The sequence below is a fragment of the Pongo abelii genome, chromosome 19, assembly GCF_028885655.2.
Source record: "Pongo abelii isolate AG06213 chromosome 19, NHGRI_mPonAbe1-v2.0_pri, whole genome shotgun sequence".
NCBI lineage: Eukaryota > Metazoa > Chordata > Mammalia > Primates > Hominidae > Pongo > Pongo abelii.
The window spans coordinates 71,271,052-71,413,564 of record NC_072004.2 but is presented as its reverse complement, the minus strand read 5'-3'; the positions used below and the strand labels follow the sequence as shown (position 1 = coordinate 71,413,564).

The following is a 142,513-nucleotide window of genomic DNA, read 5'->3' as shown; positions in this document are numbered from 1 at the left end:
GTTCTAGTTGGAGAGCGAGTAAACCAAGAAGATAACCTTGCTTTGTGTGAGGCCAAGAAAGATATTGGAGAAAAATGGCGTTTGAACTAACCGGTAACGAATAACTAGAAGAATGCTAAGTGAAGGAAATAAAAACATTTCACCTCAAGATATATCGCATTGACATCCTTTAGCTAGTGAACTAGCATTCTAAAGTGCCATCTTAAATTTTAAAATTTTCCATAGGGTTTTGAAAGGGAAACTTGGCATGGGAGACATGCAGGGGTGGTGCAGCGTGCTGAGTCTTCATGTCTTGTTCCAATGGCCATCTTGGGTGTCCAGAGGTTTGGGAGGCATTATTTTGACTTCAGCCCAATGGTGGTGGACTAATTGTCCAAGATTCCCCCTAAGTGAGAGGATTCCTCAGGGCTCTGTGCCTGGTTTGTTTTAAGATTAGCCTCTGGAATTTCTTAAGCAAGAATATAATTAGATAAGATATTAGATAGTATTGCCAGAAGGGAGTGTGCAGAGAGGGAAGGAATGAAGAGGTGAGGGGGGAGGAAAGGAAGATAAAGTGGATGATTTTTAAAATTGAGGTCCACAGTTACATAAGTACCTGTAAGTTAAAGAATATATCTTTTATATTCCTCTCAATGCTTCTTAAAAAATCTTAGAAATAAGTGATACTAAAAAAACCCTGCTAGACATTTTAGCTCAAAATGTATGAAAAAGATTTTAACAAAATGTCAATAAAGCATAACCATTACACACTTGATATTCCAAAAGGCAGATCAAAAACTATGATCCACATTACTCTACCTCAGCCTGTAGGACACTTTTGAAGACAGACACACCTCAAGCCCAGATGATGCTTTGTTCCTTAGAAACAGTGAGTCACTACTAACTGTTTCAAGGTGCACCAGAGTGATGAGAATTAACACAGCTTGCAATGACCTAGGGATTTAGTTAGCTCAATGGCCACCCAGAATATGTACAATGAATCATAAGCTTCCTCATTTCTCACACTCAAAAACAGGAGCATACTTTCTTTTTTCCTGTCAGCATTCCAGCTGATTGACACATGCATTTCTCCACTAGAGATCTTAGCCCAATCAGAAGCTCTCCCAAAATGATATCAAGATGAGAAACAGAAAAGCTACAGTGGCCCTCCCATGTCACATGACACCCAGAGACTGAAGTCATGTGACACTGAAACCAAGGAAAGGAAAACAAGAGGTGACTCATGTGGGAACACCAGGGTGAGAAAAGGGAAATAATCGTTTTCTATATATTGGGATTTTTTACTAGAAAAACACAATAATATAATTTAGTAATTGCATTTGTGTCATATAAACAAAAACAAGGAAACAGTCTTCTCATAATCACAAACGCTCCTCAGCTGGGTATAAAAGGGGACATGCAGCAAGGAGACTCCCAAACTCACGAAACTCACTCTCCTGGAAACCCACCCAGAACCTTTACCCTCTGACACCATGGTCAGCTCCTGTTGTGGTTCCGTCTGCTCTGACCACGGCTGTGGCCTGGAGACCTGCTGCTGCCCCAGCTGCTGTCAGACCACCTGCTGCCGCCCCAGCTGCTGTGTGTCCAGCTGCTGCAGACCCCAGTGCTGCCAGTCTGTGTGCTGCCAGCCCACCTGCTGCCGTCCCAGCTGCTGTCAGACCACCTGCTGCAGGACCACCTGTTGCCGCCCTAGCTGCTGTGTATCCAGCTGCTGCAGACCCCAGTGCTGCCAGACCACCTGCTGCCGCCCCAGCTGCAGTGTGTCCAGCTGCTGCAGACCCCAGTGCTGCCAGTCTGTGTGCTGCCAGCCCACTTGCTGCCATCCCAGCTGCTGCATCTCCAGCTGCTGTCGCCCCAGCTCCTGTGTGTCCAGGTGCTGCAGGCCCCAGTGCTGCCAGTCTGTGTGCTGCCAGCCCACCTGCTGCCGTCCCAGCTGCTGCCGCCCCTCTTGCTGTGAATCCAGCTGCTACCGCCCCTGCTGCTGCCGCCCCTGCTGCTGCCTGCGTCCAGTCTGTGGCCGAGTCTCCTGCCACACCACTTGCTATCGCCCAACCTGTGTCATTTCCACCTGCCCCCGTCCCTTGTGCTGTGCCTCCTCTTGCTGCTGAGCTCCTTTCCTGAACCTATCTCCTCCCCTTCAGCTCACTCATCACAGAAGCAGACCTGGTGCATCTCATAGACAACTCAGGAGAGGCCATTCCCACCAACTGTGTGTCCATATCCTGGACATATATCTAGGATATATGTCCTGGCTATACATCTAGAATATATGTTCCCCATGTTGACCCAAGTGTGAAATTAGATGTTATTTACAGAAATAAATTAATCGAATTTACCAAATTTTGTACCTTATATTTGTATTTATGGATACCAAGTTCTTCTGTCCCAAACATGGAAGTTCTTGCAGGGTAACTCAGGGCAATGATGTCTCACTCTCAGATTTGAAAGTCTGATTGTTTCACCCTGTATTTCCTTTTACAGCAATGTTTCTGTATCTTATTTTTGCTGCCTCTGAATAAAACTCCACTTTCATCACATAGAAATACAATGTTCTTTTTGTGTTGCTTTGTAATGATTGTCCTTAGTTCCTGAGAAATTCCACCCAAAACACAACTGAACGAATCCTATTCTTGCTCTCACTCACCTTCAAGAAAATCCCAACATGTAACGACTTAAAAAAAAATGGCAATACATGGATGTTTCCAAAAGTATTGAAAAAAATAAAGATTTTAAGTTAAGTTTTTTATGAATATGAAGAAGGGTTATATCCCACAGCTAAATTTTCTTAAATATTTTTGAAAGTGTATCTTTCCCTACAATCTCACTCCTCTCTTATTTGCTTTATTTTTCCATTTCCCTCCTCCACCCATGCCCCCCGATCCTGTTATCTTGTTCTGCCCTTATCTCTTTTATCCCATTCTTGTAAAACCAGAGGCTACTCTTTAAGGTTTATCCATCTCTCATGTAATTCAACTTATCACACTCTCAGCTGCTTTAATTTCATCTCCATCCATTAACAACAAAATAATTACCTTTAGGGAAAATCAATCTTCTGAGAAGTTGGGGAATTGCAGAAAATGTAAAATACTCAAATTTTAGTATTTTTCCTACCTTAATGACTTTTCTGTGGTGTGTATTTAACAGCATGGTCTTGGGGCACATGGTCTTGGTCAATACATTCTACAAAAATAAATTTTCATAGAGAAATATTGGGACTTAGAAGAAACCAACTAACGGAATATTTTGGTTCTTAGTTAAACCCAGAATATGGTCTATAAACTCCATCCTAGGGGGAAAATGGTGAAAATAAATTTTACGTCAATTCAAGCTAGTAAAAGCAGGAGAAACATTTAGAAAGTTCTGTACTAAATGCATATTCTAGGAGTTAAAGGTCCAGTAAATAATGTAGTGGTATTGAATCATGAATCTTTAACTTCTGTAGGTTCTACTACATGAACAAACAATAATTTAGACTGTGTAGGGGCATTATTCCTTCACATCACTTATAGCACACAACTCCTAATGGGTCAGAGAAAGTAGGTGAAAATTAAATGAACCTTCAGTTGGTCTCAGCATATGAAATGGGACTTTGAATGCCATGGGACTGAATGTGGCTTCCTGGTCATAGGGAATAAGTGTCTGAGAATAAGATATCTATGCCCTGAGCTGTGGGACACTCCATCACTTGTAAGTTGAAAACAAAGAAACAGAAACCACAGGAGACTGGAAAGGAATCACCAGAGAAGTAAGACAACAACTAGCAGAGTGCAAGGTCCAAAATCCCCATGAAGGAAAGAGTGGTCACTTGAAAAAGTAAAGGACACTCATAGGTGGGAATTGAACAATGAGAACACTTGGACACAGGACAGGGAACATCACACACAGGGTGGGGAACATCACACACCAGGGCCTGTTGGGGGGTGGGGGGCTGGGGGAGAGATAGTATTAGGAGAAATACCTAATGTAAATGATGAGTTGATGGGTGCAGCAAACCAACATGGCACATGTATACCTATGTAACAAGCTTGCACGTTGTGCACATGTACCCTAGAACATAAAGTATAATTTAAAAAAATTAAAAGACAGAATTCCACTTCCAGTTGTGACAAAGTAACTGATAGAAGATTCAACCTCTCAGTAGGAATGACTCTGACAATTAGACAAAACTAAGAAAACAGTTGTTTATGAGCATTGGGAGTTGACTTATGCAGGCAGTATTTGAGGGATCATGGTCTCAGAAAAAAATTAAATTCCTTCAGCTGAAAGACAAGATCACTTCCAGCCTCTACAGTTTTTCATATATAATTTCTGAATTTCTGGCATTCAATTAAAAAAATTACCAAGCATGCCAAAAAAAATGACTAAATGAGCAAAATCAAGAAGAAAAAAAGAAAATAGAGCCAAGGATGATCTACATACAGGTACTAACACTGACTTTAGAATACTTACAATTAATATGTTTGAAATAATAGATTAAAAATGTAAATTTTATTAAAGAAGTAGAATCTATTTTTAAAAAGTTCAGTGAAAATTCTAGAACCAAAAAACTCAAAAACTGAAATTAAGAATTCAATAAATAAGTTTAACAGAAGATTAGGCAGAAGAGAGGAACAGCAAAATGGAAGTAGAAAATATTCACATTGGAATGCAGAGAGAAGAAAAGTTTTAAAATGGAGAAAATAGCATAAGACACACTTGGAGCATAGTGAAAAGTCTAACATACATGTAAATTGGAGTCCCAGAAAGAGAGGAGAGAGAATGGAGAAGTTATAAACAAAGAGATACTGGAGGGCAATTTGAAACAATTGATGACAGACCTCAAGTCACAGATTCTAGAACATCTCTGAACCCAAGCAGAGTGAATAAAAAGAAAAACAACATGTAGGCACATCAAGGAAAGTTGTTGAAAACCAAAGATAAAAAGAAAATCATAAACATAACAAGAAATGGATACAGCCATTATAGAAAACAGTATGGAAGTTTCTTTGAAAATTACAATAGATCTACCATATAAAATCTAGCAATTCCACTTCTAGGTATATATGTGAAGGTAAAAAAATCAGTATCCTGGAGTTATCTGCACTCTCATGTTTACTGCAACATTATTCTCAACAGCCAGGATATGGATTCAGTATGTGTCCATTGAAGGATGAATGGAGATATATAACACATACACACACACACACATCATATATAATAATATTAATATATGTTAAAGCATACATATAAAGAAATATTATTCAGCTTTAAAAAAGGAAATTCTGCCATTTGTGACAACAATGGATGAGCCTGGAGGATATTATGCTAAGTGAAATAAGGCAAACACGGAAGGAAAAGTACTGCATGATATCACTTATATGTGGAACCTTAAAAAAAGTGAAACTCACAAAAGCGGAGAGTAGAATGGTGGTTATTAGGGGCAGGAAGGTGAGGGAAATTAGAAGATATCTGTCAAAGGGTACAAGGTTACAGTTATGTAAAATGAATAAATTCTAAAAATTTAATGTACAGCATGGTGACTACAGTTAATACTGTACTGTATGCTTGAAACTTGCTAAGAGAGTAGATGTTAAGTGTTTTCACACACACACACACACACAAAGGCAACTAACTATGTGAGGCAATGAATATGTTGATTAGCTTGCCTTTAGTAATCATTTTACAATGTATATCAAAACATTGTGTTGTACACCTTAAATTATATATATATATAATTTTATAATAAAATAATAAAATAAGTAAAAGCAACAGGGGAAAAAACAACATACACTTTTCCAAAAAGAGCAGGAAGCCTAAAACCCAACTGAAATAATGGAAGTGAGAAGACGACGAAGAGACATCTTGTGAAGGGAAACACTGCTAATAGAGAATTATATGCCCAGAGAAACAAAAAAGATAATGAAATTAAGTTATTTTCAGGAAAACAGAAATGAGAGAATAGGTTAACAGAAAACTTTGCTAAAAGAAAAAGACTAGGCCAGGATCTGTGGCTAACGCCTGTAATCCCAGCACTTTGGGAGGCCGAGGTGGGTGGATCACTTTGAGGCCAGGAGTTCGAGACCAGCCTGACCAACATGGTGAAACCCCATCTCTAGTAAAAATACAAAAATTAGCTGGGCATGGTGGCAGGCGCCTGTAATACCAGCTACTCAGGAGACTGAGGTGGGAGGATTGCTCGAACCCAGGAGGCAGAGGTTGCAGTGAGCTGAGATTGCACTACTGCACTCCAGGCTGGGCGACAGAGCGAGACTCTGTTTCAAAAAATAAAAATAAAAACAAAAACAAAAAACAAAAGAAAGCGTTCAAGTAGAAGGAAAGTGATAGGAAGGATGGTTCCAACAAAGGGTAATTCTACGTTGTTCTTTTCCAAATCAGTCATTTTCTATATTCCATTTCTTCATTATGATTTTCATTTTTACATTTTTATTTATTATACTTTAAGTTCTGAGATACATGTGCAGAACTTGCAGGTTTGTTGCATAAGTATACACGTGCCATGGTGGTTTGCTGCACTCATCAACCCATCACCTAGGTGTTTTTTTTTTTTTTTTTTTTTTTGAGACAGACTCTTGCTCCATCACCAGGCTGGAGTGCAGTGGCCCGATCTCAGCTCACTGCAACCTCCACTTCCTGGGTTCAAGCAGTTCTCCCGCTTCAGCCTCCCAAGTAGCTGGGACTACAGGTGCACACCACCATGCCCAGATAATTTTTGTATTTTTAGTACAGACGTGGTTTCACCATGTTTGCCAGGATGGTCTCAATCTCCTGACCTCGTGATCTGCCCATCTCAGCCTCCCAAAGTGCTGGGATTACAGGCATGAGCCACTGCACCCTGCCCATCATCTAGGTTTTAAGCCCCACATGCATTAGGTAATTGTCCTAATGCTCTCTCTCCCCTTGCCCCCCACCCCCAGATTTCCATTTTTTGTTTACCTTTTAAACCCATTTATATATAGTCTCCTTCAGAATTTTCAGTTATCTCAATTCCCGGGGGTTGTATTCCCTTTTCCTGTGTCTACTATGCTACTCATGATAAATTATTTTCTTAAGTATTTTGTAATATTTGCCTGTGCATTTATCTTATGCAGAAATTGACCCCTGTGGGGCATCCCATGCAATCTGTGTGTGGTTTCTTAGAGGTTTATTTTTCCTTGTGCTTAATGCTTTTTTATTTTTATATTTTTTTCTTTTTGGGGTGTTCTTTCTGTGTGCTATTCCTTTTGCTTTTGTTTCTGATTATTTCAAGGACATGCACTATTTAGTATCAGCAGTTTCTCACCTTGAGGTTCCTCCGCCATGCATATAGTATGAATTAGGAAGCTTGGTGATATTGCATGGTTTAGTTGTTCATGACTTTATTACCACATAAAATTCCTGTAGGCAGACTAAGGTTTTCTTGTCTCCATCTTATGCACAAGAATGCTTTCAGAATGTAAACTCTAAGTTCACATTCTTCTCTTTTGACATCAAAGGGATCTTGGCATCATGAGAACAATCTGCCCAAACAGTGTTCTTAAGAATGTAAACTTTATATAAGGGTCTTATTTCCTAGATCCTGCCTGGTGATAGTTTCAGGTCCCATTTCTTGTACCTGCCTGAGTTTTAACCACCAGCCTCCAGTTCTGAGAGCATCTAACTGGATGCCAAACCTTCCCACAAGCCGCAGGACATCAGCTAGTGTTTGCCATTTGAGTTCCCTCTTAGTTTCTGACAAATGAGAATTTTTCTCTACTTTTCTCAAGTTCAACTACGATTGAATTTTTAAAAAAATCTCTGAAGCATTTATATTTACTCGTACCAGGAAGTGGGTCTGTCAGTATCAACTCAGTCAGCTACATTGCCAGAAGTTCTTTATTTTCAGATACCCAAGGAGATGAAAGATTTACTGTGTTAGAAATATTTTTAAAGGGTTTTTATAGTAGATGCTCCTATGAAGTAAATTTTATTATGTACTTCAGCATTTCCTCCAAAAGACCCAAACTCCTCACTCTTATTATACTAACAATTGTTAAGTTTAGCCTAAAGCTGCCTCTTTACGTATTTTAGGTTTGGCATAAACGTTTCTCCACGCATAGTAAACTGTAACCTAACTGGATATGTAAACAAACTATAACCTACCTTTCCAGTAAGTATCCAAGTCCACAGCAGCCCAGTTCTTGTCAATCACAGACGCCAACTGTTTAAACCATGTTCAACTAAAGCAAACGTTGAGCTCTAACCAACCCAGCTATTTCTGTCCCTCACTTTGGTTTTCTGTACATCACTGTCTTTTTCCTTTTTTTTCTTTTTTTTTTTTAGATTAGGGCTACTTTTAATAATTGAGGTGTGTGATCATAACTCAATTATTCATCTTAATCTTCAGATATTTAGTAGAACATCATATGGTCTCAGTTGCAACTACTCAAATCACTTTCCTTTTTCTATCCATAAATGTTGTTTAACCAAATGGAAGCCAAGGAGTTGCTCTGAACCTGTGCTGGTCTGGGAGCTTCCCAATTCATGAATTATTCTTTGAAGAATTAAAATCTGTTAAATTTAATTTGCCTAAATTTTTCTTTTAACACGCCAAAGAAAAAATACTTTTTCAATCCTAATTCATTTTACTTTTAAACTTTTTTCATTTTTGAAAATATTTCAAACTTACAGAATAGTTATAAGAGTAAAGAATTCCTTATGCCATATAGTCTTCACCTAGATTCAACATTTGGCCACATTTGATTTCTCTCTCTCTAGAGAGATGACATGGATAGAGATAGACTTATGTCCTAAGACTAAGGACATTTTCATGTATAACCACAGTAAAGATATCAATTAAACTGAATGTTGATGCAATATTATTACCTAATATACATGCTATATCCAAATGTTGCCATTTTTCCAATATATCCTATAGAGCAATTTTTATCCATGTTCGTACATTGCATTTAGCTATCATATCTCCTTACTTTATTTAGACCTGAAATACTTGCTCAGACTGTCTTTATATTAGACGGCACTAATATTTTTGAAGATAGCAGGCCAGTCATTATGTGGAATATTTCTTAGTCTGAGTTTATCTGATGTTTCCTCATGCTTATATTCAGGTTTTGCATTTTAACAGAAATATTGCATAAGTAATGTGTCCTTTCAGAGTGTGACTTCAGGAGACACATGCTAGTTTGACCATTATTAATGCTGCTAACTTTGATCCTGTGATTAAGGGTATGTTCTCAAGTTTCTCCACAGTAAAGTTAACATTTTCCCTTTGAAATTAATAAACAGTTATTGGGAAAATATTTTGAAGTGTGCAAATATCCTGCTCCCCATCAAACTTCCACCCAATAGTTATAGCATTCATTGATGATATTTACTTGATCAAGTTTTATTATAATGGCTGTAAATGGTGATTTGAAACTCCTTTATTCCTTCTACACTTACTCATTGACATTCTACTGTCATGGATAACTTTCCATCTTCCTTTTTTAACTTCTCCATTTAATTCATATCAATATGGACTCATCAATCCTTAATTTTATTTGATGGGTTGTAATCTATTACTGCCAATATTCATTTTGGTGCCCAAGTCCCATATTAGGCCAGTGAGAGTTTATTCAGAGTAACTCCAAATGCCTATTAATATTTTAAAACAATGAGTCATTATTAACAGTTTCAAATTGAATAGACGAAATGATACCTGCTGCATACTTTGAAGAAGTCTAGAGAGTCCACTATCTAATGAGCATTTATGACTCACAAATAGGATATGTCTTCCTCATTGCTCACCGGTAACTAACTCAGAAAGATGAGCTTGTTTCTTTTTATTTCCCTACTCTAATTCTGCTTCTCTTTGACATCAAAAGAGATCTTGGCATCATGAGAACAATTTGCCCAAACAGGATCATGGCATGATACACAGATCACAGGTACATACCAGTGACTGAATCCATGTGATGGGCCATCTTGAGAAGACACAGTAGACAAAGAAATAGGCAAGATAATTCTGTGAGAAAGTCCAGATTGGAAAATCTTAACACACTAAGAAAGGGAAATCATATTTTCCTTCATCTTAAAATATTTAGCCAGAAAAACGTAATGATCTAATTTCATGTATAGTGTGTAGGTGTGTTTTAAACTTTCCCTCTACTCTCTAGATCTGAGAATTTGAGTGTCTGGAAAAAAGTGACAGCAGACAGATCAACAGGAGAAAAGGCATACAAATTTATTACACAGATGTGCAGAGCCTCACAAACTATAAGACTTGAAGAAGGGCCAATGATTGAAGTTTGTATAGCATCAGAATAGGGTCTTGGGGATTCTTAGGGGAGGTGTCCACAAGCTACGGGAAGGTGAGGGAAAGAAATGTATGGTGAATGAAGGCTGTCTTGCTATGTAGGTAAAGTCTTTCAGGCAAAGCCTCTCTGGGGTGATGTCAACATTTAGCCTCTTTTCCTGTTATGTATCTTTCCTGGATGTCTTCAGGCAGATATGTGAACCTCAGAGAAAACCTCTGCTTATAGCTGCTCTTCCCCACAATTCCCCAATCAACGTACCAAAGAATCATATTTTGGGGTTTTGTTTTCTGAGCCCCAACATCTCCATAAGAAAATAAAGTAGGAAATGATCCAGGACATGGTCACAGCTGCTTCAGCAGAGTACAGAAAAGGACAGGTAGCAAAGGGACTTTGGAATTTACTAAGCTCACTCTCTTACTAATATGTATATTTAGAATTGTTATATCTTCTTGCTGAATTGATCCCTTTATTATTATATAATGACCTCCTTTCTCTGTTTTTACTGTTGTTGATTTTAAGTTTGTTTTATCTGTTATAAGTATAGCTACCCCTGCTGGAAAAATAAGCTCATAATGGTCAAAATTGAGACATAACGTTATAAAAGCCTTGAATTTTAAAGAAAAACATAATAATCATTTAAAGAAAAATAAACATTTGAACATCCAGGCAAAATGTCCATGTCAACTAGAAGGAAATAAAACTAGCTTGTTTTCACACATTTTGATGAAAATGTCAGAAGATAATAGAGTAATGCTCAAGGAAAGAAAATGTGAGGCAAAGATTTTAAATTCAGCCAAACTGAACTTCAGGTATAAAGGCCACAAATAAACTATTATAAACATGAAAAAACCCAGTGAATATTCTCCCCCATGGGTGTATCCTGAAGAATCTATTAACAAGTGACCTTCATAAAATCAGATGACTAAAGATACTGGAAGGACATCTACACGAGGTCTGGATCGATATATATCCTTTGGAACTAAGAACAGAATGAACGATAAGCCTAAGAGAGGAAGTGTGATAAATAACAGCTGTGTACTGACACTGTCGATACAGCACAACTACCAAAACAGGAAGGAAAAGGAGAGCAAATATATAAAGTAGAAGTTTGCTGATTGCCTTATAGATATTAACCAGGAATTCAAATCTCATGCTCAGGGAGTGAGGAATAAAGAGGTAACTAGATAATTTCAATATTTCTGTAAGCAGAGAATCAACTGACAGTAGCTAAAAAATAGAGCTCATGAGGTATATAAAGGTAACCATTAGTACAAAATACAAACATTCCTAAATACCAAAAGGCACGCTGAGAAAGAGAGAGAATTTAAAAGGTGAAAGATTAGAATTTTAAAAGTGAAAGACAGAGAGATAGAAAGATAAAGAGACAGGCGAGAGAAATATTTAACAAATATATAAAGATAGCTTATTATATATCACTATTATATATAAGTATAATAAAAATGACATAATTAAAGTTAAGCATATTGATTATATCCATACATATAATAGGCTCAACTCACTTTAAAAAAAGATTTTCAGTTTGGCTTATGAAAAGGAAAGCTCAGCATTATGCTGTCTATAAAGAGACACAAGTGAATCAACAAGCATCAGAAGGTTAAAAATGAAAAGGTAAAGACAGAGATACATATAATGAAAATGCAAATGGAAGAAAGCAGGGGCCACAATTCTTATATCCCACAAGTTAGATTTACACAAAAAGCATTGCAGAAGACAAAGTAGGAAAAAGTATTATGCTAAAGGCTACAATCAACATGTAAATATAGAGATAAAACTTCACATACAGAAGCTACAGTTAATATAAGAATAAAAATAAGACAAGCCAATAATCAAATACTCTAATCCACTATGGAATTAATGACAGAAAACTGTGGAGAAAAATTAATAAGAATATTATTTTATGTTTTTGTTTGCTTTGTCGAAGATCAGTTGGCTGTAAGTATTTGAGTTTATTTCTGGTTTCTCTATTCTGTTCCACTGATCCATGTGCCTATTTTTATACTAGTACCACACTGTTTTGATGACTATGGCCTTAGAATGTAGTTTGAAATCAGATAGTGTGATGCCTCCAGATTTGTTCTTTTTGCTTAGTCTTGCTTTGGTTACGTGGGCTCTTTTTTGGTTCCATATGAATTTTAGAATTGTTTTTTCCGACTGTGAAGAATGATGGTGGTATTTTGATGGGGATGGCATTGAATTTGTAGACTGCTTTTGGCAGTATGATCATTTTCACAATATTGATTCTACTCATCCGTGAGCATTGGATGTGTTTCCATTTGTTTCTGTCGTCTATGATTTCTTTCAACAGTGTTTTGTAGTTTTCCTTGTAAAGGTCTTTTGACTCCTTTGTTAAGTATATTCCTAAGTTGTTTTTTTTTTTTTTTTTTTGCAGCTATTGTTGAAGGAGTTGAGTTCTTGATTTGATTCTCCGCTTGGTCGCTGTTGGTGTATAGAAGAGCTGGTGATTTGTGTACATTAATCTTATATCTGGAAATTTTGCTGAATTCTTTCATCAGTTCTAGGAGCTTTCTGGAGGAATCCTTAGAGTTTTCAAGGTGAACAACCTACTGTCAGCAAACAGGGATAGTTTGACTTCCTCTTTACCGATTTGGATGCCCTTTATTTCTTTCTCTTGTCTGATTGCTCTGGCTAGGGCTTCCAGTACTATGTTGAAGAAGAGTGGTGAGAATGGGCACCCTTGTCTTGTTTCTGTTCTCAGAGGGAATGCATTCAACATTTCCCCATTCAGTATTATGTTGGCTGTGGGTTTGTCATAGATGGCTTTTATTACATTAAGGTATGTCCCCTGTATGCTGATTTTGCTGAGGGTTTTAATAATAAAGGGATGCTGGATTTTGTCAAATGCTTTTTCTGCATCTATTGAGATGATCATGTGATTGTTGTTTTTAATTTTGTTTATGTGGTGTATCACATTTATTGAGTTGCATATGTTAAACCATCCCTGCATCCCTGGTATGAAACCCACTTGATTATGGTGGATTATCTTTTTGATATGTTGTTAGATTCAGTTAGCTAGTATTTTGTTAAGGATTTTAACATCTGTATTCATCAAGGATATTGGTCTGTAGTTTTCTTTGTTGGTTATGTCATTTTCTGGTTTTGGTATTAGGGTGATGCTGGCTTCATAGAATGAATTAGGGAGGATTCCTTAATAGTCTATCTTGTGGAATAGTGTCAAAAGGATTGTTACCAATTCTTCTTTGAATGTCTAGTAGAATTCTGCTGTGAATCTGACTAGTCCTGGACTTTTTTCTGTTGGTAATTTTTTAATTACCGTTCAATCTCACTGGTTGTTATTGGTCTGTTCAGGGTATCTAATTCTTCCCGATTTAAGTTAGGAGGGTTGTATTTTTCCCTGAATTTATCCATCTCTTCTAGGTTTTCTAGTTTATGTGCATAAAGGTGTTTATAGTAACCTTGAATGATCTTTTGTGTTTGTGTGGTGTCAGTTGTAATAGCTCACATTTCATTTCTTAGTGAGGTTATTTAGATTTTTTCTCCTCTTTTCTTGGTTAATCTTGCTAATGGAACATCATTCAAAGCTGACCAAAGTATTTTTTTTAACTCCTGTCAAAATGAACCTGTGGGTTCCAGTTCATATCCCCATTGGTGCTCAAATAACAAACTTCAAGTTGGTCTCTGGCTACTTTTGACACGAATCTAGTAGATTTTTTTTTATATATATAATAAGCTATTCCAAGTTCATTTGTATAGTTCCTTACCCACACTTATATTCAGCCATTTCTCCAAGGAACCCCTGTTCCTTGTAGTCAATATGGCATTTGGGATGAAAGATTGAAATGTAAAAATGATGAGTATTACTAAATTGATTATTTTCTCTCAACTTTTTCAGTGTCCACAACTAGAAAATATTTACTTAAAAGATAAAGTACATCAACATTTCTAATGATAATTACAGGATTTTTACTTAGCCTCATATCTTTTTCCTAAATCTCTTTTATTCCTTGCCAAAAATAACAGTTCCTTGATGTAATTACTCATTTTCTTTATTACATAATGCTTGCACAACAATCTTGGAATAATATTGCCAATACTAATAACAACAGTATAGTTATTGTAAACAAACTTAACAGGTGTTTGAAAAAAACATTTCGGCCTTGGGATAGTTACTTTCTCTGAAGTTATGCCTAGATATACAGTTAGATTCCATTGTTGTGGTGGTGGTTTTAGTGATTTTGAGAGATTTTTAAAACTTAATATTTTTATAAGTATGTAAAATATTTACATGGGTGCAAAGTCAAAGCTACAGAAAAAGATACATTCAAAAATAATCTAGTGTCTGTTTCTATCTTCTCTATTCTATTCCCTCCATCCTCTATGGGTCAATTTTTAAAAAACAAACATGGACCGGGTGCGGTGGCTCACGCCTGTAATCTCAGCACTTTGTGAGGCTGAGGCAGGTGAATCATGAGGTCAGGTGTTCAAGACCAGCCTGGCCAAGATGGTGAAACCCCATGTCTATTAAAAATACAAAAATTAACCAGGCGTGGTGGTGGGTGCCTGTAATCCCAGTTACTCAGGAGGCTGAGGCAGAGAATTGCTTGAACACAGGAGGTGGAGGTTGCAGTGAGCCAAGATTGCGCCATTGCACTCCAGCCTGGGTGACAAAGTGAGACTCTGTTTCAGACAACAACAACAACAACAACACCACCACCACCAAATATGGTTGATTCTTCCATTATTTTTTTCTTTGTTTTTCAGCTACATTAAGTTACAATTCACATATAATAAATAAACTGCATATACTTAAAATGCACAATTTGATGTTTTGACAGAAGTCCCTCTTTCCTGTTTTCTCATCTCCTGTCTGTATTCTTCTGTCATTTTTTAAAGTGTAAGCAAATATACTTTCGATATTTATATCCTGGATTTTTAAAACATTGTTGTAGAACAATAGTACACATTTTTCTCCACTGCTTTATCGTCTCCTAACAATATCTACTGGAGATTAATTTATAGCAGCCTATAGAGACACTCCTTATTCCTTTTGACAGCTGCAAAGTACTCCATCATGGGAAGGCACCACAGTTTATTCACCAGTACCCTATTGAAGGATACCTGGGTTGTATCCAGTGTTGTTGTAGTTTTTAGTTTTTTTCCCAAATAGAACTGTTATGAATTGTCTTGTGCAATATCTTTCATATATTTACCCGAGTATCTTTCAGATATTTTATGGAATTGGGATAGCTGAGTCAAAGAATAATGCTGCTAGTTATTGCCAAACCTTCACAAGAAAAATATGAGCATGCCTATTTTCACATCATCTCACTTCCAGAGAATGCTGTCAGATTTTGAATTTTTGATAATCTAACAGGTGAGAAGTATCATACCATATTATTTCATTTCTCTTATTATGCATGAGATTGAGTATATTTATATGGTGGTAAAATATTTGCATTTTATTTTCCCATTAGGCTGTTGGTCTGTTTTCTATCTATTTCCAGAAGTCTTTTTTCTTCTTCTGTCACCCAGGCTGGAGTGCAGTGGTGCAATCTTGGCTCACTGCAACCTCTGTCTCCTGGGCTCAAGCAATCCTCCCACCTTAGCTTCCTGAGTAGCTGGGACCACAGATGCATGCCACCTCGCCATTTTTTTTTTTTTTTTTGCTTTTTTGTGTTTTTTTGGTAGAGATGGGGTTTTGCCAAGTTAACCAAGTTGGTCTCAAATTCCTAAGCTCAAACAATCCACCTGCCTTGGCATCCGAAAGTGCTGGGATTACAGGTGTGAGCCACCGTGTCCACTCTCAGAAGTCTTTTATATACTATTAACCCTTTGTCTGTGATATAAATTGCTAGTCCTTTTTTTATTATTTTGTCATTTGTGTTTTTACTTTGTTTATGATGGTTTCTTACCATGCATTTTTTTTAAAATTTTACTTTAAGTTTCGGGATACATGTGCAGAACATGCAGGTTTGTTACATAGTTATACATATGCCATGATGGTTTGCTGCATCTATCAATCCGTCATCTGGGTTTTAAGCCCGACATGCATCAGGTATTTGTCCTAATGCTCTCCCTCCCCTTGTCCCTCACCCCCGACAGGCTCCAGTGTGTGATGTTTCCCTCCCTGTGTCCATGTGATCTCATTGTTCAACTCCCACTTAGGAGTGAGAACATACCTTGCATCTTTTTAATTATACATAATTGTTTTTAAATATCAGGAGAGATTTAATTGCAAAATGTTCATGCGCAAAATGTTCCTTGAACACCCTAGGAGAGACGCCCTTTCCCTGTTACAGACTGTGTGACTTCAATCTATCTGAGCCTCAGGTACCTTGGATGTAAAGAATTCAGAAAAATTGTGTCTACGTAGTAGAATCCTTGTGAAGTATAAACAAGATAACAATTATAGAGGACTCAGAAAATTCCTGACACATAGTAAGCACTCAACAAATTATAACTATTAGTATTGTTTCATCTTTCATTGGAAGTGTACAGATTAAATACATAATTGTTATTTTGTTCACTAATCACATGATTCTCTAAATAGTTGCTAAACTCTTTCCTATACATGTTTCTTATTTGCCTTGTTTAAGCTTCTGTAGGACAGAAATTAAAGCTTGATCCTTTATTTCTTTTCTCCATGTATCAAGCAAAATCTCCAACATATATTGTGAGAGAAAACAGCTTTCGAGTATGAGAAAATATACTTTCAATAACACTTCAGTTAAACACATTCAGTGGGTATCTTGACTCACCAACAAAATAGAACAAAAATGTTCCCTATGATCCACATCTCTGAAGAACATGCCAACAATAATTTATAAAGGGAACTGTCATGCCAATGTATTTTTACTTTTAAAAGCAGTGAATCGTTGCATTATATCTGTTTTAAGCTGAATAGATTCAATAACATGAAACAGGAATTTCAGTGGGATCTTTTGTATCTCACCGACCAGCCACAAAATTCAAAGGAATCACAGTATTCCTCATTATACACAAGTTACCTCCTATCACCCCCCAAAGATGAATCTTTCATCACATTTTCCTACCAGCATTCTATGTAATTTATTTTTAACCTCTTTGAGAGCAGAGGAGATTTAGTCATCATAAAATCTATTCTCAACTTATTATCCAGAAGTCAAATAAATAAAGAATTAACTTATGAAATCCAATCAAACAATGTCATGTAATGGGTCTACACATCAGAAGACACATCAGATGAAGGAAGGAGAATGAGAGCTGATTCACTTGGCTTAACCAAATTGGATAGCTCAGAATACAACAGGAAAAGGGAATGTTGCCTTTTCTATTTATGGAAATATTTACCAGATAAGCACAACTATCTAATTTACTAAAAAACAACTGATTCTCTATTAGTAATGTGCAAACCACAAGATTATTCACATGGTCATAGTAGTTCTCAGCAGGGTATAAAAAGCAAAAGAGAGAACAAGGAGAGATCAAACTCAGAACACTCACTCTCCTGGAAACCCACCGAGAACCTTCACCTTCTGACACCATGGTCAACTCCTGTTGTGGCTCTGTGTGCTCTGACCAGGGCTGTGGCCTGGAGAACTGCTGCTGCCCCAGCTGCTGCCAGACCACCTGCTGCAGGACCACCTGCTGCCGCCCCAGCTGCTGTGTGTCCAGCTGCTGCAGACCGCAGTGCTGCCAGTCTGTGTGCTGCCAGCCCACCTGCTGCCACCCCACCTGCTGCCGCCCCAGCTGCTGTCAGACCACCTGCTGCAGGACCACCTGCTGCCGCCCCAGCTGCTGCGTGTCCAGCTGCTGCAGACCCCAGTGCTGCCAGTCTGTGTGCTGCCAGCCCACCTGCTGCCGCCCCAGCTGCTGTCAGACCACCTGCTGCAGGACTACCTGCTGCCGCCCCAGCTGCAGTGTGTCCAGCTGCTGCAGACCCCAGTGCTGCCAGTCTGTGTGCTGCCAGCCCACCTGCTGCCGCCCCAGCTGCTGTGTGTCCAGCTGCTGCAGGCCCCAGTGCTGCCAGTCTGTGTGCTGCCAGCCCACCTGCTGCAAGCCCCAGTGCTGCCAGTCTGTGTGCTGCCAGCCCACCTGCTGCCACCCCAGCTGCTGCATCTCCAGCAGCTGCCACCCCTCTTGCTGTGAATCCAGCTGCTGCCGCCCCTGCTGCTGCCTGCGTCCAGTCTGTGGCCGAGTCTCCTGCCACACCACTTGCTATCGCCCAACCTGTGTCATCTCCACCTGCCCCCGCCCCTTGTGCTGTGCCTCCTCTTGCTGCTAAATCTCTGCTGTGAACACACCACTTCCTTATTACGTCCTTTCCTACAGATGAAGGCTCTCATTGCAAACATGCGACTGTTCAAGAGAATTGATCTGGGTCCCATAAGCAAACCTCATCCTTAGAAATTCTGTATTTGCATTCTACCTTTTGTCCAAACTCCCTGCCTTCCAAAGGAATTCATTGACAATCTCCTAATAAATTGACAAATTGTCCTCCAACATCCTCCCACCTCTTTGACTTCAAGACATTTATTTATCATGCCTAAGGAATTTGAAGATTGCCTCCATCATTTTTAGGGCCACAGATCTTAATGCCTCCAACCTTGAAGTCCAGTGAAGTCTCTCTCTTAAAGTCTTCTGCAAACATTTTTGTACCTTGTTATTTCCATGTACCAAAATAAACCTCTATTCTATTGGCACTGAAAATTGAATACAATTCTTATTCTCTTTTTAAAAAGGGTTTTACATTTGGGTCCTGGGTGATTACATTTAACTACACCTGTAGGGCTCACAGCACAGATTAGTCAACCTTCTAACAGAGGTCAACTGACATCGATCACTGCCTAGTTTTTTTCTAGAAAAGTCTTTTCAGGCTTAGGCAAATCAATTAGTCATTTTGTAGTTTTTAGACAAAAAGAGTGAAGCTGAAGTCATGAAATATCCATGAATATAACAACAGGGGAAACATTTTGAAAGATTGATCACAACTCATTATCTTTTAAAAAATAATTTCAACTTTCATTTTAGAATCAAAGCGTACATATTCGTATTTGTTACATGTTGTGTGATGCTGAGGTTTGGGGTATAAATGATTCTGTCACCAGGTACTGAGCAGTGGGTCATTTTTAGCCCTTCGTCTCTCCCTCTCTCCCCCTTTTTGGAGCCCCTAATTGTTCTCATCTTTGTGTCCATGTGAACCCAATGTTTAGCTCCCAGTTGTAAGTGACAACATGCAATATTTGGTTTTCTGTTCCTGGAATAATTTGCTTAAGATAATGTCCTCCAGCCACATCCATGTTGCTGCAAAGGACATAATTTCGTTCTTTTTTTATGGCTGTGTAGTACTCCACGGTGTGAAAATGTCACATGTTCTTTATCCAATGCACTGTTGATGGGCACCTAGACTGATTCCATGTCTTTACTATTGTGCACAGAGCTGTGATCTTTTAAAACGCTGTCTTTCAATTTCTTTTTTTTTCCAGTAAAAGCAGCTAATAGGTGGTTTAGCAAAGTCTGTGTATTTTCTACTGAGTCATGTGTAATGAATCCTCAGCACAAACACAGTGGATCTGCTTCATTCTGACTGGCGGAGTTTCAATGGGGAGTTCATGCTGCCATGTAGAGAGGGCCACCTCCACGGTCAGGCAGGTGATGAAATGAAGGAAGCAGGCCTGGTGAAAACTCATAGGTATGCTGGAGACTGATTTTTTTTCTTTTTGTCCAAAGTTGTGCCCTCTTTTTAGGATGCAACTATAAAGACCCACATTTCTCCCCAACTAGGGATGCCTCTAATGGGTCATCTCATCTCCAGAACTCCCTATAGGTTCATCTGAGACTTCCACTGAGATTGCCCTGCAGTTTGATTTATCCCAGTGTCAAACTTGACCTTTCTCTCACTTCCCTTCCCTTCCCCTTCCCTTCCCTTCCCTTCCCTTCCCTTCCCTTCCCTTCCCTTCCCTCCCTTTCCCTTCCCTTCCCTCCCCTCCCCTCCCCTCCCCTCCCCTCCCCTCCCCTCCCTTCCTTTCCCCAGTGTTAATCCCAAGAGCATGCTTCAATAAACCTCTTGCATGTTGCTCTCCATCTCAGTGTCTGCTTCCTGGGGAGCCCAGCCTGTCCCCCAAAACAATTTGAAACTCATGATAGCTAATTTGAGAGCTAAAATGACTGAAATGTACTTTTAATATTTTAGTTTCTGAAAGAAATAAGAATGTAAACATAATAGCAGAAAATATGTTTAACAGAATCTGTAGAAAAAAATTATGAATTTTATATAAATCACATTTATTATTTTCTAAGGATGTTTAGATCATTTATACACAAATAAATGCTCTTTAAACATTTAGACAATACAAAAGAATGTGACAATGTGACCAAAAGTAAGTTTCCCATCATGGTCTTTGCCAATCCCATTCAATACCTAATGTTACAAATTGAGATACATCCTCATTAAATGCATGCGTAACACATGCATGTATTTATTTGAAAACTTGGCTTTTGTTGCACATCTCTTGTTCTGACATTTATTCAAACATTATTTTATGTCCTTCAGGAAATGTTAACATTTTCCTTCACATAGGCTTGGCAGATTTATTTACATATTTTTCTATTTACTCTTGAGAATTATGAATACATGCTTCTTTTTTTAAATTATACTTTAAGTTCTAGGGTACAAGTGCACAATGTGCAGGTTTGTTACATATGTATACATATGCCATGTTGGTGTGCTGCACCCATTAACTCGTCATTTACATTAGGTATTTCTCCTAATGCTATCCCTCCTCCCTCCCCCCGCCCCACGACAGGCCCCAGGGTGTGATTTTTCTCCATTAAATTTTAGAGAGAATTATTGCTAGTGTATAAAAAGTCTATAGATTAGTATAAGTTCATATCTTATCTGATCTCATGATTCATACTAATACCCAGCTGACTCTCCAGGATTTTACGGGTGTGCAATCATGGTGGCCAAGTGCCTCCAGCCTCAGGCTTGTCCCCATGGTTCGTCCCCACCTGCCCACAGTGGGGGTCCTACCATTAACACAAACACTGTTAGGATTTTCTACCTTTCCTGTCTTACTTTCACCATTTCCTCACTTGTGCTTCCTGGGATCATCCCCCAAATAAATTGTGTGCACCAAGGTCTTTTTCTCAAGGTTTGCATTGGGTAGAATTTAAGCTAAGACAACAGATGATCAGCAAACATTTTTGACTGACTGATATCAAACAGAAAATAATAGTTATTTCAATCAACAAGAGTAAAACAAGGAAGCAGGAGGTGAAGGAGAACTAGTGCTACCATTTGGCGTTTACTTCCTTCCTGTCTTTTTACTGTGTGAATATAGGCATGCATGTTCAACACTGAATTCCTGGTTATCTATAAACAAGTCTCCTTCTATAAATTGAATCTTAACTTCCACAACTTTCCACATATGTTATTTATCAAGTGACATGTTACCTATCACATAAATGAGTTTAGTCTTCCTGAAATGAAATTATGATCTCTTTGTTTGGAATGATTTCCTCTCTTTTATCCAGAAGTCAAAAGATATACACATTTTTTAAAGGACCTTACATGCCTCTATGTCATCAAAAAAGCCTTCCTTCACTCAACAAACACTTACCACCAGTGTTCTCTGTGCTGAGTATCATGGTAACAAGAATAAATGTCATAGCCCATGCCTTCAGGGTATTTGCATTGCACGTGGTGGAATGACAGAAGTAAATGACTATGATACAGTAGAACGTATCAAATTATGAGCACAAGGCAGGAAATCATGATACATGAATGGGGTAGCTTATCAGGAAAGATACTATTGAGGAGGAACTATTTTAACTGGGTCTTGACACATGAGTAGGAGTTTGCAGAGTGGACAAAAAAAGATGAAACATTCCAAGAAGATGAAGCAGTTTCAGCAAGCTTAGCAAATTTTATTCTTTATGGCTTTCTTGGCTACACTAAGACATATTAGGCTTACTTTCTCTTTAACCTTGGACAAGTTTTTGTTTGTTTGTTTTAACTTTTTAATGCTTCTTTTGAGTATTCCCCTAAAAGACTAATAAGAATATAAACTAGTTCATAAGGTTGTATTAAAGAGTGAAAATGAAATAAATGTAAGATATTTGGTACAATGCCTGCTACATAGTCAATACTTCACAAGTAATATACATACCCTGAGGGTGTATGGAACTTATCCACATACTAACATTTTTTATTTTAGTTGTTTAATGAAAATAATTGTAATTCTTTTCATTTCTGCCAAACTCTGTTTGCTATCCATGTGTCTTATGACAGTATCTGCAAGAAAAAGATGAGGGTTTATCTGTTCTACACCCAGAGTACCCAATAGAATGTCTTGGATGCATGTTATTGAAGGCTTAATAATTCTAAATATTCTTCATATATAACAAATGCTTTTGTAAATGAAAAATCCATCATGCAATTTTGATGATCAAAGATTAATCAGGCTGGGTGCAGTGGCTCATGCCTGCAATCCCAACACTTTGGGAAGCCAAGGCAGGTGGATCACGGGGTCAAGAGATTGAGACCATCTTGGCCAACATGGTGAAACCCTGTCTCTACTAAAAATACAAAAGTAAGCTGGGTGTGGTGGTGCAAATCTGTAGTCCCAGCTACTCGGGAGGCTGAGGCAGAAGAATCTCTTGAACCCAGGAGGTGGAGGTTGCAGTGAGCAGAGATCATGCCACTGTACTCCAGCCTGGCGACAGATCGAGAATCTGTCAAAAAAAAAAAAAGATAAATCAAAACTTCCTACTCATAATGCATATACTGTAAGACATACAGCAAAATGTGTTTTTACCCTTTAAAGGCAGTTAGTCATGGGTAAGTACTTTCGCTGGAGGCTGTGGAATAAGATCTGACAGAGTTTAGAACTTGTTGGGATCTGACCATCTGCCCCACCATCTGAGATGCACACACGGGATCAAAGTCATCCTCATTGCAGATGGGACGTCCTTCCCCAAATGAGTCCTTCCTTCTCTTCCTTCCCAACATTTCACCTGACCAGGACATTATTTGACAACAAAAGATACATTCACATTATAAAATTCGTCCCCCATGATTTGCAGACAGCAATCTACAGGTAGGAGGGAGAGTCACATTTAAAAACAAAATGTCAGAGAGTCCTGTGACCGGTGCTTTGTAAAAGACACTGCATAGACCAGGGACAAAGGTGACCTCCCACTAATGAAGAAATATGACAAGCATTTCCAGTGGAAACACAGGAGCACAGCAGGAAAATGAAATGGGTTATTTGCTCTGTTGTGGAGTATTTAACTGGAAACACACAATTATGTGATTACATGATTAATTTTTCCAGTAAGTAAATAATAACAAGGAAATAATGACGTGGTGGCAACGGGCCTTCAGGAGGGTATAAAGGGGCTACAGGCCCAGGAGACTTCCAAACTCAAGAACTTCACTCTCCTAGAAACCCAACTAGATCCTTCACCCTGTGACACCATGGTCAACTCCTGTTGTGGCTCCGTGTGCTCTGACCAAGGCTGTGGCCAAAACCTCTGCCAGGAGACCTGCTGCCGCCCCAGCTGCTGTCAGACCACCTGCTGCAGGACCACCTGCTACCGCCCCAGCTGCTGTGTGTCCAGCTGCTGCAGGCCCCAGTGCTGCCAGGCTGTGTGCTGCCAGCCCACCTGCTGCCGCCCCAGCTGCTGCATCTCCAGCAGCTGCCACCCCTCTTGCTGTGAATCCAGCTGCTGCCGCCCCTGCTGCTGCCTGCGTCCAGTCTGTGGCCGAGTCTCCTGCCACACCACTTGCTATCGCCCAACCTGTGTCATCTCCACCTGCCCCCGCCCCATGTGCTGTGCCTCCTTTTGCTGCTGAGCCCACTGCCCTGGCTCATCTCTCCCTTCACCGCAGGCCCACAGTTGTAGACCATTCTTCTGTGCTGACTATTAGGACACATGGAGTGGGATTGATGTCATTCAGCAGGGTGGACTTCATGTTTCCAATGAGCCCATCACCATCCCACTGAATCTGTGAGAACATTCTGGTTCATTTTAAACTCCCTCCCTTGCTTTCTTTTTCTTCCAGTCATGGCACCAAATATGAAATAATTTGTAATCCACTAGCTAAGAAATTATTCCAATCCTCTAAATTCCTCATTTTTTAAAATCATTTTGAGCCTATAGGTTATCCTTCCCAATGAGGTACACATTATCTACCTTTCAAACATATTGTCTGTCAGCCTTTCAGTCATTCTTTTCTCTTGGAAAGGTAGGAGGCTGCCCCTCCCATGCTCTGCTGCTTTCTCCCTGTTCTCTCTTTGTCTCTGTTTGTTCAAGTTTGCCAGAATTTTTCTATTTTGTTAGTACTTTATCTTTATTTTGTTCAAAAAATATATTGTATTAAACTTTTCATTTAGAAATCTTTTATTGTTTTTTGCATTTTTTGTGATAATTTTCACTGAGTTTACTGATTCGTGGGGGTGAGGTGGGAATGCAGTAGAAGGGGATTCTCAAAGCATGATTCCAAAGTAAGACTTCAGGTATGAATTCATAGTGCCAAACTGCTCCAGTGTCACACATAAACTAAAATAAAATAGAAGCTTTTGATTGTTTCCATTTGATATATGGAATGGTTTGGGATAAGTAAAACCCCTAGTAATGTCACAGACAAACTAAAATAAAATAGAAGCTTTTCATTGTTTCATTTTGATGTGTGGAATGATTTGGGATAGGTAAAGCCCCAGTATTGTTGTTTGTAAGTTCATCCATGATTTTAGAACTTATGATATCATGGTAATACTCCTCACTCTTCTGTGTCAAATTTAAAAGGCACATCTCATCCTACTGCATTCCATCTTGATTCAAATCAGTTAAGGCAGACTCCAAATGTTATATAAGGGAATTTTGTTATTTTGTTGTCGATCAGTTCAGTTTCTTTAATTTGCTGTGCAAAAGAATTTGAGAGCAAATCCAAAGTAAGAGTAAGTGAAGAAGTTTGTTGCAAAGCAAAAGTACCCTTTGAGAGGAAGAGTGGGCTGCTCAGTGGGAGAGACAGCAGCTAGTGCTGTAAGAGGAATTCCTTTTATGGGAGCTATACATACATAATCATAAAATACTGGTGAGGTCAAGTGTGCAAAGGCAGACCTGCGGTTGGCACATGTGCTCAGGATCCACGTGGTCTAACACCCATCGCATGTATCATTAGCATATGAAATCTCCACATAGGGGTGTTTTTCTTGTTGCGGTTGTTTTTACTATTAAAATGAGGAAAAGGTTACTATAAGCTGAACCTTGAGCCTAGCTGTGCATGCAGGACCCCAGAGAAGTCCCTGCCCACCCTCCCACACACCCCACCCCAGGAAGGAATTTGCAGTTAAGAGTTTCTTGGGCTTTTGGTGCAAATTGGCTAGAGATTGGGAAAGCTACATCAGGATTAAAGGGCTTTTGCTCTCTTTCCCAGGTTGTACTAGGTATCAGGAACTTGTAACCCTCTGGTGGGTCTGCTGGTATTCCGTAGGACCTCTTATCTTGCAAAAGAGTTAGGCGCTGATGCACAAAGCTTCAAGTGAAAAGAACCTGCTGTGAAAGGCTCCTGCTGGGCTTCACACAGGGGACAAGTCAGTATGGCCTTGTGAACCCCCAAAATCTGAGACAGGTCTCAGTTAATTTAGAAAGTTTATTTTGCCAAGGTCGGGGATGTACACCTGTGACACAGCCTCAGGAGGTTCTGAAGACATGTGCCCAAAGTGGTCAGAGAACAGCTTGGTTTTATACATTTTAGAGAGACATGAGACATCAATCAACATATGTAAGATGAACAGTGGTTCGGTCCGGAAAAGGCGGGACAACTCTAAGCGGGGAGGGGCTTCCAGGTCATAGGTAGATAAGAGACAAATGGTTGCTTTCTTTAGAGTTTCTGATTAGCCTTTCCAAAGGAGGCAATCAGATATGCATTGAACTCAGTGAGCAGAGGGGTGACTAGGAATAGAATGGGAAGCAGGTTTGCCCTAAGCAGTTCCCAGCTTGACTTTCCCTTTTACCTTAGTGATTTCAGGGCCCCCAGGTTTATTTTCCTTTCACATTTCCCCTCTTTTCTTCCTAAAAATCTTTTTGAGAAAGCATTTTAGAAGAAAGTCAGTCTTTGGTATCAAGTTTCATCTGATATCTCATGGCTAGGATTGTTTATTCCTAGACAGATAATTCCTGAGTTATTAGGAAAGTTCATTTTTAGCAGGTTGTGAAGTTTCATGTCCTATGAAGGGAAAATAGGGGGAGGAAGGGAGAAAAACAAAAATAAACAAAAGAACAATCCTGGAAAATCAATATGGGCCACATTACTCTGAAGTCCATACATCAGTAGGCAGGTATGAAAGTGGCTTATGTATGTAAACAGGTTGCTGATATTTTCTTCTGAAGTTTAAATTCTCTAGCTTCAGTTCGCAGGGCTTTACAAAAGCACAGATGAGTTTTCAGTGACTCCAAATTAGGAAAAATGGGGGAAAGAAGAAGAAAAAAAAACTGAAAACAATCTTTTGAAGGCTTGTACCCAAGAAAAATTAGAATTCAGTCCAAACTGTAGAAAATAATAAAAATGGAAAAACATTAGGCAAGACTAGAATCTAACAACAGGTGTACTATCATTTTTTGAAACATAATTCTTCTCTCTCCTGTTTCCCATTTTTACTAAAGACAAATCATGGCAGGGCTGATTTTCTTTATTATACTTGACCTGACTATTTGTATACAGCACAGCCATAGTAATAATTTTTTTTGCATAAGCTTTTAAATTGGCTTTGATGGAAGTGAAGCAGAATGTTTCCCTGACCCCTTTGTGGGACTTGTGACAGGGGTGCCTCATTTATTCAGCCTGCCACTCTCAACTCCTTGCAGGAGGGAGCATGCAAGCAAATGAGGCAGGAACTGGAGTGCATGTGTGCTGGAATAGGCACTGCATCACGGTGAGGTCAAACTTCACTCGCTGGGACCTGCTGCAGTCCCCTGCTTGTGGGAGGAAGCATGCAGGTGAATAGGTGCAGGAGCCAGAGTGAGTGCTTTTGGCCACCGGCAGGAGCAAACTCTATGTGGGCCCCACAGCAGCATCTAGGTGAGGGTGCCTGCCACCCCCATAGCCCCAGAGTACATGTTACAGTGCTCTTTTAACTCTGCCTTCCATGGATGGCTTAAGTGTTAACAGCTCAGTGAGCCCTCTGCCTTTTTGTGTGAGGCAGCTGCCCTCCACCAGCAAGGGCAGAGGGCCAGTGTGACAGCCTTTTGTATCTGCTCTCTTGGCTCACAAGCTCTTGTCTTGTGTCCAGGAAAAGTGAGGTCACATGAACCAATCAAAGGATGGTAAATATGGGGGATTTTGTTGCTAATGAAAGTGGCTCTTAGCAGGAAGGGGAGCTGAAAAAGGATGGGGTGGGTGGGTAATCTTCCCCAAAGTTAGGCTGTATCCAGCCGGATTCTTCTCCAAGGTTACGCCATCAAGCTGTCCCTCTGCAATCAAGCTGCTTCTCTCTGACGTCCAGCTGTAGTCCCCAACGTCCAGCTGCTTCTTGCCTCTGCCAGCTCAGTCTGGCATCTTCATAGGCACAGGATGGGAAAGGATGGGGCCATGAGTGGTTTAGAAAAAGGCAACTTTCAAGCAGGAAAATAGGGATGTAAGTTCTCACTTTGGGCCGTGGTTTAAGGCTTTTCAGCTTGAAGGTGGGGTTTTGTCAGGGACCTACCCTTTTCTGCCTAGAATTTCTCAGCCCCCTGTCCCTATCAGAACTTTGTTCCATAGAAGGAATTTCGGATAAGACTTTTGGAAAGCTGAGCCTAGCCATGGATTTGTACCATCAAATACCTATGAGTTGGATGAATTCCTCTCCTCTTGAGGTTCCAAGATAAACTTGGGGCTCCTGGAACTGTTAGAAAGTGACATGCTTTACTTACCACAGGTCAGGAACCCTGTACAGGGACTGTGTAGGTAAGGTATGAGGGCAGTTCTCCCAAGGGGCTTTTATTGGCTCCATAAGTCAAGTTTGATTCCTTAAAAGAGAGCACACCATTCCAGTCAAAGCCTTGGTAAAATGACCAATTTCTCCAATTGTGTCCTGTTACAAATGAAAACAGATTCTTATTGCACTTATGCAAATAACTGTATTGCCATAAGTTAAGAATACTCACAGATGGTTTCCAGTTATGGGGAAAATCAGGTAGAGAGAAACAAATATGTTCCAAATATTTTTCACAGGAGTATACTAACTTGTTAAAAGCTGACAACAGCTCAAATAAAAGTTTCCTTGACTGAAGAAAAGAAAACAAGGATCAGCAACATTTTAAGCAAAAAGTCAAAAAGATTACTTTGCTCTTCTATTAGGTCAGTTCATGCAGTTAATTCCTGTTCTGCTTGATATTCATGAACATTTCAGGTCTCCATGAGTTCTGAAAGCTTTTCCTCCATTCTGATGTCACAATCTCCAAAGTTATTAGAAACTTGCCTTCAAGAACACGTTAAACTTTTATATCTGATTATAAAACCATCTTCTAAAGAGGACTAAAACAAGACAACAATTGTCCATGGATGACAAAAAGTTTTAGGGCAGCCATAGTCGAAGACACAATTGAGAAGAAAATTTGTTACCACCGTGGCACACAATAATTTAATATAACAATTATAATCATTACTGATAATGTACACCAGGTCATATCAGAACTACAGGAGTTTCCCATAATTTTGGTGCACATACCAATAACATTTTTGTACAAATACAGCCGAAAGAAAAGCAAACACCATTTTATATTTGACAATGCTTCCTATATAATTTTTATACCAAATAAGTCAATTATTTCATTTTTGGACTTGAGGGAAACTAGTATCTTAAAGGATAAATTAGGTCAGAAAAATACATAACTTGTAATTTGATTCTGGAAAGTTTGCCAAATATCAAAAGTTTAAAATACTTGATATGACAGGTCATCATAAAATAAGTCAATTTTTCAAACATTAAGCCCAAATAAAACAGCATAAAGCCAATTAAATTTGTTTTTCAAAATTTTATAAACAATCTATAAAATTTTAATATTGACCATAAGATATAGCTTCCATAAGCCTTTTTTAACCTTTATAACCTTTATTAAGGGGTCGGTTAACACTTCCAGAAAACCTTGTTTATCTGACACAGGGGCCCGTATGCTGGTATTGCATCAGTGTGCCTTTGACATCAATTATTAACTTGCAGAGAAACTGAACTTATTTTGTCTCTCAAAATCAGCCCTTACAATCTCACATGCCTACCTCTTCTGTGGTAGTTCCTGAGCCTTGAGGAGTTGAATAGCTTTGACTTCTGGCCTTATGTCTCAGGAATGCAGTTTATTTCGATTGGCATCTTCTACCAGGCCTGAAGATGAGGTTTTAATTGCTGTCAGTGTTTAAGATTTAGCAGATCTTGGTGTCCTTTGTAGACCCAGGAATCAAAGGCCTGTAACTCAATGTCACAGGTACTTTCAAAGCACCTACAGAAATATACATGGATGTAATAACCTTAATTTAAAAAAATTATCTCAGATTCTTTTTCCTAAGCAAATCAAAAATTAATAATAACAGCATAGGATTGTTTCAATAAACCACAAAATCTCTTAGGTCAATAACCCAAAGGCAAAAGTAAAGACCTTCTACACTGCACACAATATTACTTTGGAAGAAAACATTTTCTTTAGACTTTTAGAAAACATTGTTAGCATCAGGCCACAACAAACAGAACTTAAGGAAAATAACTTATATGAGCTGAAAATGAGTTGAAGGGGAGAGAAAACAGCGAGTTAATAGTTGAACTTTGGGTTAAAAAAATTAAAATCTCTTATAATTTATTAAGAGTAAATCAATCCCTTAAGAAAATTTCATCACTCTAACTATTTCGTTTATCAGTGCTTTTTTTTTTTTACATGAAGCCCAATCTTCAGGAAAACTATTATAATTTCCCTTTAATTATAGACAACTTGATCATATAAAAGTTTGTTGGTGTTTTTTTTTTAATCCTCTTATTATGACTTATACAGACTGTTCATGATATGCTTGGACTTTCTGGTTTGCTTTGAACATCCATCTTTCTTAAACAATCATTTTATTTTAGGTCTAAATTTACCATACAAGATTCTTTCTCATATGAAATTATTTCTCTTTAAGCTTCCTTACCAAAAAGAACCCTCTTTATCCTCTTTATTTTTATACCTTTCTTTACATCTCTCTGATTTCCTGGTTCCTTTTAACTTGTCTTATACATAACCTTTAAATAAGCATTGAATTAGACAACAATTGTTCACCTTTTTAAAAAGGAATTGTTTACCTAGATTATTTATGAAAACTGCAATAGTCATCATTTAAAGTTATGGAACTGCCATTGCAAAATTATAACTTAGACAGTGAAAAAGATCTGACCTAATTGACTCTACCTTGCTTCTAACCTCCAAACTGTTCTTGTTCAGTCGTGGGCACAGGCTGAACAGACGTTGAGAGGAACATAGTTTATAGTTTACCTTTGAAACAAAGATTATAACAGTTCATTCCCAAAATAAATCTTACTGTCTGTGGACTAGACCACCAAAACCACAAGATTAGAAGTTACAGTAATCTTACTAAATTCAAGATGTGGCTATTTTTATTAAACCAGTATCAATGTCTTGTTTATTAAAGATTATACAAGCAAAGATCATTCTATTACAGTTTTGTAACCCCATGGCAAATTTTGACACCTTATAGTATTTGACAGGGATAAGCATGAAATTGCTTGATTAATAAATGCAAACAAAAATGCATGCTGGCAATTCTTAAGACATGTCTAATATTACTTTACCAATAATTTTAAAGCTAGCTTATTTATTAAAGATTTTACTTAAGTTACATAAACTTGAGAAAGCATTCAACTAGTCTTTTTTCCTGATAAAGTATTTGATTCAAGTGCTTTTTATCTTAAGCCAATTAATTAGAACTCTTTTATATATTTTCAGTAGTGAGATACTGTGTACACAACACATAAATATATAGACATAGTAGGCATGCTGATAGAAGTACATCGTATAGACACTTAAGGAGCTTTTTTACCCTATCTTAGGCTTTCAAGTTCTTAATAACCTGTTTTACTGCCCTAGGGAGTTGTCAGCTAAATAGCCTTAAATTTGCATGTTAAAGGAAACAACTCAGGCAAAAATCAAATAGCAAAATTATATCATAAGGTACAGAGAGAAAAAGTCTGGTGGTGCTAGCGGGAAATTAAAATGGATTTAATTGCCAATTAAACATAAAATTATAAAAATTATAAAGGCCTTTTAAATAGATATGCACACACACACACACACACACACACACACAGAGAGAGAAATCCTATAGCTTTTACTTCAGAACTTTAGCCACGAGATAAATACAAATTCACCAGCTTGCAAACAAAAAGCCTGTTGTATCCAGACAGTGGTTTTTATCTTAATAGAAAAATAGCAGCAGATTTAAAGCAGGCAGAAAAGAAAATAGAGAAAAAAGAGAACTTAGGAACTCTAGTTTGCAGGTCAACCTTAAGGCTTCTTTCTCTCCTTTCTTTCTTTCTTTCTTTCTTTCTTTCTTTCTTTCTTTCTTTCTTTCTTTCTTTCTTTCTTTCTTTCTTTCTTTCTTTCTTTCCTTCCTTCTTTCTTTCATTCCTTCCTTCCTTCCTTCTTTTTTCCTTCCTTCTTTCTTTCTTTCTCTCTTCTAAAAAAGAAGGGGGATACATGTGCAGCAGAACGTGCAGGTTTGTTACATAGGTATACGTGTGCCATGGTGGTTTGCTATACCTATTGACCCATCCTCTAAGTTCCCTCCCCTCACTCCCCACCCCCCTACAGCCCCTGATGTGTGTTGCTCCCCTCTCTGTGTCCATGTGTTCTCAATATTCAACTCCCATTTATGAGTGAGAACATGTGGTATTTGGTTTTCTGTTTCTGCACTAGTTTGCTCAGGATGATGGCTTCCAGCTTCACCCATGTCCCTGCAAAGGACATGATCTCATTGTGTTTTGTGGCTGCATCGTATTCCATGGTGTATATGTACCACATTTTCTTTATCTAGTCTATCATTGATGGGCATTTGGGTTGGTTCCATGTCTTTGCTATTGTAAATAGTGTTGCAATAAACATACTTGTGCATGTGTCTTTATAGTAGAATGATTTATATTCCTTTGGGTATATCCCAAGTAATGGGATTGCTGGGTCAAATGGTATTTCTGGTTCTAGATTCTTGAGGAATCGCCATACTGTCTTCCACAATGGTTGAACTAATTTACATGGGCTCTTTCTTCTTAATGTAAATGTGCACAAAGACCATATTACTTCCATTTTACATAAACTCTGGCAAGTACAGGTGCCATAAAACTTATGGAGTGCTCGAAAGGGGGTCATTCTCCTTGTTTTCTCCTCATTCTTAGATTATTTGTTTCCCAATTTTCTTCTTAAAAAGAGGAACTGAGCTGAGGCCTAGAGGTTTTCTGTGGTGGATCAATATGTGCTGCTTGTGGGCAGAACTCCACAGTGGGTCACCACTGAAAACAACAGTTCAGTTCCTCCTGCAAATGCACACAGACAAGCTGAATCGAGCTTAATTTGGGGAGAAAAAGCAACAGAGAAGACCCTTTAGAATGCACCTCTGAACTAGAATTAGGACCCTTAAACAACTTCCTAGAAGGAAAGCAAAACAACAGCCAAGACCACTTTTTGTAAACCATGCTCAGCCGCCCCTTAACTTTGTAGCTCTCATCTACCACTACATACAACAAGGTCAAAGCCAAAGAGGTCAGGTCATACAATACAGGAAAACAGAGGTTTAGACTTAAGAAGAATCTACCCATGACTCTTGAAACTCCACAAAGAAAACAAAACACCCCAAAAAGGGTGAGTGGCAACCTTTGTTCTGAATTCTTTAAGGGAGTTCAAGTCATTAGAAGCCTTCTCTAGATTTTTTGGTACTGCAGATAGCAAAGGGGGAAGGAAGTATATGGTGGAAGAAAAGTAAACAAAAGAACGTTCATTTTTTAAGACAGGAAGCAAACACAGAAACCAAGTGCATGGGTTTTTTATTCTTTTTGTTTGTTTGTTTTCTTCTTTTGCAGCTGCAAGGAATTTTAGCCAAATTAGGCTAAATTAGAGCCAAATTAGAGAGGTTTTGTTACCCATAATTTTGAATTCTCACTTGGATGTGACCAAGTCAGGTAGGGTTGGTCAAGTCTGATGGGAGAAAGACCAAAACAAACAACAAAAAACTCCAACAATAGGATCACCGAGCACTCTAATGATAAGGAGAAATTAAGACCAGCTTGTTGTTAAACTTTAGCCCAGACAAAGCCCCAGTTCAGCTACTTACCTAGGGATGGGTCTCAGGCTGAAGGCTGCTTTCTACCACCCTAGAAGCAGGAAGAAAACTCAAACTGGTCTTCCCTGCTGGGAGTGACCTCAAACTCTACATGCCTTTCATCATCATGGAAGCAGGAAATCTCGCCTTCCTTGTAAAGGAAGTAAAAGTAAATCTTGCCTTCCTTATAAGGGAGGCAAGTAAGCAAGTAAAACTCCAAAAACAAAAAAAGGTGGGGCAGTTGTACAACAAAATGAACTTTAGTTCTTCACCAAATTTTGGGAGATCAGGGATTCTTTGGGGAGGGTGCTCCCAGACCTCAGCAAATTGTCCTATTGGTTTGAGCCATAAAGTTAGCTCATGCTATTACCAGGCACCAACAGGATATTTGTCAAAGGTCAGGTGCATCTCCACTCAGAATCCTTTCACAATTACCAAAATGATAACCCAGAAAATCTGAGACAGGTCTCAGTTAATTGAGAAAGTTTATTTTGCCAAGGTTCAGGATGCTCCAGTGACATAGCCTCAGGAAGTCCTGATGACATGTGTATAAGGTGGTCAGATAACACTTTTGTTTTATACATTTTAGGGAGACATGAGACACCAATCAACATATGTAAGATGAACACGGATTTGGTCCAGAAAAGGCAAGACAACTCGAAGCAAAGGTGGGACAACTCGAAGCTGGGAGGGGGCTTCCAGATCATAGGTATATAAGAGACAAATGCTTGCTTTCTTTTGAGTTTCTGATTAGCCTTTCCCAAGGAGGCAATCAGATATGCATTTATCTTAGTGAGCAGAGGGGTGACTTTGAATAGAATGAGAGGCAGGTTTGTCCTAAGCTGTTCCCAGTTTGCCTTTTCCCTTTAGCTTAGTGATTTGGGGGCCCCAATATTTATTTTCCTTTCACAGCCTCCTAACCTTATTTATCCTGCCTCATGTTTAAGAAGGCATCATAACTCTATGATTAAGATCTGGGCAACATTTTTCTTAAGGCATCTGAAAAAATATGAAGCTTATCAATTATACCTGAACAAATCATCTTAAACTTGATTGGCTCAATAGCTTAAGGCCATTTCAGAGCTGATAATAGTCAAATAAAAGTAAAAACATCAAGAGCAGGTGCTCCTACTAGAATGCCAAGTTATAATCACTTACTATATTCTTTCAGATTCAAATGAAGGCACCTCTCTTGGAGATTCTAATTAGGATATGCACCCCAGCTGCGACCTACTCAAGACTGAACTAATTCCAATAAAATAATTCTTAAAAAGAAAAGTGAGCCTTGAAATTTTCAGCCTTTCTGGGTTTATATATATTAAAATGTTAAGTGTGGAGTTGTTTAAATTATAATGTAAACCCGTAGAGACCACAGTCAGCAATATACCATGCTATCCAGATGAAATACAGCTCAATATGCTCTTTTGTCTCAGCAGAACTCACTGGGAAATAAAGCCCACTTTTTGATTATAAATTCCAAAATGTTGTTTATTGAGTGAAATGAATTCAGTACATGAAATTCTTTATAGAAGAATTCCCTTCTTTCATTGGTGTCTAATTTTCAGAAATTTGGTTTTATCTTTTTTGTCAAAATAGGGATGATAGTATTATGAGATATAATGTGTTGAAGATAAAATGTGTTTCAAGAGCTAAGGTATGAATTAAACCTGTCTTAATTTAGGCTATTAAGACACATGTGCACACACACACACACACACACACACACATATACACACAGCACTTCTATTCCAATACCTTAAATTATCTATATTCGATATAGCATGTATCTTCAAAGTGATTTCAACATGGGTTGCTTTTCCAGTGTCTTTGTGTAAAATAAAATTGTCAGGGAATCAGCAAAATAATTATGAAAGCAATAGAGAATGATACCAATGAATTCTTACGTGCAGAAATGTTTATTAGAAAGCAGAGATGCAACAAAGCATAAGAAATTCACACTAGGAGAAACACAGAATATAACTGGGTGGCTGGATCTGAGGGTGCAACCTCAGTGACAAAACTGGTCCTCCAGATAATGTCTACCTCACTGAGAAGAAGAATCTGTACCTCAAAGTGATAAAGAAAATGAGGAAATTAGAGGATTGGGATAATTTCTTAGCTAGTGGATTACAAATTAATTCACATTTGATGCCACCACCGGAAGAAAAAGAAAGCAAGGGAGGGAGTTTAAAATGAATCAGAATGTTCTCAAAGAGTCAGTGAAATGGTGATGGGCTCATTGGAAACATGAGGTCCATCCTATTGAATGACATCAACCCCACTTCATGTGTCCTAATGGTCAGAACAGTAGAAGGGTCTACATCTGTGGGCCAGTGGTGAAGGGGGAGATGAGCCAGGGCAGTGGGCTCAGCAGCAAGAGGAGGCACAGCACAAGGGGCGGGGGCAGCTGGAGATGACACAGATTGGGCGATAGCAAGTGGTGTGGCAGGAGACTCGGCCACAGACTGGACGCAGGCAGCAGCAGGGGCGGCAGCAGCTGGATTCACAGCAAGAGGGGTGGCAGCAGCTGGAGATGCTGCAGCTGGGGCGGCAGCAGGTGGGCTGGCAGCACACAGACTGGCAGCACTGGGGTCTGCAGCAGCTGGACACACAGCAGCTGGGGCGACAGCAGCTGGAGATGCAGCACCTAGGGCGGCCGCAGGTCGTCTCACAGCAGCTGGGGCGACAGCAGGTGGGTTGGCAGCACACAGACTGGCAGCACTGGGGCCTGCAGCAGCTGGACACACAACAGCTGGGGCGGTAGCAGGTGGTCCTGCAACAGGTGGTCTGACAGCAGCTGGGGCGGGAGCAAGTGGGTTGGCAGCACACAGACTGGCAGCACTGGGGCCTGCAGCAGCTGGATACACAGCAGCTGGGGCGGCAGCAGGTGGTCCTGCAGCAGGTGGTCTCACAGCAGCTGGGGCGGCAGCAGGTCTCCTGGCAGACGTCTTGGCCGCAGCCCTGGTCAGAGCACACGGAGCCACAACAGGAGTTGACCATGGTGTCAGAAAGGGGAGGATCTGGGTGGGTTTCCAAGAGAGTGAAGTTCTTGGGTTTGGAAGTCTTCTGGGTCCATTGCCTCCTTTATACCCTGCTGAAGGCCCATTGCCACCACGTCATTATTTCCTCGTTATTATTTACCTACTGGAAAACTTAATCACGTAATTACATAATTGTGTGTTTCAAGTTAAATACTCCAAAAGAGAGAAAATAACCCATTTCCTTTTCCTGCTGTGCTCCTGTGTTTCTATTGGAAACACTTGTCATATTTCTTCCTTAGTGGGGGTCACCTTTGTCCCTGGTCTATGCAGTGTCTTTTACAAAGCACTGGTCACATGACTCTGACACTTTATTTCTAAATGTGATTCTACTCCTACCTGTAGATTGCTCTCTGCAAATCATGGGGGACAATTTTTATAATGTGAATGTGTCTTTTGTTGTCAAATAATGTCCTGGTCAGATGACATGTTGGAAAGGAATTAGAAGGAAGGACTCATTTGGGAGAAGGATGTCCCATCTATAATGAAAATGACTCTGATTCCGTGTATGCTTCTTGAATGGTTGGGGAGATGGTCAGATCTCAAGGAGTTATAAACTCTGTGTCAGATCTCATTCCACCACTCCAAGTGAAAGTACTTAGCCATGACTCATTGCCTTTAAGGAGTAAAAACACATTTTTCTGTATGTCTCACAGTATAGGCATTAGGAGTAGGAAGTTTTGATTTATCTTTGATCGTCAAAATTGCATGATGGATTTTTCATTGACAAAAGCATTTGTTATATGTAAACAATATTTAGAATTATTAAGCCTTCAATAATATGCATCCAAGACATTCTATTGGGTACTCTGGGTATAGAACAGATAAACCCTCCTCTTTTTCCTGCAGGTACTTGTATAAGACACACGCATAAGAAGCAGAATTTGGCAAAAATGAAAAGAATTACAATTATGTTCATTAAACAACTAAAATAAAAATGTATAGTATGTGGATAAGTTCCACACACCTTCAGTGTATGTATATTACTTGTGAAGTATTGACTATGTACCAGACATTGTGCTAAATATCTTATATTTATTTCATTTTCACTCCTTAATACAACCTTATAAAGTAGTGTACATTCTTATTACTCTTTTAGCAGAATACTCAAAAGAAGCATTAAAAAGCTAAAACAAACAAAATACTTGTCCAAGATGAAAGAGAAAGTAAGCCTAACATGTCTTAGTGTAGCCAAGAAAGCGATAAAGAATACAATTTGCTAAGTTTGCTGAAACTGCTTCATCTTCTTGGAATGTTTCATCTTTTTTTGTCCACTCTGCAAACTCCTACTCATTTGTCAAGACCCAGTTAAAATATTTCCTTCTCAATAATATCTTTCCTGATAAGCTACCCCATTCATTTATCATTATTTCCTGCCTTGTGCTCATAATTTGATACATTCTACTGTATCATAGACATTTACTTCTTTCATTCCCCCATATGCAATGCAAATACCCTGAAGGCATGGGCTATGACGCTTCTTTTTGTTACCATGATACTCAGCACAGAGAACACCGGTGATAAATGTTTCTTGAGTGAATGAAGGCTTTTTGATGACATAGAAGCATATACGGTCCTTTAAAAATGTATATATCTTTTGACTTCTGGATAAAAGAGAGGAAAACATTCCAAACAAGGAGATCAGAGTTTCATTTCAGGAAAACTACACTTATTTCTATGGTAAGTAACATGTCCCCTGATAAATAACATATGTGGAAAGTTGTGGAAGTTAGGATTCTGTTTATAGAATGAGACTTGGTTATAGATAACCAGGAATACCGTGTCTTCCCACTGTGGAAGGGAAAAGAGACGGTGAGACAGAGAAAGAAGGAGTCGAACTCATCCTTTTATAAGGAACCCTCTCTTGTGATAACGGCATTAATTCACTCATGAGGGTGGTGTCACCATGACCCAAACATCTCCTGTTAGGCCCACCTCCCAACACTGCTGCTTTGAGGATCAAGTTTCCAACACATGAACTTTGTGGGACACATTCAAACCATTGCATTCCACCCTTGGCCCCCCAAATCCATATCCTTCTCATATGCAAAATATATTCATTTTATTCCAATAGTCCCAAAGTATTAACTTGTTCCAGCACCAACTTAAAAGTCAAAATGTAAATGTAAGAGTGTCATGTGACTCTGATATGAATGAGACTCAACACAGGACTTATCCTGAGGCAAATTCTCCTCCATATGTGAACCTATTAAAGAAGTTATCTAGTTCCAAAATCCAATGGTGGGAGAGGCATAGGATAGACAGGCCCATTCCAAAAGGGAGCAACAGGAAACAAAAAAGGGTAACTGGCCCCAGGTGAGTCCAACAGGGAAGACAGCATTAAATCTTAAGACTGGAGAATAACCTTCGACTCCATGTGCTGCCTCCTGGATGTGCCCGCCATGGGGCAGGGCTGCCTGGGGCCTTGGTGTTAGGCCCCAAATGCCCTCAGATAGCCCTGCCCCATGGCTTTGCTGGGCTCAGCCCATACAGCAGCTATCTGATTGGAGTCTCTGCTGCAGCTCTCTCAGGCTAGTATTGCAGGCTGATAGTTCTATAGTTCTAGGGTCTCAGTGGCTGCTCTGATCCGCTGTTTTCCTGAGCATGGCCCTAGGAGAACTTCTCTGCTGTGGCTACACCCCTATGGCAGGCTGTCAGAAACATCCTTTCAAACCTAGGTGGACCACCATGGCCCCACAACTCCTGCAGTCTGTGTATCTACAGTCAGTACTACATGAACGCCACCAAGGCTCACGGTTTGTGGCCTCTGCAGCAGCAGCGCAAGTCTCATCTAAGCCCACTTGAGCCACAACTGGAGCAGCAAAGGGGCACTGTGCTAGAATGTGGAGAGTACCAAGCACTTTCTGACCTCAAGATTCTCTTATTTGGAGCCTGTGATGGGAGGGACAGCTTCAAAGATCTTTGAAATGCCTTCAGAGCCATTCTCCCATTGATTTGATGAACAGCACCTAGCTTCCTTCTATTCATATCAATCCTTGTAACAAAGCATTACTTGGCCACACCCTTGCATGCTTTTTCATTCTTTATATGGTCAGTCTGCACATTTTCTACATCTTTATGTTCTGTTTCTCTTTTAATTATGAATCCCGCCTTTAAATCATTTCTTTCCTCTTGCATTTTACTATGTGCAGTTCAAAGATGCCATGCAGCCCCAGTGCTTCCAGTCTGTGTGCTGCCAGCCCACCCACCTGCTGTCACCCCAGCTGTTGTCAGACCACCTGCTGCAGAACCACCTGCTGCCACCCCAGCTGTTCTGTGTCCAGCTGCTGCAGACCCCAGTGCTGCCAGTCTGTGTGCTGCCAGCCCACCTGCTGTCGCCCCAGCTGCTGTCAGACCACCTGCTGCAGGACCACCTGCTGCCGCCCCAGCTGCTGTGTGTCCAGCTGCTGCAGGCCCCAGTGCTGCCAGTCTGTGTGCTGCCAGCCCACCTGCTGCCGCCCCAGCTGCTGCATCTCCAGCAGCTGCTGCCCCTCTTGCTGTGAATCGAGCTGCTGCTGCCCCTGCTGCTGCCTGTGTCCAGTCTGTGGTCGAGTCTCCTGCCACATCACTTGCTATTGCACAACCTGTGTCATCTCCACCTGTCCCCGCCCCTTGTGCTGTGCCTCCCCTCCCCTTCCCCTCCCCTCCCCTCCTCTTCCCCTCCCCACCCCTTCCCCTCCCTTTCCTCCTTTCCCTTGCCCTCCACTCCCCTCCCTGCCCTTCGTCTCCCCTCCTCTCCCCAGTGTTAATCCCCTCCCCTTCCCCTTCCCCTCCCCTCCCCTCCCCTTCCCCTCCCCTCCCCTCCTCTCCCCAGTGTTAATCCCCTCCCCTTCCGCTTCCCCTCCCCTTCCCCTCCCCTCCCCTTCCCCTCCCCTCCCCTCCCCTTCCCTCCTCTCCCCAGTGTTAATCCCCTCCCCTTCCCCTTCCCCTCCCCTCCCCTCCCCTCCTTTCCCCAGTGTTAATCCCCTCCCCTTCCCCTTCCCCTTCTCTCCCTTCCCCTTCCCCTCCCCTCCCCTCCTCTCCCCAGTGTTAATCCCCTCCCCTTCCCCTTCCCCTTCTCTCCCTTCCCCTTCCCTTCCCCTCCCCTCCCCTCCCCTCCTCTCCCCAGTGTTAATCCCCTCCCCTTCCCCTTCCCCTTCTCTCCCTTCCCCTTCCCCTCCCCTCCCCTCCCCTCCCCTCCTTTCCCCAGTGTTAATCCCCTCCCCTTCCCCTTCCCCTTCTCTCCCTTCCCCTTCCCCTCCCCTCCCCTCCCCTCCTCTCCCCAGTGTTAATCCCCTCCCCTTCCCCTTCCCCTTCTCTCCCTTCCTCTTCCCCTCCCCTCCCCTCCCCTCCCCTCCTTTCCCCAGTGTTAATCCCCTCCCCTTCCCCTCCCCTCCCCTCCCCTCCCTTCCTTTCCCCAGTGTTAATCCCCTCCCCTTCCCCTTCCCCTCCCCTCCCCTCCCTTCCTTTCCCCAGTGTTAATCCCCTCCCCTTCCCCTTCCCCTCCCCTCCCCTCCCCCTTCCCCTCCCCTCCCCTCCCCTCCCTTCCTTTCCCCAGTGTTAATTCCCTCCCCTTCCCCTTCCCCTCCCCTCCCCTCCCTTCCTTTCCCCAGTGTTAATCCCCTCCCCTTCCCCTTCCCCTCCCCTCCCCTCCACTCCCCTCCTTTCCCCAGTGTTAATCCCCTCCCCTTCCCCTTCCCCTCCCCTCCACTCCCCTCCTTTCCCCAGTGTTAATCCCCTCCCCTTCCTCTTCCCCTCCCCTCCCCTTCCCCTCCCCTCCCCTCTCCTCCTCTCCCCAGTGTTAATCCCCTCCCCTTCCCCTTCCCCTCCCCTCCCCTCCCCTCCTTTCCCCAGTGTTAATCCCCTCCCCTTCCCCTTCTCTCCCTTCCCCTTCCCCTCCCCTCCCCTCCTCTCCCCAGTGTTAATCCCCTCCCCTTCCCCTTCCCCTTCTCTCCCTTCCCCTTCCCCTCCCCTCCCCTCCCCTCCCCTCCTCTCCCCAGTGTTAATCCCCTCCCCTTCCCCTTCCCCTTCCCCTTCTCTCCCTTCCCCTTCCCCTCCCCTCCCCTCCCCTCCTTTCCCCAGTGTTAATCCCCTCCCCTTCCCCTTCCCCTTCTCTCCCTTCCTCTTCCCCCCCTCCCCTCCCCTCCCCTCCTCTCCCCAGTGTTAATCCCCTCCCCTTCCCCTTCCCCTTCTCTCCCTTCCCCTTCCTCTCCCCTCCCCTCCCCTCCTTTCCCCAGTGTTAATCCCCTCCCCTTCCCCTTCCCCTCCCCTCCCCTCCCCTCCTTTCCCCAGTGTTAATCCCCTCCCCTTCCCCTTCCCCTCCCCTCCCCTCCCCTCCCTTCCTTTCCCCAGTGTTAATCCCCTCCCCTTCCCCTTCCCCTCCCCTCCCCTCCCCTCCCTTCCTTTCCCCAGTGTTAATCCCCTCCCCTTCCCCTTCCCCTCCCCTCCCCTCCCCTCCCTTCCTTTCCCCAGTGTTAATCCCCTCCCCTTCCCCTTCCCCTCCCCTCCCCTCCCTTCCTTTCCCCAGTGTTAATCCCTTCCCCTTCCCCTTCCCCTCCCCTCCCCTCCCCTCCCCTCCTTTCCCCAGTGTTAATCACAAGAGCATGCTTCAATAAACCTCCTGCATGTTGCTCTCCATGTCAGTGTCTGCTTCTTGGGGAACCCAGCCTGTCCCCCAAAACAATTTGAAATTCATGATAGCTAATTTGAGAGCTCAAATGACTGACTGAAATGTACTTTTAATATTTTAGTTCCTGAAAGAAATAAGAATGTAAACATAATAGCAGAAAATATATTTAACAGAATCTGTAGAAAATATTATGAATTTTATATAAATCACATTTATTATTTTCTAAAGATGTTTAGATCATTTATGCACAAATATATGCTCTTTAAACATTTAGACAATACAAAAGAATGCAACCAAAAGTAAGTTTCCTGTCACGGTCTTTGCCAATCCCATTCAATACCTAATGTTACAAATTGAGATACATCCTCATTAAATGCATGCGTAACACATGTATGTATTTATTTGAAAACTTGGCTTTCGTTGCACATCTCTTGTTCTGACATTTATTCAAACGTTATTTTATGTCCTTCAGGAAATATTAACACTTTCCTTCACATAGGCTTGGCAGATTTATTTACATATTTTTCTATTTACTCTTGAGAATTGTGAGCACATTGTTCTTTTTTTAAATTATTCTTTAAGTTCTAGGGTACATGCGCACAACGCGCAGATTTGTTACATATGTATACATGTGCCATGTTGGTGTGCTGCACCCAATAACTCGTCATTTACATTAGGTATTTCTCCTAATGCTATCCCTCCCTCCTCCCCCGACCCCACACAGGCCCCAGTGTGATTTTTCTCCATTAAATTATAAAGAGAATTATTGCTAGTGTATAAAAAGTCTATAGATTAGTATAAGTTCATATCTTATCTGATCTCATGATTCATACTAATACCCAGCTGACTCTCCAGGATTTTACAGGTGTGCAGTCATGGTGGCCAAGTGCCTCCAGCCTCAGGCCTGTCCCCGGGTTTCATCCCCAGATGCCCACAGTGGGGGTCCTACAATTAACACAAACACTCTTGGGATTTTCTACCTTTCCTGTCTTACTTTCTCCATTTCCTCACTTGTGCTTCCTGGGATCATCCCCCAAATAAATTATGTGCACCCAGGTCTTTTTCTCAAAGTTTCCGTTGGGTAGAATTTAAGTTAAGACAACAGATGATCAACAAACATTTTTGGCTGACTGATATCAAACTGGAAATAATAGTTATTTCAATCAACAAGAGTAAAATGAGGAAGTCAGGAGGTGAAGGAGAACCAGTGCTACCATTTGGCGTTTACTTCCTTCCTGTCTTTTTACTGTGTGAATATAGGCTTGCATGTTCAACACTGAATTCCTGGTTATCTGTAAACAAGTCTCCTTCTATAAATTGAATCTTAACTTCCACAACTTTCCACATATGTTATTTATCAGGGGACATGTTACCTATCACATAAATGAGTTTAGTCTTCCTGAAATGAAATTATGATCTCTTTGTTTGGAATGTTTTCCTCTCTTTTATCCAGAAGTCAAAAGATATATACAGTTTTAAAGGACCTTACATGCCTCTTTGTCATCAAAAAGCCTTCCTTCACTCAACAAACACTTACCACCAGTGTTCTCTGTGCTGAGTATCATGGTAACAAGAATAAATGTCATAGCCCATGCCTTCAGGGTATTTGCATTGCACGTGGTGGAATAACAGAAGTAAATGACTATGATACAGTAGAATGTATCAAATTATGAGCACAAGGCAGGAAATAATGATAAATGAATGGGGTAGCTTATCAGGAAAGATATTATTGAAGAGGAACTATTTTAACTGGGTCTTGACACATGAGTAGGAGTTTGCAGAGTGGACAAAAAAAGATGAAACATTCCAAGAAGATGAAGCAGTTTCAGCAAGCTTAGTAAATTTTATTCTTTATGGCTTTCTTGGCTACACTAAGACATATTAGGCTTACTTTCTCTTTAACCTTGGACAAGTTTTTGTTTGTTTTAACTTTTCAATGCTTATTTTGAGTATTCCCCTAAAAGACTAATAAGAATATAAACTAGTTCATAAGGTTGTATTAAAGCGTGAAAATGAAACAAATGTAAGATATTTGGTACGATGCCTGCTACATAGTCAAAACTTCACAAGTAGTATACATACCCTGACGGTGTAAGGAACTTATCCACATACTATACATTTTTTATTTTAGTTGTTTAATGAAAATAATTGTAATTCTTTTCATTTCTGCCAAACTCTGTTTGCTATCTGTCTTATGCAAGTACCTACAAGAAAAAGATGAGGGTTTATCTGTTCTACACCCAGAGTACCCAATAGAATGTCTTGGATGCATGTTATTGAAGGCTTAATAATTCTAAATATTCTTCATATATAACAAATGCTTTTGTAAATGAAAAATCCATCATGCAATTTTGATGATCAAAGATTAATCAGGCTGGGTGTCGGTGGCTAGGTGGCTCAAGCCTGCAATCCCAACACTTTCGGAAGCAAAGGTGGGTGGATCACGAGGTCAAGAGATCGAGACCATCTTGGCCAACATGGTGAAACCCTGTCTCTACTAAAAATACAAAAGTAAGCTGGGTGTGGTGGCGCACACCTGTAGTCCCAGCTACTCGGGAGGCTTATGAAGAAGAAACGCACGAACCCAGGAGGTGGAAGTTGCATTGAGCCAAGATCATGCCACTGTACTCCAGCCTGGTGACAGAGCGAGACTCTGTCAAAAAAAAAAAAAAAAAAAAAAAGATAAATCAAAACTTCCAACTCTTAATGCCTATACTGTAAGACATACAGCAAAATGTGTTTTTACCCATTAAAGGCAGTGAGTCATGGGTAAGTACTTTTCCTGGAGGCTGTGGAATAAGATCTGACAGAGTGTAGAACTTGTTGGGATCTGACCATCTGCCCGACCACCCAAGATGCACACACGGGATCAGAGTCACCCTCATTACAGATGGGACGTCCTTCCCCAAATGAGTCCTTCCTTTTAATTCCTTTCCAACATTTCACCTGACCAGGACATTCTTTGACAACAAAAGATACATTCACATTATAAAAATCGTCTCCCATGATTTGCAGACAGCAATCTACAGGTAGGAGGGAGAGTCACATTTAAAAACAAAATGTCAGAGAGTTCTGTGACCAGTGCTTTGTAAAAGACACTGCATAGACCAGGGACAAAGGTGACCCCCACCAAGGAAGAAATATGACAAGCATTTCCAATGGAAACACACGAGAACAGCAGGAAAAGGAAATGAGTTATTTTCTCTGTTTTGGAGTATTTAACTGGAAACACACAATGTTGTAATCACATGATTAATTTTTCCAGTAGGTAAATAATAACAAGGAAATAATGACGTGGTGGCAATGGGCCTTCAGGAGGGTATAAAGGGGCTATGGACCCAGGAGACTTCCAAACTCAAGAACTTCACTCTCTTGGAAACCCAAAAAGATCCTTCACCCTCTGACACCATGGTCAACTCCTGTTGTGGCTCCGTGTGCTCTGACCAAGGCTGTGGCCAAAACCTCTGCCAAGAGACCTGCTGCTGCCCCAGCTGCTGCCAGACCACCTGCTGCAGGACCATCTGCTGTCGCCCCAGCTGCAGTGTGTCCAGCTGCTGCAAGCCCCAGTGCTGCCAGTCTGTGTGCTGCCAGCCCACCTGCTGCCACCCCAGCTGCTGCATCTCCAGCTGCTGTCGCCCCAGCTGCTGTGTGTCCAGCTGCTGCAAGCCCCAGTGCTGCCAGTCTGTGTGCTGCCAGCCCACCTGCTGCCGCCCCAGCTGCTGCATCTCCAGCTGCTGTCGCCCCAGCTGCTGTGTGTCCAGCTGCTGCAAGCCCCAGTGCTGCCAGTCTGTGTGCTGCCAGCCCACCTGCTGCCGCCCCAGCTGCTGCATCTCCAGCTGCTGTTGCCCCAGCTGCTGTGAATCCAGCTGCTGCCGCCCCTGCTGCTGCCTGCGTCCAGTCTGTGGCCGAGTCTCCTGCCACACCACTTGCTATCGCCCAACCTGCGTCATCTCCACCTGCCCCCGCCCCATGTGCTGCACCTCCTCTTGCTGCTGAGCCCACTGCCCTGGCTCATCTCTCCCTTCACCACTGGCCCACAGTTGTAGACCATTCTTCTGTGCTGACTGTTAGGACACATGGAGTGGGATTGATGTCATTCAGCATGGTGGACCTCATGTTTCTAATGAGCCCATCACCATCCCGCTGACTCTGTGAAAACATCCTGGTTCATTTTAAACTCCCTCCCTTGCTTTCTTTTTCTTCCAGTTGTGGCACCAAATACAAATTAATTTGTAATCCACTAGCTAAGAAATTATTCCAATCCTCTAAATTTATCATTTTTTAAAATCGATTTGAGCCTACAGAATATCCTTCCCAGTGAGGTAGACATTATTTCCCTTTCAAACATATTATTTGTCTGTCAGCCTTTCAGTCATTCTTTTCTCTTGGAAAGGTAGGAGGCTGCCCCTCCCATGCTCTCCCGCTTTCTCCCTGCTCTCTCTTTCTCTCTCTGTTTCATCAAGTTTGCCAGAATTTTTCTATTAGTTCTTTATCTTTATTGTGTTCAGAAAATATATTGTATTAAACTTTTCATTTAGAAATATTTTATTGTTTTTTGCATTTTTTGTGATAATTTTCACTGAGTTTACTGATTCGTGGGGGTGAGGTGGGAATGCAGTAGAAGGGGATTCTCAAAGCATGATTCCAAAGTAAGACTTCAGGTATGAATTCATAGTGCCAAACTGCTCCAGTGTCACACATAAACTAAAATAAAATAGAAGCTTTTGATTGTTTCAGTTTGATATATGGAATGGTTTGGGATAGGTAAAGCCCTAGTAATGTCACAGATAAGCTAAAATAAAATAGAAGCTTTTCATTGTTTCAATTTGATGTGTGGAATGATTTGGGATAGGTAAAGCCCCCAGTATTGTTGTTTGTAAGTTCATCCATGATTTTAGAACTTATGATATCATGGTAATACTCCTCACTCTTCTGTGTCAAATTTAAAAAGTACATCTCATCCTACTGCATTCCATCTTGATTCAAATCAGTTAAGGCAGACTCCAAATGTTATATAAGGGAATTTTGTTATTTTGTTGTCGGTCGACCAGTTCAGGTTCTTGAATTTGCTGTGCAAAAGAATTTCAGAGCAAATCCAAAGCAAGAGTAAGCGAAGAAGTTTGTTGCAAAGCAAAAGTACCCTTTGAGAGGAAGAGTGGACTGCTCAGTGGGAGAGACAGCAGCTAGTGCTGTAAGAGGAATTCCTTTTATGGGAGCTATACATACATAATCATAAAATACTGGTGAGGTCAAGTATGCAAAGGCAGACCTGCGGTTGGCACATGTGCTCAGGATCCACGTGGTCTAACACCCATTGCATGTATCATTAGCATATGAAATCTCCACCTGGGGTGTTTTTCTTGTTGTGGTTGTTTTTACTATTAAAATGAGGAAAAGGTTACTATAAGCTGAACCTTGAGCCTAGCTGTGCATGCAGGACCCCAGAGAAGTGCCTGCCTACCCTCCCACACACCCCACCCCAGGAAGGCATTTGTAGTTAAGAGTTTCTTGGGCTTTTGGTGCAATTGGCTAGAGATTGGGGAAGCTACATCAGGAATAAAGGGTTTTTGCTCTCTTTCCCAGGTTGTACTAGGTATCAGGAACTTGTAACCCTCTGGTGGGTCTGCTGGTATTCCGTAGGACCTCTTATCTTGCAAAAGAGTTAGGCGCTGATGCACAAAGCTTCAAGTGAAAAGAACCTGCTGTGAAAGGCTCCTGCTGGGCTTCACACGGGGGACAAGTCAGTATGGCCTTGTGAACCCCCAAAATCTGAGACAGGTCTCAGTTAATTTAGAAAGTTTATTTTGCCAAGGTTGGGGATGTACACCTGTGACACAGCCTCAGGAGGTTCTGAAGACATGTGCCCAAAGTGGTCAGAGCACAGCTTGGTTTTATACATTTTAGGGAGACATGAGACATCAATCAACATATGTAAGATGAACAGTGGTTCGGTCTGGAAAAGGCGGGACAACTCTAAGCGGGGAGGGGCTTCCAGGTCATAGGTAGATAAGAGACAAATGGTTGCTTTCTTTAGAGTTCTGATTAGCCTTTCCAAAGGTGGCAATCAGATATGCATTTAACTCAGTGAGCAGAGGGGTGACTACGAATAGAATGGGAAGCAGGTTTGCCCTAAGCTGTTCCCAGCTTGACTTTCCCGTTTACCTTAGTGATTTCAGGGCCCCCAGGTTTATTTTCCTTTCACATTTCCCCTCTTTTCTTCTTAAAAATCTTTTGAAGAAAGCATTTTAGAAGAAAGTCAGTCTTTGGTATCAAATTTCATCTGATATCTCATGGCTAGGGTTGTTTATTCCTAGACAGATAATTCCTGAGTTATTAGGAAAGTTCATTTTTAGCAGGTTGTGAAGTTTCATGTCCTATGAAGAGAAAATAGGGGAGGAAGGGAGAAAAACAAAAATAAACAAAAGAACAATCCTGGAAAATCAATATGGGCCACATTACTCAGAGGTCCATATATCAGTAGGCAGGTATGAAAGTGGCTCATGTATGTGAATAGGTTGCTGATATTTTCTTCTGAAGTTTAAATCTTATAGCTTCAGTTCGCAGGGCTTTACAAAAGCACAGATGAGTTTTCAGTGACTCCAAATCAGGAAAAATGGGGGAAAGAAGAAGAAAAAAAACTGAAGACAATCTTTTGAAGACCTGTAGCAAAGAAAAATTAGAATTCAGTCCAAACTGTAAATATTAATAAAAATGGAAAACCATTAGGCAAGACTAGAATCTAACAACAGGTGTACTATTATTTTTTGAAACAATTCTTCTCTCTCCCATTTCCCATTTTTACTAAAGACAAATCATGGCAGGGCTGATTTTCTTTATTATACTTGACCTGATTATTTGTATACAGCACAGCCATAGTAATAATAATAATTTTTTTTGCATAAGCTTTTAAATTGGCTTTGATGGAAGTGAAGCAGGATGTTTCCCTGACCCCTTTGTGGGACTTGTGACAGGGGTGCCTCGTTTATTCAGCCTGCCACTCTCAACTCCTTGCAGGAGGGAGCATGCAAGCAAATGAGGCAGGAACTGGAGTTCATGTGTGCTGGAATAGGCATTGCATCACAGTGAGGTCAAACTTCACTCGCTGGGACCTGCTGCAGTCCCCTGCTTGTGGGAGGAAGCATGCAAGAGAATAGGTGCAGGAGCCAGAGTGAGTGCTTTTGGGTGCTGGCAGGAGCAAACTCTGTGCAGGCCCCACAGCAGCATCTAGGTGGAGGTGCCTGCCACCCCTGTAGCCCCAGAGTACATGTTACAGTGCTCTTTTAACTCTGCCTTCCATGGATGGCTTAAGTGTTAACAGCTCAGTGAGCCCTCTGCCTTTTTGCGTGAGGCAGCTGCCCTCCACCAGCAAGGGCAGAGGGCCAGTGTGACAGCCTTTTGTATCTGCTCTCTTGGCTCACAAGCTCTTGTCTTGTGTCCAGGAAAAGTGAGGTCACATGAGCCAATCAAAGGATGGTAAATATGGGGGATTTTGTTGCTAATGAAAGTGGCTCTTAGCAGGAAGGGGAGCTGAAAAAGGATGGGGTGGGTAGGTAATCTTCCCCAAAGTTAGGCTGTATCCAGCCGGATTCTTCTCCAACGTTATGCCATCAAGCTGTCCCTCTGCAATCAAGCTGCTTCTCTCTGACGTCCAGCTGTAGTCCCCAACGTCCAGCTGCTTCTTGCCTCTGCCAGCTCAGTCTGAGATCTTCACAGGCACAGGATGGGACAGGATGGGGCCATGAGTGGTTTAGAAAAAGGCAGCTTTCAAGCAGGAAAACAGGGATATAAGTTCTCCCTTTGGGCCATGGTTTAAGGCTTTTCAGATTGAAGGTGGGGTTTTGTCAGGGACCTATCCTTTTCTGCCTAGAATTTCCATGTCCACTGTCCCTATCAGAACTTTGTTCCATAGAAGGAATTTCGGATAAGACTTTTGGAAAGCTTAGCCTAGCCATGGATTTGTACCATCAAATACCTAAGAGTTGGGTGAATTCCTCTCCTCTTGAGGTTCCAAGATAAACTTGGGGCTCCTGGAACTGTTAGAAAGTGACATGCTTTACTTACCACAGGTCAGGAACCCTGTACAGGGACTGTGTAGACAAGGTGTGAGGCCAGTTCTCCCAAGGGGCTTTTATTGGCTCCATAAGTCAAGTTTGATTCCTCAAAGAACAGCACACTATTCAAGTAAAAGCCTGGGTAAAATTTATTGTGTCCTGTTACAAATGAAAACAGATTCTTATTGCACTTACGCAAATAACTCTATTGCCATAAGTTAAGAATACTCACAGATAGTTTCCAATTCCGGAGAAAATCAGGTAGAGAGAAACAAATATGCTCCAAATATTTTTCACAGGAGTATACTAACTTGTTAAAAGCTGACAATAGCTGAAAAGAAAAGTTTCCTTGACTGAAAAAAAAACAAAACAAAGGGTCAGCAGCATTTTAAGCAAAAAGTCAAAAAGATTACTTCAGTCTTCTGTTAGTTCAGTTCATGCAGTTAATTCCTGTTCTGCTTGATATGCAAGAACATTTCAGGTCTCCATGAGTCCTGAAAGCTTTTCCTCCATTGTGATGTCACAATCTCCAGAGTTATTAGAAACCTGCATTCAAGAATACCTGTTAGAGTTTTATAGCTGATTATAAAACCATCTTCTAAAGAGGACTAAAACGAGACAACAGTTGTCCATGGATGACAAAAAGTTTTAGGGCAGCCATAGTCGAAGACACAATTGACAAGAAAATTTGTTACCACCGTGGCACACAATAATTTAATATAACAATTATAATTATTACTGATAATGTACAGCAGGTCATATCAGAATTATAGGAGTTTCCCATAATTTTGGTGCACATACCAATAACATATTTATACAAATACAGCCCAAAGAAAACCAAACACCATTTTATATTTGACAGTGCTTCCTGTATAATTTTTATACCAAATAAGTCAAATTATTTCATTTTTGGACTTGAGGGAAACTAATATCTTAAAGGATTAATTAGGTCAGAAAAATACACAACTTGTAATTTGATTTTGGAAAGTTTGTCAAATATCAAAGGTTTCAAACACTTAATATGACAGGTCATCATAAAGTAAGTCAATTTTTCAAACAATAAGCCCAAATAAAACAGCATAAAGCCAATTAAATTTGTTTTTCAAAAATTTTTAAACAATCCATAAAATTTTAATCTTGACCATAAGATACAACTTCCATAAGCCTTTTATAACCTTTATAACCTTTATTAAGGGGTCAGTTAACACTTCAAGAAAACCTTGTTAATCTGACACAGGGGACCATACGCTGGTATTGCATCAGTGTGCCTTAGACATCAATTATTAACTTGTAGAGAAACTGAACTTATTTTATCTCTCAAAATCAGCCCTTATAGTCTCACATGCCTACCTCTTCTGTGGTAGTTCCTGAGCCTTGAAGAGTTGAATAGCTTTGATTTCTGGCCTTATGTCTCAGAAATGCAGTTTATTTTGATTGGCATCTTCTACCAGGCCTGAAGATGAGGCTTTAATTGCTGTCAGTGTTTAAGATTTAGCAGATCTTGGTCTCCTTTTTAGATCCAGGAGTTAAAGGCCTGTAACTCAATGTCACAGGTACTTTCAAAGTGCATACAGAAATATACATGGATGTAATAACGTTAATTTTTTAAAAAAATTATCTCAGTTTCTTTTTCCTAAGCAAACCAAAAATTAATAATAATGGCATAGGAATTGTTTCAGTAAACCATAAAATCTGTTAGGTCAATTACCAAAAGGCAAAAGAAAAGACCTTCTACACTGCACAGAGTATTACTTTGGAAGAAAATATTTCCTTTAGACTTTCAGAAAACATTGTTAGCATCAGGCCACAACAAACAGAACTTAAGGAAAATAACTTATATGAGCTGAAAACAAGTTGAAGGGGAGAGAAAACAGCAAGTAAATAGTTGAACTTTGGGTTAAAAAATTAAAATCTCTTATAATTTATTAAGAGTAAATCAATCCCTTAAGAAAATTTCATTGCTCTAACTAATTATTTAGTCTATAAGTGTTTTTTTTAACATGAAGCTCAATCTTCAGGAAGACCATTATAATTTCCCTTTAATTATAGACAACTAGATCATATAAAAGTTTTTTGGTTTTTTTTTTAAATAAATCCTCTTATTATGACTTATAGAGACCGTTCATGATATGCTTGGACTTTCTGGTTTGTTTTGAACATCCGTCTTTCTTAAACAATCAGTCATTTTATTTTAGGTCTAAATTTACCGTACAAGATTCTTTCTCATACGAAATTATTTCTCTTTAAGCTTTCTTACCAGCACAGGCTGAATAGACTCTGAGAGGAAAATAGTTTATAGTTTACCTTTGAAACAAAGATTATAATAGTTCATTCCCAAAGTAAATCTTACTGCCTGTGGACTAGACCACTAAAAGCCACAAGATTAGAAGTTACAGTATTCTGACTAAATTCAAGATGTGGCTATTTTTATTAAACCAGTATCAAAGTCTCATTTACTAAAGATTACACAAGAAAAGATCATTCTATCACAGTCTTGTAACCCCATGCCAAATTTTGACACCTTATAGTAATTGACAGGGATAAGCATGAAATTGCTTGATTAATAAATGCAAACAAAAATGCATGCTGGCGATTCTTAAGACATGTCTAATATTACTTTACCAATCATTTTAAAGCTAGCTTACTTACTAAAGATTTTACTATTCTGTGAAGAAAGTCATTGGTAGCTTGATGGGGATGGCATTGAATCTATAAACTACCTTGGGCAGTATGGCCATTTTCACAATATTGATTCTTCCTACCCATGAGCATGGAATGTTCTTCCATTTGTTTGTATCCTCTTTTATTTCCTTGAGCAGCGGTTTGTAGTTCTCCTTGAAGAGGTCCTTCATGTCCCCTGTAAGTTGGAATCCTAGGTATTTTATTCTCTTTGAAGCAATTGTGAATGGGAGTTCACTCATGATTTGGCTCTCTGTTTGTCTGTTATTGGTGTATAAGAATGCTTGTGATTTTTGTACATTGATTTTGTATCCTGAGACTTTGCTGAATTTGCTTATCAGCTTAAGGAGATTTTGGGCTGAGACAATGGGGTTTTCTAGATATACAAGCATGTCATCTGCAAACAGGGACAATTTGACTTCCTCTTTTCCTAATTGAATACCCTTTATTTCCTTTCCTTCTCCTTCCTGATTGCCCTGGCCAGAACTTCCAACACTATGTTGAATAGGAGTGGTGAGAGAGGGCATCCCTGTCTTGTGCCAGTTTTCAAAGGGAATGCTTCCAGTTTTTGCACATTCAGTATGATATTGGCTGTGGGTTTGTCATAGATAGCTCTTATTATTTTGAGATATGTCCCATCAATACCTAATTTATTGAGAGTTTTTAGCATGAAGGGTTGTTGAATTTTGTCAAAGGCCTTTTCTGCATCTGTTGAGATAATCATGTGGTTTTTGTCTTTGGTTCTGTTTATATGCTGGATTACATTTATTGATTTCCGTATATTGAACCAGCCTTGCATGCCAGGGATGAAGCCCACTTGATCATGGTAGATAAGCTTTTTGATGTGCAGCTGGATTCGGTTTGCCAGTATTTTATTGAGGATTTTTGCATCAATGTTCATCAAGGATATTGGTCTAAAATTCTCTTTTTTGGTTGTGTCTCTGCCAGGCTTTGGTATCAGGATGATGCTGGCCTCATAAAATGAGTTAGGGAGGATTCCCTCTTTTTCTATTGATTGGAATAGTTTCAGAAGGAATGGTACCAGTTCCTCCTTGTACCTCTGGTAGAATTTGGCTGTGAATCCATCTGGTCCTGGACTCTTTTTGGTTGGTAAGCTATTGATTATTGGCATAATTTCAGCTCCTGTTATTGGTCTATTCAGAGATTCAACTTCTTCCTGGTTTAGTCTAGGGAGGGTGTATGTGTCGAGGAATTTATCCATTTCTTCTAGACCACAGCGCAATCAAACTAGAACTCAGGATTAAGAAACTCACTCAAAACCACTCAACTACATGGAAACTGAACAACCTGCTCCTGAATGACTACTGGGTACATAACGAAATGAAGGCAGAAATAAAGATGTTCTTTGAAACCAACGAGAACAAAGACACAACGTACCAGAATCTCTGGGACACATTCAAAGCAGTGTGTAGAGGGAAATTTATAGCACTAAACGCCCACAAGAGAAAGCAGGAAAGATCCAAAATTGACACCCTAACATCACAATTAAAAGAACTAGAAAAGCAAGAGCAAACACATTCAAAAGCTAGCAGAAGGCAAGAAATAACTAAAATCAGAGCAGAACTGAAGGAAATAGAGACACAAAAAACCCTTCAAAAAATTAATGAATCCAGGAGCTGGTTTTTTGAAAGGATTAACAAAATTGATAGGCCACTAGCAAGACTAATAAAGAAGAAAAGAGAGAAGAATCAAATAGACGCAATACAAAATGATAAAGGGGATATCACCACCAATCCAGCAGAAATACAAACTACCATCAGAGAATACTACAAACACCTCTACGCAAGAAAATAATTCTTAAAAAGAAAAGTGAGTCTTGAAATTTTCAGCCTTGCTGGGTTTACATATATTAAAATGTTAAGTGTAGAGATGTTTAAATTATAACGTAAACCTATAGAGACCACTGTAGAAATATACTATGCTATCCAGATAAAATACAGCTCAATATGCTTTTTTTTTCTCAGCAGAACTTACTGGGAAATAAAGCCCACTTTTTGATTATAAATTCCAAAATGTTGTTTATTGAGTGAAATGACTTGAGTACATTAAATTTTTATAGAAGATTTCCCTTCTTTCATTGGTGTCTACTTTTCAGAAATTTGGTTTTATCTTTTTTGTCAAAATAGGGACAATAGTATTGTGAGATATAAGGTGTTCATGATAAAATGTGTTTCAAGAGCTAAGGCATGAATTAAATCTGTCTTAATTTAGGATATTAAGACACATGTGCACACACACACATAAACACACAGCATTTTTATTCCAATACCTTAAATTATCTATATTTGATATAGCATGTATCTTCAAAATGATTTCAACACGGGTTGCTCTTCCTGTGTCTTTGTGTAAAATATAATTGCCAGGGAATCAGGAAAATAATTATGAAAGCAATAGAGAATGAAACCAATGAATTCTTATGTGCAGAAAAGTTTATTAGAAAGCAGAGATGCAACAAAGCATAAGAAATTCACGCTAGGAGAAACACAGACTATAACTGGGTGGCTGGATCTGAGGGTGCAACCTCAGTGACAAAACTGGTCCTGCAGATAATGTCTACCTCACTGAGAAGGAGAATCTGTACCTCAAAGTGATAAAGAAAATAAGGAAATCAGAAGATTGGAATAATGTCTTAGCTAGTGGATTACAAATTAATTCACATTTGGTGCCACCACCGGAAGAAAAAGAAAGCAAGGGAGGGAGTTTAAAATGAACCAGAATGTTCTCAAAGAGTCAGTGAAATGGTGATGGGCTCATTGGAAGCATGAGGTCCATCCTATTGAATGACATCAACCCCACTCCATGTGTCCTAATGGTCAGCACAGTCTACATCTGTGGGCCAGTGGTGAAGGGGGACGTGAGCCAGGGCAGTGGGCTCAGCAGCAAGAGGAGGCACAGCACAAGGGGCGGGGGCAGCTGGAGATGACACAGGTTGGGCGATAGCAAGTGGTGTGGCAGGAGACTCGGCCACAGACTGGACGCAGGCAGCAGCAGGGGTGGCAGCAGCTGGGGCGGCAGCAGGTGGGCTGGCAGCACACAGACTGGCAGCACTGGGGCTTGCAGCAGCTGGACACACAGCAGCTGGGGCGACAGCAGCTGGAGATGCAGCACCTAGGGCGGCAGCAGGTCTTCTCATAGCACCTGGGGCGACAGCAGGTGGGTTGGCAGCACACAGACTGGCAGCACTGGGGCCTGCAGCAGCTGGACACACAACAGCTGGGGCGGTAGCAGGTGGTCCTGCAACAGGTGGTCTGACAGCAGCTGGGGCGGGAGCAAGTGGGTTGGCAGCACACAGACTGGCAGCACTGGGGCCTGCAGCAGCTGGATACACAGCAGCTGGGGCGGCAGCAGGTGGTCTCACCACAGCTGGGGCAGCAGCAGGTCTCCTGGCAGAGGTCTTGGCCGCAGCCCTGGTCAGAGCACACGGAGCCACAACAGGAGTTGACCATGGTGTCAGAACGGGGAGGATCTGGGTGGGTTTCCAAGAGAGTGAAGTTCTTGGGTTTGGAAGTCTTCTGGGTCCATTGCCTCCTTTATACCCTGCTGAAGGCCCATTGCCACCACGTCATTATTGCCTTATTATTTACCTCGTGGAAAACTTAATCATGTAATTACATAATTGTGTGTTTCAAGTTAAATACTCCAAAAGAGAGAAAATAACCCATTTCCTTTTCCTGCTGTGCTCCTGTGTTTCTATTGGAAACACTTGCCATATTTCTTCCTTAGTGGGGGTCGCCTTTGTCCCTGGTCTATGCAGTGTCTTTTACAAAGCACTGGTCACATGACTCTGACACTTTATTTCTAAATGTGATTCTACCTCCTACCTGTAGATTGCTCTCTGCAAATCATGCGGGACAATTTTTATAATGTGAATGTGTGTTTTGTTGTCAAATAATCTCCTGGTCAGATGACATGTTGGAAAGGAATTAGAAGGAAGGACTCATTTGGGAGAAGGATGTCCCATCTATAATGAAGATGACTCTGATTCCGTGTATGCTTCTTGAATGGTTGGGGAGATGGTCAGATCTCAAGGAAGTTATAAACTCTGTGTCAGATCTCATTCCACCACTCCAAGTGAAAGTACTTAGCCATGACTCATTGCCTTTAAGGAGTAAAAACACATTTTTCTGTATGTCTCACAGTATAGGCATTTGGAGTAGGAAGTTTTGATTTATCTTTGATCATCAAAATTGCATGATGGATTTTTCATTGACAAAAGCATTTGTTATATGTAAACAATATTTAGAATTATTAAGCCTTCAATAATATGCATCTAAGACATTCTATTGGGTACTTTGGGTATAGAACAGATAAACCCTCCTCTTTTTCCTGCAGGTACTTGTATAAGACACATGCATAAGAAACAGAATTTGGCAAAAATGAAAAGAATTACAATTATGTTCATTAAACAACTAAAATAAAAATGTATAGTATGTGGATAAGTTCCATACACCCTCAGGGTATGTATATTACTTGTGAAGTATTGACTATGTACCAGACATTGTGCTAAATATCTTTTTCATTTTCACTCTTTATTACAACCTTATAAAGTAGTGTACATACTTATTACTCTTTTAGCAGAATACTCAAAAGAAGCATTAAAAAGCTAAAACGAACAAACAAAATCTTGTCCAATATTAAAGAGAAAGTAAGCCTAATATGTCTTAGTGTAGCCAAGAAAGCGATAAAGAATACAATTTGCTAAGCTTGCTGAAACTGCTTCATCTTCTTGGAATGTTTCATCTTTTTTTATCCACTCTGCAAACTCCTACTCAATTGTCAAAACCCAGTTAAATATTTCCTCCTCAATAATATCTTTCCTGATAAGCTACCCCATTCATTTATCATTATTTCCTGCCTTGTGCTCATAATTTGATACATTCTACTGTATCACAGTCACTTACGTCTGTCATTCCACCATGTGCAATGCAAATACCCTGAAGGCATGGGCTATGGCATTTATTCTTGTTACCGTGATACTCAGCACAGAGAACACCAGTAATAAATGTTTGTTGAGTGAATGAAGGCTCTTTGATGACATAGAAGCATGTAAGGTCCTTTAAAAATGTATATATCTTTTGACTTCTGGATAAAAGAGAGGAAAACATTCCAAACAAGGAGATCAGAGTTTCATTTCAGGAAAACTACACTTATTTATGTGGTAAGTAACATGTTCCCTGATAAATAACATATGTGGAAAGTTGTGGAAGTTAGGATTCCGTTTATAGAATGAGACTTGGTTATAGATAACCAGGAATACCATGTCATCCCATTGTGGAAGGGAAAAGAGAGGGTGAGACAGAGAAAGAAGGAGTCAAAGTCCTTTTATAAGGAACCCACTCTTGTGATAACAACATTAATCCACTCATGAGGGTGGTGTCACCATGACCCAAACATCTCCTGTTAGGCCCACCTCCCAACACTGCTGCTTTGAGGATCAAGTTTCCAACACATGAACTTTGAGGGACACATTCAAACCATTGCATTCCACCCTTGGCCCCCCAAATCCATGTCCTTCTCATATGCAAAATATGTTCATTTTATCCCAATAATTCCAAGGTCATGTTCCAGCACCAACTTAAAAGTCAAAATGTAAATCTAAGAGTGTCATGTAAATCTGATATGAATGAGACTCAACACAGGACTTATCCTGAGGCAAATTCTCCTCCATATATGACCCTATTAAAGAAGTTATCTAGTTCCAAAATCCAACGGTGGAAGAGGCATAGGACAGACAGGCCCATTCCAAAAGGGAGCAACAGGAAAGAAAAAAAGGGTGACTGGCCCCAAGTGAGTCCAACAGGGAAGACAGCATTAAATCTTAAGACTGGAGAATAACCTTCGACTCCATGTGCTGCCTCCTGGATGTGTCCGCCATGGAGCAGGGCTGCTTGGGGGCCTTGGTGTTAGGCCCCAAATGCCCTCAAATAGCCCTGCCCCATGGCTTTGCTGGGCTCAGCCCATACAGCAGCTATCTGATTGGAGTCTCTGCCTGCAGCTCTCTCAGGTTAGTATTGCAGGCTGATAGTTCTACAGTTCTAGGGTCTCAGTGGCTGCTGTAACCCCCCATTTTCCTGAGCATGGTTCTAAGAAGACCTCTCTGCTGTGGCTGCACCCCTATGGCAGGCTGTCAGAAACATCCTTTCTAACCTAGGTGGACCACCATGGCCCCACAACTCCTGCAGTCTGTGTATCTACAGTCAGTACTACATGAATGCCACCAAGGCTCATAGTTTGTGGCCTCTGCGGCGGCAGCGCAAGTCTCATCTAAGCCCACTTGAGCCACAACTGGAGCAGCAAAGGGGCACTGTGCTAGGATGTGGAGAGCACCAAGCCCTTTCTGACCTCAAGATTCTCTCATTTGGAGCCTGTGATGGGACGGATAGCTTCAACAGTCTCTGAAATGCCTTCAGAGTCATTCTCCCATTGATTTGATGAACAACACCTAGCTTCCTTCTATTCATATCAATCCTTGTATCAAAGCATCACTTGGCCACACCCTTGCATGCTTTTTCATTCTTTATATGGTCAGGCTGCACATTTTCTACATCTATATTTTCTGTTTCCCTTTTAATTGTGAATTCCACCTTTAAATCGTTTCTTTCCTCTTGCATTTTACTATATGCAGTTCAAAGACACCAAGCAGCTCCTTCAACATTTTTCTTGGAAATTTCTTCCCCCAATACACTAGTTCATCTTTCTTTAACTCTGCCTTCTGTAAAGCCCTTGAACATGAACATAATTCAATCAAGTCCTTTGCCACTTTGTAACAAGGATGGCCTTTACTCCAGTTTCCAATTCTTGTTCCTCATTTCCATCTGAGATCTCATGAGAATAGCCTCTATTGTCCATATTTCTCTCAGCATTCCGGCCATGACTATCTAATAATCTGTGAGAAGATTCAGACTTTCCCTGCAGCTATTATTTTCTTCTGAGCCCTGACCAGAATCACCCTTAATGCTCTCTTCATAGCATTATAGTAGTCCTTCCCTATCTGTGGATTTACCTTCCATGGTTTCAGTTACTTATGGTCAACCATGGTTCTAATATATTTAATGGAAGATTCCAGAAATAAACAATTTGTAAGTTTTAAATTGCATGCCATTCTGAGTTGTATGACGAAATATCACCAATCCTGCTCTGTCTTGCCTGGGACAAATGTCCTCCCTGTGTCCATACTGTATACATGACCACCCTTTAATCCCCAAGTAATTATCTCAGTTACCAGACTGACTGTTGCAGTATTGTAGGATATGCAGTGCTTGCTTTCAGATAACCCTCATTTTACTTAATAATGGCCCCAAAGTGCAGGCTACACTAATTTGGTTGACTTGGACTTTAGAAAATAATATCACTTAATGCTATTCCGCCATAAAATCATAATAAAATCATGTATTTTGCAGCAACGTGGATGGAACTGGAGATCATTATCTTAAATGAAACAAGTCAGACACAGAAAGACAAATATCGCATATTCTCACACATGGGGGCTACATAATGTGTGTGCATGGACATAGAGAGTAGAATGATAGACCATGGACACACAGAAAGCTTAAAGAGTGAGAGTGGGGTTGACAATGAGAAATTACTTAATGGGTACAGTTTATGTTACTCATATGATGATGGCCTAAAAGCCCTGAGTTGCTAATTATGCAATCTATGCATGTAACAAAGTCACACTTGTACCTCAAAACTTAAAAAATAAGATAAAATAATAATGTCATTTAGCTTCTTCCCAATACATTTAAACATAATTAAGCACCATAGCTAAAGAATGCTTCTAAGTGATGAGGTTCAAGGCTCAGGTACAGAAAAATATGATTCACTTGCAATTAGCACAAAGTACATTCACGCTAGGTTAAATATATCTTCTGTAATTACATTTACCTTCCCAATTTGTCCATGAATTTTTTGGAAGATGCCAATTTTCCCTGGGTACAGGCCAGGGAAAATTAGCCTGCACATGTCCCAAATTAATAAGATTTTGTTGTATAATGATCAATTATAGCAAGAAATTTAAGAAGCGTAGGAGATATTCAGGACATTGTCCTAATTCTTTTCTGTGATGTAACCTGATCATCAGAATTTCAGGTAATATGTTAGTGAAGTAATGAATTATTGCCCCAACACACAATACTCCCAGGAATGCTTAATGCCAATAGAATAGAATAGAATAGAATAGAGCAAAAGTGAATCACTGATGCCACAGTCTTCAGTGTTCAGAATATTCACAGGGTCATGTAGGGATTGGCTTAGGGCCTTGAAGAGCCCTGTGTGACTCACAGATGGGATCACAATAGCAGGTCCATGTGTGCAGATGAGCTTTATATTGATCAGAAATGTTCTTTTGGAAGGTCTTTGTTGGGTTTGATATAATCGGAAATTAGGAGTCCTATACAGCTGTAGATCATCACTTATCTATTCAACAATGGTGAGACCTCTCTCATTCTGTTCTACAGACTATGCAGGAACCTCCATACTACTTGTTCTTTAAGACTTAGGTGCTATTATCTCCTCAAGCAAACCTTTCCTGATGCTCTCTGCCCAAGCCACCTCTCCCTTAAGTTGCCCTTTTCTAAGATCCTGGCAGCATGTTCCTCATGTGTTTCATATTGTTGAATTTATTGTTAGCTTTTTGAAAGCTTTTTGGAGATATAATTGACAAGTAAAAATTGCATATATTCAAGGTGTACAAAATAATGTTTTGATATACATATACATTGTGAAATAGATGACCACAATCAAACTAATTAACATATCAATCACTTCACATAGTTATTCTTTTTGTGGTGAAAATACTTACGTTCTAGCAAATTTCAAGTGTAAAATACAGTATTGTTAACTATAGTCACAATGCCATACATTCAATTTCCAGAACTTACTGATTTTGGATAGCTGAAACTTTATACTCTTTGATCAACATCTACCCATTTCTTCCTCATTCCACCCCAGGCAACCACCATATAAGTCAGATCACGCAGTATCGGTCTTTGTGTGTCTAGCTTATTTCACTTAGCTTAATGTCCTCTGGGTTCATCCATGTTGTTATAAATGACAGAATTTCTTTCTTTTTGAAGGCTGAATTGCATTGTGAATAATGACATTTATATACATTTTCTTTATCCACTCATCTGTGGATGGGCATGTAGATATTTCTGTATCTTAGTAGTTGTGAATAATGCTGCAGTGTACATACAAGTGCAGATATCTTCAAGATAGTGATTTTATTTACTTTGGATATATATCCAGAAGTGGAATTGCTGGTTCACAGGTGAGTTCTATTTTTGATTTTTTGAGGAGCCTCCATACTGTTTTCCATAATGGCTGCACCAAGTTACATTCCCACCAACAATGTATAAGAGTTACCTTTACACCACATCCTTGCCAACACTTATCTTTTGACTTTTTGATAATAGCCATCCTAACAGGCATGAGGTAATATCTTATTGTGGTTTTCATTATCACTTCCCTGATGATTAGTGATGTTGAGCACCTTTTCAAAGACTACATTTGACAGTACTTTAGAATTCTCAGGTCAATTGGGAAGTTGGAACACAAAAGGAGAGGAAGAATGGTGGCTGTTGGATAGAGAGGGATGTAAGAGCTAAATTCTCATCACACATAACAGTGGGCCAATAGATAATATCTAAACTTTAAAAGTCAAGAAATAGTAGTGTAACCACACCATTTAGAAAGATCTTTTTCCTAGAGTTCTCCCTCCAAAACTCTCATCTTACTGTTCTCCTCTGCACTGATTGCTTTCTAGGCTTGCTGTACGGTTGCATTTTTGGATTTATGTTGAATGCAATTCTGATTTTCTGACTTGAAATTCCTGTTTTCTGAATCTGTGTTCTCCTCTTTGTCAACTTCTTCTTCATTTTGGTGGTGCACATCCTCCAGACATTACTTTAGAAAGGGTGCATAGAAAATATGTATAAATATATTTTACATATCTTCAAGACAGGAGAACAAATTATTTGACTTCTTGTTCTACTTTACCTTCCAAACATTTTACTGAACATTTTTCTAATTTTTTCTATCACATTTTAATTCTCAAGGTTTCACTCGACTTCTCTGACTGCTCCTGTTTCTTAGAATCTTATTTTTATTTCAAAGAGAGTTTCTTCTCTTAGCTCTCTTGAGTATTTTATTTATAATAGTTCTTGTTTTATAATTTTTTAGCTCTATTCTGCTCCCTGTAGTTTCTATTCCTGTCAAATTTGTTTTTCCCCCGTTTTCTTTTTTTTCTTTTTAAATTAGTGTGAATTGTCAGGCTGGAGACATTTCCCAACTGTCTGCAGCATATTGGTTAACATGGCACTAAAAAGCCAATTGAAAGTTCTGTGTGGACAGCAGGGCTTGTTAATTGATCTCTTCACCTTTCCTCCCCTTCGTCCACAAAAAGGAAGTCAAGATTTATATGTTTAGTTTCTTTAGAGGAGAATCTTCCAATATCCTGCTTAGAAGGCTTATGGCCATCAGAGTCCTGGATGCTGAGCACAGTGCTCAGATTTTCACTGCATGAGTCTGTTTTCTGTTCTATTCTTGACTTTTGTTCACTCTACTATTCCCAAATCTGGAGTCTCTCTCACTAAATTTTCTGGAAGATAACCCTTGTTTCTCCTGGTTGGAAGTAGGGGAGGCCTAATGACCAACTTTGTAGGGTGGGGTAGGGATCCAGGGGTCGAAGTAGCCTGCTGCCTACCCTGCCTTCTGGGGTATTACCTGGTGCCTCCGGGTTCTGAGCCTTTCTGAGGATTCAAGGAAAACCAGCTTTACACTCTGTGGTACTCTCTCTGTATGCATTCACGTTGTAGCTCCTTTTGTTATCTTTAGTTGACCACCATTGCTCTTGCCCCAAATTTGCTACACTTTGTTATCTGCTATTGTCTCCTGTCCTAAGAAAGTAAGATGAGGATTTCTGTTTTTTAACACCTTTTAAAAGTTGGTGTATCATAATGGATTCAAAGAGGATAAGAGGACATAAAAGTTTATTTTCTGACATTTTTAAGGACCTGCTATTACTAAACTGTTAAAATTAGACTTAGTATTTCATATATACACTCCCCCTTAAGTGTTCCTGAAGTAAACTAGTGCCCATGCTCCAGATGTTGGTGAGATTCTTTCTCTGTGTTTCCAAAGCATGTTAAATAATCCTGAAGGTTAATTTTATTTTTCAATATTTTATTCATGCCTAAACTGTATTGAAGGGCAAAAAAATTGTGGCATGCCTGTGGTCCCAGCTACTTGGGAGGCTGAGGTGGGAGGATGGCTTGAGTCCAGGAGTTGGAGCTTGCAGTGAGCTGAAATGGCGCCACCACACTCCAGCTTAGGTGACAGAACCAGACCCTGTTATTTTGATCCACACAAGCTATTGGTCATGTGTGAAGGCAATGGAAAGATTTCCTCATAGATTCAAGGACTCGGGATATATAACTTCCCTTTAAAATTCCTTTAAGAAATATTCCCATTGACTGAAATACAAGTCAAAATAAAGAATTCCATTACAGTGTAGATGTCATGCATAAAATAATGGTTCTGAGAGATGAAGCTGATAAAATTTAAAAAGATTCAAATATATTCTAAAAGTGGTAGGGGATAAAAAATAGCAAAGAATACACAAGTGGTAGGCAAATTAAAAAATGGGGTAACAATACCTATATTTTCTGGTAATAAAGTGGGCGTGTTGGCTCGCACCTGTAATCCCAGCACTTTGGGAGACCGAGGTGGGTGGATTGCTTGAGCTCAGGAGTTCGAGACCAACCTGGGCAACATAGTGAGACCCTGTCTCTACAAAAAATACACAAATTATCTAGACATGGTGGTGCATGCCTGTGGTCCTAGCTACTTGGGAGGCTGAAGTAGCTAGGGGAGGTTGGCTTGAGCCATGGAGTTGAAGTTTGCAGTGAGCTGACATGGTGCCACTGCACTCCAGCTTAGGTGACAGAGCCAGATCCTGTTTTTTAAAAAAAGGAAAAAATTCAAAAATGAAGATAACATATTTATAAATGTTTAAGTGCCATAGAAGAGATCATAGAAATGAACAAAACAAATACAGTTTTGCAATATACAGATATGACAGAATAGGCATCATTACTGGTTTGAGGCTCTGATAGATTTCTCAGGCCTAGGTACTTAAGCAATACTGAAACGAGAAACAGCTTGTATAGACCATTTATGGTCCTGGAATAAATTGAAAAGTGATGCCTGAGCCCAAAGATATGATTCTTATGTCGCATTACCATATCAATTTCTGAATATGTTGTTTTGAGTTTTGTGCTGACTTTCCTTTTTTATTTTCCTCTTCAGCTAAAAGTTTTGCCTAGAGCTCTTGAGCCTACTGATATCATTTTGATTGATATCATTTTGAAATGGAAGGAAATGGTTTGAAAAGACACAGGAAATACAATATGAACTGAACTCCCAATGCAAAAGGGAATCTCAAAGTTATAAAGGAAACACAGGCAGCTGGGTGACTTGATCCAGGTCATGTGTAGTGAGCCCTAACCTTTGCATGTCTCATAGTTAGACCTGCATGAAAACTCTGCAATTGGAGCTTTAACAGAGCATAAGTGGATGAATATCATTAATGGGTCAGTGAAGCATCTCAAAAATAGAACTCAATTGCAATTCCAATTTGGTTTCCATCACTTTCTTTCCCATAGTGACGTGTTTCATCACTCATGCTCGCTGATTTTCCCACTGACTCTATGGCTTCAGCCTAAAATTATGCCTCTTATTTTTCCATAGAGCTCACCATGAATTAATCTTGACATATCCCTCCTCCTTAAAAGGACTATAATTTTTAAAATGCCTTTTTAATAATGCTACCCTTCATAAAGATATAAACATTTGGCTGTGATCTGATTCTCCTTCACATAATCTTATGTGTTTGAGACCTGTGCATGTTAACCTGAATTTTCAGAATTGACACATTTTATTTCTATGAATCAATCCTTACGTATGTATTACTTTTCTTCAATAGAAAAGAGTCCTTTTTCTCACTAATATTACCAACATACTCTCCTTGACATATGCATTTAAATTAAATCCATGATTAATTGAATTAATTGAGTGGAGAGGGAAAGGAAAGAAAAATAACCTTCAGTCCAGGCGTGGTGGCTCATGCCTATAATACCAGCACTTTGGGAGGCCGAGGCAGGCGGATCACCTCAGGTCAGGAGTTCAAGACCAGCCTGATGAACATGGAGAAACCCCGTCTCTACTAAAAATACAAAATTAGCCAGGCATGGTGGTTCATGCCTGTAATCCCAGCTACTTGGGAGGCTGAGGCAAGAGAATCACTTGAACCTGGGAGGCAGAGGTTGCCGTGAGCTGAGATCATGCCACTGCACTCCAGTCTGGGAAACAATAGAGAAACCCCATCTCAAAAACCCCATCCCCGACAAAAAAAAACACACGATTTTATTGTGAGTTACCTGAGGGATGAGAAGTGGGTCTCATTCATTTTATGCAATTCCCAGAGCCCAATAGCTTGCTAATTGGTTCTTAATTTAATTACAGTAAAAATTGAGTTCTTGTTTTGTCTCAATAAATTTGATGGCATGTAAAGTGAGCAATCTGTTTTGGACAAAAAAATGAATTATTTGGCATTTTCTCTAATACAGGCTTTGGCTGATACATATAATATCAATTTTTTTAATTGCCCATACAGTAGGAACCCAAACCATTTTCCAAATAAATAATCAACAGTAAAATACTGAAAGGTCACAAATATTTTTGATACCAGGAGAGTATTTATTGAGATATAGTTACTCTACCAGACGTAATTCGTTGCAAAGTCCAGACGACACTCAGCAATTGTAAGCTTAAAAGCCTATTCCAGTGAAATAGTGTGAGACATCTGGTCATCTGACTGTACACCAAGCATGGAAGTTGGAGGTTTTGTAAGATATTCATTTAAATTGTTGCTTTTAAAATAGTTGCTTGGTGGAATGAACAATGAGCTATATAAATGTAGTGGTGGATCAGAGCAAGGCCAGGTCCAGTGGAGAAGGGGAATGAGAATGACTAGTGCACTGACAACATAGTGGTTGAAACAGGGCTGGTGGTCAGGAATGAAGTTCAACAGCAAGAGGATTCATAGGAGACTGGGCCACAGCAGGTGGTCTGGCAGCAGACTGGATGGCAGCAGCTGGACACACAGCAGCCGGAGTGGCAGCAGCTAGAAGTGCAGCAGAAGGGCGGCAGCAGGAGGGCTGGCAGCACTGGGGATTATAACAGCTGGGCCTGAAGCAGCTAGACACACAGTAGCTGGAGTGGCAGCAGCTGGGGCAGCAGCAGGTGGGCTGGCAGCACAGGGACAGGCAACACTGGGGCCTGCAGCACCTGGACACACAGCAGCTGGGATGGTAGCAGGTGGTTCTGCAGCAGGTGGTCTGGCAGCAGCTGGGGCAGCAGCAGGTCTGGCAGAGGCCTTGGCCACAGCTCTGTTCAGAGCAGACAGAGCCACAACAGAAGTTGACCATGGTGTCAGACGAGAATTGCAGATGATGAGCAGAAGGAGGCACTTCTTCCCATACAGTGTGTCTCCATGTGGTTCAGGGAAGTGACAAGCAACAAGATAAATGGTCTTTGTTCCTCATCAAGCAACAAGATAAATGGTCTTTGACCTACACAAGCTCCACCAGAAATACTGATATCCTTTCAAGTCACTAAGTCCTTGGTCTTTCCTGCCTTGTAAAAAAGATTGGCTGTTTATGCTGTACTTCACAGAGCCCTACTCCTGATTCATCTTCTTGAGAATACAAAGTCGCAGTTGTATTTGAATTTAGGCCACAGTCTTATGGATGGAACTGCACCCAGCAAGGAGCTGATGAGAAGGTCATGGCCTTGGACTCTTCTTGGCATCTTCCTAGAACATCTTAGGCAGTTTTGTTTTTAATAAATATAGATTTCTAGGCAATACTCTTGGATATGCTGTGTCACTTGATTATTATCCCGAGTAGCTGGGATTACAGGCACATGCCACCACGCCCAGCTAATTTTTGTATCTTTAGTAGAGACAGGATTTCACCGTGTTGGCCAGGCTGGTGTTGAACTCCTGACCTCAAATGATCTGCCCGCCTCGGCCTCCCAAAGTGCTGGGATTACAGGCATGAGCCACCACGCCCAGCCCAAAATAGAATTTCTAATGAAACAGACATAATCTAATTTGATCTTCCAGAAGTCTTTTCCAAGCCTCACAACAAAGATTATTAAAATAATTGATTCTCTACTTTGGTAGATTATTCTTTATTAATGTTTACTCTCCCCCCTCCTCCCACCCAACCCCAGAAGTATCCTCTCCCACCCTCTGACTTGGACTTCACCATGTGAGTTGCTTTGATCAATGAGATGTCAGAAGGCATGACCCAAAGACTCAAAATGTGAGTTTGTTCCCTTGGGCCTCTGTTCTCAGAAGAGGATGGCCCCTAAAATACCAGACACTCCATTAAAATGGAATTCCAGACAAACAACAAATAATTTTTAAATGTAAGTATACCCATGCATAATCAGATATAATTGTAATAAAATTATTTATTGTTTTTCTGAAATTGACATGTAACTGGGGCACCTGTATTTTTATTTGCTAAATATGACAACTCTAATTCAAAAGAAAGTCCCAAAACCAACCTGTGGCCAGAAGCCAAGGCCAGCCTTAATCAACCAAACCCCAACTAACCTACAGATAGACAACCAATAAATAAATACTTGTTACAATAAGCTATGAGAGTTTGTGGTTGCTTGCTGTGCAGCGATAGCTGTCTAATTCAACCATGGTGGCAATGTGAAACCAGCTTAATACACCAATCAATAAACAAGGATGAACAGATGGCTTTCTACAAAGAAAATAAAAATAGAAGAGTGGCCAAGTATTTGTGACAGGGTTGGTTTTATTGTAAATTTTGATAAATTTTCTGGAGGGGATAGTTAGTAAATTTTTAGCTTTATCAATATAATGAGGATTAATGGATAGTGCAAAGTGAGCCTATTCAAATTAAATCGAAGGAGAATCTCATTTTCATAAGCCTATTTGTGAAAACACAGCTTTTGATTTAGACATGCTTGGATTTGAATATAGACTGTTATCTAAGGGCCTACAGTTCAATGCTGTTCTGGTCAGGCTATGGCAGAAGCTCAAGCTGGAACAGTGCTTCACTAAGGAGCCTCAGGCTCAGCCCACTGCCCTCCCACAGAGGAATGGCAGGTGCCAGCCCCTTTATACTAGGATGAAGGCCAAGGTCCCAGAATCCCAAGGGCCTTTGCCCCTATCTGATGGCTTCCACTATGCCTTGACTTGTGCAGACGCCTGCATGGGGCTACTGTAGGCATATCCCAGCAAGTATGTTACCCAGAAAACCACCATAAAAAGACTGGAGTTATATGTGGCCTGTGGCATCCCCACTGATATCAACAGTGCCCAGGGCTCTCACTTTACCATATACAAAGTGCAGGAATCGGTGGAGGCCCTGGATATCCATTGGCATGTCTACCTGCCATACAACCCTATAGCAGCAGGGCTGATTGAATGGATGAAACAACCATTGAAGAAATAACTCTGGCAGGAGATGCCCTCTCTGGCTCCAGCACCCATCTGCACCCTGAATGAAACTACCCAAATTAGATGTGTCACTTTGCAAAATCACATGCCCTGGACGCTTAGTGTGGATCTTCTGCATTAATTAAAACTGAATGTTGTGTATATATATCCCTGATTACTCTCACAATGTAACCCAGGCCATGCAGGCCCAAGATATCCCTGAATTAACATGTGTGCTCTCATCTCCCCAGTGCACACACTCTTCTGGCTCAAGGACCTGATACCACCATCACGATCCAGGTTGACAGTGTAAGGGATGGTCCTCCCCTCCTTTGCCTCAACCTGAGACTCAACCTGGGGCTATGCCCTTGCCATAGGACCTACCCACTGGAGAGCACATCATTACACGGGCCCGGAAATCACAAACCAGCCCCAGATGGTACAGTTTTTTCACTCCATGGGGCAAGGGCATAGAACATGATATACAGATCACACCTATTTTACATCCTATTCCTCCTTGTACTTCTAAAATAATCAATCCTAGTCCCCACTTGTACAAGGGGGTGATCATCCTCTCATTATGGGACATTACAATATCCACACTGTCTTACTCTGGCTGCAACATGTTGCAGAAGTGGCCAATCCATGTGGTATTGCAAACCAGGCACAGGCTGCAGCTGGGGGTGGTGATCTCTCAGAACAATACAACTTCCTGTCTTGTTAGATGGCCTGACTTGCCCTTTCTTTTTTTTTTTTTTTTTGAGACGGAGTTTCGCTCTTGTTGCCCAGGCTAGAGTGCAGTGGCATGATCTCGGCTCACTGCAATCTCCGCCTCCTGGGTTCAAGTGATTCTCCTGCCTCAGCCTCCCAAGTAGCTGGGATTACAGGCATACACCACCATGCCTGCCTAATTTTTTTTGTATTTTTAGTAGAGATGGGATTTCACCATGTTGGTCAGCTGGTCTCGAACTCCAGACCTCAGGTGTTCCACCCGCCTTGACCTCCAAAAGTGTTGGGATTACAGGCGTGAGCCACTGTGCCCGGCTGACTTGCCCTTTCTTCTACCCATGAGGTATCTCACCTGTCGCCCATAGGTGGTGTACCTCTTCACCAACTGGGTGCAAATGGTGACCTTTCCCCAAAACAAAACAGACTGTTGCGTCTGCAGGGAGCTGCCCTTCTCCTCCAGCATCAGCCTGCCATGGTGCATCCAAGCAGCTAACCTCAGTATCTGGAGCCATTTCTATACTTGGTATAATGACCCTCACCCATTTCCCTTTAGCAATAACCACACTTCATGTGATAAGTTTCCCACCATCAGAGATGAGACAACATATTTTCCACCTAGTATAGGAGCAGGTTAATGTCACCCCCACTGTAGGGTATTCTGTAGATGATGGGCCAGGGTGGACAACAGCAGTATAGATACAGCTTGTGGGCTGTGCACCCACATGTATTAAAAGGCATGATAATAGCATGCCACAAGCTAAAACCGGTAATATGGGATGGCTACCCCCACAGTGTAATGTAACCCATTTCTTCAGGTAATAGACATGGAATGTGACAGCAATGAAACCAATCTCTTCAGGTAACCAGTGATACGTGACTGCGATGACAGAGTGACTCTCCACGTGAGGGCCTACCACACCCCATAGGATGGCTGTGGGCATGCGGCATCCACAGTTGGCCTTACTTACCCTATAATTGGACTGGTAGATGCACCTGGGGACATCCTCATTTGCTGGGATACATCGTGCCCAGTTTAGACACCATTCTTACTAACTGGGAAGTTGTAAAAGCCAGGCACTGCTGGAAGCGTGCATCCTGGTGGTTTTACCCGTTGGCCACTTTTGCCACGCCCCCCTCCCCCCGCCCCCCACCACTCACCACCCAAGTGGTGACAATAGACATACAGCTGCAAGTTGAGGCCCTGGCTTAACATAGGGCTGCAGTCTTTAATGATACCTGCCATGATATTACTCTTCTCACTGAAGAAACTGCCCAAATTAGGTGTGTTACTTTGCAAAATTGCATGGCCCAGGACATCTTAACCGCTTATCAGGGCAGATCCTGTGCATTAATTAAAACTGAATTTTGTGTATATATCCCTGATTACTCTCACAATGTAACACAGGCCATGTGGGGCCTAGATACCCACATTTCTGCTATAGAATCTCTGTCTTATGACCCTGTAACCACATGGTTTAATCAACTCCTGAGTGCTTGGAAAAACTTCCTATACAGTACGATTGTTGTTACATTCATTATTCTTTTTTGTTGTAGTAGTTTATATTGCTGCTGAAACATCTGGCTGCAATGCTCCTCTGCAAACCCTGGCCCCAGGGAAATCTCAGAAGAATGGTGTGATTAGAATGTAAGGGCAATTCAAGGGTATGCTGAGGTGGAGGGTATGGCAGACACATCTGGCAGCAATAACTTAATTTAAGCATACCCTTAGAATGATCCTACAATCAAAGAAGAATGTAGGCTTGGAGTTCTGAGCTAAGGATCTGGGAGTGGCCAACCTGGAGATCCACTCCTTAACTCTGAAGGACGTTTGAATCTCCACCTCATCCATTAGAACACAGGTCATACTGGGGATTGAGGCCCTTTGTTTTGGATTAAATGGAGGTTGTTAGGTGGAGGGTTCTAATGAAAATACTATGTGAACTGCATGCTTTTTACAAATAGTAGTAGTTCTCCTGTCCAGATACTGCCACTGGACCACCCTTGTATGTAAGTTCCACTAATAAAACCTCCGTCATGTTAGCCTTCTCCAGGTCCCTTCTCTAGCCTCTCAGACACATTGTCATCCTTATTGGAGTCAATGGGGGTCCAGGATGACAATGTGTCATCTGGGCAAAACATCTCCCTAATTCTCTTCCAATACCACTTCTAACCCTGCTGCTGAAAGGAAAGTTCATTACTTATTTTTTTAAATCTGTGTTTAATATGTATAAATGTAAGGGGTTCAAATGCAGCATTGTTACATGGATATATTGCACAGTGGCATGAAGTCTGGGCTTCTACTTTAATATATGTTTTATTTCCTGTCTAAAGACCATGGTTTACTGAATCCAATGAGCATAAAACTCATAGTAGAGGCTACTTACTGCAGACTGAGGAGACCTGGACCTCAGACCTCATATGGTGACCTCATTGTGTGACCTTGGTACACTCTCAGGACCTCAGCTGTAGAGTGAGGGCATAGGCCTACTTATTCTCCACAATCCCTTCCCAGACTCTACAGATGCAATGACTAATTCCAAACAAATTACAAATATAATAATTGCAATGGATCCTTGAAGAGGGTTTTACAATCAAGGTAGAAGTTGAGTTTGGATTGGAAGGATGAGGAGGGCATTCCAGGTGAATGATGACACATCAAAACCAAGGCAGGAAAGCCCAGGTCCTAGTCAGGGGAGAGTGACCACACCAGTGGGCAGGGATCCGCATTTCTTGTGGTCCCTGCTTACATGAAAAACCACAAGCCTATCTTTAAGTGAGTCATGGAAGGAGCTATCTGTGAAGCAGATGACTACTGGTCTACACTAGGATGATGCAGTTAACCTGCTACCATCATGCCCATGTGCATTAATAAGGCAAGTCACTGCTTGGGTGCTGGTGATGGGAGCCTTTGAAGACAAGGAATAACATGCTAATTTTAGCGCCAAAGGGCAGAGCGATTAGACACTAACTAGTTTAGAAAACACATTCTTTTCTCTCTTATGGGTTAGGAATATTTCAAAGGAAAATTAATCAGAAGTGAATCCAATGTCTAAATTTGGTGAGGATAAACAATACAATAAAATGAGCGAATATTTGTGGTGTATGTACATGAATATGTATGAGGTGAAGAGTGACCAAAATACCATTAGTCAATGCTAAATCTTCACTTAATTGGCCAGAAGATGCACAAGAAAATGATCATGTGTTGAAGGGTCATCAGCTCCCAGCCAGGGTATATAAAGGGCCCAGAGGGGGAGGAGTGCACTCACACCTGAGAACACCCAGCTCCTCTCAACAGCCCAACCCACACCAGCCTCAGACACCACCATGACCGGCTCCTGCTGCGGCTCCACCTTCTCCTCCCTGAGCTACGGGGGAGGCTGCTGCCAGCCCTGCTGCTGGCGCGACCCCTGCTGCTGCCGCCCCGTGACCTGCCAGACCACCGTGTGCCGCCCCGTGACCTGCGTGCCCCGCTGCACGCGCCCCATCTGCGAGCCCTGCCGCCGCCCAGTGTGCTGCGACCCCTGCTCCCTGCAGGAAGGCTGCTGCCGCCCCATCACCTGCTGCCCCTCGTCGTGCACGGCTGTGGTGTGCAGGCCCTGCTGCTGGGCCACCACCTGCTGCCAGCCTGTGTCTGTGCAGTCCCCCTGCTGCCGGCCCCCCTGCGGCCAGCCGACCCCTTGCAGCACCACCTGCAGGACCTCCTCCTGCTGAGACCCCACCTCTCTCCTCAACGCACGAAACATTCCCAGGTGCACAGAATCTTGTGCAGACTCTTCTATCCCTTCTGGATCAGATGAGAGACTCCACCTTTGCAGCCTAGCTCATCCTCAAGCACAAATTCAACAATAACATCCTATCTATTTCCCCACATAATTATGCAGCTAATCCTGGCCCTCTCTGACAATCTCGAGAAAAATTCCAGCTTTCATCATTTAAATTCCTGGCTTGAAAAAAAAAACGAGTAAATAAAAATCAAAGCTCCTCTTGAATAGAACTCTGTCCCACTGACTCATCACCCTTTTTTCTACTATTTCAAGGTTCTCAGATGAGATTTTTTTCTTCCAGGATAATACTACTTGTATGCTGTATTTTTGCACTGTAAAAAAAAAATAAAATTATATTTCTGGGGAAGCAAACACATTTCTTTTTATTTATTGTTTATTGCTCTTCAAAAGCTCATATTTAGCTTACATTACAGCATGCAGAATCAGAAGAACGAAAGGAGGGATTTTCTAAGGGCCATTTTTGAGCTTTAGAATAGGAACAACTCAGGTGGAAGGTCTATAATTTTAATAGCATTTCAAATAAATCTGATATCTCATGTGATTCACCTTCATATTTCGAGTCGCAGGTTTTATGGTGATGCTGAGGAAATGGTGAGACTACAGTAGGTCTCTGTAAACATAAAATTGACTTATGAATAATTCACACACATGATAAGGGAGAGGAAGTCTAAGTTAAGTTATAGCCCTATTTGTTCACCAGTGTAGAAAACTGTACGGTAATTGATGTCAAACAGGACCTGGGAATCCCTAGCCACTGAACATCCTATGCTGGAAGAACCACTATCCCATCTTCTCCATGGTTCCCATCAGCACCACCACGGCCAGTTCTACTTCCAGTGGAGTGGCTGCTGCTGAGAAAACAGGGAGAAATGAAGCCTTGGTTGTAATCATCCTAGTTTTGAGCTCTGCATACATCTTACCATTGAAACAACTGCAATGCGGTTGAAATGCTGATAACATTAATCCATATTGCATATATTTTTGATATTGTTAAATACTTGTATGTTGGTAAGGAAGGCTAACAACTATCATTTCCCTGATAAATATCTTTTTAGTTCCTAGCATGTGATAGAAAAGAGGTTTCTTTGATTGTTCAGCATGTATTCCTGGGCATATCTACCTGCCCATTGAGAGAAGTGAGGCAAGGGAAGCTTTGTGAGGGCAGGGGTCTTTAGTCTTCTTAATTTAAATTTGTTTCAATTTCAGGGGTACATGTGCAGGTTTGTTATATAGGTAAATTGTGTGTCACAGGGTTTTGGTATACAGATTATTTCATCACCCAGGTAATAAGCATAGTAACAGATGGCCAGGTGCAGTGGCTCAGGCCTGTAATCCCAGCACTTTGGGAGGCTGAGATGGGTAGATCACTTGAGGCCAGGAATTCAAGACCAGCCTGGCCAACATGGCAAAACCCTGTCTCTACTAAAAATACAAAAATTAGCTGGGCATGGTGGCATGCGCCTGTAATCCAAGCTACTCAGGAGGCTGAATCAGGAGAATCGCTTGAACCTGGGAGGCAGAGGCTTTGCTGAGACAAGATTGCGCCACTGCACTCCTGCCTGGGTGACAGAGTGAGACTCTGTCTCAAAAACTAATTAATTAATTAATTTAATTAAACAAAAGCATAGTAACATAGGTGGTTTTTTATCCTCACCCTCTTCCCACCATCTGCCCTCAAGTAGGCTTCAGTATCTGTTGTTCCCTTATTTGTGTCCATATGTACTCAATGTTTAGCTACCACTTATAAGTGAGAACATGCCATATTTGGTTTTCTGTATCTGTGTTAGTTTGCTTAGGATAATGGCCTCCAGCTTCATCCACGTTGCTACAAAGGACATAATTTCCTTTTTTACGGCTGTATAGTATTCCATGGTGTATGTGTACCACATTTTCTTTATCCAGTCCACCCTTGATGGGTATTTAGGTTGATTCCACATCTTTGCTACTTTGAACAGTGCTGCAATAAACATATGCATGTATATGTCTTCATGGTAGAATGATTTCTATCCCTCTGGGTCCATACCCAATAATGAGATTGCTGGGTTGAATGGTAATTCTGTTTTAAATACTTTCAGAAATTGCCAAACTGCTTTCCACAATGGCTGAGCTAATTTACATTGAGGGCCAGGATCTCAACTAACTTTGTTCACTACTAGATTCCCACTGATCTGCACAATATTTGGCACATTGAGTATAATCAGAAATGATGTGTAATGATGTGTTGAATGATAAATGAGTAAGTTCTAAGGGGATTGGTTAGAAGAGAGAAAGACATCATCATTCCATCCCAACTCTCAACTCATGCTGGATATGCATATTCTTAAAATAAAACAATAAACCAATCATGAAGAAAGATGTTTTTTCTGGAAATATGATAAAAGTTTCTCAACAAGAAGACTGTTATATTCAAAACCTTTACATTTTTAGTACGTGCACAATGGAGTTTTATCTTTGTTAACAATTTGGTAATTAACCAATGGATAGGCTCACAAGTCTAATTTCTTTCTACATATTCTTGATCACTGTTCTCAAAATTTCGTTAAGTACACCTGTTTTTCTCCTCTCAGAGTTTTTCTTGTTAGCATTCTAGAGACCTCCTTATTTAAAAGTGTTTTCTCAAATGGACAACGCCTTGTTTTCCCCCAAACCTATCATTATTATTGGATCTCATTTATTCCCACAGTCACCCCATTCTCTGGTTGGCCGAAGTGGCTGGTGCAGATCTAGGTAAGCCCGTAAGAAACCATGCAAGTGGTGTGATCAGTAAGAAGGCTTACACTTGAACCTTCAACTTCAGATCTATTAGGTTGGTGCAAAAATAATTGCAGCTTTTGCCATTGAAAGTGATGCCAAAAACCGCAATTACTTTTTGCACCAACCTAATAGAACAGACTTAGTTGTGAAGGAAAAGGTCAGGACCAAGTAAATTAAGAGGCAAAGACTCAAAAGTGATTGAGTGACATAATTTGCCTACAAGTCATGACAGTTTGAAACAATTAAAAATGACAATTGGTTCCATAAGCAGAAATGAGCCCCAGCATAGCACACAGGGAGATGTTGAAGACACTGAGGTATGGGCCAGATGAGGCCGGAGAACACGTTCAACTGGGATCATTACTGAAGGGTTTTGTTATACCACAAGACTGCAGCCTTCATCTACATAGACTTGTTTGACTTCCTCACCATATTGGTGGCTTTGTTCACAAAACCCCATGATCATTCTCTTAGGCCCAACTATGACACTATCTCCTTAGGGTATGTTTCGACATTTTCAGAAGGCTGAATAGAAGGTAATTCTTCCCATTCCTGAGGCTATTGGTAAGACATAGAGTCCTTTCAACCGACTCTAAAAATTAGACATATCACAAATAACAACTGTTTTCAAAGTAAATACACTGTAAAAGCTCCTAAATAAACTAGACATTCCTTAACACCTGGGACTGTGGTACCTACAATCCATTCTTTAACTACAGTGAGTTCTTCAGCTTTTTGGGCTGATAAATAATGTTCCCACAGATATTTCTGGAATGAGTATTGGCTCCAACACTTACTAGGTACATGACCTTGGGTAAGTCACTTATCTGGTTCCTTATGTGTGAAATGAGAAATAAACAATATCCACATCCTAAGAGTGTTATGAAGATTAGATTAATGCATGTATTTTTAAATATGATGCTTGGAACACAGTTAGAACTTAATGATACCGGCTATCATGAAGATAACAGTGAAATTTACCTTGGTCTGGAAAGATACAACCATAGAAATCAATGAACATATCTCTAAGACAAAAACCACTGGATGATGGAAACCTACTAAAATGCATTCTTGTACCTCCAAAAAGGGGACAGGAAAATTCTTGTTTTACTGAGAAATCCTGACTTTTAAACTATCCCTGTAGTATTATCCTCAACTTGTTTTGCCCAGGAAGCTTAGCAGTGGCAAAGAATGCTAACAACTTGAGGTGCTCACTTCACTTCAACTGATAGCAAGTAATAACCCTCAGAGCATGCACAGCACAACAGCTACTTTGTACTATCAAAACAGCAACTAGCAAAAGCGTCATTGAATTATAACGATAATTGGAGACTTTGAAGTTAGGGTCATTAAATTCATATTTGAACCATAAATAGCAAAATATAATGGGTCTACACTAAATAAGGAAAATAGACTTTTATGTGTACCTGAGCATCCAAACAATGTCTAGAAAACTTACTAATCTGCTAGCGTTATTTAAAGAAGAATAAGTGAAAACAAGGAAATGACCTCGTGTCCTGGGGGTCATCAGCTCCCAGCCAGCGTATATAAAGGGCCCAGAGGGGGAGGAGGACATTCACACCTGAGAACATCCAGCTCCTCTCAACAGCCCAACCCACACCAGCCTCAGACACCACCATGACCGGCTCCTGCTGCGGCTCCACCTTCTCCTCCCTGAGCTACGGGGGAGGCTGCTGCCAGCCCTGCTGCTGGCGCGACCCCTGCTGCTGCCGCCCCGTGACCTGCCAGACCACCGTGTGCCGCCCCGTGACCTGCGTGCCCCGCTGCACGCGCCCCATCTGCGAGCCCTGCCGCCGCCCGGTGTGCTGCGACCCCTGCTCCCTGCAAGAAGGCTGCTGCCGCCCCATCATCTGCTGCCCCTCGTCGTGCACGGCTGTGGTGTGCAGGCCCTGCTGCTGGGCCACCACCTGCTGCCAGCCTGTGTCTGTGCAGTCCCCCTGCTGCCGGCCCCCCTGCGGCCAGCCGACCCCTTGCAGCACCACCTGCAGGACCTCCTCCTGCTGAGCAGCCCGTTATCACGAAGGGCCCCTCAGAAGATGGCCGGGTCCATCCCGCTGCCCCTCAGGGCTTCACCGCAGAGCAATACACGTTTCCTTGAGAAGCCCATTTTCATCTCTTCATACTAGCTCACACTATGCATTGAAGACACCTTTTCAGACCGAACACAGATGAAAAATACTTTTCCTAAGACTCCAGTCTAACTCCTATATCATGTTGTCTGCTTTCTAATAAACTCAATACTCCTAGCATAGAAATCATGGTCTTTGTGATATTTCCTTCTGGGAGATTGTCTCTCTCTTTTTTTCTAGAGATACTCAAAGCAAGATGCAGAATAATCCTCTTATATAGTTCTCATAACTTAAGTCTGAGTAGTTTTCTTATAATCATTGTAAATGGCATTTATGGAGCACAGCTGAGTCAGGAAGATGGGTACAACTATGACTTTATCATGTGTACAGAGTCACTTGCGCCCAGAATTCCAGGCATGCATCGAACACCTGAGAAATGTTCTGCAACAAGAAACACGCTAGGAGGCTGCACCTGGGTTGAAACTTACATTCCCAGCCTAATGGTGTGTTTACTGATCCGACACCTGTTGGAACATCATAGAACGCCCAGGGTGTTAGAGGTGGAAGAAGCCTTAGGCAACCTCTGGCCAATTACCTCTGTTTTTGAAGTTAAAGAAACATGAGGAATGTAAGAGTAAATAAGTTACTTACTAATGTAATTATAATCCCAAAAGTTCAGAAAAGACCCTGGAGAATACAAGTTTCCTGCATTTAGACCTGAAGTCAAACACTTCTTAGTATGGTGAGAGACATGTTAATCACAAAATGGTTGTACATTCTACAACTTTATTTTACACTTCATTAGCCACACACACACATATACACACTCCCTAGGAATACATCTAACCAAGGAAGTGAAAAATCTCTACAGAGAAAACTACAGAACACAACTTAAAGAAATGATAGGTGACACAAATGAATGGAAAAACACCCCATGCCAATGGATTGGAAGAATCAGTATCATTAAAATGACCACACTGCCCAAAGCAATCTACAGATTCAACGCTATTTCTATCAAGCTACCAATGTTATTTTTCACAGAACTAGAAAAAAACTATTCTGAAGTTCATATGGAACCAAAAAGAGCCCAAACAGCCAAAGCAATCCTAAATAAAAAGAAAACTGAAGGCATCACATTACCTGACTTCAAACTATGCTATAAGACTACAGTAAACAAAACAGCATGGTACTGGTGCAAAAACAGAAAGTTGTAAAATATAAAGTGGCATAAACAAAAAGAACAGAGAACCCAGAAATAAAGCCATGCTCATACAACAATCTAATCTTTGATAACATTAACAAAAATAAGCAATGAGGATAGGACTCCCTATTCAATAAGTGGTGCTGGGATAGCTGGCTAGCTCTATGCAGATGATTGAAACTAGACCCTGACTTTCACCATATAGAAAAATTAACTCAAGATGGATTAAAGATTTAAATGTAAGACCTCAAACTATAAAAACCCTAGAAGAAAATCTAGAAAACATCATTCTGAACATCAACCTTGGGAAAGAATTTATGACTAAGTCCTCAAAAGCAATTGCAACAAACACAAAATTGACATATGGGACCTAATTAAACTAAAGAGCTTCTGCACAGTTAAATGAAATAATGAACACAGTAAATAGACAACCTACAGAATGAGGGAAAATATTCACAAACTGTGCATCCAACAAAGGCCTAACATCCAGAATCTATAAGGAACTTAAACAATTGAACAAGCAAAAACAAATAACCCCATTAAAAAGTGGGCAAAGGACTTGAACAATCACTTCTCAAAACAAGACATACAAGCAGCCAACAAACATGTGAAAAAATGCTCCACATCATTATTTATCAAAGAAATGCAAAATCAAAACCACAATGAGATACCATCTTACACCAGTCAGAATGGCGATTATTAAAAAGCTCAGTAATTGAAGCCCCATACTTTCAGAATAAAGAAGAAAATAGTAAAAAAAACAACAGATGCTGACAAGGCTGTTGAGAGGAGAGAATGCTTATATGCTGTTGATGGGAATATAAATTAGTTCAGCCACTATGGAAATCAGTATGGCGATTTCTCAAGAACTTAAAGTAGAACTATCATTTGTCCCAGCAATCCCTTTACTTGGTCTGTAGCCAAAGAAAACAAATCATTCTACCGAAAAGACACATGCACTTGCATGTTTGTCACAGTACAATTCACAATAGCAAAGACATGGAATCGACCTAGGTTCCCATCAGTGGTGGACTGGATAGAGGAAATATGGTAAACATACACCATGGAACACTACTCAGCCATAAAAAACAATGAACTCATGTCCTTCACAGTAACATGGATGCAGCTGGGGGCCATTATCCTAAGCAAATTAACCCAGGAACAGAAAACCAAATGCCATATTTTCTCACTGACAAATGGGAGTTAAACATCAGGTACTCATTGACATAATGATGGCAACAATAGACACTGGGGACTACTAGAGTGGGGAGAGAGGGAGGGAGACAAGGGCTGAAAAACTATTGGATACTACACTCAGTCCTGGGTGACAGGATCAATCATACCCCAAACCTCAGCATCACACAGTATACCCACATAACAAACGGGCACATCACACAATATACCACCTGAATCTAAAGGAAAAGTTGAAATAATGAAAAAAAAACTTGTTCATAATGTTATTGTTAAACGATAATGTGAAATAAAGCTCTAGAGTTTGTTGCACAAAATCTGTTGTCCATCACCATGAGAAATCTGTCTAAATCAATTTGAAGGCTTTTCTTTTTAAGGATGCTTCTCTAAGACCCCATTCTGTATTGCATGGGCTGTGGGGTTCTCAGTAGGGGTCTTGTTGTTATACACAGTCCTGACAGATATGCCTTCTGTCAGTTCAACAATAGCCTGACTCCTTTAACAGAGGTAAGTGCTCAATGAGAAGATGCTCTGTTTCTTCCTTCCAGGTGCTTTTATTTTATTTCATGCTATTAATGGAACTCACCACTGAATAATGTTATTTCATGTGTATTATTTGGTGACTGAGCAGAGAACTAACCATTTGCCATAACAAATATGTTGGTCTTTGTTCTAAACTTAAAGTTTGGAATTTAGAAAGTACCAATGTAACATGACCTTTTGCTATATATACATATAGTATACATATAGTAAATATATATAGTATATGTAAAATACATATAGTAAAATATATATACATATTTGTATATATACATATATACTATATATAGTAAAATATATATAGTATATATTATATATAAATATATAATATATTATATATTTTTATATATTACATATATAGTAAAATATATATAATATATTTTTATATATGTAAAATATATATAATATATTTTCTATATAGTAAAATATATATAAAATATATATAATATATTTTATATATAGTAAAATATATATAATATATTTTATATATAGTAAAATATATATAATATATTTTATATATGTAAAATATATATAATATATTTTATATATGTAAAATATATATAATATATTTTATATATGTAAAATATATATAGTATATATGTATATATAAATATATAATATATTATATATATTTTACTATATATGTAATATGTATGTACCATATTATCGGGGGACCTGCCCGATAATATGTAGGTTCTTTTCTATTCTTTTCTATAATCACGTAGGTTCTTTTCTATTTTCCTAAGCGTTGACTGGCTTGAGAAATAAAGGGACAGAGTACAAAAGAGAGAAACTTTAAAGCTGGGCATCCGGGGGAGACATCACACATTGGTAGGATCCGTGATGCCCCACAAGCCACAAAAACCAGCAAGTTTTTATTAGGGAGTTTCAAAAGGGGAGGGAGTATATGAATAGGTGTGGGTGACAGACATCGAGTACTTAACAGGGTAACAGAATATCACAAGGCAAGTGGAGGCAGGGCGAGATCACAGGACCACAGGACCGAGGCAAAATTAAAATTGCTAATGAAGTTTTGGGCACCACTGTCATTGATAACATCTTATCAGGAGACAGGGTTTTGAGATCAGCCGGTCTGACCAAAATTTATTAGGTGGGAATTTCCTCTTCCTAATAAGCCTAGGAGCGCTATGGGAGACTGGAGTTTATTTCACCTCTGCAATCTCAACCATAAGAGACAGGTACACCCCGGGGGGGCCAGTTCAGAGACCTACCCCTAGGTGCGCATTCTCTTTCTCAGGGACGTTCCATGCTGAGAAAAATAATTCAGCGATATTTCTTCCATTTGCTTTGAAAGAAGAGAAATACGGCTCTGTTCTGCCCGGCTCACTGGCGGTCAGAGTTGAAGGTTATCTCTCTTATTCCCTGAACAATTGCTGTTATCCTGTTCTTTTTTCAGGGTGCCCACATTTCATATTGCTCAAACACACATGCTGTACAATTTGTGCAGTTAATGCAATTATTACAGGGTCCTGAGGCGATATACATCCACCTTGACTGACAGGATTAAGAGATTAAAGTAAAGACAGGCATAGGAAATCACAAGGGTATTGACTGGGGAAGTGATAAGTGTCCATGAAATCTTTACAATTTATGTTTAGAGATTGCAGTAAAGACAGGCATAAGAAATTACAAAAATATTAATTTGGGGAACTAATAAATGTCCATAAAATCTTCACAATCCACGTTCTTCTGTCATGGCTTCAGCCGGTCCCTCCGTTTGGGGTCCCTGACTTCCCGCAACACCATATACATATATAGTATATATACATATATACTATATACATGTATTCTATATATACATATATACTATATACATATATACTATATATACGTATATACTATATACATATATACTATATATACGTATATACTATATACATATATACTATATATACGTATATACTATATACATATATACTATATATACGTATATACTATATACATATATACTATATATACGTATATACTATATACATATATACTATATATACGTATATACTATATACATATATACTATATATACGTATATACTATATACATATATACTATATATACGTATATACTATATACATATATACTATATATACGTATATACTATATACATATATACTATATATACGTATATACTATATACATATATACTATATACGTATATACTATATACATATATACTATATATACATATATACTATATATATTTTACTATATATGTAATACATATGTATATATACATATATACTATATATATTTTACTATATATAGTAAAAGGTCATGTTACTATATAGGTCTGTATATATATATTTACTATATATATATATTTAACAAATACAGGACACTAAGTGCCAGACACTGTTTGTTCTTAGCACTTGACAAATATTAGCTCACGTAATCCTTACAATTCTGATATGAACTATTATTATGGCCCAAGGACACACAGCCAGTAAGTGGCAGAGCTTTAAACGAGCATTGTCCAGTTTCAGAATAAGTGGGTCAGAAAATAGGATGTGACTTGCCACCAGTGTCAAACCGCAGAGCTGTCTGTGCTCTCACAACTCTGGGGCATGAATAACTGAAGCATGACCCATATTTTCTCTGCCTGAAAATGAAGTTTGGCTATGGGGTGTGGAAAAGTGTCTTAGAGTGAATAAACGCTAGAAAGGTTTACTGAGTGATGCACAGACTATCTTTTTGGATCTTTATAAAGGGGAAAGACAGATCCTTATAAAGGGGAGAGACAGATCTTTATAAAGGGGAGAGACAGATCTCTTTAGAATGACCTTGGGTTCAAAGTTTCTGCAGTAGAGAAATGAGTCTTGTTAATGTGATGATTTAAGTCTTCCAGAGAGGCTCCCATTGCATAAAATGTGATTATCATGAAGACTCCACAGCAGCATGAAAGTAAATTATGAGATAATATGTCTCGAAAAGAGCAGAATATACAACTTTTTACCTAGTTACCTCTGGTTACCACTTTAAAAAACAAAAATCCCATGTCCATAAACAAAGAAAAGAATGTAAAACAGGAGAGTCAAAGGTCTCTAGCGATGAGATCGTGCCTGATATCTCCCTCTTCTGTTTCCCTAATTGTGACTACGGGTTGAGTCAATTCACATTCCTTTTAAAGTTTTGAAATTATGCTTGAAATTCCATTTGGGGAGCTTTAGATGTGCCCAAGGCACATTCTTTCAAATAAAGAAAATGATCCTGAAGTGATTCAAAACCCTGTCTGGTGACTAACAGGAGGAGTAAAGCTGGAAAGTAATGGGACTGTTTCCCCCATGCAGTTCCTGAACTGCCCCTGGCAACACTTCCTGAAGAAGCGCATCCACCACGCTTTTAGCAGTGCCACAGAACACTGGGCAGCCTCCCAATGTGTCTCCCCTGAACAGTGTTCTGGATATGTGTGCAATGTTGGTTGAAAACCCCTTTCTTGTCACTTGCTAATCAGAGCACCTATGTCAAGGTATATATGCATATTTCTTTTTTGAGATGGAGTCTCACTCTGTAGCCCAACCTGGAGTGCAGTGGCATGATCTCGGCTCACTGCAACCTCCGCCTCTGGGGCTCAAGTGATTCTCATTCCCCAGGCTCCTGCATAGCTGGGACTACAGGCACCTGCCACCACACCCGGCTAGTTTTTTGTATTTTATTAGAGTTGAGGTTTCACCATGTTGCCCAGGGTGGTCTTGAACTCCTGAGCTCAGGTGATCCACCTGCCTTGGCCTCCCCAAGTGTTGGGATTACAGGGGTGAGCCACTGTGCCCGGCCGACAAGGTATATTCAGAAAAATTTCCTATTACAGAATTCTTCATTACATGCACAAGAAAGGCAAGGCTAAAAAATGACATGTTTCAGAGATAAAAATCAGCATCTTACGACCAGAAAGACCAGAGATGCACAGAACCTGAACTAGAGAAAAGAAAACATGCAAGGCAGTCTTGGAGGTTTTATTCTAATACTCAGTGGTTTGCAAAAATTTTTGTCTGTCTTGTACAACTCTATGAGCTGCTATCCTATTCAAGGCCTATATATCCCACTATATCAAGTGATAATCAAACATATTCCCAAGCAGACTACATGGGAGGGCTTGTCTAACACTCGTGTGATTCACATTTCACATGTAGCTGCTTCCAAGGACTTGAGTCCCCTATTGGGGTCAGGACAGGCTCTACTCAGTGTTCTATGTACTTCTCTATGTTTTTAATTTATTTTAAAAACAAGTTTTTTTAGACCGTTTTGTCCAGATTTGATCCAGTGCTGTCTACTCAAAATAAGCATGAAGAGCTACTATCACCTCAAATGACGATGAGTTCTTAGATTTTCACCCAGTGTGTGCACATCCATACTTAGAGATAAAACAAGAGCTCTTTAATGAGATAATGAGTGTGTCACAAGCAACCATTAGTCAAAACAAAATTCTACTTAATTGGCCAAAAGGTAAACGAAAAGGGTCACCTGCACCCGGCCAGGGTATATAAAGGGCCCAGAGGGGGAGGAGGACATTCACACCTGAGAACATCCAGCTCCTCTCAACAGCCCAACCCACACCAGCCTCAGACACCACCATGACCGGCTCCTGCTGCGGCTCCACCTTCTCCTCCCTGAGCTACGGGGGAGGCTGCTGCCAGCCCTGCTGCTGGCGCGACCCCTGCTGCTGCCGCCCCGTGACCTGCCAGACCACCGTGTGCCGCCCCGTGACCTGCGTGCCCCGCTGCACGCGCCCCATCTGCGAGCCCTGCCGCCGCCCGGTGTGCTGCGACCCCTGCTCCCTGCAGGAAGGCTGCTGCCGCCCCATCACCTGCTGCCCCTCGTCGTGCACGGCTGTGGTGTGCAGGCCCTGCTGCTGGGCCACCACCTGCTGCCAGCCTGTGTCTGTGCAGTCCCCCTGCTGCCGGCCCCCCTGCGGCCAGCCGACCCCTTGCAGCACCACCTGCAGGACCTCCTCCTGCTGAGCAGTGCACTGACTGCCCGGAACGCGTAACTCACCTTCTGAAAAAGTCACACTCCCATTTCTCTACTTTAACAAACCTCCTGCCCTGAGCCCACAAAACCCCACATCAACCAAGCTGGGAACCGAGAACCGGGCTCATCTATTAAGACCTGGGCCATTCTGAAGTCTTTGTAAAAGAAGCAATTTCCTTCTTCTTAAGATTTCGTGGCATGTTTATTTTCTAATAAATATCTGTTCTTCGGCCTTGCAAAAAGCTTTGGTTTTATTTACTCATTCTAATATTTTGTATTAAATTAATTTTTTAATTAAAAAACTGACACATAATTGTACATATTTATGGGGTGCAGTGTGATGTTTCCATACATGTATACATTTTGTAATAATCAAGTCAGGGTGTTTAGCATATTCGCCACCTCATACATTTATCATTTCTTCATGGTAAGATCATTTAATATCTTCTCTGATAGTTATTTTGAAATACATGATACAATATCACTAACCACAGTCACCCTACTGTACATTAGAATACCAAAACTTATCCCTTCTATCTACCTGTAACTTTGTACCTATAGACCAATCTCTGCCTATCCTCCCCTCCTCTCACCCTCCCCAGCCTCTAGTAGTCACTATTCTACTCTCTACTTCTATGAGATCAACTTCTTTAGATTTCACATAGGAGTGAGAGAATGTGCTATTTGTCTTTCTGTGCCTGGTTAATTTCACTTAACATAATGTCCCCCAGGTTCATCCATGTTGCTGCACATGACAGTATTTCATTCTTTTTAATGGCTGATAGTATTTCATTGTATGTGTGTGTGTGAGTGTGTGTCACATTTTCTTTATCCATTCATCCATTGATGGACACTTAGATTGTTTTCATATGTTGGCTGTTGTGAATCATGCTGCAATAAACATAGAAGTGCAGATATCTCCTCAACATACTGGTTTCATTTCCTTTGCATGTATACCCAATAGTGGGATTCCTGAATCATATGGACATTCTATTCTTAATTTTTGGGGAACCCTCCATACTGTTTTCCATAATGGCTATACTACTTTACATTCCCTCCAACCTTGTATGAGTTCCCTTTTTTCCACATCCACACCAGCATTTGTTATCTTTTTGTATTTTTGATAGTAGCCATTCTAATTGCGGTGATATGGTATCTCATTGCGGTTTTGATTTGCATTTCATGATGATTAGTGATGCTGAGCACTTCTTCATATATGTGTTGGCAATTTGTATGTTTTCTTTTGTGAAATATCTATTCAGGTATTTCACCTATTTTTAATTGGATTTTTTACTATTATTCACTGTTGAGTTGTTCAAGTTCCTTATATAGTCTAGATATTAACCCCTGGTCAGATGCATAGTTTGAAAATATTTCCTCCCAAATTTTTGCAATATACTCATCTGACAAAGAGCAAATATCCAGAATCTACAAAGAACTCAAACAAATTTACAAGAAAAAAACAAACAACCCCATCAACAAGTGGGCGAAGGATATCAACAGACACTTCTCAAAAGAAGACATTTATGCAGCCAACAGACACATGAAAAAAATGCTCATCATCACTGGCCATCAGAGAAATGCAAATCAAAACCACAATGAGATACCATCTCACACCAGTTAGAATGGTGATCATTAAAAATTCAGGAAACAACAGGTGCTGGACAGGATGTGGAGAAATAGGAACACTTTTACACTGTTGGTGGGACTGTAAACTAGTTCAACCATTGTGGAAGACAGTGTGGCGATTCCTCAGGGATCTAGAACTAGAAATACCATTTGACCCAGCCATCCCATTACTGGGTATATACCCAAAGGATTATAAATCATGCTGCTATAAAGACACATGCACATGTATGTCTATTGCGGCACTATTCACAATAACAAAGACTTGGAACCAACCCAAATGTCCATCAATGATAGATTGGATTAAGAAAATGCGGCACATATACATGGAATACAATGCAGCCACAAAAAATGATGAGTTCATGTCCTTTGCAGGGACATGGATGAAGCTGGAAACCATCATTCTCAGCAAACTATCGCAAGGACAGAAAACCAAACACCGCATATTCTCACTCATAGGTGGGAATTGAACAATGAGAACACTTGGACACAGGAGGGAGAACATCACACACCAGGGCCTGTTGTGTGGTGGGGAGAGGGGGGAGGGATAGCATTAGGAGATATACCTAATGTAAATGACGAGTTAATGGGTGCAGCACACCAACATGGCACACGTATACATATGTAACAAACCTGCACGTTGTGCACATGTACCCTAGAACTTCAAGTATAATAAAAAAAAGTACCAAAAAAAAAAAGAAAATATTTTCTCCCATTCTCTAGGTTGTCTCTTCACTCTGTTGATTTGATTGTTTCCTTTGCTGTGCAGAAGGTTTTAATTTTATATAATCCCATTTGTTTACTTTCACTTTTGTTGCCTGTGCCTTTGAGGTCTTATCCCCCCAAGAAAAAACCATTGCCCAGATGAGTGCCATAAAATGTTTCCTGTATGTTTTCTTCTAGTAGTTTTATTATATGTGGTCTTATATTTAAGTATTTAATCCATTTTGGGTTGTTTTTAAATGAGTTGAGAAATAGGGTCTAAATGTGCTGCTTGCCTACCATATGCAAGTCACAGGCTATATGGTATAAAATAGAAATTAAAATTGAATTAAAAATATTCCCATCTTCAAAAAGCTTCTAGAGACATGAGTCATATTCACCTATAATTCATCTAAAAAGTAGAATATGAAAAAATAAAAGTACAACACTGTGTGGTGTCAACACAGAAGTCACTATTGGTTGGGGAAAATAAGAAAGATTGAAAAGAGAAGCCAACATTTTATATAGGTTCAGACTGTGGTGCCCAGATCACAGGGATTGCATTCTCAGCAATAGAAATAGTGTGAGCAAAGGTATGGAGGGAGGGGAACCATAGGGTTGTTCAGAGTACAGTTTGGCTGGGGGCACTGGATATATATAGAGTGATAGTGAAAGAAAGATTTGGAAAATTTGTATGCTTTGAATACTAGCCAACGGAGTACACCCTTAATGCAATAAGCAGTAAGGAGCCGTTGAAAGCTTTGGGGCAGGAAAATGGCATAACAAGAGCTGGGCATTGGGACAATTCTCATGATAGCTCCTTATAAAGACAGAGGTCAAAGGCCAGAGAAATGAGTCATACAGAACTATACAGAAACTAATCAGGAAGATATTGCCTTGGTCAAGTGATGTACAATAAGAGCTCAACTAAGATAATACCCATGGAATAAAGAAGACACAATGAGTATAGCAGATGTAGAAACCCAGAAAGTATATTAACTTCGTTGAATGTGGGAAACAAAAAAACAACTAGGAGGCAAATGTGACTTATTCCAATTATAAGTCTCTGGTCCAGATACTTAAAAGAACTTTAACACATTTGTACTTATTTATTGTGTATTTAAAATCACTACTCCATAGTGTCATCTCTCTACCATGTAATATTTCTATTCTTGTGCTATTATAAAACATCTTTTTTTTAGAAAAAAAGACAAAGACAAAGAGCCTTACTAACATTAATTGATTCTGAAAAGCAGCATGGTATAAAATAAAAAGAACAGGTCTAGGAACAAGTGATAGGAGTTTTATACCCAGCTCTTCTGGTTGTGTACTGTGTGAATGGAACAAGTCACTTAACCTCTTCAAGACTCAAGAGTATTCTAACATCAACCGATGTTAAGTGAAAATGAAAAGTGCTCCTTACCACATCACCAATGTTCCCATTTAGAACTTTGAGACTAAATGGTTCTATACTCAACTATTTTCCTTGATTAATCCCTCCTATTGCTACTACACTGATTTTTATACTAGAGCAAGAGACAAAACAAATAGATGGGATCTTGCTTTCTGTATAAGCCTTTAGTGCTCTGGGCATAGTAGAGGTTAATAAATTTGTGCTATTTATAATAAGAATGATGTCAGTTTCTACACCTATAAAATTAAGTGGTGGAACAAGATAATTTACTACATTTTTGATCTCCAACATTCAGTGATTACATATAACCATTTTCAACTTCATACCTACAGTCATGGTTACCATATGACGTGAACATCTTTACTGAAGCTGGCATGAATCACATTGTAATATAACCCCATTCCTGTACAAACAAATGTCACCACCTCATAAAAAGCTAACTATGTGTTTCTATTCATGATTGGAAGGGAGAAATAAACCTACCCCAAGTAGAAATAATATGTTTTTGACCAGCCTTTTTTCATTTATCTCATGTAACCCTAAACTCCCAGTGGAAAATTACATTCTTTCTTCTGGCAATTACCAGGAATTGTTTTAACTTTTATTTTGCTGAAATTTTTCTTAATCTCTTTGCATTTATTATACTACACCTCTTGAACTATATTTGGTCACCCATTTTCTAACCTGTCTCATAAAGCGATAAAAGTATTTTCTAACTCTTGCTTTTTCTTTTATTGATTCTCTTTCCTAAATTCAGTTGTCATGCTCTTTGGTCTAATATCTTTTCACAGGACACATGGTTTAGTAACGTGAAATGACATAAATTAAAAATAAATTCTGCCTTTGAAAAATTATATGCCAGATAATCCATATACCAGTGATTTTTGTCTTTCATAGAGAGGTGTAAATTTCATTAAAATATTTTGCAATTTTTTCCAATTACTGAATATGAATTTTGGCCTCTTTTTTAAGAGACATTGAAATTGAACAGGTTTTGTTTTATATATCCTCCTGAGTGATCAATGTTTCCTAAAATATGAATGTGAAGTTCAGGAGATATCACAGAAATTGGAAAGATTCCATTTCAGGGAAAAATCTGTTAATTTCTATGAATATAGAGTTTATTGGAGTTTCTATCTGGCTAATAAGATTATATCGAGAGAGTATAATCTTATTAGTCTAAAAAATACAAAGCAGTCTTACATAAGAACAATCATGATTAATAATTCTTTTCCGGAGACTTGAGGTTTGGTGAATATGATCTCCAAAATCACATCATCTTACGGGTGAGAGTCACCTTGTCAGGTGATATGCCCACAAGTGCAAAACTGAAGCTGAAGCTCAAGTGGAAATTATACCATTGTTTGAAAACAAAATGTTAACATTTTTACCAAGGACAAACACATTTGGTGAGTATTAGCTGAGCAATAAGGAAGAATCAATTTTGAGATATATTTAAAACAATTCAGCATTTGAACCATCAGAGAGCCCTAGAAAGGCTGGTTTAAAGAGTAACAAGATAAAAATGTTGCTCGCCACAGATAGAGGAATTGGCCCAGACTTATAAAAAGCCGGCAGTGGAATAGGCAGCCATAATTCAGAAACTCCTCCAAGCAACCCAACCTTCAGATCAACTCCTGACACCATGGCCTGCTGTCAGACCAGCTTCTGTGGATTTCCCAGCTGCTCCACCAGTGGGACCTGCGGCTCCAGCTGCTGCCAGCCTAGCTGCTGTGAGACCAGCTCCTGCCAGCCACGCTGCTGTGAGACCAGCTGCTGCGAGACCAGCTGCTGCCAGCCAAGCTGCTGCCAGACCAGCTTCTGTGGATTTCCTAGCTTCTCAACCAGTGGGACTTGTGACTCTAGCTGCTGCCAGCCAAGCCGCTGTGAAACTAGCTGCTGCCAGCCAAGCTGCTACCAGACCAGCTCCTGCGGAACTGGCTGTGGCATTGGTGGTGGCATCGGCTATGGCCAGGAGGGCAGCAGTGGAGCTGTGAGCGCCCGTATCAGGTGGTGCCGCCCAGACTGCCGTGTGGAGGGTACCTGCCTGCCCCCCTGCTGCGTGGTTAGCTGCACACCCCCAACCTGCTGCCAGCTGCACCACGCCGAGGCCTCCTGCTGCCGCCCGTCCTACTGTGGACAGTCCTGCTGCCGCCCAGTCTGCTGCTGCTACTGCTCTGAGCCCACTTGTTGAAAACCTCCTTCTGCTGGGGATCCTGATAAGATGGCACCTTAAAACTAGCCAAATTAGAATCCTAACAATCTTCTGAACTCCAGTACCTATAACTGGGCTTGCAACCTCTCATCACACAGCCACGTAAATTCCCTAGGATGTAAATTCATTTACAATGGAAGACCAAAAATTTTTCCTAGACCTGGTTGTCAGCCAAAGTCCTACAATGTGAAAAGAGTTAGATACTATTTTACTATAAATATCATCTGAAATATTTCAACAGTTATTGGGACTTAAATTTAATAAAAGTTTTCATCTCTTCAATGATGAAGTTGTTGTTCAAACTTTCTTTGCTTTGGAATTTATTAAGGATATTGGGGTACTGGGATTTTTCAAAATATCAACATGACATGGCACTATGGTTTTTCTGTATTTTTGCTCTTTTAATGATGATATTTAAAAGCAATTTTCCTTTGTTTTACCATTAAATGGTCCAATATTTTGCAGCCAAGACATATGATTAAAGGAACATGACAACATTTAGGAACTGTTTCCTAAGGTCCTCACATGTGCAAAGTGGTGGGCTAGGTATTCCAACAGATTGATTCAGCCTCTTGAGGTTTTGCCAAATCTATTCATTCATCCATTCATATATGAGGTTGTATACAATTATTTCTGTCATCTAAGATATACAAAAGTATAATAAAAATTGTGAAACAATACAAACACAAGATTATAGAGTAATAGCACATAACGAATATACACGTTTCATTCAAGGTCCTAGGCTCATAACTCCCATAGCCCTTTTATTGATGTTAGGGCACTTTACACTTCAGAAGCAGGCCTCAGAAAACAGAATCTCTCTCTCTCTCTCTTTCTCACTCGCTTACTTGCTCTTGCTCTCTCTCTCTCTCTCTCTCGCTCTCTCTCTCTGGCCTTCTCCTCCCCTCTTTTCACCTGCTCCTTTTACTCCTCAAGGCAAGAATCTTCCCCCACTGTTCTTGGCACTGGCCGTCAAGATATTCTCCTACCTACCTTGTCTGATTGTAGGTCATGAGATCCCCATTTCAGAAGAGGTTGTGCCCCATGCCCTGGAGGAAGGAAGGCTGCATAGAGAGACCAAGAAGGATCTGACAGACAGGCCTTGCTGGGTTTCACCACTCACTCTACTAACATTAGATCATACTCTTTTTGTCCAATCACATTTCCAATGGTTGTCCATCATGCCCATCTACTGAAGTTTCCATAAATTGTTCAAAAAAAAAAAAAACCACAAAGTTTGAGGAGCTTCCAGATAGCTGAATGTGTGGAGGTTCCTGGAATGTGCTGTTCCCAGAGAGGTTATGAAAGCTCCTCATACCCCTTCCCCCACACCTCACCCTATGCATCTCTTCTTCTGTACCTTTTGTAATTGTCTTTATAATAAACCAATAAGCTAAATGTTTCCCTGAGTCCTGGGACCTGCTCTAGCACATTCATCAAACTTGAGGGTGTCATGGAATTCCCAATTTATGGCTGGTTGGTCGGAAGCACAGGCAAAACAACCTGAAGCTTGTGCTTGGCACTGGAAGTATGGGGCAGTCTTACAGAACTGAGCCCTCCCCTTGTAAAACCTGAAGCTATCACCAAGTAAATAGCGTTAGAATGGAACTGGAGTGGAAAACACGCAGCTGGTATCTGCTGCAGAATTTATTTCCTTGCTTATTGATGGGGAGAAATCCCACACATTAGCCACAGAAATCTTCTGTGTTGATTGTTGTTGAGTGAGAGAATAGAAAGAACATTTGAGTGTGTTTTTTTTTTCCTTCTATCCAATAGCATAAGATGTAAAAATAGCTTATGCTATTGGGTAGAAGAACAAAAAGCTAAATCAAGACTCCTGAGTTCTAGTCCCAACTTTGTAACTAGCTATCCATGAATCCTTGAGCAAGTCCCTTCACTTGCCTGGGTACCTATTTCTAATTTGGGAAATGAGAGAATTGAGTCATTACTGACAACATCCCTTCCAGGCATAAGAGAGTAGATAATTTCCTAAACAGGCTACACACTGACCAGTAATCGCTTCAGATGCCCAAAGAGGAAAAAAATATACAGTGGTCAAATTATACTGTATGCATTATCACCATCTTGCAAGTTTATAAAGTCACACTGGAATATTAAAGGGACTGAGATGCCCTGCAATAAAGAAAGCTCTACAACCAGTGGCCGGGCTCAGTGGCCCACACCTGTCATCCTAGCACTTTCGGAGGCTGAGGCAGGTGGATCACCTGAGGTCACAAGTTCGAGACCAGCATGACAAACATAGCAAAACCCCGTGTCTGCTAAAAATACAAAAATTAGCCAGGCGTCATGGTGGGCACCTGTGGTCTTACAGGCTGAAGCAGGAGAATCACTTGAATCCAGGAGGTGGAGGTTGGGGTGAAACAAGATCGTGCCACTACACTACAGCCTGGGTGACAGAGTGAGAGTACATCTCCAAAAAAAAAAAAAGAAAAGAAAAGAAAAAAAAACTCTATAACAATTACTCCCACACTAACTTAGCCAGAAAACTCTCTATTTTTATGTTACCTGTTAACACCCTGTAACACAAATACTCCTCAAAATATACTTTGAAAAATGATGAAAGAGAGCATCAACTGATGTTTTTATAATACCTGTATAATATTCCTATGTATTGTGAAGCAGAAAATAAATGTTAACTGCAAGGATGGATTTAAATGAATGTGATGTTGGCTATATACTATCACCGTTCTTATTCTAATTTTCAGAGAGAGTTCTAGAAGAAGCAAGCATTAAATAAAAGACGCATAGTGAGGCTTTCATTCCAAGGGATAAAATCTTTCGTCGTTAAATCAAAGTGGTGAGCCAATGCCTGGGGATAGAGGGGTATGGGAAGTGATTGCTTAAAGGTCATGGGGGTGTTCTTCTGTGATGATGGAAAAGTTTTTGAAACTAGAGAGAGATGATGTTGCCCAACATTATAAATATACTATATGTCACTCAATTATACACTTTAAAATGGTTAATTGTAGGTTATGTGAATTTAACCTCCATTTTAAAAAATCAAAAGAACAGGACCTCTGCTAGTACAACTTTAAAAGAATTAGGAAAAGGCACCACTTTGGAGAAGATCCAGACAGAGGGGTGCACAGTTTGTTGAGCCTCCAGCTTGATGTAAGAAATAATATGCTCCTTCCTCTGAGTGGACAGAACCACAAGCCACACATCAGGGCGCGACCTGTACATCCATACACAATGGCCCTACAATGTATTCAACATTTTATTCCCCTTATTTAGAGCTCTGTTGTCTCTGAGAGGGTTTAGGTTGGATGTACCTTTTAATTAAAAGGACTTTGGCTCAGCAGCACCCCAAAAAAGCCTGGTTGGCATTCAGGAGGGAAGAGATAGATCTTGTGACTTGGCGTAGGATAAAAGTTGGTGGTAAGAGGAGGTCCTTGAAGTTTATGTGTTATCTGGTCTAGATTACTAAGATGGAAGGCCAGAGCAGAAGCACAGAAGCCCTACGTAGGAATGTTGTATTCATTTGACTGGTACATCAATCATGTTTTATTTCTCGAGAATCTAAGTAAGGCAGTCACAACTGAATTAGAGAACTAGTAAAATGGAGAGGAAGAAATTGGGAGAATCCCCAGAACTTGTAACTAGAAAACCAGAACCATGATATCTTAAAGAAAAATAATTTCAAACATTAGTATCTGTGTTAAACCGAAGTCCAGCGTTCAGGAATAACAGACAAACACATTCTTTCTTCTTATGGTAGTGGAATGGTCTGGAGCCCATCACTTAAATGAAGCAATGAAAGCCAGAGGGAATCAGCACAGTAATAAGAAATGTGGTATATACATACAATGGAATACTCTTGAGTCTATTAAAAAGCAGGAAATTCGGTCACATATTACAACACACCTAAACTTGAAGGATATTATGTAAAGTGAAATAAAATAAATTTCATTTTCTTAATTTACTTAGAGGAGGTAAGGGAATGTTCAGATTAGTCTTTGTTCTGTGGCACAGGAGTCAAATTCTCAAGTAAGTGTCATACCTTAAATTTTGCATTGAGGAAGATGTTGAAAATAGTGCCACAGTAGAAAAGCCCAGAAAGAGAGAACTGATATGCAACGCCACTGTCTCCAGTGCTCTTATCAATAATGTATTTCAAGTCCTCAGATATCTGAGCCTTTTGCAAAAGGAGACACATCTGTTTAGTATCAAAGATTCTGCTAAATTTAGATCTGAATTAAATAGCTCCTGAGATTGTTGTCATGACACATCCACGTATTTCAAACATCCAACATAAAAAATATTAGCTAATCAAAGAATCTGTGATGTAGCTTTGCTTAAGAAGAAGCAAGGAATTCACAAAGAATCACATCTTTTAAACCAAATTTGATGTGGGATTTGAAAATATGTCTTAATTCTGACTCAGAAAGAGTTATGATGTAAACTCAAAGCTGTCATTTCTAGAGAAGCAGAACTACCACTTGGTGTTCTGGTTCAAAATCCAAGAGTAGCATTGTAACTTGCATTTCTCTGTAATGAATCCATACTCCATGGAGGCCTGGTCACCTTTTATTGCATCTAAACAAAACCTTTATATTCACCATCATCAGCTGTCTCATTCAAATTATATAAACTTTCCAGTTCACTGGATTAGTCTCTAATATCTATAATAAACTGCATACAGCTGATCTAACACTCTGTAGTAAATCACATACTCCAGCATTAATATGTTAAAAAGTATAATTTTATGCAGTTAAAACATCTAAATCTGTAGAATATCCTAAGATAAAAGACGAGACAAAGTCACAAGGAGGTTAACTTTTTTAGCACTTAAGATTTTCTTGAAGTGTGCTTATTATGCTGTTAATAAATAAATAAAATCTCTAGGAATGGCTCTAGTATACAGTGTTATTACTTACCCTAAGCTCTCCCTTCCTTCCTTTTACTCTCAAAAAAGTCTGTAAGAAAGGAAGCAAATTTTTTTTTTTTTTTGGTTACGGAGGTTAATTCTTTTTTTATTTTATTTTATTATTATTATACTTTAAGTTTTAGGGTACATGTGCACAATTTTACGGCTTGCTTTCACCCTTGGATTTTCCTTAGAATGACTGCTTACATAAAAAAAGAAGAAAGGAAAGAAAAGAAAGAAAGAAAGAATGAAAGAAAGAAAGAAAGAAAGAAAGAAAGAAAGAAAGAAAGAAAGAAAGAAAGAAAAGAAAGAAAGAAAGAAAGAAAAGAAAGAAAGAAGGAAAGAAAGAAAGAATGAGAAAGAAGGAAAGAAAAGAAGGAAGGAAGGGAATGAAGGAAGGAAGAAAGGGAGAAAGACAGAGAGAAAGAGAGAGAAAGAGAGAAAGAATTGACTGTAGTGTTTAAAGAGTTTAGTCTGGAATCAGAGGGTGTGGATTCAAATTTCAGATTCACTAGATACTAGTGTGAACTTGGGTAAGTTACTTCAATCTGTTGTGGCTCAGTTTTCTCACATGGTTGATGGGAGTGGCAATGATACCTAGCCCATAGATTGCTGTGAAAATTCAGCAAATTGACACATGCGAAGTACTCAGAACTATTTAGGCACATAATCAGTGATGGAAAAATGTTATCAAGAGCAATTAATGCCAGTCTCCCAGGCCTGAGAAAGCATCCCTTTCTGGCCAGCTGAATATAGTCTTGCTTCACAGTCAAAGGGGAGATAAGAAAGTTAGAGAAGGACCGCAGTTAAAATGGGAGGGAATTAAACTGTCATGTGAGACCCAATCACCCAGTTGTAAGGGTCAACACTGAGTAATGTTGACAATCCTTAAAGGTGAGGCATCAGTCAATTATTCTTTGACCATGAGGAAATTTTAAGAAACATGAGGAGTTAGGGATCATATTCCTAATTAATGCCAATGACTACTTGACCACGGTAAAGAAGCCTAATTGCAGACCAAATACAATCAACTTTCAAAGGCTCTCAGTAGGTTCAACAAATAATTCAGGGAGAGGCCAATTATCATTCAGAGACAAATTATCAAACACAAATAAGGAAGAGACTTCAGGAATTATGTAAACAGTAGCTGGCCAAGGCTTATAAAAGGCCCAATGTGGCAGCCATCACCAAAACTCAGAAACTCCTCCAAGCAACCCAGACTTCAGACCAGCTCCCAACACCATGACCTGCTGCCAGACCAGTTTCTGTGGATTTCCCAGCTGCTCCACCAGTGGGACATGCGGCTCCAGCTGCTGCCAGCCAAGCTGCTGTGAGACCAGCTGCTGCCAGCCAAGCTGCTGCCAGCCAAGCTGCTGCCAGACCGGCTCCTGCGGAACTGGCTGTGGCATTGGTGGTGGCATCGGCTATGGCCAGGAGGGCAGCAGTGGAGCTGTGAGCACCCGTATCAGGTGGTGCCGCCCAGACTGCCGTGTGGAGGGTACCTGCCTGCCCCCCTGCTGCGTGGTGAGCTGCACACCCCCATCCTGCTGCCAGCTGCACCACGCCGAGGCCTCCTGCTGCCGCCCGTCCTACTGTGGACAGTCCTGCTGCCGCCCAGTCTGCTGCTGCTACTCCTGTGAGCCCACCTGCTAAAAGCCAGTTTGCTGATTTTCAACTTGAAATTTCCACTTTCAGTTCCATTCATGAATGAATGATTTCTTCAAGCACTTATGGACCACTAACAAATTCTTGAACCTTTCTTTGGCTTTGTTATGGGGGCTACCAAATATTTCGGCCTCAGAATTATCTGATTCCTTTCAATTCCAGAAAGACCTTGCTCTTCTCTCTGAGGAGGCCAAAATACAAATTTGACCCAAGAAATGAAAAAGTTGATTTACCTTGAAATTGAGCCTTTACAAGCATTGAAGCCCATGCTCTGAGTCTCAGCACCGACGAGACCATGGAAGAGCCATCTGTCCTTCTCAGGACACTCACTTCCTGTACTCCACCGTCCTGCAAATTTTACCCCCTATGAAAGAGGAATAATATACCAAGGTCTAATAAATTTTAACTATTGGTGCAACAAACATATCTTTTTTTTTTCATTGAGTGTACTCAGGATGTATATTTCATAGAATGTCATATGAAAAATTTTAATTGCTTTTGATATCCCTTCTCTTCTAATACCACATTAGGAAATTTGTTATCCAGAGGTCCAGTGGAGGTTAATGACCATAAAAACATAGAGTAACTGTAGTTATTTAGGGCCTCAGAAATGGCAAAGGCTCTGTTACCATAACTTAACCTTACACACTGCTTTCACAACCAGGAAGTTACAGAAATCAAATTCTCTGGCTGGGTGTGGTGGCTCACACCTGTAATCCCAGCATTTTGGGAGGCCAAGGTGGGCAGATCATGAGATTGGGAGTTTGAGATCAGCTTGGCCAACATGGTGAAACCCCATCTCTACTAAAAAAATCAATTGCATTTCTATATACTAACCATGAAAAATCTGTAAGTAAAATTTTAAAAACAATTCAATTTACAATAACATTAAAAGAATAAAATACTCATGGCCGGGCATGGTGGCTCATGCTTGTAATCCCAGCACTTTGGTAAGCTGAGGCAGGCAGATCACCTGAGGTTAAGAGTTCAAGTCCAGCCTGGCCAATATAGTAAAACCCTGTCTCTACTAAAAATACAAAAATTAGCCAGGCATGTTCGTGGATGCCTATGGTCCCAGCTACTGGGGAGGCTGAGGCATGAGAATTGCTTGAACCCAGGAGGTGGAGGTTACAGTGAGCCAAGATTGTGCCACTTCACTCCAGCATGGGTGACAGAGTGAGACTCCATTTCAAAAAATAATAATAATAATAAAAATAAAATAAAGAATAAAATACTTAGGAACAAACTTAACCTTGGAGGGGAAAGATTTGTACACCAGAAACTACAAAATGTTACTGAAAGAAATTAAAGAAGATACAAATAAATGAAAAGACATCCTGAGATCATGGATTGTAGGATTTAATATTGTTAAGATGTCAATACTACCCAGAGAATCTACAGATTTAATGCAATACCTGTAAAAATCTCAATGATGTTTTTGCAGAAATTTTAAAAAAATCTATCCTAAAATACATATGAAATCAGAAGGGGTCCTATATAGCCAAAACAATCTTAAAAAAGAACAAAGTTGGTCTCACATTTTCCTATTTCAAAATTTACTGCAAAGGTACAGTAATCATAACAGTGTGATACTGACATAAAGACAGATATATAAAGCAATGGAAAAGAACAGAGAGCCTAGAAATAAACCCTCAAATACATATATGGTTAAATGAGTTCATTTATTTATTTATTTGAATTGACAAAAATTATATGTATTTATTGTGTACAACACATTGTTTTGGAATATGTATACTTTGTACAATCAAACTAATTAACATATGCATTACCTCACATAAGTTTTTTTGTAGCGAAAACACAAAATCTACTTTCTTAGCAATTTTCAGGACTGTAACATATTGTTATGAACTATAGTCTCTATGTTGTACAATAGATCTCTTGAATTTATTCCTCTTATCTAACTGAAATTTTGTAATCCTTTGACCAACATCTTCCCAACACACTCCACCACCACCCTACCCCCTGGTAACCACCATTCTACTTTCTACTTCTATGAGTTCAACTTTTTCTTTTTTTTGAGGTTTTTTTGTTTTTATTATACTTTAAGTTCTAGGGTACATGTGCACAACGTGCGGGTTTGTTACATATGTATACATGTGCCATGTTGGTGTGCTGTACCCAATAACTAATCATTTACATTAAGTTCCACTTATAAGTGAGAAAGTGCAATATTAGTCTTTTTCTTTGTCTGACTTATTTCACTTAGTATAATGTTCTCAAGTTTCATCTGTGTTGCCCCAAATAGCAGGATTTCCTTCTTTTATGACCAATAATATTCCAGTGTGTGAGTGTGTGTGTGTGTATGTGTGCATGTATCGCATTTTCTTTATCCATTCATTTAATGATGGACATGGACACTTAGGTTGCTTCCATATCTTGGCTATTGGGAGTAATGCTGCAATGAACATGGGAATGCAGATGTCTCTTCAAAATACTGATTTACTTTCCTTCGGGTGTGTACACAGAAGTGGGATTGCTTGATTATATGACAGTTCTATTTTTAATGTTCTGAGGAATCTTCATATTGTTTTCCATAATGGCTGTACTAATTTACATTTCCACCAACAGTGTGCCAGAGTTCTCTTTTCTCCACTTCCTCTCCAACACTTGCTATCTTTTGTCTTTTTGATAATAACTACCTAATATGTGTGAGACGATATCTCATTGTGGTTTCAATTTGCATTATCTGATGATTGGTGATTTTGAAAATTTTTCATATACCTGTTGTCCATTTGTAGATTTTTTTTGAGAAAAGTCTATTTAGATTTTTTGCCCATTTTTCAATTACATTATTTGTTTTCTTACTACAGGTATTGAGTTGTTTGAGTTTCCTCTATATTTTGGATATTAACTCCTTATCAGATATGTGGTTTATAAATATTTTCTCCCATTCAATGGTTTGTCTCTTCACTCAGTTTAGTGTTTTATTGGCTGTGCAGAAGCTTTTTAGTTTGATGTAATCCCACTTGTCTATTTTTGCTGATGCTTTTGGATTCGTGTTCACAATATCACAATATTGGCCAGGCAAAAGTCATGGAGTTTCCTCTGTTTTCTTCTAATACTTTTATCATTTTGAGTCTTTCTTACATTTCAGTCTTTTAATCCATTCTAAGTTGGTTTTTGTATATAATATGAGATAATGGTCTAATTTCATTCTTCTGCATGTGAATGTGGTCAAATGATTTTCAACAAGGATGACAAGACTATTTACAAATGGTTAAGATGGTTAATGTAAATGGTTCATAAATTTTATGGTATGTATATTTTACCACAATTAAAAATTTGTAACTATAAACATGTGTAGGAGACCCAAATTTTTCTGAAATAGAAGATATATATGTATATATGCTGGTTTATATTTGCAGAAGCAAGGATAAAGGTGTCAAAGAATGTGCACCAAATTCTTAATATTGATTACCTCTAGAGCATTAGTTTTGAAAGAGATGTGTGCATCTTCTGGGAAGGGAAAAGATACTAATTTTTCTTTATATACCTCTGTACTCTTTGACTTATCACAATGTGTATTCATTACTAGCACATATGTTTAATTTAATAGAGTCAGAAAACAATCTACAAGCAAAAGTCATTAAAGATTTTAGTTAGCAATATGTACATTCACTACTACTGAAGGCAAGAATATTAGATAGAGCTCTGAGGATCCTATAACTTGCACAAATTGATCATAGAAAGGCATACTTGGTTTGAAAGTTGATACATCAGGTTGTAGTTCATGTTTTGATGACACTAATGTTAGTCTTTCCAAGTCTGGACAAATTGTTTGTAAAAACATGATCATGGTTAAGTGACCATTTAAGGAAAAATGGTCAGTTAAGATAAATTCTGCCTAAAGGTTATCAAAAGACAAGTATGATAAAACGTGCCAGGGCAACACTTGGCTCAAGGCTAGTCTGTCATGTGACTTGCATAAAGAGGCACTTCTGTGCTTGGCTTCCGTGGTGAGACTTCACTTAGTCCAGAGGGCAAAGAAGAAACATAATGAGACTTAATTGAACAATGGAAAAAGCAGGCTATTGAAATGCTATTTATAACTTTCTAAACACCTCAAGTATTAGCCAGAGACTCATACTGAAATTGACATCAAGAAAAGGTGTTAGGTAAATATGCAGCTCTAGGGAACATATAAAAGGACAGATATAGAAGGTGCAGCCCAAACTCAGAAACCTCTCTTAACACAGCTCTCAACCCAACTTCTGACACCACGGCCAGCTGTTCCACCAGTGGGACCTGTGGCTCCAGCTGCTGCCAGTCAAGCTGCTGTGAAACTAGCTCCTGCCAGCCAAGCTGCTGCCAGACCAGCTCCTGCGGAACTGGCTGTGGCATTGGTGGTGGCATCGGCTATGGCCAGGAGGGCAGCAGTGGAGCTGTGAGCACCCGTATCAGGTGGTGCCGCCCAGATTGCCGTGTGGAGGGCAACTCCCTGCCCCCCTGCTGCCTGGTAAGCTGCACACCCCCATCCTGCTGCCAGCTGCACCATGCCGAGGCCTCCTGCTGCCGCCCGTCCTACTGTGGACAGTCCTGCTGCCGCCCAGCCTGCTGCTGCGACTGCTGTGAGCCCACCTGCTAAAAGCCAGGTTGCTGATCGCTTAAGAATGAAAGAGGAAGCACAGCAAAATTGTTCTGATTTCTGAAGAACTGTTCGATTTTACCTGGATGTTAAGTACCATGATGTTGTTAAGCTGCTCAGAGATAATGAAACTCCTAGTTAGGACACTGTGGATGTGCCGAATTCACTTACTGAAACATGTATCAATCAGTGTTCTGGATAGCTTGCATTGCTTGAGCAGAGGACCATGATGGAATAGTTCATCATTTCAGTGACATCTCTGCTCCCCCAACTCTCTCTTGATGCCCATGCATCTGCAGACCTGGTTTTTCCTTGAATATCTCTGATTAATTCAAATAAAATGTTTTAATGTGCAAAGCAAACTGAGTTATGTCCTCCTTCTACCTTTAAACATGTCTTCTTGTAGCTGGTATTCAAGAGTGGATTTGCAATTTGATAATAATACCAAGGCATAACTATAAAGTCTAAACCAGAAAGATGAAATACAAAGTAAATTATGCTTGAATCCATCAGCTTAAAAATGCTCCATGAATTAAAGAATTTTTATAGTTCAAATATTTACATGCTCTAATCTATTATGATTAGGTCTAGACCAATAAAGCTTGACCTTTAGCTAAAATGTTAAGGTTGATCAAAGCTATTGATTTCTACCTAAATGTAATTCTACCATCTTTTGTCTCCTTCCATTTAATATACTAAATGTTCTCCTTCATTTATGCCCCAAAATCTAAAGAAATTGCATTACCTTCTAAATAGATTTAAAAATATCTACTAGATACTACCTATTTTCCAAGAGAATTTAGGTTTAATTTCTACACCTTAGCCTTTCACATTCTTCCCACTGATCTCTGAATTGCTCTCTAAGCTTCAACTCCCACTATTCACCTTCATTTGATGTAGGTATGCATAAGGTGTATCTTTGGTCTAAATGATAGTAGAAGAAACAGCTATAGAGAGCACCCGCTGAGTTCTACCATTGCCATTTGTCAGACAGAAGCATTAGAAATCTGAAACAGCTCTATTATATTTGGCACTTTGCAACCCAACTTAAAAGATATTCTCTTAAGAAGTTAACACGCTGGGCGCAGTGGCTTACGCCTGTAATCCCAGCACTTTGGGAGGCCGAGACAGGTGGATCACGAGGTCAGGAGATCGAGACCATCCTGGCTAACATGGTGAAACCCCGTCTTTACTAAAAATACAAAAAAAAAAAAAATTAGCCAGGTGTGGTTGTGGGTGCCTGCAGTCCCAGCTACTCGGGAGGCTGAGGCAGGAGTATGGCGTGAACCCAGGAGGTGGAGTTTGCAGTGAGCCAAGATCATGCCACTGTACTCCAGCCTGGGCAACAGAGCAAGACTCTGTCTCAAAAAAAAAAAAAAAAAAAATTTAACACAACCTAGAACAAAACAAAACATATTTTGCCATTTAATTTTTAAATTCTTCATTAGGCGTTAGAGTGTAATACACAAAATACAACAGGATGCAAATATAGAAAGAAACACATTTTCCACATTATTTACAAGCTCCCAGAACTTACCTCTATCATTTAATTGGTAGCAATGATGGGTTACACACAAAATTATGCAATTTCCAAGAGGAATAAAGTAGATGGCAGTACATTCTTCAAAGTGTCATAACTCCTAGATATTTTTTCCCGAGCCCGGTTCCACTACTAAATCCAAAAAATAAAATAAAATAAAATAAATCAAAAAACACATTTTCTAGTCTCTTTACAGCAAATAACAAGACTCTTTCATGAGAAGTACTACAGCTTGAAAGTTCTCTTTAATCATGTGTGAGTGGTATTGATATCCACGAATCATGCCTTTTACTCCACCTATTCAATAAACATTTATTAAGGTTCTACCACAAACTAAGGACTCTGCTGGATACCTTCCTAAATACTATGTCAGTTTGGTTCCCAAGAACAGATTTCTGGTCTGGAACAGGAATAATATTCACACATTCCAAATTGGTTGAAATCAAAGGAACTATAATCAGTAATTCAATAGGACATTGGAACAAAAAAAGGTGAAATCTGCAAATTATGTCTGACCAAAGGTACTCCTTCAGTTAGTAGATATCCAGATATCCAAAATTCAATAGAATGTAGTCTATATATCTAGAAGGAAAAAAATAATAGTTAAATAAAACAGCACAATTATTACTCTTAGCCTTAGAGGTCTGGATAGATTGTCACATGGAATAACTATTATGTAAAATGAGAGCATTCATTTGGACTAAAATGGAAGGACTCTTTGAACATGGGAAACCACAAACATATTCCAAAGAGCAAAGGACTGATATGAGGAGTCCAGAAGAAACTATAAAACAGAGTAATTTCTAAACTATTGCTCATAATGTGTCATAAGTATTTCAACGTAAGCCAATCAGAGATCCACTGAGAAACAAATTTAAACAAAAACAAAGAAAATATGTTAACAATTTTGTAAACAGCAGCTGGTTCAGATATATAAAAGGGCCAACGTGGAAGTCACCACCAAAACTCAGAAACTCCTCCAAGCAACCTAACTCTCAACCCAACTCCCAACGCCATGACCTGCTGCCAGACCAGCTTCTGTGGATATCCCAGCTTCTCCACCAGTGGGACCTGCGGCTCCAGCTGCTGCCAGCCAAGCTGCTGTGAGACCAGCTGCTGCCAGCCAAGCTGCTGTGAGACCAGCTGCTGCCAGCCACGCAGCTGCCAGACCAGCTTCTGCGGATTTCCCAGCTTCTCAACCAGTGAGACCTGCAGCTCCAGCTGCTGCCAGCCAAGCTGCTGTGAGACCAGCTGCTGCCAGCCAAGCTGTTGCCAGACCAGCTCCTGCGGAACTGGCTGTGGCATTGGTGGTGGCATCAGCTATGGCCAGGAGGGCAGCAGTGGAGCTGTGAGCACCCGTATCAGGTGGTGCCGCCCAGACAGTCGTGTGGAGGGCACCTACCTGCCCCCCTGCTGTGTGGTGAGCTGCACGCCCCCATCCTGCTGCCAATTGCACCATGCCCAAGCCTCCTGCTGCCGCCCGTCCTACTGTGGACAGTCCTGCTGCCGCCCAGTCTGCTGCTGTGAGCCCACTTGCTGAAAGCCAGTTTGCTTATTTTCAGTTGCCTAGGTCACAGTGTCTCTGAACTGTTCATCCTTTGACCACCCCTGGACCACTAACAAGCTCTCAGACTTTGCATTACCTGTGATGGAGACTACTAAGTATATGAGCTCACAATTCTATCTGATTCCATTCTACAGTGGATACCTTGACGCTTCACTGGGGACACAGAAATGCTACAAAGCCACCTGCTGATCATCAATTTGCTTGGGATATACTATTTCTGATATTTCTGCAGGATTAAAAATTAATGACATGTTGTGGAATTTATCCATGAGAACTGTCCACAAGTCTAATGTTTCCATGCTTTATAATCTATTTTATCTTGTTTACCTAAAATTTTTTGCAACATCAAAGACCCCAAATTATAGCCAAGTGACATTCCTCAAGTGTCACCAGAGAGAATGGAAGCTCATCACCCAACATTCAGCTTCTAAGAAGTAGGCTGGACTTTCCACGTTTTAACATCTGATCCATCCCTTGGTTTTTGGATCATAATGATCTTGCCTGCTGGATATTTCAGTTATATCTGTGATACAATGTCTTCTGTCATTTCTTAATAAATATTATATACTAGGCAAAGAAACCATTGTCTTTGTTTTCACTTGTACATCACCTGGTTTAACTGCTTATAATTCAAGAATGTCTACTTGAGGCCAGGAGCAGTGTTTCACACTTGTAATCCTAGCAATTTGGGAGGCTGAAGTGGGCGGATTACCTGAGCTCACGAGTTTGAGACCAGCCTGGGCAACATGGTGAAACCCTGTCTCTACTAAAAATACAAAAAAAAAAAAAAAAAAAAATTAGCTGGGCGTGGTGGTGCATGCCTGTAGTCCCAGCTACTTGGGAGGCTGAGGCAGGAGAATTGCTTGAACCCGGGAGGTGGAGGTTTCAGTGAGCTGAGATCATGCTACTGCACTCCATTACACTATGCAATAAACTGCAGTAAGCTCTCAAAATGGCAATTTCCTATGTATGACACCAAAGAAGACATAAGGTGCACTAAACAGTTAAGTAATGGTAAAAAGACACATATTTCCAAGTCCAAAGCAAACGTGAGAGCCTTTCTTTTATTGAGGATCATTGGCCATGTAAGAGTAGGTGGACAATGAAAAGGATGAAGCAAGATGAATTAAGGTACTAAAGGATGGAGACAAGAATGAAAAGGGGGAGAAGAGAACAAAATATAGGAGAAAAGACAGAAAGAAGACACAGTGAAAAAGGCTAGGTACAAGAGGCTGAAAGAAAAGGAGGAAGAGTGATGGAGAAGACACACCTGAAGGGAAAGGAGGTGAACCAGCGTGGCCTTATTAGTACCATATGCTGTGCATGTCCCAAGTACACATCATGCGAACTTTGCTTCACATAACATCTATATCGATCCTGTGAAATAGATATTGTGATCCTGGCTTGTAAATAAGTAAGTCTAAAAGAAGTTAAATAGCTTGTTTACAGTCACATAGCTCATAAGTTTAGAAACAAAACTGAAATCTGAATGCAACTCTGACTCCAAAATTTATGGAGAGAATGAAATTAAGAAAATAGATATAAAGGAACGTGTGGGAAAGTGTATAAGATTTAAAGACGGCTATTTCAGAGACTGTGGGCTTCAGAATAAGTTACTCTGTGCTGCTGGTTAAGTTGTGGTCTCAGAACTCCCTATTATACTCAGCTTTATGATGTTAGCAATGAAATCTGCAAGCCACATTGTTGCTTTTCCAGCTTTCCATATTAGGCCTTGCTCCAGCCAGCCAGCACCCCATCCTCAGAGTTCCAAGTCAGGTCCACTGGGACTATCCTCCAAGTTCAGAGACATCAGAACATGTCAAGAAAAAATATGACTGTCAGTTCTGCAGGACCCAGCCTCTAAACTTATACATTTTAATAACTCCTAACTCTTCCTTGTTCCTTCAACCCTAGGGTCAGTAGCTGCTTCCTGTAGTTGCTACTTCCATGTTCAAATAATTGGCATGGATTTTGTCTCCTCGCTAGATGCTGACTGATAGAAAAGTTGTTACCAGGAGTGGTCCTGGAAAGTAGACCTTCATAGATGGGACTTGGGGATTGCTTTGGTAAAGTCCCTGAGCTTGAACCCAGTGTTAAACTCCTTGCCAATAAAAAATGAAATGCATTGCATGCAATAACATCACCATTATTACTTTGGTTGTTTAAATAAAGCACCTATTAAAATAAGTGGCTTGGGGGCGCAAGTTGCTGCTGCTCTTGACTATTAAGACAGTCGTGATGATTATAAGCATTGTGGTGAAGGATGTCTTCTGAGTGAACTGCGTGCTTTCAGAAAGAAAAATGGCAAATTCAAGACCTTAATATCTCAGGTCAGGTCATAATCAGAGATCCAGAAAAGATTCAGCAGCAGCCCTAAAATAATCACTTGTTTGTTATAGCCACAGGACTGATACTGCCCTATATTAAACACTAACTAAATTTAATTGTGTGAGTTGCATAATTGAAAGGTAAGTTGAATTCACAGCTTCAACAAGACTGTCATGTGAAAGTTAGGGAACTGACAAGGAAGAAGTTTTAGAATTGAAACCTGGCATAAGGATTTCTGTCTGAACTCAAAGGGGGCTGAGGATCTTGAATCTCCAAGTCATTCTGAGCCTCCTTTACCAGTAAAAATAGATTTCCCTCCTGATGAGTCTGATGAGAACAGCTGTCCACTGCTGGAAAATCCTCTAATAAACTCACTTAGGAAATGTACTTATATGGAATGCCTATTGTGCTGAATAGCCACCATAACTATAACTTTTTCCTACTAGTCCTGTATTTCTGATCACATTTCAGATGTTCCATAGGGCAAATATGATGTATGATCCAGGAAAAATAGCTCATGCATGAAAAAACATGCAATAGGCCAAAATCCAGAATACTGACAACACCAAATGCTGACAAGAATATGGAGCAATAGGAACTCTCATTCATTGCTGGTGGGAATGGAAAATGGTACAGCCACTTTGGAAGACAGTTTGACAGTTTCTTACCAAACTAAACATATTCTTACCATACAATCCAGCAATCATACAACTTGGTATATACTTTAAAAAGTTGAAAACATATGTCCACTCAAAAACCTGCATATGGATGTTTAAAGTAGCTTTATTCATAATTGCCCAAACTTGAAAACAACCAAGATGCCCTTCAGTAGGAGAATGGATAAACTGTGGTACATCCAGACAATGAAATACTATTTAGTGCCGAAAAGAAATGAGTTATCAAGCCATGAAAATACATAGATGAGATTTAAATGCATATGACTAAATGAAAGAAGCCATTTGAAAAGGCTAAATACTGTATGACTCCAAGTATATGACATTCTGAAAAAAGTAAAACTATGGAGACTAAAAAAATGAGTGGTTGCCAGGGGTTAGGGGTAGAAGGGGTGGAATAGGAACAACAAAAAAGGATTTTAGGGCAGTGAAACTATTCTGTATGATACTATAAGGTGGGTACAAATCATGTATTTATCCAAACCCGTAAAATGAACAACAAAAGTGAACCCAAATGAAAACTATGGACTCTGGATGATTATGTGTCAATGTAGATTTATCAATTGTAAAAAAATGTATCACTCTAGCGGGAGATGTTGATAATGGGGGAAGCTACATATGTGTGAAAACAGGGGGTATATAGGAAACCTGTGTGCTCGATTTTGCTGTGAACTCAAAACTACTCTGGAAATAAAGTGTATTTTTAAAAAGCATTATTGTATTATTATATATTAGCAGAAACCTGAGGAATATGTGTAAGTGTATTTTTGGGGTAGTAAACCAAAGAAGATGGAATATGACACTCTAATAATCTCACTTAGGGAAGTTGCTTATGAGGAATGCCTAAATGATGTGATTACACTTAAAGATTCTGGATGTAAAATTTCTGTACAAAGAATTATTTGATTTGTTGGTTTAAACTTGAAATCAACAATGGCCTATGTTTACTGATGCTCACGTGTCAGGACTTTTTTGACATAATGTAAAGGAAAGGAATCAAAGACTTAAGGAGATAGGAATTTTGGAGACGATTTGTCATGTGACACTGCACACATACGCATCGCCAGGTAACTTTCCAAAGGTCCCAGAGAAAACTGCCTTCACTCAAGGCTTTTATATTCATGAGAGACTCTTGCAGTAGCCTAGATATGATGGTGGAGATACTCCCTCTCTTTGATTTCAGTAGAGAAAATAGGATCTCAGAGCACTGGAAGCTAAGCCACAAAACTTGACTACCAAAGTAAAAGTAAGTGCAGTTGGCCTGTTTGAATTGCATGGGTCCACTTACACGCAGATGTTTTTCAACCAAACACTGATTGAAATACAGTATTCTCAAGACGCAAAATTTGCATATATGGAGGACCAACTTTTCATAAACACTCCACAGGGCTGACTCTGAGACTTGAATATGTGCAGATTTTGTATATGCAGGAGGCCTGGAACCAATTCCCCCCACCCAGTACACTGAGAGACAACTGTACATTCACTGTAAAGAGAAACAGAGATATAGTGGTAGCCAGAATGCTTTGACCCACAGGGTTCTGTCAGTAGTTAGTTTATTATGGTATCCTTGGAATGAAATTAAGGGGAAGCCTATTAAAATGTTGGCTGATATCTATACTCAGATGTTCAGGGGATTGTATTAGTTTCCAATTGCTCCTCTAACAAATTACCACAAAATTGGCAATATAAAATAACACAAATGTATTATCTCACAGATTTTGTGGGTCAGGAGTACAGCAGGGCATGGCGAGATTCTTTGCTCTTGGTCTTATGGGAGTAAAACCAAAGTATCAGCTGGTTCTCATCTGAGGCTCAGTCTTCTTCCAGGAATTGTTTTATTGGCAGGATTCATTTCCTTCTCATGTTTTCATATAGTCCCCTCCATCTTCAAACCAGCAGTGGTAGGTCAAGTTCATGTTATACTTTGAATCTCTCTGATTTCCTACCCTACCCCCACTTCCCTCTCCAATGTCCTCTTCTGCTCTCAGCTGGGAAAAAAAATGTTCTGCTTTTAAGGGCACATATAATTAAATTGGACACACCTGGATAATTCAGGATATTGTCACTATCTTGAAGTCAACTGATTAGTAACCTTAATTACATTTGAAATGTCCCTTTTGTTACATAGCAGACATGCTACATAACATCCCCAAGTCCCATCTATGAAGATCTACTTTCCAGGACCACTCCTGGTAACAACTTTTCCATCAGTCAGCATGTAGTGAGGAGACAAAATCCATGCCAATTATTTGAACATGGAAGTAGCAACTACAGGAAGCAGCTACTGACCCTAGGGTTGAAGGTACATGACCTTGGGTCATGACACAAGGGCTCAGAGGCCTTGGAGGCTGAAATTCTGCCAATTACAGGAACTATTAGACATTAAGTTGACACTAATTTCTAGAGACCCAGATGCCACTGGTCCTCCAAAAAAAAGTGGTGACTTTTGATGGCCAGATGATAGTTAGAATCTTGGTCTACATTTGAATCACAGTGGACCCAGTGGGCCTGCAGAACAATTCCACAATTTGTGAATGTATAATTGGAATAATCATGCTTGACAGCTGGCAGAATCCCCACATTGGCACTGAGGAATAAAGCTCATTTGGTAAAAAGAACCAAGTTGAAGCCCCCAGAAGTTTCCCTTGATACAAGAATAGTAAATAAAAAATAATACTATATTGATGGGAAAATTTTGAAGATGGGTGCCATTATCAGAGACTTGGAAAAAGCTGGGTTGTGATACCTACCATCTCCCCATTGAGCTTGTTTATCCCGTGGACAAAGCAGATAAACCCTGGAGTATAACCAAACAATTATGTATTATTGTTTTAAATGAATTCAGGTGGTGACCTCAACTGGAGATGATGTTCCAAATGTTGTATCTTGAATGGAGCAAATTAAGACAGCCCCTGGCACCTGGTATGCAGCTATTGACAAGAAAATGCATTTTTCTCTGTATCAGGGCAACCAGAAGTACATTTCTTTGACCTGGCATGGCCAACAGTAACCTTCCAAGCATTGCCTCAGGGCTACGTCAACTATCCTGCTCTCTGTCCTAATATACTCATGGTATTAATCATCTTGACTTTCCATACAACATCATAACAGTCCACTATATCAATGACATCATGCTGGTTACATATGACGAGCAGGAAGTAACAAGTACCTTAGAGGACTTGGTAAAACATTAATGAACTCCAGGGCAAGAAACAAACTCTACAAAATTAAAAAGCTCACCTCCTCAATGAAGTTTCTTGGAGTCCAATTGTCTGGAACACACTGATATATCCTTTCCAAGGTGAAAGATATATATTTTAAGCTAACTTCAGCTAAAAAGGCACAACTCTTGGTGGGCATTTTTGTATTTTGGGGTCAACATATACCATATATGAGTTTGTTATTTCAACCCACTTAATGAATAACTCAAAATGCTGCTAGGTTTTAGGGGGGACAAGAGCAAGAGAAGGCTCTAAAGAAAAGTCCCAGCTATGGGCGTGGTGGCACGCACCTGTAATCCCAGCTACTTGAGAGGCTGAGGCAGGAGAATTGCTTGAACCTGGGAGGCAGAGCTTGCAGTGAGCCCAGATCACTCCTCTGCACTCCAGCCTGGGTGACAGAGCAAGACTCCATTAAAAAAAAAAAAAAGAAGAAGAAAGAAAAGAAAAGTCCCAGCTACAATTCAAGCTGCTATTTCATTTGAGCCTTATAAGCCAGCACATCCAACCATATTTGAAGTGTCTATGGAAAACACATGCTCACTGTATGTAGCCTCTGGCAAGCATCAATAGAGGAATTACAGGTCAGACTTATAAGGTTTTGGAGAAAATCCATGCCCTCCTCTGAAAATAACTACTGTCCTTTTGATAAACTACTTCCGGCTTGCTAGTGGGCAAGAACTGGAAAAAATGGAATGACTGTGCAACCTGAGCTTCTCATGCTTAGCTGGGTGTTATCTACCCACCAAACTATAAGGCTGGATGTGCACAGGAGCAATCTATTAAGGCAGGGGCCCCCAACCCCTGGGCAGTGGACTGGTACCAGTTGTGGCCTATTAGGAACCAGGCAGCACAGCAGGAGGTGAGCCACCGGCCAGAAGCAGTACTGCTTGAGCTCTGTCTCCTGTCAGATCAGCGGTGGCATTACATTCTCACAGAAGCGCAAACCCTGTTGTGAACCATGCATGTGAGGGATCTAGGCTGTGGGCTCCTTATAAGACTCTAATGCCTGATGATGTGTCACCGTCTCCTATCACTCGCAGGTGTGACCGTCTAGTTGCAGGAAAACAAGCTCAGGGCTCCCATCAATTCTACATTATGGCGAGTTGTATAATTATCTCATTCTATATTACACTATAATAATAATAGAAATAAAGTGCACAATAAATGTAACGCACTTGAATCATCCTGAACCATCCCTACCCACCTCCCTGCTCCATGGAAAAATTGTCTTCCATGAAGCCGGTCCCTCGTGCCAAAAAGTTTGGGGGCTATGCCATATGCTACACCCCAAGCTAAGTAAGCTTCATATTAACCTAATTTCATTGAATACTTACATCAATCCTGTAAAATAGATACTGTTACATTACCTTTGTAGATGAGGAACTCAAACCTAAAGGCGGTTCAATAGTTTATTCATAAGTAAAAAACAGAAATACAAACCCAACTCTGATCCCAAAATTCTTGATGAGACCATGAAGTTAAGGAATTGGAAGTAAAGATTGGTGTTGGGAGATTCAGTAGATCCAAGGATATCTCTTTGGGCAGCTGTGGGCTTCAGGATAAATTCCTCTTTGTGCCCATTACGTTTCTATTTCTCGGCTCCAAGGCCTCCCTTCTGTACTCTGCAAAACACACTGTGGCTTTGACTGCAGTTCTGTTAGGCTTTTCCACTAGGGGGTGACAGAGGAAAACTGCAAAGCTGGAATAGGAAGGCAGGATTTGTTCCTTCCTTCTGCTCCATTTGGGGCTTCCTGTATGCTAAGCAGATCCCAGGATAATTGCCCCAAGTCACACTTCTCACTCCAGCAGGTGCAGATCCTGCCCATGGCAGGTGCAGATCCTGCCCATGGCAGCACATGAATTCAGTTTGCAGTTTTCTCAACACTTGTAGAACCAGCTTCATTGTCTCCTTTCCAGGGTCACCAGGACCAACCAGTCCTCTCTTAAAACAACAGTTTCAGCTCTACAGGACATCTCCCTCTCTAAGGTTTAATTCCTTGCCTCTTGCATTTAAAGCTAGGCCTTTAAAGCTTCCCTGGAAAACTAGGGCTTTCTGCAGTTTCCACATTTGTGGTATTTTAGGGTCCTCTTTTAATCCTTTCAGTTATCTAGTGAACAGCTTAAAAATTATTCGTATGAATTTTATTCAATAGAAAAAGAAAGTGTTTGGTTCTCATCTTCTGTGGGACCCTAACTGTTATACTCTTACTGCCTTTGAAAAATCAGATTATTTAGTGAGCCATTTGTACAGAATGTTCATTTACTCCCTTTCATTAATCACCATAGTGGATTATGAGAAAAAAATTATATCTGAGCTTTGGAGATGGCAGTCAGAGAATTACAGCATTTTAGACCTGATAGAATCCAATTGAGAAACTAGAAAGATTACTCAACAACATTAAGCTCTGTAGTTAAGAAAGTTCCACCTTTTCTATCAAAAGCCTTCCATGAAAAGTGGGATGTGCCCAGAGACCTGACTGCAGACGGCCCTTTGTTAATGACTGACTTATCCCAAAAATCATAACTCTGACTTAAGAAACCTATTCTCCATCATGATTATTCTGTTAAATGCCATTAGACAGAATTAGTTTTAAAAGCTCAAAGACACAAAGGGATGTTGAGAAACTTGAAGGGAGAAAATGTTGAATCATCACATCAACTAAAGCATGTAAGCCTTGGGTAAGACTGGAGATTTGAGAGTTTAGTAAAATTGTTTTGTGAGGTTGAGAGAGACTAATCCAAAGCACCAAGTATTACGAGCCTATGTTGGGCCTATTCATTTCTAAGCATGTTCTCTTTTTTCTTCTTTGTTCTTGCATTACAAATATGGGATAGAGAAACAGGACTGGTACAGTACACAACATGAAAATCAAAATTCCTGGCTTTTAATTGGTTAATACTTAACATACAAAATTTCAATACTTTTACTTTCTTAATTTTTTAATATCTTATTTATTTTAGTTGCATGAATGAAACAAACCAAATATTTTCCCAAAAGGATCAGAGAAATCTTGGTCCAAATGGGGCCAGAGTAAAGAACTACAATTATGTTATCTCTAAGACAGTACTTACTTGTTCAAAAGATGACACCTGTGACCCTGGAAAAAAAGATCCTAATGGGCTGATAACCTTACGGTAAGAAGAAGGGAAAGAACTCAGGATTTTCAGAGCAACTGAAGCCAGGAAGCATGAGGAAGTTTGAGAAGAGTTAGAGATGACAGAGGTTGACAGCAACAGCCACAAAAAACTCTAAACAGAAGGAAATTCAAGGTTCTCTATTCAGGAGAGGTTGAGGGAGAAAAAACAATAGAATCCTAGAGATAGAATTCAGGAAACTCTGAGGTTAACATTTTTGCCCTTTACTCCAACGCTTGTTGGTTTAGTGATCAGAAGGGACCAAACAGAAAGAGAACTGCACAAAAGACAGGGATAGAAGTTAGAGGGAACCAGAAGCTGGGACTAGAAGTCATACGAAACACTTGTTTTCTGTGTTAACATGTACTAAGCAAAGCAAACTTGTTATGTTGTTTCTCAGGGGTCCCCAAGCCCCAGGCTGCAGAGTGATACCTGTCCCTGGCCTGTTAGGAACTGGATCACACAGCAGGAGGTGAGCAGCCAAGGAGCAAGTATTCCCGCCTGAGATTTGCCTCCTGTCAGATCAGCAGATCGGCAGCATTAGATTCTCATAGAAGTGCAAAGCCTATTGTGAACTGCACGTGTGAGGGATCCAGGTTGCAAGTTCCTTGTGAGAATCTGTCTGAGGTGGGACAGTTTCATCCCAAAACCATCCCACCCTCATCCCACCCACAGTCAGTGGAAAAATTGTCCTCCATGAAACCGGTCACTGGTGTCAAAAAGGCTGGGGACTGCTATTGTATTTGAGTATAGGTTGACACTTTAATCACTCTAAAGATGTTTTTAACTGTAGGAAGGGACAGAGAGTGGGATGAGAAAGGAATCAGAAGACCTGAGTTTAAAATCCCAAATCTACTCACTAACTGACTGTGACCTTAGACAAATCTTCTCAGAAGCTCAGTTTTTGTCTTGTATATCAAATGGGGGTTCTAATATGTCACAGTATTGCTGTGAATAACAAATAAGGTTATTAATAGTAATATGCCTGGCATATAGCAGGTGCTCAACAAATTTTATTTTCTATGTCTCTTCTCCATTCAAGTGTATGTCTTCAGGAGCAGAAAGCCCTTTTGGCTATGGAGAGGATAGCATAGTCATGTGTGGAAAATAGCTTTAAAAATAGGAAGAGCATTGCTCAGGGTGATGTTGTATTCCATTTGAATAAAATGGATCACACAAAAACGGTCATCTCATTCTCAGTCTAAGTGCTTCATAGTAAGCACAATTTTCATCTATGTGTTGGAGCCTTCCAAATCTTTACCTCCAGTACTAAGCGTGGTGTACTCTCGAAAATCAAAACACACTTAATATTTTTGGGAAGGTTTTTCTCATGTTGTCGTCCTCCTTTCTGTTCTTTTCATCCCAATGGACTCAGATGTCAAATTTCCACTCAGGAAAACTGACCAGCTATGATTACAAGCTGTTGCAATACATCTTATTCTATGGAGGAAATTACTAACTGTACCAAAATATAAATTGTATCACTTCATGTAAATCACAGATAGTAATGAGAAAGACAGAATGAGGAAGAGGTCATGCTCAAGCAGATAGAGCATTTCTTCAGTCCCCTCTGAGTAATAAATCCTGCTAGGCATTTGTGATGACTGCCTCCTGAAAAAGGCAACGTGGTAGAGGGGACATGAGGAGCGCACACTGCTTCCCAGTGATCTTACAGGGTTCCAGCAAAGCAAGGTAGAGGGGCACAGTTTCCTTTGTGGAGGCGGGGTCTTCACTGGTTGCAAAAACTATAATGAAGACTATCAACAGGCAGGCTTTCCAGGCATGGGAAACCTAAAAGCTAAACTCCCAAATTTAACCCTAGATTCCCTATTGTTGGAGAGAAAGAATAGCTGAAAATGAAGGGGAAGAAAAAACTCCAGCCTCCCTCTGCTTATTTAGTAACAACAATCACACCTATTAGAATCATTTATTAAGGACTTACTATGTTCCAGGCACTGCATTGCACATTTTAATGCTTTCTTTAATTTACTCTTTAAACATCCTATCAATGTGATAGCAATATTGGCCATATTTACAAATGAAGGAGTTAAAGAGGTAACTTCCCTGCCTTAGAAAAATATATACCAGTGGTTCTCCATGGGTCTACTTAATTCAAGTTCAGACTCCTCATCTTGGGGTCAAGACTCTATATCTTGCTTTTATCTCACACAATTGTTCTCTAGACACCGCGCACTATTCATGGCTTCCTAACAACCATTTTTTCTTTTCCACTTCTTCTATGCATTTACTGCTGCTCTTCCCTACAGCTGGAATGCCTTCCTACTCCTCTGCCTTGCATTCAAGCCCGGTGTACCCTGTGAATCCCAGTAAATTCTAAGATATTTAAGAGTACACCATGTCCTGCTTGTCCTTGAATGCCTTAAATCTCCTAGCACAGTACAAAGCAAATAGCACGTGCTCAACAGAGATAGGTTGAAATAAACCAAGTTGTATATTTTCTCTTGAAAAATGTAATAATCAATAATAGAGAGATTATAAACTAATGTATAGTGACTAAGAATGCAGACTCTGGAGCCAGGTGGCCTTGGTTCAGATTTTAATTCCATCACTTACCAGCTATTGACTTTGAGCAACTTACTTAACTGCTCTATGCCTCAGTTTCCTTCAGCTATGAAAGAGATGATAGCTTTAATACCAACCTCATAGGGCTGTGGTAAGAATTAAATGACATGATACATGTAGTGCGCTTTTAAAAAAATCTGTTACACAGAAAATTCTGTATGAGAATTTGCCCTTACCGTATAGCCAACTATATGTTTAGTAAAATAAGCTAAAAACTCAAAGTATATTTTAAAACCATAGTGTCATGTTATTTAAATACATAACAATTAAGTCTCTTAATTTCAAAAAATTTCAAGTACTACAGGAGCTCTTTGGAAAATCAGTGGTCATTTAATTCAATACAGTAGTCAGATTTATCTAATCAATGGAGAAAAAAGTCTCTGATTCAAAATAAAATTATAAAGTACAACAATTGTTAGAAAATAATTCCAAGGATGAAAATTCCAAAGCTTACTCCAGAATATTGTAAGTTTAAATATCTTAATATTTCACATAGTAGGCAGCTGAAAATTTTATTTTACCAGTGCCTGGCATATAGTAGGTACTCAAATTTTATGGAGTGTCTATTTTCCTAAACATATTAATTTTAGTTAACACATATTTTTATATATTAATCATATAGAATTATCTGTTACTATCTGTATACTCCACAGCCTACAATAATACATAAGAATTAAACTGAAAGCCTAGGGTTCCCAGGAAAAATAGGTAACACTTCCAGCCAGCTGGCTAAGCAACCACTTGCAAGAATGTTGCATGTGCCACGTGACTGAAAGCTATGAGATCAGCTCTGCATGTTGCCAGATGACAACTACAGAGACTATCAGATGTCCTCAAGTGGAAAACACCACTACTTCCATTTAAAAGAAATTCAATTTGGGGGTAATTTTCAGTGCAAGCTAATAAGGTGACGAGATATATCAGGCTTGACTATAACCACAAACTGGAAAAAAAAAAAAAAATCTGATGCAACTGGAAAACACTCCCAAAGTTCACCATTTAACCCAAGCCCAGAATCCTTTGCGTGAATGCTCAGCAAATAGCAAAGTAAACAAAGAATAAATTGATGTCAATGGCAGCCCTGATACCAGCCATTCTTTCTTTCAATCTATACTATAAAGGAATGCACTGGCAGTTTCAAAGATCATGCAGTTCAGGAAATGAAGACCAAATGTTTTCACTTACCAGACATTTTTATTAGGATGACAAACTTTAAAGGTTTCTATATCCTGCTTTTGTGAAGGGATGAAGAATTGCAACAGGCTTTAGGAAAATTGAGTGGCCCAAAAGTGTGAAGCTTCCTAACATCCCTGCTGACTCAGGAGGTGACACTGTGGAAGGCGTTTCCCAACAGCCACCCAGAAATTCACTGAGTTGTTGGGAGATGGATATTGGTAAGGCACAAAGTGGCTCACAGCAAAACATGACTAACGCACATAAAAGTGACTATCTCATTCTTAGTCCACACACATCATTGAAAGCAAAATTTTTCCTGTATGTTGGAGCCTCCCAAATCTGCACCTCCAGCTCTGCTCCCTCTCACAGCTTCGGGATGTTTTGTCTGTCGGTCCCAAACTAAACTCATCTCCAATCCCTTTCCTATCACCCCAGACAGCAGCCGTTTCTACGAGTAAATCTGACACCTAGATATGATCCTTGGCTCCACACATCCTCTCAATCAGCATGACCTATCATCTCCACTTTCAAAAGGGCTTCCAAACTCTACCACTTCTTAACAGTTCATCAAAAACTAGCATCAACTGTCTATCCTCACACTTTCTAGTTGTGCCAGTTTCCACTTTGCTCTGCTGCAGTTCATTTTCCTTTGAACATAAATCGCATCTTATCACTCCCTTCTTTAAGTCATCCAGTGGATTTCAACACCCTTAGAGTAAAATCTAAACTGTGTAGAACAACTAAAAAATCCTACACGGCCTGCCACCTGCCACCTTCTGTAACCTTATTTCCTATTATACTCCTTCAAAATCCTACACAGCCTGCCACCTGCCACCTTCTGTAACCTTATTTCCCATCACACTCCTTCAAAATCCTACACGGCCTGCCACCTGCCACCTTCTGTAACCTCATTTCCTATTACACTCCTTCTCTTCACTATAGTCCAGCCACTCTGACCACTCTAACTAAGTTAGTACACTCCCTGGCACTTCTCTGGAGTTCTTATTTATTCATTTGTTAGTTTTTTTATTGTCTGTCTCTCCCACTTGACAACAAGGACCTTATCTGACCTGTTTATTGCTCTATGCTTAGTACCTAGCATAGTCTTAGACATTTTGTTGAGGGCATTAATAAATTTTAAAAGTACATGAGCATAATCTACAATTATATAAAATTTAATTCCACAAAAATATTGATTTTGTGCCAACTATTGTTATTAGGTGAGCCATCATTCACTAGCAGTGTGACTTTAGAATCATTACTTAATATCCTTACTCTTGGTTTCATCATCTGGGAAATGGGTACAGTAATAGTGTATCCAGCAGTGATCTTAAAGGGTTGTAAGATATGAGGAAGAAGTTGCACAATAATACTTAGCACCATGCCTGACACATGGTATACATCTCATACATGCAAAGTGTTAGCAGAGGATTAGTGTTCCCATTACCTTAAAAACAAAAATATTAATTTTATTGTGGAAACTGATGTACTACCCAGAGGGTGGTCCCTAAAAACTGAATGATGTGATAAGAAATCTCCGGTAAGTCTCTCTTCTCTATTCCCACAAAACTGTGATATCTTCTAAGACACTCCTCACTCCCCTAGAACACCCAAATAGTTTCTTAATTATTGTCCTTGTCTTCAAATTACCTCCTTTCTACAGCGTAGTCTTTTGACTAAGAAAATAGCTCTAAACTCAACTCCCCTTGTGGTCCCAAGACCTTCAATGACCTGGCCTCATCCTTCCTACCAGTCTTACACTCAACTAATCTTGAGGGTCTTCTGCAGTGTAGTCAGACAATACCCCTAAAGCAGGAGGGAATCTGGCACAGTGATTAAGACCATGGAGTCTGAAGCCATACTGTTTGGCTTCAAATGCCAGCTACTCACTCGCTAGCTACTTAGCCTCTCTATGCCTCAGGTTCCTCATCTGTCAAAGGGCAAGGAAAATATCATTGCATACATCATTATAAGGTTGTTGTAAGAACTGTATGAGATAATGCATGCAAAGCACTCAGCACATTACTTAATACTTAGTAAGTGGCAATGATAACCATGGTGAGCCTCCCCTCAAAAACTACAGCATCTTTCCAAAATCTAGTCATGTCACATACCTGTTCAGCAACCTTAACATAATGCCCATCGCCTACAAGATAAAGTTCAAAATCCTAAGTGTAGGACACTAAGCACAGTACAAATTCTTCATACTGTGGCACTAACCCACCTTTCCATCTTCATTCCAACAGATTCAGAACCTATGCTTCAACCCGGCAACACTTTTTGCCATACCATGGGTGTCCTGTGGCATTTTGTTTCAATGGCTGAAATAGCCTTACTATTTATTTCTATCTGCTAAGCTCCTTTTCACCCTTCAAGATCCAAACAAATGTTCTCTTTTTGTGAAGGGCTTCCTAAGTTTTTCAGGAGAAGTCTATGGCTTCTGCCTCTAAACTCTCATATCATAACCTGGAAAATCTAAATGTACACTCCTTTGTTATTGTTTGCTGGCTTATTTCTCTGAGTCTGTCTTCTTCTCTATGACCCCTGTAAGGGCAGGAGCCTATTGCGACTTTTTGCATGATACCCAACATACAACAGGTGTTCAATCAATGAGCATTTTATATGTAAATTCTAATTTTGATATGTAAATATCTAAGAGAGATGAGATGTAAATTCCAGCATAGGAATCCAAAACTGCAAAATCATTCCAATAAGAAAATGGCTAAAATGAAAGCAGTTTCATGCTAAGCATTTTTTTAATCCAACATCTTGTTGATTTGCATCTCATTGGGCTTCTGATTCCTCTGCATTGTGCAATTTTCTACTTTAGAACTTGAGCCATCTTATCTGAAAAAATGGGTCAAGAAAATATGTACGTGTTTTTAAGCCTTTCTAAGTAAGCTATTTCTAAAGGTTTTACCAGTTTAGTATTTTTCATATTCTAAAGTAATTCTAAATCATCATACTAAATTTTCTACCTTTATCTACTTTTACAACTTTATTTTTAGACTTTTAGTGGTTTAGATGAAACTTGGAAATGTCTCTATTCTGGACCACAGAGCCTGTAAGTAAGACAGGGGTGTTCAATGTTTTGGCTTCCCTGAGCCACATTGAAAGAAGAAGAATTGTCTTGGGCCACACATAAAATACACTAACACTAATGACAGCTGATGAGCAAAAAAAAGAAAAAAAAATCACAAAAAAATCTCATAATGTTTTAAGAAAGTTTATGAATTTGTGTTGTGGTGCATTCAGTGCCATTCTGGGCCACAGGTTGAACAAGCTTGCTGTAAGATGTTGCTAAATCTCCCCAAGTATGTTTCATAAAGCACTGACCTATAGAGCTAATCTCTGAAAACAAACAAAAAGCAGTCCATGGTCAAGTAAGTTTGGAGAAAAATATATGCTATATCTCTGTATTGAAAAGTCATAGAGCATTTTAGCACATTAAAGGCTCTGAGAGGCCCAACAATGAAGAACTCAGCATTTCCCAAACTTACTTACCAGAGAACACTTTCAAGTCCCTTGGAACCAGTGTTCATGGAACTCAGTCTGGGAAATACTGCACCATTTAGCTTCTGAATGGCCCAATACAACTAGCTTTTTGGTTATAAATAATCTCCATTTATAACACAGTTGGACGGAGCTTAAAGGACGCCCATCTTTTTCACCCATGCAGGTCTTCATTCCCATCTTCATGTTCTTACCAAGTGATCGTTCAGAGCATATTTGAAAGTAATGCAGAACAAACGATTTGTTACAGCTCTGTTAGAAAGTGCCTCTTTACACAAAACCAAAATCTATTTCTCTATAGATTCTATCCATTCATCTTCATTCAGTTTATTAGAGCCACAAATAATAAATCTAAAATGTTATATCACTTTTTCAGCCCGAGGGCCTAAAGGATCACATAGAACCTTTGGTCACTGGTAGAACAGCAAACAAAAAGCTTACTTGTCCTCTTCATCTGAAAAGTAAACAAAAGAAGTGGGAAAGGTTTGCAGATGCCTGGCATACCGAGCCATTATTAGTGAGGGTATAATGATTAGAAGATAATGGCCCGGTACCTTTGAAGACTGGAATGAAGCTTTCTGTGTAGTGACACACTGGCAATGTGAATAGTCCTAATTTGACAACAAAACAACCTAAATCTCTTTTATGAGGTGAGCAGTGTATCTTAGGTAATAAACACTTAAGTAATTAGATGGTTTTTATGGAAATAGCTATAAACTGAAACATGGGGAAAAAACCCTCAGTAATAGGCTGACGCCCAGGGAGATGGGTATATAAGAGCCAGAGCAGAAGAGAGGAGCATCGAGACACCAATAGACTTCTTCTCTCAACTCAACAAAAACCCACCTCCCATTGCTATGGATTGCTGTGCTCTCCGCTCCTGCAGCGTCCCCACTGGCCCTGCCACCACCTTCTGCTCCTTTGATAAAAGCTGCCGCTGCGGAGTCTGCCTACCCAGCACCTGCCCACATGAGATCAGCCTCCTTCAGCCCATCTGCTGTGACACCTGCCCCCCACCCTGCTGCAAGCCTGATACCTATGTGCCAACTTGCTGGCTGCTCAACAACCATTACCAGACTCCTGGACTGAGTGGGATCAACCTGACCACTTATGTTCAGCCTGGCTGTGAGAGTCCCTGTGAGCCCCGCTGTTAACCAGCAGAGTCTGCACAGGTTCCATGAGGTGGCTGCCCAATGTTCTCCACACCATCTGGGCTTCAGCACTCACTACTGCCTACATCAAAGCTAAGGCCATCCCAATCCCTGGGGCCAAGTCTTGATGAATCTTCTTAATTCTTTGCTCCTTTGGGTACAGTTGGAGACCTCCTTTCTGTCTTTTAGGCTATTTCATCACTCTTTGAGAAATAACCATTTTGACTATTTGTTAATAAACTTTATTCTGGCTTAGCAAATATGACCTTGTGATGATTTATTTTCATGTTTCCCATTAGGGAAAGTGGAATGCCTACCTAAACCTGAACAGCAGGTTATCACACTATCCAAGATTTACCCCAACAGAGTAAGAGCTCTCATAGTAGAATTTATCGAAAAAATAAATACTGGTTATTTGTGATAGGTTAAAAAGTAAAAAATGTGGTAGTTCATTTTATAGAATCTTTTTATTTAACAGATCTTTATTTAATAGATATTATCGGAAGACATCCACTGTGCAAGCACTATGCTAGAGTCTAGAGATTAAGAGAATGTTTTAAAAATACTTGATTTTAGTTTCCATTGATTCTGACATTGATTTTTCTTTCTTCCTTAATTGACTAAATGAATTGATCACTGTGCTGGTGTGTATAAATAATTTGATTATCCTAGTCCTCACAGTCATCTGAAATTCTGAGCTCAAAATGCAAAGCAATTTTGAGAAGTATATATATCCATTTCTTCATATATGCTGTCTTCCAAAACAATCCATTTTGAATTAATATTAGCATTTATTGAGTATTCATTGATCCCTCAAATGGGGCTTACTTGGTTTACATTAGTCATGACTATGATTAGAAGTTTGCTAGTCTAAGTGACATATAATATCATGACATTGAAATATACTTAAAATATCAGACCACATTGTAGTATTTTCTACACACCAGAAATAGTCACACAATTCTGAGAGAAAAAACACACAGTTTCTGTTAGAACAAAACCTCTATGATAACCACTAATTCATGTCCTTATTTATCTTAGAAAAATCTAAGTGCAATTAGGTCTTTGCAGAAAATAAAGGTATCATGATATATATATATGTGTGTGTATATATACATGTGTGTATATATATGTATATATGTGTGTGTGTGTATATATATCTATATCTATATCTATCTATCTATCTATCTATATATATATATATATGTACTTTTGGACTTGCCTTTGGCCTTTGGGCCAATTGCTTCCCTCTCAGTCTCAATTTCCCTCTTATTAAAGTGGTTTCCTACCTATAGCTTGGTTTCCTACAGGCTCAGTTAGCTTGTTATTACTCTCTGCCTTGCTTCTGTCTCAGGATTATTGTGAGGACAAGATGCCCTGAAGTATAGAAACCACCGTGTCCACAGCATCAACCTGTTACACATGAAAGACTATCACCATTACTGCCATATGGTAGTTCCCAAATTTCTCACCAAAAGGCATCTTTTGAAAATATTTATTTATTTATTTATTTATTTCAGTAGCTTTTGGGGTACAAGTGGTTTTTGGTTACACGGATGAATTATATAGTGGTGGTGAATTCTGAGATTTTAGTGCACCCGTACCTGAGGAGTATACATGGTAGCTAATATGTAGTGTTTTATCCTTGGCCTCCTTCCCACCCTCCACCTTTTGAGTCTCTAAAGTCCATTATATCACTCCATATGCATCTGCGTACTTAGTTTAGCTCCCACTTATAAGTGAAAACGTGGCTTTTTGTTTTCCATTCCTGTGATTTCCCACTCCATTTCACTCAGAATAATGGTCTCCAGCTCCATCCAAGTTGCTGCAAAAGACATTGTTTCATTCCCTTTAACAGCTGAGTAGTATTCCATGGTGTATATATACCACAGTTTCTCTGTCCACTCATTGGATGATGGATACTTAGGTTGGTCATCTTTTTATTTCTTGAAATATGTATTTTTCCCAAATGGCTTTCTTAAAAAAGTTTATTAATTCCTTCATTTGTGTTCATAAATACATTTATAAATATCAATGAAATGTTTAGGATTATTATAGAATAACCTTTGTTACCATGCCAAGTTACCTTTTTTCTAGTCAAAAGCAAAGAACGTTCATGTTTTCATACATGCTAGTAAGGGATAAAAATTTAGAGTTTGTTTTTAGTACCTAAAATACTACCATGGTGTTTAGCATTCACGGGCCCTGGCCTAGTTATAAATCCCCAACTGGAAACCAGAAGATGTGTTGTTTTAGTCCTGGCTCTGCCTTGAGCTGCCTCTGTGGCCCTAAGCAAGTCAATTAAGTTATTGGGGTCTCGGGTGTTAAAGCAGTAAAATGGGTTGGTTGATCAGACCATCTCTAAGGTTGCTTTTCGTTTTAACATTCTATGATTCTAGATCATCCAGAAGCATTCTAAGTAACGAGTACCCCATGCAACTAACCAAGCCCATTCTACCTCATTACTTTTACTGCTTTCATTAGGAATAGCTCACATTAAGTGAATATCTACTGGGCATACTAATGAGGTAGAAGGTGGGACTCTACTCCAGAGGCGGGGCTCAGATACTGGACCAAACTGAGGGCTAGCTAAAACAGGATGGGGACGGAAACAGCTTTCCAATCAGACATGCCCACCAGCATGCCGTGTCAATTTACCATTGCCATGGCAACACCTGAGTTACCACCCCTTTCCGTGGCAATGACCCAATGACCTAAAACTTACTACTCCTTCCTTAGAAATTTCTGCACGAACCACTCTTTAATCTACATCTAATTAAAAGTAGGTAGAAATATGCAAAACTGCCCTGAGCTGCTACTCTCTGCCTACAGAGGTAGCCCTGTTCTACAGGAGCAGTCATGGAGCTGTAACACTGCTGCTTCAATAAAGCTGTTTTCTACCTCCGGCTTGCCCTTGAATTCTTCCCTAGGCAAAGCCAAGAACCCTTGCAGGCTAAGCCCCACTTTGGGGCTCCCCTGCCCTGCATCACTAACAGGTGAAGAAAGGCCACTCACAGGTGCAGAAACTCAGGCTGAGAAAGACTAAATTACTTGCAAAAGTTACATAAATCATAAGTGAGAGAGAAGAACTTAAACCCCAAACTAAGTCCCAAGTCCCTTCTCTTTCCACTACACCAAAGCACTCACCTTCCCCATAGACAGCAATATGTCAAAGAGAAATGTGATTATAGGTGGCTGTCTTTATTCAGGAGAAAGTATATGACACTTGACAATATATTCTCTACTATCCCTGTCAATTGTATCTTTTGTTGTACACAGCAGCTCTGCTTTCTCTGTGGTGATTATAGTCTAAAATAAAATGAGTGTATACAATGAGTATTAAAAAAGGTATCCATGTTTCTAAGGTAAGAACAAACCTTTTTTAAAAAGTTAGACTTTACTGATTAGCAGTGTCAGCAGAGAAGAAATATTGGCTGGATCATTAACTTTGAATTGAAATGCAGAATGTTTGGCAACTCAAACACATTTTCAGTTCAACTTCAGCATCAATAATCAAGGTAAAACAACTGCCCTTAACATTAATAATTGTTTATCCTTGATAATATAATAAAAAAACAAGGTATTTCATTTTTCCTTCAAATTGTTATTGAGGCCAGGCACAGCGACTCATGCCTGTAATCCCAGCACTTTGGGAGGCCGAGGTGGGTCTACTGTGAGTCCATTAAACTTCTTTCCTTTATAAATTACCCAATCTCGGGTATGTCCCTATAGCAGCATGAGAACAGACTAATACAACATGGATGTGTCTACATGTGAGTAAGTGGAAAACTACACTGACACCATTTTGAAACTACAACAGGAAGCAAGTTTGAATGTAGCAACACAACTAAATAAAACTGAAGGAGAGCTCATCCCGTGTCTGATATGTAAAGAAGTTAGTGAGTTATTTTTACAGAATTAGGTAAACAGTAACAAGGATGTTCCGTCCAACATTCTGATGGACACAAGCCATGTTCTCTGAGATAGGTGGATATAAAAGACCCATAGAGGACAACCCTGTAGAAGAAAGCCTTCCTTTGCAACAAAACATTTTCCTGGTCCACTGTCACCATGTCTTGCTGTGATTCCTATCTCCAAGGATGCTGCAGTGTCCCCACTGGCCTGGCCACCACTATCTGCCCCTCTGACATAAGCTGTCAATGTGAAGTCTGCCTGCCCAACACCTGCCCTCATGAGATCAGCCGCCTTCAGCCCACCTGCTGTGAACCTGCCCCCTGCCCTGCTGCGTGCCTGACTCCTATGTGCCATCCTGTTGGCTGCTCAACAAATGCCACCCAGCTCCAACCCTGAGCGGGCTCTCTGTCACCACCTGCATCCAGAGTGTGAACCACCTTGCTGCTAGCCAAAGAGCTTGCCCACATTACCCTAAGGACCTTCAGTAGTCATTGAGGGCTGCTCAGCAAATGGCCTTTAATTAGGCCATTTGGAAGAAAATATTATAGCACTGTGCTTTCAGTTTTACAGAAGTTTTCTTTTCCTGTTTTGAACAATGATTTCAAATGAGAAATGGGAAAAAAAAATGCTATCATGGATCTCCTTACTTCAAAACTAAATAAACACCACTACTCCCCAAACCACATACTGTCTTAACATTTAATGCTATAATTATCCAACGACTCTTGACACATGCATCATGAACTTATAAATACATCCAACAGAATTACACTTTCTGATGACATCAACATAAATTTCAGAGCCAAAAAGAGGCCTCACAGGCATACATAGATACCTGAAGAAAACTGTGAGGATAGTGAAATGCATTAGGCTCTAAGCTTAGAATCGTTTTAAATGCCAAGGTCAGCATCTACCTTTGATTTTTATTTTTTCCCTGCCTCTAAATAAACTCACATGTGTCCTTAAAGAGGCAGTGAACCTAGCAATTTGAGATCAACATGCTCACCGAAAGGACCTCAAAGATTGAGCCAAGCCCATTTTTTTCAAAGTCTCATTTAGGTAAATCTTTGAATTTAAAAATGTGGGCCAGGCATGGTGGCTCACGCCTCTAATCCCAGCAGTTTGGGAGGCTGAGGCGGGTGGATCACCTGAGGTCCGGAGTTCGAGACCAGCCTGACCAACATGGTGAAAGCCCGTCTCTACTAAAAATACTAAAAATACAAAATTAGCCGGTCATGGTAGCGCATGAATGTAATCCCATCTATTCCGGAGGCTGAGGCAGGAGAATGGCTTGAACCCGGGAGGCAGAGGTTGCTGTGAGCCAAGATCGTGCCATTGCACTCCAGCCTGGGCAACAAGAGCGAAACTCCATCTCAAAAAAAAAAAAGTTTTGACAACTGTAAAGCAATTCACACAAAAAATGAATCACTTGGTTTATATAAAGTGTTACTGTTATAAAAGGCCATTATAAAAATAAATAAATACCTTTTTAATTCTAATCTGAAATGTAATCCAATTCAACAAATATTTATCAAATGCCTACTCTGTTTCAGGCTTTGTCCTAGGTGCTTGAAAAAGACAAATAAAACTAACATACAATTACCGCTTCCAAGAACCTTGCATTGGAGTGAGGAAAACAAATTTAAGTGACAAACTACAAAATATAGCAGAAAGAAATGAGGTTGAAAGGGAAGAATAGGCAGCCCATTTTGTGAGAGCAGAGAAAAGGATGCAAACATCTAGAAGAATCACCTAGAGTTTCTTTATGAAGGGGATGTTTGGCTGAATCTTGAGGGATCAACAGGATTTGGAAAGTAGAGAATTGGGAAAGGTCATTTTAAGCTAAAGAAACAGTATGAACAAGGTCACAGAGGGTAAAGTACCTAGGAGACTCCCGCCTTCACTTTATGTAATGTGCTGTATGATTAACGTATGCGTGACTCACATAGTTATCATTTTTGTGATGAGAACACTTAATCCATTCTCTCAGCGTTTTTCAAAAATGCAGTATATGGTTATTCACTATAGTCACCATGTTGTACAGTAGATCTCCTGAATCTATATAACATTTCAAGATCGATTTTAAAAGAGAAGTCAGAGAGAACACAGAGAATGGGAGAGGGTCTTCTTCATATATTCTACTTGCCAAGCCACTGGCTTCTAGATGAGAGAGACTGGTAAGTCAAGAGTAAGTAAACATTAAACATTTCCTTGACGATTTCAATACTAGTTCATTAACTTTGAATTTTATAATATACTTGGAAGGCCACTTGAATTTGCTTCTCTGTTCTTCAGTAGTAAAGTATAGGTATTGAGGCAGGAGAATAGCAAAGGGAATTAAAATTTGGATAAAGCGTGGAGTGAATAAAAGCAGAGACCAGAAGCAAGGTGAAGGGGCAGGTAAGCAAGAAGCAAGATAAGAAGCAGAAGTTAGACCAGGCGCGGTGGCTCATCCTGTAATCCTGGCATTTTGGGAGGCCGAAGCAGGTGGATCATTCGAGATTAGGAGTTCGAGACCAGCCTGGCCAACACGGAGAAACACCCCTTTCTACAAAAAATACAAAACTTAGCTGGGTGTGGTGGTGGGCACCTGTAATCCCAGCTGCTACTTGGGAGTCTGAGGTAGGAGAATCACTTGAACCCAGGAAGTGGAGGCTGCAGTGAGCAGAGAATGCCACTGCACTCCAGCCAAAACAAAAAGTAAGATAGAGAAGAAAGCAAGGCCCCCATGGCCGGCAAGATAAGGATCAAACCAGTAAGGGGCAACTCTTCATGGATAAGCATGCACATTTAAGAGAAAACGTATCCTTAACATGACCTTGTATGAAAATCAGCTCATTCAGGCTTATGCATATGGACTGCATATCATGTATGTACTTAAAATTATGGGCTGGAGGTGGTGCGCAAGCACACAGGGGCCAAAGTAACTAAGCAACACACCTGTCAATCAAAGAGGCAGACACTGGCTAGAGATTAGGCAGCCTTGGGAAAGGACACACACACACACACACACACACACACACACACACACACAAAGACGCAAACTGCACCAAGCTGGGGGCTGATCTCATCTCATAGAGGTCGGTTCACTCTCCCCCTCTTAGAGTGTAATACTGTGCTTAATAGACTTTTGTTTCTTTGTTTTGCTGTGTGTGTCTCGTCCAGTTCTTTGTTTGGGACACCAAAAGCCTGGAACTGCACAGCACCATCTGGTAACAGTATGATGTTCAACACCCTTGGCATTTGTTGTAAACTCCTGCTAATAAAAATGATTTGAAAGCTGTTTTCTGTTTTTTTGTTTTTAACTTTTAAGTTCAGGGGTACCTGTGCAGGTTTGTTACATGGGTAAGCTGGTGTCATGGGGGTTTGTTGTACAGATTATCTCATCACCCAGGTATTAAGCCTAGTACCTACCAGTTATTTTTCCTGATCCTGTCCCTCCTCCCACCTTCCACCCTCTGATAGATTCCAGCGTCTGTTATTCCCCTCTATGTGTACATGTGTTCTCATCATTTAGCTACCACTTATAAGTGAGAACATGCAGTATTTGGTTTTCTGTTTCTGCATTAGTTACTAAAGATAATAGCCTCCAGCTCCATCCATGTTTCTTCAAAGGATAGTATCTCCTTATTTTTTATGGCTGCATAGTATTCTACGGCATATATGTACCACGTATTTTTGTTGTTAAAGAAAAAGATAAACTGGTTGTTTTAACATATAACATATAAGGCTTACCTACCAATGACATTTGATATTTTTCCACTGATTTTAGCCAGCTTTCTTCTCTTTTAAATAGATCATACTGGTTTTTGGTAATGTCCCCTCAGAAACAACCTACCCAGAATCTTTGCTTTCTGTTTAGTCAACAAATTGCCACATAACGAGTATGTAATTTAAATTATACAATATTATCTGAAAGGATTTGTGCTGATCATGGACAGGTGTAAGAAGATGTTGGAATCTAGAATATTACACATTTGAGATTATCTAGTTCAATCTCTGGCTGACTTAAGTAAATAATGTTGTTTAAGGCATACCTCAAAGGAATTTCAATCTAGTTAAAGATCCAAGGTATGAAAACAAATAAACATGCAAAGTAGGGAGTAAGTCAGTGAAAAAGTGATTTTTATGAATGCCATAGTTCTAAATTGCATTGGGTCAGATTCCCTGCCAAAACCCATGATTGTTCTGTGACTCTTGTGGTTTCTCCTTTTAATTCTTATTTCATCTTATTTTAAAGCATGTACACCAGTCACATGAAAATGAATCAAGGCTGAGGTGGTTTTCTTTTAGTGGTATATTCAACAAAGAATGGCCACTGTGTGGACCCTTCCTTCCAATGAATTTATACTTTGATTCACCACAAGATTGGCATAACTTTGAGAATAGAGACTATTTTAGAAAAAAACAATCCATACAATAATACTACCTTGAGAAATTCACTACGGATTTATTAAAAATAATAAAAAGGAGTTTCATCCTGTACCATTCTACCACTTTGCTTGCTCAATAGAACCTGAATTATAATATCACTAAATAATGCAAACATGTCCGAGATGCCTGTAGTCACATGAAACATTCATCTGTAAATAGCCATGTTCTTGTTGACTTTATTGAGTTGAAAATGGTCCAGTTCATCATTTGAGTTACTCATTCTGAAACTAGTCAATAGAAATCACATTATCCATAGTATTTAAAATTAAGAGGGAAAAACCAAAAGAGTTTGGCCTCCAAAATTATAGCTGAATTGTCACTTGGATTGATTACCCATAAAAGTCATATAAGGTTTGGCATGCCAGAAACCTGTGAAGACAAAATGTGATGATCTTGTGACAAAAATGACAAGTCAATGAGTCAAAAATATGATTAACTTAATAAGAGCAGGAACTCTTAATGGACATGTAAATGCCAAACTGATTAGAGAATCTCAGTGAAAAAGGGTGCCATAAACAAAACAGGAAGCCTTCCAGTTGGACCAATGCCCACTTGGGAGGGTATATAATAGCCCTAACAAGAGAGGAGACATTTGTACCTCAGAATCCTCATCTGTCTACGAAACTGAAAGCTAACCAGACGCCCATTGCCATGGATTGCTGTGCCTCTCACAGCTGCAGTGTCCCCACCGGGCCTGCCACCACCATCTGCTCCTTCGACAAATCCTGCCGCTGTGGAGTCTGCCTGCCCAGCACCTGCCCACACACAGTTTGGTTACTGGAGCCCACCTGCTGTGACAACTGTCCCCCACCCTGCCACATTCCTCAGCCCTGTGTGCCCACCTGCTTCCTGCTCAACTCCTGCCAGCCAACTCCAGGTCTGGAGACCCTCAACCTCACCACTTTCACTCAGCCCTGCTGTGAGCCCTGCCTCCCAAGAGGCTGCTGGTAGATGGCTACTTTGCTCAGTGCCCGACAACGAAGAATCCAGAAGCTGTCTCTTCAGTATTCACTTGCCTCAGTAGTTTACCAGATGTTAAGGTAGACCAGATGACCAAGATATGAAGAACTTACCTTTGGTTTTAATGGGGGAAAAAAGAAAAGTATTTTTTATGCTTATTTAGCTGAATAACCATTTGGTTCCTGTGGGCAGGTGAATGTGTTTTATTAGCAAAATACTGTTTCAATCTTTAAGACCTCAGATTACATGTTCTTGGTCATATTGCTTCCTGGCTCTTGTTTCTTATATTGGGTATTTTCATAGAAGAAAATTTCTTGGTGGGTTTTCCAATAAACTATATTTCTCTGGCAAGATGTGTCATTTGTTTATGTTAGTTTTGGGTATATTTCTTCCATTTTAAAAAGGTAAAAATAGTATGATTATTTTAATTTTTTAAAAAAGACTCTATTGGCAGAATGACTAACATTCTTGCTACTACTAACACGCCTTGCTAACTTTTAACAGGTTCTCTTTTATGTTTGCCTTCTCTTCTCTCTTCTTCCTCAGACAAATGCAATTTTGGTGTGAACCAACATTTATTTATCTACTCTTCACTAGTAAATCATTCATTTAGTCCTTAAAACAGCACTAATGGTAAGAAAAAAATTAAGTTTTAAGAGTTATTCAACATTCTCAAAGTCATAAAGTTAATTACTTAGAAAATCAGAATTCAGCCTCTTGTATGTCTGACTCTAAAGCCCAATTTTTCCTACCACATCATAGAACCTTCAATACTAATGAAACCAGAAGCTTAATGAGCACAGTTGTGAAATAAACCCAAAATATGCAAGAGAAATAAAACATGTAACATTCTTTAACAAAATCCACATTGGATTATAACAGAAAAAGAGTACATTGGTTCATAGATTAAAATTGGCAGATATTCAATTCTAAAATCTGGGTATTTTGGAGGTGTACCTATTTCAACTTCATTTTCTCTTAGAGAGAACTCAAAGTGGTCAACTCTAGTAACAAGGCACCACGAACATACCTCTATTTGCCACCATACTCAGCACAGATGTTCTACCACAGTAATCAATAGAATGCCAATACTTTTCAGGTGTCTCAGGTTGAGAGCTGAAACTCTGATTAAATATGCTTTAATTCGTTACTTAATTTTGTCAACCTACTTAATTTTATCTCATGAAGATTTTTTTTCCAAGCCTAGAGAGAACAAGTATATATATTATATATATAATACATCCAATACATTTATGTAACACATATAAATATATGTGTGTACGTATATCTATACACAATACATATATAAAGACACAAGTCAAAATCTGAAAATGCATTAAAATAAAACCACAAGAATACATGCAAGAAAAAGAGCAGGACAAGGAAGGGGAGAAGCAAATGCTTTTTAACAAACTTGTTTTAAAATGTCCTCAATGTACCTGTTGGTCTCTTCAGAGAGAAATTTCTCACGGGATTCCATAGGCTTTTTACAGCTCAACCTTAAATGAATAGAACTTAGCAGCCATGGAGTCTATGGGACACAACAGAGGATACTGTCAACAAGAGATTTAGTCCATTCACTCATTCATTTGTCCATATTTCCGAGTGTTTGCCCTATGTCAGGCATCATATTAATGCCAGGAGTAGAAAGATAAAAGAAATGCTATTACGTCAAGTCTCAAGTGCCCTCAAGTCTCTCCCAAATCTGGTGAAGGAGAAAGACAAGTTATAATCGTAATAATTGCAATGCTGAGGGATTCTGCCATGACTGGGAGGTGAGCAGCATGGCATGCAAGCATACAGAAAGAATAACTAAAACCCAGATTTGGTGATTCAGTGTCAAAGGTGAGAAATAGTTATGGAAAGCCTCTGAGCTATCCAGTCTAAGCTTTAAAAGACGAATAGGCAGCAGGAGAGGTAGGGAACAGTTGTTCCAGATAGAACAGCAGCTTAATAAATCATGGAGGCAGCAGAGAGGTTGGTGTCTTTAAGCCACAGGAGGTAGTTGGGAATGACTGGATGAACAATGCATTGAAGAGGGTGAGGCAGAGAAGACAGAAATACAAAGACCCAGACATAAGGGGCTCCCTAAAGCAAAGGGGTTTGGACTGAAACTTTGAAGCAATGAAATATTTCAAGCAAGAGACCAATATAATCGTGTTTTGCTTCTGTCTCTTTTCATTACTAATCTTTGATTTATGTCTTCACTGTCCCAGATCCCTCCATTGACTACAGAAAGATATAATTAAAACTGGACTTCTTGGATGTGTGCGTGTGCGTGTGTGTATGTGTGTGTGTGTCTAGAGTTTTAGCACCCTGAAAATCTACCATCTCATCAAGAATCACCATGTTTTTCCTACATTCGCTTAAAGAAAAAAGATACCCTTTCTTTTCAAAAATAAAATGCTTAGTGTCTCTGACACATAGTTTAAACTTCCATTTCTAACCACATAAAAGGCAGCTCAATCCCAATAGGTCCTATATTTAGTTTTTAACACACCAGCTCCCAAACCATCTAAGGCAAATCATCTCACCTCCCTATGAATCACTATCATCATTTATAAACAAAGGGGAGTAATTCCCAGGTCTCTTAGACCACTGCAGAGAAAATACATTTTAATAAAGTGCTGCAAGTCTTGTCAATAAAAGAGAAGAGCTTATTATAATAAACTTGTTGCACTACAACTGTTTGTAATCTGTAACCTTGTCTTATTTATGATTAGAGAAACACAATGTGCTGCATAACAGTAATAGTTGCTCTAATCTTTTATGGTGAATTCAAAGTAATATTGTATCCCAGGTAAGAAGCTGATAGCTTTCTGCCATGAAATTCTAATCCTGAGGGTCTGCAAGCCATGTTTCCTTTGTAATGTGTCCCACAAAATAATTTTTTTCTTTTATTTTTTGTATTTTACTCTTTTTCTTCCCTATTACAATGTATAATAGCGGCAACTTATAATAATATGTTATGTGTATGAAAAATTCTTCCACCAAACTATAAACTTCATGAGGGCAAGGATGGTGCCTATTTTGTTTATTGCTATATATCCAACATTTATCACAGTGACTGGCACATAGTAACTGCTCAGCAAATGTCTGTTGAATTATTTTTTAAATAATAAGTGAAATACTAATCAGTCCTAAGTAAAAGGGTACACACTTTGGCAGGTATTCATACAAAGATAAACCTGGGGAAAGTCCAGGAACCAGAAGATATCATGAATTCTCTCTTTCAAGCAGAGCCGTAGAGAGCTTTTCAAATTTTTAAGTTTGTTAATTTATATGCCAACCACTTTCTCTAATCGTAGATGTGATTATTTATTTATTTGTATAAACTAATATAAATGTTTGCTCTTTCCTATAAGGTTGCTGTCTTACTTACCTTCATCTCTTTTTCTTTTCTTCTTTTGACTATGTTTCTTTTATCTTTACCTTGCCTTGAATTTGATCTGTAATTTGCTTCAATCATGATAATAATTTATTTTTGCATAGCACTATATGGTTGTCCATGAGCTTTCACCCTTTTTATCACATGTGAACCTCACAATAATCTTCTGAGTGGAGGAATATGCATGTGATTACTCTGATTTCTCAGAGAAAAAGGATGAAGCTCCTAAAAGTGAATTGCTTACCATAACAAGGAAGATAACCAGCAGCACCGGGAACAGTCAAGAGCTATCCTGACTCCTCGTGTGGTCCTCTTGACTATACGTCCCCATTCCCAAAACATACAAACATGCACACCACCATGCACCACTCAACAGGTGTGCCTAAAGGAGGAGGTGAGAAGAATGTGAGAAGAACCATGGCTTGCAGGACGCATGAGACCACACTGAGCGGAAATGGTTTGAAGTGTATAAATGATATTGGCCACAAGTCCACCTTGTGCTCCCTCTTAAACACTGAACTATGCCTGCAGTCTAAATAGCGTACTGGTACTAGAACCAGGTCTTTCCTACCACAGCTACATTTGATTTCAGGAAAAAATGCAATACCTTGTAAAAAAAGAAAAAGAGAGAGAGAACGAAATCAAATGTCAACAGATTAATCTAGCTCAGGCTCATAAGTTTCCTTTGGTAACAAGTTTACTTGAATTTTAGTTTTGTATTCTTAAGTTATTATTTTATTTAGTCTATATAGACAGAAGCTAAAAATTCAATTTGCCTACAATTAGCAGTGAAGGAAACAAAGCAAGCCAGCTCTCAATAGAAGACAGATGGCCAATATGCATAGGAAGCAATATTTCAACCTAGCTGGTTATAAAAGAAATACAGACACGACAATCATAAAATTGTGTTTTTCACCCATGAAATTGGAAAACACCTTTAAAATAAAGTACCTGTCAAAGATACAGGAAATGGGAATTCTTAATCAAACACACCTGGTGGAAATAGATAATTTGAACAAAAAAAATAGGTAAATAGAACCATTCTGAAAAGCAGTATGGCAATCATATGAAAGGCCTTAAAAATACTAGAAATTAAAATTTGCCTCTATAATTCTACCAAATAATTAATTCTGTTTCTGAAATAATCAAAAATATGCACAAAGATTTATATAACAGAGGTGCTCTATTGCCACAATTATTGTAGAGAAAAGTTGAAAATAACCTCAATGCATAATAATATAAAATTTTAAAGTAACAGAAGTGCAATTATATAATAAATGCTAAGAAATATTAAAAGTAACACTATCAAATATGAATATATATATATATATATACACACACACAAAGGCAAGTTTCAGAACCTATGCACAATATGATTCCAGTAATGTAATGTAATGATAAACAAATGTATACAAAATATTTTATAGTAAAAAACTAGAATAATAAGTGTTTTTAAAAGTTTTTCCATATTTCTAAATGGCATATTTCTTCATGTTAATGTAATTTTGATCTTCAAAAGCCTCAAAGCTAAAAGAAAGTAAAATTAAGTTCAACTCTTTAAAACAAGAATACTTTATCAGACAAATTGGTAGAGATAAAGTGACAGATTAAAAATAAAGCAGCACTGGAGAGCAGGCCCACATATTACAGACTCACTGTCATGCAATATTCCCCAGCAGGGCTGGTGTTGAAAATATAATAACCGAAGGCTTTGGTGATACCTCATAAAGCTTGTGTTTCAGTGACAAATAGCAAGGGTAATCAGTTCAGATTTAGCAATGAACTCAAATAAAAGTTAATTAGGAAAATGGGGACTCTTTACAGAGTCTAAATGTCAAACAAATTAAAGAATAATGGGTACACTAAATAAACAAGAACCAGGAAAGAAGCCTCTTGGCTGGACCAACTCCCAGTGGAGAGGGTATATAAGAGCCCCATAGAAAGGAGAGATATTCACACCTCAGAAGCCTTATCCGTCTTTTCAATCAAACCCATAAATACCACAGACTCCGATAGCCATGGATTGCTGTGCCTCTCACAGCTGCAGTGTCCCCACCGGGCCTGCCACCACCATCTGCTCCTTTGACAAATCCTGCCGCTGTGGAGTCTGCCTGCCCAGCACCTGCCCACACACAGTTTGGTTACTGGAGCCCACCTGCTGTGACAACTGTCCCCCACCCTGCCACATTCCTCAGCCCTGTGTGCCCACCTGCTTCCTGCTCAACTCCTGCCAGCCAACTCCAGGTCTGGAGACCCTCAACCTCACCACCTTCACTCAGCCCTGCTGTGAGCCCTGCCTCCCAAAAGGCTGCTAATGGATGGCTACTTTGCTCAGTGCCTGAGACTGAAAAAGTCAACATAGAAGCTTTAGCGTTCACCTATCTCAGTACCTACAACTAATGTACTCTGCCTTAGAAATTGGAACAAGGATGGTACTATCACAACCACCCCCTGCAAAAAAAAGAGACCAGGAAACTTTGAATGCCCATTCAGCTATAACCAACTGCAGTTTGAGTCGGTGGATGCCTACAGCTTCCTGAAGCTGTTCGATTCCTTCATATTAAAGTGTCTCTTTCTGTGGGTGCTTTGGGAATTCTGTTTTCAGTCTTGGGTGGTATCTTTCTGGAAATTAAGGAAGTTCTTCATGATTATCCTAATAAATTTTACATCTCTGGCATAGCACAAATGTCTACAATTACTTCTGTTTATTTCTGTTCATTCATTAAATGTGTTTCTTAACTCTGAACATTGGCATTTAAAGAAAAACTGGGAACATTAGTGAAACTGAAAATGGTGGCAGTATGGACAAAAATTTCTTAATTTTGTTGTTCTTGCTGTTTTAAGAAAATTAAACATTCTTGCATATAAGATGGTCTAGTACATCGGCATATTTGAAAGTAGACTTTTCCTGACTTGTCCTCCCAAAAAATGGTTTCAGACAGGTTGAGAAATACTGAACATTACCCAAACACCAAATATGACAAAATATATAAACTAATCCAGATGACATTATCTATTTATGAAAAAAATAATATAATAGTGTCATTATTTATTCAACTAAGATTTATTAAATGTCTATTGTGTGTCCTATGTTTTATTGTCTCTGCTGAAAATAAGCTAACCATCAGGCAGGTGAAGCAAATACAAACACAACAGCCATTTGTTTCTTCCTACAGTTAATAATTATCAAATTCCAATTGCTGTGTTATAATAAAAAAAAAATGATGTGTTCTACCAGCAGCATTAGTAAAGTGCTGTGGGATCATAAAATTGAGAACAATGAAGACTGTTGTCATGGGGGTAAAGTGGGAAAGTCATAGTCAAAGAGGAATTGACTGCAGCTAGTCATCAAAGGGATACGGAGGAAAATAAAATATCAAAGAAAGACTAGACAGTGGAGTTATGTCACCAATTGAGCCTAGGAGCCGAGAAAGAGGAGAGAATTCAAGATGGAAATGCTCTGTTCTTCTTGCTCTAGACATGTCATGTTTGCAACACGAGTAGCTATATCTAAATGGAGTTTGGAAAGCTATTCTGGAGAAGAAGAAGATATACGTAGGTAAGTAAACAAGACTGTGTAAAAGTTCTCAGTACTTATAGAAGGCGCAGTTGCATACACGTTGGCTGAAATTTCATCAGGCATAGCAAAGAGTGGCTGCTGGGTGATTAGAAGCTGAATGGAGATACCAGAGGTCATTCACTATTAACAGACTTTGAGGTTCCAGCCTAGCCAGGGTAGAAAAAAGGATTGAAAAAAAATTGAAGAAACTAAGAAGCCTGTGGGAAAGTATCAAGTGGTGAAACGAGGATGAAACTGGAGTCTCAGAATGAGAGGAGTTAAAGAACAGGAAATAAAAATTTGGGAGGGAATAAAAGCAAAAATTTTTGAAATTTGGTGACATATTTTATTAACTCACATATTCAAGAATCTCAACAAACTCTTAGCAGGATAATTGCAATACACGCACACACACCACCTACACATATCATAGTCAAACTGCTGAATAACAATTAAGGAAAAAAAAACAAATTAAATAGAAGGCAGCAAAGAAAAAGTGGATGTCTGACTTCTCTTCAGATAAAATGGATGTAAGAGGAAAATCAAACCTCATTTAAAAGGTCCTAAAGGAAAAAAAATTGTGAACACTACAGTCTGCAAAAACAACCTTCAAAATTAAAGAAAAAATAAAAACACTTTTAGGTGAATAAAGCTAACTTCTTTTTTAAGTGCCTGAAGATCTACACTATAAGAAACACTAAGGAAGTCCTTTTGGTTTAAGAGTAACTTTACCTCAACGACAAAAAACAAACAAACCAGTTCAGAAATGGACAGAGAACTTGAATAGACATTTCTTCAAAGAAGATATACAAATAGCCAATCAGCACAAGCAAAGGTACTCAGCATTACATCACTAATCATTAGCAAAGTGCAAATCAAAACTACAATGAGATCCTACCTCCCACCCATTAGGATGGCTGCCATAAAATAAATAAATAAATACAAAAAACAAAACGGCCAGGTGTGATGGCTCATGCCTATAATCCCAGCACTTTGGGAGGCCAAGGCAGGCAGATCACTCGAGGTCAGGAATTTGAGACCAGCCCGGCCAGCATGGTGAAATCCCGTCTCTAGTAAAAATACAAAAATTAGCCGGGCGTGGTGGTGGGCTCCTGTAATCCCAGCTACTCAGGAGGCTGAAGCAAGAGAATCACTTGAACCCGGGAGGCAGAGGTTGCACTGAGCCAAGATGGCACCACTGCACTCCAGCCTGGGTGACAGAGCAAGACTCCATCTCAAAAAAAAAAAAACAAAAAAAAAAAACTCATACATATATATATAAAATATATAATATATACATTATATATAGAGAGAGAGAGAGAGAAAGAAATTGGAACCCTCAAGCATTGCTGGTAGGAAGGTAAAGTTGTACAGTGACTGTGAAAAACAATATAGCAGTTTCTCAAAAAATTAAATGTAGAATTGCCTTATGATCCTGCGCTTCCACTTCTG

The 142,513-nt window shown here is 39.9% G+C and overlaps 17 protein-coding genes and 1 long non-coding RNA gene across 39 annotated transcripts; 15 read left to right on the top strand and 3 right to left on the bottom strand.

Annotated features, from left to right (window-relative positions):
- The first annotated feature begins 1,472 nt into the window (after window positions 1-1,472).
- On the top strand, window positions 1,473-2,108 carry LOC103892853 (keratin-associated protein 4-6). Of its 3 annotated transcripts, none has more exons than XM_009251796.4 (2): window positions 1,473-1,525; window positions 1,619-2,108. In XM_009251796.4, exons 1-2 carry the CDS (start codon window positions 1,473-1,475, stop codon window positions 2,106-2,108), a joined length of 543 nt encoding a protein of 180 aa, XP_009250071.4. The 3 variants fall into 3 exon arrangements, with proteins under 3 accessions (XP_009250071.4, XP_024091038.3, XP_009250070.4); XM_024235270.3 differs by having other exon boundaries at window positions 1,473-1,653; window positions 1,759-2,108; XM_009251795.4 differs by having other exon boundaries at window positions 1,473-2,108.
- A 15,685-nt stretch (window positions 2,109-17,793) lies between these two features.
- On the top strand, window positions 17,794-18,818 carry LOC103892852 (keratin-associated protein 4-12). Of its 12 annotated transcripts, XM_063719030.1 has the most exons (4): window positions 17,794-17,846; window positions 17,970-18,194; window positions 18,240-18,314; window positions 18,405-18,818. In XM_063719030.1, the coding sequence occupies exons 1-4, from the start codon at window positions 17,794-17,796 to the stop codon at window positions 18,532-18,534; spliced, it is 483 nt and encodes a 160-aa protein (XP_063575100.1). In that variant the 3' UTR covers window positions 18,535-18,818. The 12 variants fall into 12 exon arrangements, with proteins under 12 accessions (XP_063575100.1, XP_063575094.1, XP_063575097.1 ...); XM_063719024.1 differs by having other exon boundaries at window positions 17,794-17,954; window positions 18,000-18,282; window positions 18,340-18,818; XM_063719027.1 differs by having other exon boundaries at window positions 17,970-18,818.
- A 4,912-nt stretch (window positions 18,819-23,730) lies between these two features.
- Window positions 23,731-24,108, top strand: LOC100432275 (keratin-associated protein 4-7). Its single transcript, XM_002834350.4, has one exon. The coding sequence runs from the start codon at window positions 23,731-23,733 to the stop codon at window positions 24,106-24,108; it is 378 nt and encodes a 125-aa protein (XP_002834396.4).
- A 1,784-nt stretch (window positions 24,109-25,892) lies between these two features.
- Window positions 25,893-52,302, bottom strand: LOC129054936 (uncharacterized). 4 transcript variants are annotated; one of them, XR_010137990.1, is made up of 7 exons: window positions 50,515-50,931; window positions 50,293-50,420; window positions 48,394-48,891; window positions 29,515-29,732; window positions 28,404-28,523; window positions 28,170-28,265; window positions 25,893-26,805 (listed from the first exon to the last, which is right to left on the bottom strand). It is a non-coding gene; the product is annotated as an uncharacterized LOC129054936 (long non-coding RNA). The 4 variants fall into 4 exon arrangements; XR_010137992.1 differs by lacking the exon at window positions 28,404-28,523 and having other exon boundaries at window positions 25,897-26,805; window positions 28,170-28,330; XR_010137991.1 differs by lacking the exons at window positions 25,893-26,805; window positions 28,170-28,265; window positions 28,404-28,523; window positions 29,515-29,732 and adding an exon at window positions 51,633-52,302 and having other exon boundaries at window positions 48,013-48,891; window positions 50,515-50,828.
- On the bottom strand, window positions 35,483-36,585 carry LOC100938680 (keratin-associated protein 4-9). Of its 3 annotated transcripts, none has more exons than XM_024235260.2 (2): window positions 36,428-36,585; window positions 35,574-36,382 (listed from the first exon to the last, which is right to left on the bottom strand). In XM_024235260.2, the coding sequence occupies exons 1-2, from the start codon at window positions 36,583-36,585 to the stop codon at window positions 35,953-35,955; spliced, it is 588 nt and encodes a 195-aa protein (XP_024091028.2). In that variant the 3' UTR covers window positions 35,574-35,952. The 3 variants fall into 3 exon arrangements, with proteins under 3 accessions (XP_009250068.2, XP_024091028.2, XP_024091029.2); XM_024235261.2 differs by having other exon boundaries at window positions 35,574-36,313; window positions 36,434-36,585; XM_009251793.3 differs by having other exon boundaries at window positions 35,483-36,585.
- Window positions 39,736-42,217, top strand: LOC100456667 (putative keratin-associated protein 4-16). Its single transcript, XM_054546379.2, is given in 3 exon segments — window positions 39,736-40,277; window positions 40,279-40,420; window positions 42,153-42,217. Coding segments are annotated over 3 exon segments (717 nt in total). The 5' UTR covers window positions 39,736-39,767.
- LOC100453636 (keratin-associated protein 4-11) lies at window positions 45,582-46,772 on the top strand. Of its 3 annotated transcripts, XM_063718205.1 has the most exons (3): window positions 45,600-45,881; window positions 45,963-46,072; window positions 46,142-46,227. In XM_063718205.1, exons 1-3 carry the CDS (start codon window positions 45,640-45,642, stop codon window positions 46,225-46,227), a joined length of 438 nt encoding a protein of 145 aa, XP_063574275.1. In that variant the 5' UTR covers window positions 45,600-45,639. The 3 variants fall into 3 exon arrangements, with proteins under 3 accessions (XP_002827618.4, XP_063574275.1, XP_054402355.2); XM_054546380.2 differs by having other exon boundaries at window positions 45,600-45,902; window positions 45,978-46,227; XM_002827572.5 differs by having other exon boundaries at window positions 45,582-46,772.
- A 3,553-nt stretch (window positions 52,303-55,855) lies between the features above and the next one.
- On the bottom strand, window positions 55,856-93,992 carry LOC100454267 (keratin-associated protein 4-7). 2 transcript variants are annotated; one of them, XM_063718206.1, is made up of 2 exons: window positions 93,749-93,992; window positions 55,856-56,522 (listed from the first exon to the last, which is right to left on the bottom strand). In XM_063718206.1, the coding sequence occupies exon 2, from the start codon at window positions 56,426-56,428 to the stop codon at window positions 55,856-55,858; it is 573 nt and encodes a 190-aa protein (XP_063574276.1). In that variant the 5' UTR covers window positions 56,429-56,522; window positions 93,749-93,992. The 2 variants fall into 2 exon arrangements, with proteins under 2 accessions (XP_063574276.1, XP_024091026.3); XM_024235258.3 differs by lacking the exon at window positions 93,749-93,992 and having other exon boundaries at window positions 55,856-56,249; window positions 56,355-56,428.
- LOC100454866 (keratin-associated protein 2-1) lies at window positions 73,517-74,390 on the top strand. The gene has a single exon (XM_002827576.6). It carries the CDS (start codon window positions 73,579-73,581, stop codon window positions 73,963-73,965), a length of 387 nt encoding a protein of 128 aa, XP_002827622.1. The 5' UTR covers window positions 73,517-73,578; the 3' UTR covers window positions 73,966-74,390.
- On the top strand, window positions 78,432-78,818 carry LOC100455226 (keratin-associated protein 2-1). Its single transcript, XM_002827577.6, has one exon. It carries the CDS (start codon window positions 78,432-78,434, stop codon window positions 78,816-78,818), a length of 387 nt encoding a protein of 128 aa, XP_002827623.4.
- On the top strand, window positions 86,402-86,864 carry LOC100455599 (keratin-associated protein 2-1). Its single transcript, XM_002827578.5, has one exon. It carries the CDS (start codon window positions 86,402-86,404, stop codon window positions 86,786-86,788), a length of 387 nt encoding a protein of 128 aa, XP_002827624.1. The 3' UTR covers window positions 86,789-86,864.
- On the top strand, window positions 92,133-93,053 carry LOC100455961 (keratin-associated protein 1-1). The gene has a single exon (XM_002827579.3). The coding sequence runs from the start codon at window positions 92,186-92,188 to the stop codon at window positions 92,732-92,734; it is 549 nt and encodes a 182-aa protein (XP_002827625.1). The 5' UTR covers window positions 92,133-92,185; the 3' UTR covers window positions 92,735-93,053.
- Window positions 93,993-98,885: 4,893 nt separating the features above from the next.
- On the top strand, window positions 98,886-99,296 carry LOC100452740 (keratin-associated protein 1-3). The gene has a single exon (XM_024235474.2). It carries the CDS (start codon window positions 98,886-98,888, stop codon window positions 99,294-99,296), a length of 411 nt encoding a protein of 136 aa, XP_024091242.2.
- A 1,357-nt stretch (window positions 99,297-100,653) lies between these two features.
- Window positions 100,654-103,914, top strand: LOC129054919 (keratin-associated protein 1-4). Its single transcript, XM_054546263.1, has 2 exons — window positions 100,654-100,660; window positions 103,526-103,914. Exons 1-2 carry the CDS (start codon window positions 100,654-100,656, stop codon window positions 103,912-103,914), a joined length of 396 nt encoding a protein of 131 aa, XP_054402238.1.
- Window positions 103,915-106,389: 2,475 nt separating this feature from the next.
- On the top strand, window positions 106,390-107,601 carry LOC100449645 (keratin-associated protein 1-1). Its single transcript, XM_003780081.5, has one exon. The coding sequence runs from the start codon at window positions 106,470-106,472 to the stop codon at window positions 106,992-106,994; it is 525 nt and encodes a 174-aa protein (XP_003780129.3). The 5' UTR covers window positions 106,390-106,469; the 3' UTR covers window positions 106,995-107,601.
- A 16,853-nt stretch (window positions 107,602-124,454) lies between these two features.
- LOC100433789 (keratin-associated protein 3-1) lies at window positions 124,455-125,106 on the top strand. The gene has a single exon (XM_002834353.3). The coding sequence runs from the start codon at window positions 124,512-124,514 to the stop codon at window positions 124,806-124,808; it is 297 nt and encodes a 98-aa protein (XP_002834399.2). The 5' UTR covers window positions 124,455-124,511; the 3' UTR covers window positions 124,809-125,106.
- Window positions 125,107-133,748: 8,642 nt separating this feature from the next.
- Window positions 133,749-134,465, top strand: LOC100435360 (keratin-associated protein 3-2). Its single transcript, XM_024235257.2, has one exon. It carries the CDS (start codon window positions 133,806-133,808, stop codon window positions 134,103-134,105), a length of 300 nt encoding a protein of 99 aa, XP_024091025.2. The 5' UTR covers window positions 133,749-133,805; the 3' UTR covers window positions 134,106-134,465.
- Window positions 134,466-139,330: 4,865 nt separating this feature from the next.
- LOC100459475 (keratin-associated protein 3-2) lies at window positions 139,331-140,187 on the top strand. The gene has a single exon (XM_002827585.4). The coding sequence runs from the start codon at window positions 139,521-139,523 to the stop codon at window positions 139,815-139,817; it is 297 nt and encodes a 98-aa protein (XP_002827631.1). The 5' UTR covers window positions 139,331-139,520; the 3' UTR covers window positions 139,818-140,187.
- Window positions 140,188-142,513: the final 2,326 nt, after the last annotated feature.

Excerpts from the sequence above, each read along its gene's own strand:
- LOC100435360 (XM_024235257.2), top strand. The coding sequence starts at position 133,806 with ATGGATTGCTGTGCCTCTCACAGCTGCAGTGTCCCCACCGGGCCTGCC.
- LOC100432275 (XM_002834350.4), top strand. The coding sequence starts at position 23,731 with ATGGTCAACTCCTGTTGTGGCTCCGTGTGCTCTGACCAAGGCTGTGGC.
- LOC100452740 (XM_024235474.2), top strand. The coding sequence starts at position 98,886 with ATGACCTGCTGCCAGACCAGTTTCTGTGGATTTCCCAGCTGCTCCACC.
- LOC100455599 (XM_002827578.5), top strand. The coding sequence starts at position 86,402 with ATGACCGGCTCCTGCTGCGGCTCCACCTTCTCCTCCCTGAGCTACGGG.
- LOC100455226 (XM_002827577.6), top strand. The coding sequence starts at position 78,432 with ATGACCGGCTCCTGCTGCGGCTCCACCTTCTCCTCCCTGAGCTACGGG.
- LOC100453636 (XM_002827572.5), top strand. The coding sequence starts at position 45,640 with ATGGTCAACTCCTGTTGTGGCTCCGTGTGCTCTGACCAAGGCTGTGGC.
- LOC100454267 (XM_063718206.1), bottom strand. The coding sequence starts at position 56,428 with ATGGTCAACTCCTGTTGTGGCTCCGTGTGCTCTGACCAGGGCTGCGGC.
- LOC100433789 (XM_002834353.3), top strand. The coding sequence starts at position 124,512 with ATGGATTGCTGTGCTCTCCGCTCCTGCAGCGTCCCCACTGGCCCTGCC.
- LOC103892853 (XM_009251795.4), top strand. The coding sequence starts at position 1,473 with ATGGTCAGCTCCTGTTGTGGTTCCGTCTGCTCTGACCACGGCTGTGGC.
- LOC100459475 (XM_002827585.4), top strand. The coding sequence starts at position 139,521 with ATGGATTGCTGTGCCTCTCACAGCTGCAGTGTCCCCACCGGGCCTGCC.
- LOC100449645 (XM_003780081.5), top strand. The coding sequence starts at position 106,470 with ATGACCTGCTGCCAGACCAGCTTCTGTGGATATCCCAGCTTCTCCACC.
- LOC100455961 (XM_002827579.3), top strand. The coding sequence starts at position 92,186 with ATGGCCTGCTGTCAGACCAGCTTCTGTGGATTTCCCAGCTGCTCCACC.
- LOC103892852 (XM_054546302.2), top strand. The coding sequence starts at position 17,794 with ATGGTCAACTCCTGTTGTGGCTCTGTGTGCTCTGACCAGGGCTGTGGC.
- LOC100454866 (XM_002827576.6), top strand. The coding sequence starts at position 73,579 with ATGACCGGCTCCTGCTGCGGCTCCACCTTCTCCTCCCTGAGCTACGGG.
- LOC100938680 (XM_009251793.3), bottom strand. The coding sequence starts at position 36,585 with ATGGTCAACTCCTGTTGTGGCTCCGTGTGCTCTGACCAGGGCTGCGGC.